The sequence below is a fragment of the Photinus pyralis genome, unplaced genomic scaffold, assembly GCF_008802855.1.
Source record: "Photinus pyralis isolate 1611_PpyrPB1 unplaced genomic scaffold, Ppyr1.3 Ppyr1.4_LG4, whole genome shotgun sequence".
NCBI classification, from domain to species: domain Eukaryota; kingdom Metazoa; phylum Arthropoda; class Insecta; order Coleoptera; family Lampyridae; genus Photinus; species Photinus pyralis.
This window is the reverse complement of record NW_022170511.1, coordinates 20,711,246-20,837,033: the sequence shown is the minus strand read 5'-3', so window position 1 is coordinate 20,837,033 and position 125,788 is coordinate 20,711,246. Positions and strand designations below refer to the sequence as shown.

Sequence of the window (125,788 nt, the reverse complement as noted above, 5' to 3'; positions counted from 1 at the left end):
TTCTTGGAGGCGGGGCCGGAGAATTTTTTCGGACGGCTTGTAGCTTTCTTAGTGTCGACTGCGGCAGTCTCCATTTCTTCACTTTCTGCGTTCGTTTGACCCTAAAACCGCAAATAAGTGAACTATTAGAAATTAATGAAAAAAAAAACTTGCCTCGTTATCACCAGTGAGTCCTTTAATTTGTAAAGCTTCGGCCGTCTTAATAAACAAGGACAGATTCTCTTGAGCAACTTGCACTTCGCCTTGATACATAAATTGCAATAAATCCATCAGTACGACGTAACTAACATCTTTCATGAACACAATGGGATGTTTACACGGGTTGCTTTGGAATAATTCACGAAAGTAAGGGCTACAAACGGAGAGAACCATCTTGTGTGCCTTCAAGTATCGGCCCTCGATGGCCAAGGTGACGTCAACCAAAACTTCATTTTCGAGCAAGGACTGCATTCCCATGCTCATATTGCGATGGAAATTATCCCAACACAGTGAAAACTGCTCTGAAGCCATTTTCATGGAAAAATTCCACAACTAAAGGAAAAATCCAATTTAGACAAATATGGCGGCGTAAACTGAAGATGTAAATGGCTCTAAGGACCCAACTTACCGTTTATCACAAAATCATTCAACGAAAATGATAAAGTTCTTGGACTATACAAAAATGGGCGCTAAAATGCTTTACATACAGCGTAAAATAACTAAAAGATTCTCGGAAAGAGAACTACGAATTCGAATGAGTAAACGAACTACAAGAATGGACGCTAGAAAACAGCAATGTTGCCAAATCCATACCGTGATTCATTCTTTAATCGTGATATACAGGGTCACGTAAAATAAATTAATTAATTGAGAATCATGCTCCTAGGCTATTTTCAGTCGTTTGGACGTTGAAATTTATACAGTGTGTTGTATTACGTATCTATTGTTGTTTGAATATGTGGCAAGGACTACGTTTGTATTATGAACAACAAATGAGTACTTAAAATTTTTCCGCCTGATTAAACGCAACACAGCGTACACTTTTTTTCATTTTTATAATTCTCATTACCGTAAGATAATATGCGGTATTAGAATAAATGTAATATTAAGTAAAAGAATATTTTGTCATGAGCTGTTCCGCAATAAACGAAAGTCTTTTTCCTGATATCAAATTCCCCTCGTATTCCCCTTCCGCGAGTCTCTCCTCATGGTTCCTTCAACTTCTGTTACGTTGTCCTCAAATCCTCAAAATGTTTTGAAATTCTTAACTTCGTATATTCTGTGGTAATATACCCCTACGGTTAATCAATACCTGTCACAAATGACAAGATCGCAGCATCTTCAATTTGTTATTCCTTATAGATTTTGCATAAAATATTAATATTTAAGCGTGGCGTACTTCAAGCTGTTGTTTATGTACTGTTAGTAAATGACGTTTGTTTGTTATTTACATTGTTTTATTACCTATTTATTTATGTATTCACGAGGTGGTTTATTGTCAGTGATGCTGCTCTGTATGATTCGATTTAATTATTAAGAAAGTAACTATAATACAGTTCGATTATTCTCTGCATCTGTTGCTCTCCCACCTCGTGCAGACCACAGCTCTTCCTCTTAGCATGTACCTACTTTTCGTGTTAATTATATGGTAGCCGAGGCTGGAGTAGATCCACGCCATTTTTATGGTTTTTCATGTACAAGCAATTTACCATTTTACCAGTAAATGTGTTTACTCTGTGCCTGTACTTAATTGACGATCGTGTAATTATGATGTCTGTTGTGCTTGTTGATTTACTGCATTTGACTCGATACCTAACTTTCATGTTAGGTACCTACGTTTTGAGATGTTTGATTTGTATATTTTGCTCTTTTGCATTTTGTTGTATTGTATTTCGTGTACCTATTTGTATGGGTTATGCCAGGTTTTTGCCCATAAAATGTTTTCCTGGTATAGTTAAAATATTTTATTTGTTCTTGTCTTTTATTACGCACAAAATTCTGCGTTTTCTTCAATTGTCTTCTCAGTCTCACGTCCATCGTACCCTCCATATCAATTCTTTCTGTTTAATGCATGTTTTTCTGACGAATGCATCCCGAAAAATTGAATGTTTGGACTGGCATTTTTGGTAACCATATCGTAGGCCCCTTCTTTTTACCTGGCAATTTAACAGGAGAAATGTACCTGGAGTTATTAGAAAATACGATTCATCCAGCATTAGTGAAGATACTAGACAATAACAACGAGTACTTTGAAAATCGTCTAGTATTTTAGCAGGATGGTGCGCCACCCCACTATATGCTACAAGGGTTTGGACCAAACGTTTTCATGAAAATAGATTGGAAGAAGAGGAGCTATTGAATTGCCTCCTCGTTTCCCCGGACTTAAGTCCGTTAGATTTTTTTTATGGGGCCATGGGGACAACTTGCGACAAAGAATAATTGATGAATGTCGTCAAATCACCCCAGAAGTTTTTCAAAATGTACTGGAGAGGTTTGAACAAAACCTGTATTATTATATGGAATTCGAAGGCCAACATTTTCAACATTTACTTTATTGATTTTAGTTTTAAGCACTTAAAATAAAATTGATTTAAAACTTATGGGTTATAATCCACATAAAAATACCTTCAAAATAAGGTATCACGCGACCCCACATTCGATTAAAAATTCTGGGGGGCTTGTCATGTTTTGAGGTCCCCAAAATAGGCTCTGTTTCGTTTTCAAATCGCCACCCTGTACATATAATAATGAAATCAAGATTTTAAACAAACGCATTTGCATAATAAAGATTCTTTTTTTTTAAACTCCATGCTTTAAGATAACCCTGCTTACAGTTATATTTGATTAGCTCCTCTCAGGCTTTACTTGCTTTTGGAATTGATATCCACTTTGGACAAAGTTTGCCCTCGGGAAATTTCACCCAACCAAAATCAGAAGGATCTGGAGCATGAATCAGAGGATTTCTAGCAGAAGCCCATATGCTCGCTTGATACACAGCCCTTTTGCAGTGTAGCAGTAGAGCATCTTGCGTGGGAGACATGGTCTCTAGGTTATGGTGGCCTTTCTAAGCTGGTTCAAACTATTTGTTTCCCCGCTTAAATGTTAACAAAAAAGTTTATAGTTCACTGAACAAGAGAGTTTACTTATAAATGGTTTAGTCAAAATCTCACACATTGCGGATATTAATGATTCTCCTCTTCTTTGCATTGCAAGGAATGTGGTCTTTTTTTGTTCTTCCTCTGATCGACGATGTGGAATCTGTTAGGATGGTAAATAAGTGCAGAGCGCGGCTAAGTTTTGACCCCAAAGCGTGGTAAATGTTTCCTATATTTAATTTTCTTCTGTTTTTCCCGTTCCATAATATACAGGGTGGTATTTTTAAGTGGACCATTAGCAGTATTTCAGAAACGGTTTGGAATTTCGAATCGGAACCCCATTACCTTTTTTGAATAATCGATCAAAAGGAATCATTTAAAAATATTTTCAAGATGGCCGCTTTTCCGGTTGTATCAGAACGGCACCGGAACTTTCTTATTTCAAATCTGATGGCATTTTCGAATTCCTCATAAGGAATCATCATTTTAGAGCCTGCACATCTACACTGTAGCAGAAAGCTTCTAGTGAAAACTTGAAGTCTGTAGCTATTGTAATTGCTGAGATCTCAGCCGCACAGCCAGCCAGCAATTACGAATATAATAACGTATTTTTTAAAAAAATTCGCTAAAAATGAACTACATTCCCTAAATTTAAATTGCAAGTGGCATACAATGTCGTAAAGGGTACTTCATGACTTTTGGACGCTTTAAACGTGAACATTTAATTTTCAAAATATCCACATTAAATGTAGGTACAATCGATAGCAAATTTAGCACCGAACTCCCTGCGAAAGATCGTGGATGCAATAGCAACGAAAACGATGAGTATGAAGGTATTTTTCTTCTTCTTATATACACATTCATTCACTTCATTAGACCACGAAAACTGGTGGGTAAGGGTTAATAGTGAACAGTAGTAAGTACACACAAAAAGAGCGCGTGACCAATCAGTAGATACGAAAAAAAATATAATTTTGTTGTGTACTCATAGCAAGTCACGTTGTATCTACTGATCAATTAAGCATTCGATAGCCAATATTGCCGCTGCATAAACATACGTGACCATTAAAAGAAGCTATAGATTAGATTAGAATAAAAACCAGGTTAAAATTCAGTCTGGCAATGACGACGTTACCAACGACGCCACGCAGACTGACGTCACCTGACGCCCCTAGAAAATTCGACGCCGAAGCGCAAGCCGCCGCGCACGGGATGCAATAAAGGCTTCGAATGTATTCTCTCCAGTCAGTGAGTGACATGATAGCATCAGCACGTCTTCATAGGCAACACCATCCGCGCGGAAAGACATGTATCAAGATGAACATGGAATCGGCAAAAATCATTTTTACGGTAAGTTACCTTTGCGATTCAGCATTCCAAAATTTGCTACCATTTTTATTCATCATAAATTGAAATTTTTACGGAAAACTATACGGAAGGAAGCCACCGGCATTTTTTGGGGCGGTGACTCTACGCCACCAAAAACTGTTTTACTAGTTTTCCATTTCTCGGCGTGCAAAATTTAGCCAAGCGCTTGATAGAAAAAGTCATTTTTAATCTTAAAGTTAAATAGTTTGAGGTTTTAATATCATTGATTTAGATTAATTTTTGGCAAAAAAATCCAAATTGAACAATTTTTGAGGTCTCACGATGAAACTAGTTACTTTTCCAAAGAACGAAATGTATGACCTTAAAATAACCTTTGACTTTGGAAGACGAATCCACCTCAGCAGCGATGAATGAATAGCGAAAAGAGTAGAAAAATGATTTTTTTAGTATACCTGTTCACAGTAATTCCAGCATGCGGTTAATTAAGTGCCAGATAAACATTAAATCTGTAGGTAATAAGCGTGGGTGTTACTTTTCATTGATCAACGAATCCCGCCAAGCGTCTGGACGCTGACTTGCGCGTCCTACCTGAATTTACTACAAATTTAAATAACAATTTTAATTGCAAATTCCCATTCACGCCTCCTGGAACGAGAAATAAGGAAAATGCACAAACAAAATCCATTGTCACGCAAAATGTAAGCAACAAATCAAAGTCAAGCCGTCCAAAACCATTTTTCAACTGTGGATAAATGGAAAATGTACACTCGGTCCGTAGAATGAATGAAATTCTATTAACCCTACTCTAGCTGCACGCTTTTTAATTACAAACTGAAAAATTCCATTTTACTTTAGTAGAGCTGTTAGGCACAGGTGGCGAGACAAAGAAAAACGCTTCATTTTTGAACGATTGTCACAGTCTATCTTTGACAAATTCCAGCAACATCGTTTCGTAGAACCAAGAAAGCTCAATGTAATGTGGTTCGTTTCTAAATTTATAAATAATCGTGAAAGGATAACCAAAATATAAGGGGTTATTCTAGAGCCTCATGAAAATCATTCAATATTGAAAAGTGTTCAGAGATTGCAACAAATTAGAATTCAGAAGAATTTTTTCAAGAAAGTTTTTTTTAAATTGTGGCGAAGATAAAATGTCACGCCTATAATTATGGCCTTTACCAAAGGAACAACAAAAATGAGACAGATGTCCCAAAATGGTTCTTAGTAGGTAGATAATTTTAAAGGAATGCCTATTCCCCAAAATGGTATGCATAATTCGATCTGGTATTTGGAAGTTTTTAAATACATCACATTGCAAAAAATTGGTTTTAATAAACATACAGTCGTATACAAACATGTCTTAGATTGTTTTAACGGAACAACTTTGGGCCTATACTCGACCCTGTAAAATTAAAAGATTTGCTAAGGAACATGAGAACAAAATACGAAGAATCGCGTACGATTTTCGGTAGGGAAATTTTGTGCCACTCGCTCATATTCGGAAACAAGACTTTTAATCCGGCTCATATTCAATAGCACCGATCCTGGAACTCGATTCAATTGGCGAATGTTTGACATCGCTTTTTGTTCTCGAACCAACGCATTAGAGAAATTTGAGCCGAGGTTAGGCCGAGGCTGATCTAGCAACGCGACTCACTATTCTTTTCGAAACCGAATTCGTTTATAATATGGCCGAACCCACCCCCACCCCCATCTGACCTACTATACTTGACCTATAGTGCAATTAATATGTAAAGTGCAGATAGGACAATGTTATTTTTATGGACTAACCTTAGACAGCGCTATCACAGTTTCTTTTCCTGCTTCCATTCGCGATTCAGATTAACACTAGACGCGCTGGTGTAATTTATAAATGGCGTGTATAGGTTAACATTGAGTTATTCTAGCAGTTTTTTAAGTAAAATTGTACTAATTTGAATTTTGCCATTTTTGAGACTTGAAAATACAACCCCTTAATCCCATCCTACCTGAAAGGAATTCTTGAGAACTCGAGTCTCTCTAATTTTCTAGTTACAAATAAAGATCACACTTTATCATTCAATTTCTAGCGCACTCGTACAACTCTACAACTCGCCGACATTCCCTTACGTCGATTATGCTTTAAAAGAGCCTTACACTATTACACTGACCACAATTTTAAACAATTTAAATTTATCTAAATCTAAAGTATAATTACATTAATTGCAAATGCACTTTGTGTATTTAGTTTTACAGCCGTAAAAACTGCAGTATTGATTAGTTTTGGTCATTGCAAATAAACAAAATGGCGTATATTACCAATAGCAATTACAATGTGCTTCCACTAGAGGTCCCACTGTTATAATTTATTAACCAATTGCATATATAAATTTAAATTGTGGATAAGCTATGGCAAATATAATAATTCATAAGATTAAAATCAGGTCAAAGTTTAGGAGTAAGGAAAAGTAAGTAAGTAAATAAATTTATCATTTATTTTCAACCCTGGGTTATTAATCCAAATTAGTTTATATACATTATATATACTTGCTACAACAATTCTACAAAAAAGCGTTATTTAAGTATTATTGTTTTTTTCCTTTTTTCCTTGAAATAGATGTATTGATTTATGGCAGCTGCCACTGCTATATGCTAATAGTTTTATAGAGGTTTCAAAACGACACATTTAGCAACGCTACCTTCCTCAAGACAAATACTGCACTCGAACTGTACATAAAATTATTGCCCGATTGTTTAAAAATGCCAGAAGTCGGCGAATTGTCTAACAGGATACTGCGAAGGATTTTCAGTAGAAGAATGTTTTGACGCTCGGCTCGCATTAGGAAACATGACTTTTAATCCGGCTCATATTCAGTAGCACTGATTATTGAAGTCGTAGAAGGTTTGACATTGCTCGCTCTTTTCGTTCTCGAGTTAGACGAAGAACAGACGGACGGACGGACAAACCCATCATCTAAGGGGAATTTCTTTGGAAGCATTCGCCTAAAAGTGTGTAAATTTTAATGATAAGTGGCAGTTCTGGTGCTTTTGTTTTAATATTATTTAAAGCTAAGTATCTTTATAAAAAAAAGTGCAGTGCTGGCGTTTTTCTTCTTTAATACTTATCGCTTACGAAAGCTGTATATAAATTGCCAAATGACAAGAAGGAAAATATTGTCAAAAATTGCTAAAGTGATCAAACAAAATTATTTTTCAATTAAACCTGTTTGAGGTCAATTTGGCGATACGTATTTTTGTGTTACTTACACTTTTTTGAAGTACAATATATTATATCAGGAATAGGAAAATTGAAGAGTAAATTTGGATAATAAAATTTTAATAGCTTTTAAGGATAATCTTAGTGATTATAAGAGTTTAAAAAATCTTTATGGGCCGTAAGAATTACTGGGACTAGGTACTATGACTTACTGTTAGGTTTTCAAATATCTTTAAAAGCTTCCAAGAGTCTTCATGAGCCTTTTAAGAACTTTAGTAGTCTTTAAGAAACCTTACGGCCTTTATAGGCTTATGAAATCATTGGAATTTGTTGATTTTTTTGGGCCTCTGTTGTTTTTGAGGTCTTCGTGCACTTTTTTTAGGGAGGCTCCCCCTCAAAACAGAAAAATTGGAAGGTCTTTCAAGGTATAGGTTATCTATTGCGCTAATTTTAATTTAAAAAATGCGCTACAAAGTTGGGAGTAGAATATACCGAAATAGACATTATTTCATAGAACACCAACGACCCGAAAACCTAAATAAACCCCTAATCTAAAAGCGGCAGAGCACGTCGATGTGACCCTACGCGGTAATGAGATTTGACCCATTTTCAATTGGCTTGTTACATGTGGCATATAGGTCAACGGTGCAGTTTGAACCGAATCTGTCCAAGCGTTCGACAGTTACGTGTTCACGGACGGACAGACGGACACCATCGACTCTCCAATAAAGCTTGCATCGCTTTGCTCTGCCGTTTAATCAATCTTTACAAGTTATTTTATAGATTCCCGATTTAAAGTTAAGATCTACAGAGTGTTTTTGATTACCTAACAGTATTTACATATTATAGCCAGTTGATTTATGATAAAGGCTTATCACCGTTACATATGGGTAGTTCGTCTTTGTGTTTAATTAGAATTTGGGATATTTGTGCTTTTATTTAAATTGATAAGACACTGTACGATGATAAAGTTTGAAGACGTTTGCTTTGTGTAGATTTTCTTTATTGGTAGAAGTTATTTTTTAATGATTTTCTGAATAAAAATTGGGTTAGATAAGACTATAATTGGTAACGTTTTGAAGAGCAACGTGTTTTAATACTTCGGCGAAACAAATTAGTCGTTATAAGTATATATTTGTTTAACTGAAGAACTTCTTCAGAACCAAATTAACAAGCCTCTGAATTCAACAAAAAGAAGTCCGCGTTACGTGATAGTGCCATTGTTTCTGATAGTCGCCTGTTCTGTTAATCATTAACATTAAATGTGTTTCGGTTGGATTTAATTTAGGTAACATTGGTGAAAGTCTTAGATTTAACGTGTTTGTAATTGATTTTAAATTTTGTCACGTGTGTTTACGAACCCAGTAAATTTAGAATCTTGTGTAATTTGAGCAAGCCGAGTGTGTGATTTAAATGTTTGTCAAAATACATGCAATTAAATTTCGTCTGTAAAGAAAGTTTTTGTGGCCTTTCAGTATTTAATATTTTTGTGTGCATACTGGGCGACCAGGTGGCCCACAGAGTAATTATTCCTTATATAATTTACAGGAAAAGTTCTCTAACGTGGTTACATTTATAATTTGGCTTCATGTGTTCATAATCCTCTTGTCTCTTCGCATGGGAGTCAGTAGTCTCTTCCAAAGCTCTGTTCGAAACCAAAAAAAACCAAAACATTTAGTTTCTGTCCATAGACGCAGTACGTTTTGTCACTTCCCCAACTAAATCAAAATTAAATTTCGGCTTTGATAAAATTTGACATTATCCTGACATTGGCTTTTCTTTAAATCACCTTCATAAAAGAAGAAGTGTTAAATTATACAAGAAGTGAAAAACTTGTAAAAAAGGATTTAAAAATTAATGCAAAACGAGCCTTGAACTTCCCAACTTATTTAAACTTATTGATTGTAATAAAGTAACCGCCAGGGCTTGACCGAGCGCAAATGAAATGCAATAAAGCTGTATTATTTCAGTAGTTGTGATTAAACGCAGCTAATGGCACTTAGGTAAGGGTCCAAATTACGCAATTACTAAATCTTTGTACTTAATATTTTATTATCCAGGCATCCCTGTCAAGGTGACGAGTAGGTATACAGCTAGGGAACGTACCTATTATAAGGTACTAAATTTAGACAGTATCAACTCGTACGGAGCCCTTTAAATTATAAGTTACGGATTGTGTACAAGTGGTTTATCATATTTATTATTTTGTTCGGTGACGCATATAGTCCTATTTTCGATTATCCGTATTGTTAAATTAGATAGTAGACGATATACCAAATATTTGCGTTTTTTATAAGAATTCAACTCATCTTGAGAAGATATTTTTCCGTTTTGCTTGAATCAAATACAGTAGTGGCCTTTATTAGTGTAGTCAACACATTCCCGATGTGTTTGCTTACTCTAGCAAGCTGCATTAGTAGTACATAAATAAATTAGAACTCGAGATCGTTACACCTGAAATGCCAAAGTAAAAAGAGCTTGTTCTTACGATAAAAACCTTTTGTTATTAACAGCACACAGAGCTCCTCTACTAGGATAATATGGCATTAGTTTCCACTGGAATTTACTTGATTATGCAGTGAGCAATCGATGAAAGAAGCTAATAAAAATGGTAGAGGCAAATTTTCTTGGAGGACGCTATTATAGGTGCGTGAACTTAGCTAGTCATTAAAAGCACTAACCACGGTACATAATTAAATCGTTAGTGCTTTATAACTTGCATGAGCACTACCGACCGTTTAAGAGAAAACGACCCCCTCTTGTGCAGTGCTGATTTCCTACCCTCGTTGAAAGCACTAACGCCGGGACCAGTGCTAATCGTTAGTGCCTCTTAGTGCTGTATGCAAATGAATCTGATCTGACGTCTTTATTATTTATTATATTTCTTCTAGGCAGTGGAAAGCTTCATTCCTCTGGTTCTTGATGGCCTCAGTAGACTTATCTAGGTCTGGGAGGAAATAATCATCGTCATCTACGAACTTTTTACCACTAGAAAAAACGTTTAAAGGTCGAATGATCACTCATCCTCTTTTAAATATTTTAAGCGCGGTAATTCAGAAATTCCAGTAGCGTAGTAGGTACTATAACTTATTATATTAATAAAAAATAAGTTTTTTCTATAATTTACGCCGTCGCTTGTAAATAATCGGAAGCCATTATGGCACACTATCGATTCGTTGCCGACCGCGTAACGTCACCTGCTCGACCCGAAACGGTCTTTCTCCGTGGCAGTTGTAGTTTGTTTTATTTTCATTAGACAGCGACGTCGGAAGTATGGGTCAGAGGGGGCGAGTGGCCCCCTCAGTTTTTACACAAGGGGGGCCGCGCCCCCTCTAAGAAAGAGTAGATATATCACTAAAAAGCGACTAACACATCTTCTACTGCATGTGCATGCAGAAATTACAAAAAGTGTAGAAGTAGAGGATATATTGAAAGAATTTGCCAGAAAAACTGCGGAAAGGCGGAAAATTTTTGGATATATTTAATTTTTTATACTTGCTTTTCTTTAAGATGCTACATAGTGTAATAAATAGGAACAAAATTTTTGTAACTTTTGTATGTTCTAGTTCTTCATTATTTTTTAAATAAAATATTAATGATATATGGCTGTGGTTTTCTCAATCGAGTCAAGTATCTCTGAGTTGCTCAGTTGCATATAACTAGACATCCTCCGACACCTTTTTAAATTTTTTTCAAAACTTTTCTTTCAAAAATACATTATTTGATTGATTAAATAAACAGGTTTCAGGGTCACTTAAAAAAACCCACTGCTTTGCATTAATTCGTACACAATTTTGCATGAGAGGGACCTTTCAGACTCAATGGTCGCTGATTTTTGCCCCCCCCCCCCCCAACCGTTATTCACTTCCGACGTCGCTGTCATTAGAATTTTCAGTTCTGTTCCGTTGCTTTCCATTTTGTTTTCTTGTTGTTATTTCTGAATCTGATCAATGGTGCAATGCAGATCCTCTTCTGTGTCTGCATTTGCTAGTATTAGGTACAGTCGAACATTGCCTTATTTATTTATTTATTACCCCTCTGTTGTTCTGGGCCCACAACAGGCTTGCGCCCAATTACAGAGTGACCCGCATAATGCTTTTTTAGAGGTGCCTCTGCAGAAGGTCATACGGAGGAGTTTATTCCACTATTCCGGTGTTTTTAATAAGTTAAATAAACTTTAATCCTTCACTACATTTTGATTTTTTGTGGTCTTGCCATGCGCCATTTTGAAGTTATTATAATACCTTATGTTTTCTTTGTCTCTGATAGGGTCTCTCTCTCTCTCGTATCGTTTTAAAAACCGAGATTATTACTTTTTTGTTGGGCGTCTGACATAATTATTGCACATTGAAACTATTTACTGAAATATTTAAATAAAACACTGAATCTTTGGTCTCTGTTGCACTACAACACAAATAAACTGTAATGGCAGCTGCCTTACGGGAATGATCAATACAAAGACATGCGTGCGCAGTTACATGTGCACAACAACATTTATATAAACCACAGCTAGGATACGTTAACGGTTTATTTTGAATCAACTTTGATTGACTTAACTTTACCTAGACACTTTAACACTTCTTCCTAGATAGATTTAGTACAGCAACCAGCTCAGTTTAATTTTTATCATTCCAAATTCCAATTACCTTTTTGACATTCAAATTAGTATGGAATACATAGATTAGTTGGTACTTTCAAGGAGAGTAAGAAGTCAGACCTGCACAAGGAGGAAGGGGAGGGGGCGTTTTCTCAGAAGCAGCTAGTTGTGGTGGTGCAATTCGTAAAGCATTACCACGCACTAACAAAGCACTAACGCTTAGCATTTGTCCCGTTGTTAGTGCTTTTTTTAACGAGGAAGGAAGTTAGCGCTGCACAAGGGGGTATTGTTTTCTCGGAAACGGCCAGTCATGCTGGTGCAAGTTATAAAGCACTAACTACTACCGCCGTTAGTGCTTTTAATGACCGTGCTAAATTCACTACACATCTACAAGATGCTCCATCTTATACCAACACACGGTACATTAATCTTAAATAAAATGTAAGCTACACTTCTGGAAAAGTTCCACTCTACTTACGTATCAAAATTTAAGCAAGACCCTAAATTATTTTAGCATCCTGTATATTAATCGTCAATCTTCCCCAAATAATAAACTATCCCCGATGTCAAAAGAGGATAAAAAATTAATTAAGCTAAAGGAATTTTCCACAACTCGAAATTGCTATATCAACGTAACCGAAACGGCATTCTCAATGAAACCTCTACGTGCATGAGAAAGCATTACGTATGGGCCATTTATGGCAGTAGCAAAGCTACCCCTAACTACGACCCTGATATAACAGTTAACCCATCCACAAACATTAAACATTTGCGTAATTTTAAATTAAATTAAATAGCTTATAAAAGCAAACACCATGATAAATCGACAAGCGAGTAATATAAAACAAATGCCCTACAGCGGCTACAGCCTACTTAATTCATGATAACTTTACAAACAAAAATAAAGGTAAACTTTAACAAAGTTTCTTGAATAAACGCAACTACCTGAATAATAATTTTGCCGCGTCGACTATAAAATCCCCGCTGCGATCTTTGTCACTCACGAAGAAAAAACCATAGCGCATCTACTTGCTGACTTTGTGCAATTGAATTGTGCACTTCCCGCCAAGACAATTTCCAGTGGCGTAACGCGTTTTTTCGCCTAATAACGCGAGCAAAAAATTATAGCGGGAACTCCTTCAATTTTAAAACTGACAGATATTATGTAACATCACAGGTTCGCAACGGCTTTTCTGTGCTCTTGCCCTTTAAATGTAAGACTTTAAAAACTTCTGTTTTAGTATTTAAAAGCCTTCTAGGGTCTTTAACAAACCTCAAGAGACCTAAATAGAAGTTTTTGGGTGAAGAAGACTTTTAAAATGAATACCTTTAAAGATTTTAAATGCTATTCGGGAAGATTGTATAATACTTTATAAAATCTTAGAGAAGGCTTGATCAGTGTTAAACAATTATAAATACGCATATCTTATAAAAAAAACCTATAAAATTCGTAGAAGCTCTTGAAACCCTTTAAAGAGTCTTAGGAGGTTCTAAATATTTTCAAATAATCTAGAACGCTTTAGAAAGTAATATCACAAAACATTTGACCCAGAATCGTCATGAAACCTTCATTTACCCAAAATCGTCATGAAACCTTCATTTTCATGCCTACTTTATGTCAGGAAAGCGTCAGTTTCCATGACGGAAGCAGACCAGTCTACTTTTCCTGCCGCCTGTCACTTTACCGGCCGCACCTGTCACTCGGAAATTAAAGTACTCGGCCCCGAAGGGGCCTTGTACTTCAATATTTCCTCGCCAGTAATGTGTCATTTTCCTGACTTTTATGTAAATAACTATTTTATGCCTACTTTATGTCAGGAAATTGTAGTTTCCATGACAGACTACCTTTCCTGCCGCCTGTCACTTTACCGGTCGCACCTGTCACTTTTCCGGCCGCACCTGTCACATTGCTAAATGTCTATAATGACTCCTGTCACCACTGACAGATTGACATTAACCAAAAGTTCTACATGAAAATTGAAATTGTATATTAAAATACGAGTTCGGGTAAAATTTAATACAAAACTCAGTAAAATGACATAACTTAATTCGGAAATTAAAGTATTCAGGGATAAACACTAACTTCGAGTGTGCTTAATCCACCAGCAAACGTTTTACAGATTTTTTCTGTGATACCGGAACTGTCATTAGTGTTAATGTGACTTCAGCAAAAGGGCGAAACATATCCGAGATCAAGTGCAATAAATACAGTAGTCGTTTGTTGTTGTTAATCCTGATTTGAGATATTTTTTACATACACATTTTTTTGGAAATACTTGCCTCATGAGGATGTTTCAATTTGTTAAATCCATCTGGAGGTTATTTACGAAATAAGCACAGTTGGAGTTCGTTTCATTTGAATTTGTATTTCCTCATTTGTGTTTCCTTTTAGTAATTCTTTTAGTTATCGATTTAATTTTGCCGCTTTGTAAATTTAGATAAGATACTTTAAGTAAGACATATCTGATCGTTTGCGATTAAAAGTTTTATTGTTAGGCGAAAACTAATTAACGCACGAGCTGATAGCGAAGACGCGGGTGTTTTGAAGAATTTCGCGTTCCTTATGGAGAAGTATGGGGCGTATTTGAAAATTCTTAAAGAAGGAGATTATTTAAGATGGAATTAGTGTTTCCTTAAATACTGGAGACGAGGGGAAGCGCTGCTGCTAGTTTCGCGACGGTTAAAAATCGTGTATTTTTGTTTACTCTAAATTGTCAGGCAGTCAGCTCTATTTATTTAATTGAAAAAGACGCAGTTCGTCATTCTTTATAATAAATTTGTGCAAAAGCAAGTTAACCGCCAAAGTGGTGTAAGAAGATTAACGCTTATTGTCCGATTACGAAAAAAGTTTTGTCGAGTTGAAAAAGCAAGCAGTTGTAGTGCACAGCGAGGTTTTCTCCCTATCAACAGTTAAGAGTTTCTACCGTCCGAACAGCCATTGATACTTTGTCGTCTTATTCATCAAGCCCGTTTTGTTTGACCTCTAATTCTGTATTAACAGCAAAGTGAAGTTCAGAAGTTGTCAGATTTTGAGTGTGAGTGTAAGTGCGCCTGAATATCGCAAACCTTGTATGACCAGATTATTTGGATTATTAAAAATAAACTGTAAGTCATTTCAGATTTATTATTTTGTTTATCGACCGCCTGCGTACGGGGTGATATGTCCAAGTAAGATTTTCTTTCTTTCAGAGATTTTGTTTTCATTTTTTTAATGTGTTTCGGAATGAATTTTTGTAATTGGCAATCAATTAATTGCGTGTTTATTCGAATACATTGTGCGATCCGGATAGTTTTCATGTCAGATTTTTCTTTTCGTGGCCATGAATTATGTTAGGTGTTAATGAAAATTTGTGTTGTTAAATTCTTTGGAATTTTCGGATCGGGGCCACTGTCTCCCAAATTATTATTTAGTCAACATAGACTATTCATTGAGACAGGAGCCGGATGTCTAAATTAAAAGGTTGTTTTGACATAGCTCGATAGGTGTTTTGAGGGTGGCGTAGTGATCGCATGCCATTGCACACAACAGCCCAATTTATATAATAAAATCTACCCCTTTTTAAATTAATTCCTTTGATTTCTTTATGTTTTTTATGTTACTACTTCGTAAGTATTTTCACTAAGAACAAATTTTCCATCGAAAGCGCGTTATTCAGCCCATCTATACTGTCTAACATTGCAAGTCAAAATTGTGACTGCCACTGCGTGCTTTGGTGTTCAATTATCTGTAATGAAATATTACACATTGGTTCCCTTTAAATCCCATAAAATAAAAAGGATTCATAAATTTCGAAAGCATTTCAACTGCGATGTAACGAAATCACTTATCTGGTGCGCCAAAAATCAATAATTACAATAGCTTGATTACTCGTGTACAACGTCATGCGCGCACATCATAAAAATTGCCGGCAAAAACGTTTGCAAATATTTCCACTTAGGAAAGCAATTTCCTCTTTAAATAATTCAGGTTTGCCGCATCAACGAGTACATTTCATCCGTTGTCTTTTGCGCTCTAATCATAAACGCAAAACGGCAGATTAAGCATTCACGTTACAATGCTAAGTCAATCGTTACGAGTACAATGGCATGAGAACGTGGCGTGGAATAATGAAGATAGCATTATGGAAATTATGGCAATAATTTCTGCAAAGCAATGCTCCATCAAAATCCCGAGGCATTTGTGCAATAAACAGTCAAGATTGGCTTAAAGTGCTCATAATGTCTAAGGCCGCGAATAGCTGAATTTTACTTGTTAGGATTCGTAGGGATTAACGCATTTTGTTATCCTTGAAATGCTTTAGTTTAAAACCTGTCACACTACGAAATTATTCGTGAAAGTTAAAAAGAACCATTTTATTCCTCAACAATTCAATTTAAAATGCATGGGATAGAATTGGCGATTATCATGTGCGTCCACTTCATTTTCTTCATTTCAAGTAGCTGTAGTCATTTAGGTTTATCTTGAGAATGACCAAAATGCTTTGTTTGGATTTCATTCTTCTCAATAAGTACAAACAAAATCTATTCATGCAAATGGTTCTCATGGGTCGATTCCTTTAGGAATATTAAAATTACATCAAACAGAATTAATATGCATATTCCTAAAAATAATCCACCACTACTTTATACAAATCACAAAATTTAAAATAACATTAAATCACAAAATTTAAAATAACATACAGTACCCCCCTGTGGGTTCGGGGGAAGAATCGGCCCACTCCCGCCCTGGAGGTCGTAGAAGGCGACCAATGGGCAGAGGAGGCGGCTAGTCCAACCGCCTCCCTTAGACACCCCATCATTTTCCAAATCCAAGACAGCCGTCCCACTACCTCTCCTAATTTATCCCGTCTATTTACCCCGAAATCCTAAGGTGTGAGTGTGCCGAGAGGATGTATGGTTCTGCGTTAGTGAACCGTTAACGCTCACGCAAGGGGGGTTTTTTAACCTACGTGTTCGGCAAGCATGCGCACCCTAGCTGGTTACTTCACCTAAAGAGGCGTGTGGCCCCTGCGACAAAGGGACATTAACGGAGATGTCAGTACAATTCCTAAAAAACAAACTATCCCAGGTGGGTAGAGATGAGATCTCGCAATCCCACACTAGTGATCAGGAATCACTAGTCTGCCTCAAGGATTCTGGGAGGGGCATCCAGACATCTCCGCCTTTAACCACGATGATGTGCAGTCGTGATAAAACTCTTGCAGTAGGTGGCGGCGCTGCGCCTGCTGTGGACTGGCGACAGCGACCTGTGGATGATGATGGAGAAAGCAGCGTCAATTCACATATGGCTACTGCAACAAGTACGTTAGCTACACGTATCGCTAAATCAAGGAAAGTAGGCGAAAGTTCAAGAAGGAGAAAAGAAGGTTCACCTTATGTAAATATTGATAATTTTCCTCCTCTAATGAATGCACGTACAGCCAGCAATGAGACGGATTTTCCCCGGTTCTTGTTGGTCAAAAGGTTACCAGATGGTAATTTTGAAAAAGTGAGTCCGTTTGTTATAAGTAAAGGAATATATGGTATAGCTGGTGAAACTAAGAAAATAAATAAAGTAAGGGAAGGGCTATTAATTGAATCCAAATCGAAGAAGCAATCAGAAACTCTGCTAAATATGAACAGAATTGCAGATATCGATGTAGAGGTAACGCCTCATACAACATTGAATACATGTAAAGGAATAGTATATTGTACTGATCTTTTGAATGCCTCACTTGAAGAAATAGAAGAAGGTTTGCGATCCGAAAAAGTCGTTCATGTTAAAAGAATTAAGGTTAACAAGAATGGAGAACTCATTGACAGCCCTATGCTGATACTTACCTTTGAAAGACATCAGCTTCCAAAAAGTGTTAAAGCTGCAATGTATGAATTACCAGTTAGACCGTATATACCAGAGCCTATGCGATGTTTCAAATGTCAGAAATTTGGACACTCATCACAGAAATCTAAAAATGTAGAAATTTGTAAATGCGGAAAGGCTACCCATGGTGATTTACCATGCTTAGATGAAGTTACATGTGTAAACTGTGGTGAAACACATTTATCAAAATCAAAGAATTGTTCTGTATATAAATTCGAGAAAAAAATACAGGAAATCAAGGTAATACATAACGTTAGTTTCTTTGAAGCTAGATCTATGGCACAATCTTCTGTGGTTACGTCTTCACAAACATATGCAGAAAGTGCCCAAAATCAAACATCCCATTCAGATATGTTAAAACAAGTACCGAAACTGCTCCTACCGGAAATACATAATGTAATAAAAAAGGAGATGGGAGAACTAAAACAATCGATTAAGGAGTACGTAAGAAAAATTACAAAAGAAACAGTAGAAGAAATGGTGAAGGTGAACGACACCGAAAGTGAAATGGAAGTTGATGTAATAGCGAGTAAAAAAAGGCCAGCCCCAATTTCTCCCTTGTCTTTGGATGAAGGGACAATGGATTCAGAATTTATTAACCCTAATAAAAGAAAGGAACCCAAGAAGAAACCAGGGTGGCCAAAGGGAAAACCCCGAAAACCAAAAGAAGACATGGTCACGTTAGACCAAGTAACACATAGTGGTGAAAAAGAACGAAACGATAGACAAGTTACTTAATTACTGTGATTTATTTGACTGTGATATCGATCCGAATCTGTGATATATGTGTATTGATAAATCTGTGATATAATATTTGTACTGTTTGTCTCAATTTTTACACTGTAATTTACATTTGTACATTTTATTTAATAGTATAAAAATGGAGAGTTTAATTCAACTGAACATTAACGGTTGTAAGAAACATTTACCAGAATTACAATTATTATTGAACAGATCAAACCCCATCTGTATTTGTTTACAAGAAACACGATTTAAACCAAATGAACTTTTTAACTTAAAAGGATATAGTATTTACAGAAAAGACATTAATCCTCAAGCCCGCGCTCACGGAGGAACTGCAATTTTCATTAAAGAGTCGTACCCACACAAAACAGTTAATCTTGTAACAGAACTTCAAGCGATTGCTGTAACTGTATTCCAGCCATTAAAATTCACAGTATGCAACATTTACCTACCAGACCGCTCGTGGATGTTAAATGATCTCACCGCGTTAATACGACAGCTACCACTACCTTTTCTGTTAGTTGGTGATTTTAATGCTCATAACTGTCTCTGGGGTTCCTCCTCAACCGACTTGGGGGGAAAGCTGATAGAGGATTTAATCCAGCAGTTTAATTTAGTTGTCCTGAATACCGGCGAAGGAACATATCTTAATTCTCGATCCCATTCCTTTTCTGTTTTGGATATTTCAATAAGTTCCCCAACTCTTGCCCCGAATCTTCAATGGAGGTGCCTCCAAGACGAAATAGTATCTGACCACGCTCCAATAGAAATTTTACTACCCAGTGATATACAACCTCTCGATCGCCCCCCAAAGTGGGTTCTAAAACATGCAAAATGGGACAAGTTCCTCCTAAATCTCTTACCTTTTGATGACACCATGAATAGCGTGGATGAAATTCAAAACGATATAACAACAAAGATCATCAGTGCTGCTAACTCAAGTATACACATAATAAATACAATACCCCGAAAAAGAATAGTTCCGTGGTGGAATGAAAAAATTAAAAGTGCTATACGAGAGAAAAAACAAGCTTTTAACAAATTTAAAAAATGTCCAACTATGTGTAATATGATACAATTTAAACGAATGAGAGCTATAGCTAAACAGTTGATACTTACAAGCAAAAGAGAATCTTGGAAGAACTATGTTAGTGGTATTCAGAGGACAACCCCTAGCCAGGAGATCTGGAAAAAAGTGAGGTGTATAAATGGATCATCCCAAAGAACCCAAATATCGGGGTTAATGGTACAGAATCGATTGCTGAATGACCCCCTCGGAATGGCAGAAGTCCTGGCGGATCTATTTGAAAGCAGTAGTACCATCCAATTACAAAACAGAACTGATGATGAGGAAATCGCGCTATCCTTTGAGTGTATAGAGAGGTATGAGTACAATGTACCATTTACAATCACCGAATTTGAAGAAGCCCTTGGAAGAACCCGTAATACTGCACCGGGACGTGATGGTATACTGTATGAATTTATAAAGCATGTACCAAACTGTGGAAAAGACCACATCCTTAGATTGTTTAACAAAATTTGGGAAACGGGTCATTACCCTATTCAATGGCAAACTTCGATTGTTGTACCATGCCTTAAACCAGGAAAGAATCATACAGATCCAAACAGTTATAGGCCTATATCACTTATATCATGCTTAAGTAAATTGTTAGAAAAGATGGTAAATTTGCGACTAACATGGTTGTTAGAGAGATACGAATTTATATCAAATTTCCAAGTAGGATCTAGAAGAACACGATCTACAACTGACGCACTTGTACAATTGGAAACAGCAATATTAAATAGTTTTGCTAAAAGAGAACACCTATATGCAATATTTTTCGATATTCAAAAAGCTTTTGACGATACATGGAGATACGGAATACTAAAAAAGTTGCATTCGTTACAAATTCGAGGAAACTTACCAATATTTATACAAAGTTTTTTAAATGATAGGAAATTCGCAGTACGTATCGGTAATACTTATTCCTCCGAACGGGTGCAACTCACCGGAGTGCCTCAAGGTTCTGCACTGAGTGTAACGTTGTTTTCAATCGCAATTGATGATTTATTGACTTCTATTAGTCCAACTGTTGGGAAAAGTTTATATGTAGACGATCTCCTGATCTACTCATCAGGCGCCATAAATTCAAACATTAATGATATCCTGCAGAATGAAATAGATAAAATATCGAATAATGCGAAAAAGATTGGTTTTCGCTTCTCTCCCACGAAAACCCATGTAGTTCATTTTTGCCGATTGAGAAGTTTCCATGAACATCTAAAATTCACATTAGATGGACATACGATAGAAGTTAAGGATAACATCAAATTTCTTGGAGTTATATTTGACTCTAAGTTATATTGGAAAGGGCAAATTGAGAATTTATCTGTTAAATGTAAAAAAGCACTTAATATTCTTCGCTGTGTTAGCCATTTGTCGTGGGGTGCGGATAGAGAAGTTTTACTAAGATTACATAAAGCCCTGATACTTTCAAAGATTGATTATTCCAGTGTTATTATATCGGGAACCAGAGCAACTAGAATTCAAAAGGTTAATCGTATTCATTGCGAAGGTCTACGGCTATGTACTGGTGCTTTTCGCACTAGCCGCCTAGAAGATGTATGTTGCGAATCGGGAATTCCACCTATGAAAATATTATTTGACATTAACTTGCTTAAATATGGTATAAGAATAAATGCTTTGCGAAGTCATCCTAACTATAACGTACTTTTTAATAATGATACATATCCAATCTATGACAGTCGAAGTACTATAATGCGCCCAACTGGCATACGACTTCTAGAAAGGTCCAGGAATCTAAATTTGCTTGAATTACCAATAGAAACATATCAAAATAAAGTGTCCGAAATTCCACCTTGGGTAATTAGTAAACCGCAAGTAAATTATAAGTGGTTTGACACAAAAAAGGACACTAATAAACAATATCTTAAACAGGAATTTCTATCAGTATTAGATCAATACCGTGATTATATTATAATATACACAGATGGTTCGAAGACGGAAGAGGGAGTGGGAAGTGCATTTAGTGTTACAGACAAGACATATAATTGGTCACTTCCAAAATATACAAGTGTGTATACAGCAGAACTGTATGCGATTATGCAAGCGTTATACTATTCTACCATGTCGACAGAAAAAAGATTTTTGATTTGTTCAGACTCCCTTAGTTCCTTGAAAAGCATAACGAATACATTTAGCAAAGATGCTCTTGTGAGAACGATGTTATCCTGCCTAGATTCTTTACAAAGACGCCGTAAAATTGTCAAATTTTTGTGGTGTCCTAGCCATTGTGGAATAAGAGGTAATGAATTGGCAGATAGCGCAGCTAGAGAAGCAACTCTCTCCAAAGAAATAGACTGGCCAAGGGTGCGTGCAGATGATGTTAAAATGGAGGTATTATCAAGAATTAGACAATTCTGGATGACACAATGGTTCGCAGATGAATCATTTTTCAGTCAAATCAAAGTGGGTGTAAATACGTGGAAAATACCTCGTGAACTATCACGCCGTGAACAAGTTGCTCTCACGAGATTACGACTAGGACATAGTAATATAACATCAAGTCATTTACTTTTAGGAGCCCCTTCTCCGTTGTGCGTGGAATGTAATGAGCCACTAAATGTAACTCATATGTTACTTACATGTGGAATAAATGAAAACTTAAGAATAAAGCATAAGATCTCAAAGAATTTAAAGGAATGTTTAGGAAATGATGAAGATAATATTCGAAAATTGATTGCATTCATTAAGGAAACTAAAATTGTCGTAAAAGTATAAACACTAACGGCTAATAACCATGCAGTTGATGCCGTAGAACTGTAGTAAAAAAAAAAAAAAAAAAAAAAAAAAAAAAAAAAAAAAACATACAGTAATTGACGTGGGTGAGGTCACGCTTCTTTCGATTGTACATTTGACTCCGTGATAAACGCAGAACAAAAATGTCCATACGCATTGCGAGTCTAAGCAAACCGGCTTCAAATTCGCGAAAAATGACGCTCAAAGTTATTATTATATTATGCACAGGAATAAAATGCCAATGTTTCGCTGTGTTAATACTAATTTTGCCCAATTTATTAATTAGTTTTTCTTGGGGGTAAATTCACCGATCAATTATTGTCTTTAAATTCCCTGCCGAATGCCGTTGTATATAAAATTTTATTTGTCGCACATGGCGCTGTCAAATGACGTTGCTTAAAGCTTTTTACCCGCTGTTACTGTTAGCAATTCTTTTTTTATTACAATGAGTATTAATATCAGTTCATTTACTCGCGGTTTGATTTTAAAAGCGCTCCCAGTCGAAAATGTTCCTTCGCGTAAATTTCATCACACGTAAATGAACATCCTTGTTACAAATTAGGTTAAAATTACTGTCCCACTGCAAATTTTTTCCACTATTTGAATCTCACTCACGAGAAAAATCGAAGAGAGAAAACCCGTATTTGCGCCACGTGCTCGGCTTTAAACAGAACGGAACAAAAACATTTAGGTCTCAAGAGATCGTGGCAAACGTGCTCGCCTTCCGCAATACGTTTCTGATTATCTCTTGTTATCGCCAGACATACTTTCATTCACGTTCGCTATAACGCTCGCTTTAAAATTGGAATATCCATGTGCACCTAGTGATGCTCTGTAATGTACCGATAAGGTTTTCCACTTTGCTTTGTGTGTCCCCCAACCAAAATGTGCATCCTCCTCCCCAAATAAATCACTTTCCTAAAAATGTATAAAACAATTCCCAACATTTTTTTAGAACCTATGATAAAAATGAAAAAAAAACTAAATTTTAACGTCTTTCAATATAAAATCGACGTAGCTCAGGAAAAAGTACAGATTTTAGTTGGGGTAGCTTGTATATTACAGTGTATTGTCAACTATTCGAAAGTAAGGAACGACAACATAGATCTACCACTTGGAACTTAAACTGAAGTAGCCAAAATCATGCCCTTTTTTTATTAATTTTGATGCTGTTGACTTTGTGTATGTCGGATCGGCACATTGAAGGGTTTTTATGGACCATTAAAGGCCTTCAAAAACATGTTATGTCATACTTGATTATTATTCAGTTATAATAATCCTAAATCAAGATACATTAAATGACAAATAATGCACTCCACCATGACAACCCCAATTATGCGTAGCAACGGGCGTTATTTTCAACAACTGAATAAAACGAACTGTGTTGATGTCGCATTATCCTACTGTTATTTTGAAGTAAAAAAGAACAATTCTGGGACTGTCCAGAGAACACCGCACCAGCTTGGCCCAGACCCATACATTTTCTTTCCTCTTTGTAGATCAGATACTGCGGATCAGGTGCTTCTGTAAGGAAGGCGACTATCTGTTCGCAAGTAAGGATTTTTGATTTTTTTGGACGATAGCTTTCCTGAACTTGTTTTAAATACCCTTTGTAGATGCACAAATTTTTCGAAACTCTTAATCTTCTTCTTTACCATTAACTCTTTACGTATAGCATTGAAAATTTCGTCCAAAGCGAATTGGGAGAAAATGACTCTGAGTGTAAATCACCTTTCCGTTTAATGACTAATAAAATTACTTAAACATACCGACTCTTGGAAGTAACCCAATATAACGGTTTCGTTTATTGTCTCCACAGAATTACTCACCATCCATTTTGCAAAAATAGCGTACTCTTTTTCATAAGAGGATTTCGATTTTTGTGGCACTATGGCTTCATTCGCTTTTGCGGCTCGCGCAAGAACGTGTGCCGGTAAATGAGACGCTTCGTCTGTCATTTTTCAGACAGTTTTTAGAATGTTTGACTTTGACAAATATAATATCTATCTCCATAGTTACGACCTCGGTTACGACCATGGATAACTTAATTTTGATGATTCTCATTATCTTCTCTTTTAATCATCTGGCACCGCTAATTCTTGGAAAATCATCAAGTATGACATAAAACGTTGAAGGCACCACGGGCGTTATGAACACAACGCCCACGGTCAACGTATAACCCTCGGGCCGAAGGCCCTCGGGTTCTACACTGTTGACCTGGGGCGTTATTTAGTTCATAACGCCCTTGATACCTTAATAACTATAACAGTCTTTACAGATTTATCTTTGACTCTTTAAGAGCCTCTGTGGAGGTTTTCTAAATTATCCAAAAACCCTTGGCAATATATAGGTTCTTAAAAGTTGTCCACAGTCTCGAAGAGCCTTCAAATGCCATCAAGTGAAAGTATATACGAGACTTGTAGTGTTTAAGATCATCTGAGAGCCTTTAAGAGTTTAGCATTTAAAGATTTTATACGGCATTAAAGAGTTTATAATTGTCTCCAATTCTTTGAAACTTTCCTGTACCCTTATACGAGTATAATATTGTTGTGTGAACTACGTCTCGCAGACATTATTTTGACCAAATGTGTCTTATTTAGAGAAACTTATTTAAATTGAACAAGTTAAAAGCGATGGCATTAAAACGAAAATTACGCAATTATAAACAATTCTAAAAGAAAAAATTAACACTGAAATAAAAATTCAAATGAAACCAAAAATATCTTCAAAACCATAAGTTGTAGAGATAGATATGTGGCATCAAACGAACTGAAATTTCATGTAGAATCTAAAAATTGCAATTTAAAGGAACGTAGTTACTAGCTACTTCCAGTATTTCCCGAAGTGCCACCATTTTGAAAATAATTTACATTTTCAAAAACCTACCTATTCACTTTCACGGATACGTTTAACTAAAGGGAAAACACTCGGGTCATAACGTAACAAAATGTCAATTGGCTAAAGCCCTAATTCACAGATTAATTGATTTACTGGGAAAAAGGATTTTTTATGGCGTCGTATGGATCAGTCATGTGAATAATGAAAATTGTTTAAAAAAAGGGTAACCTTCATGTGTTCCAAGTAATGGGATGAATGTTTGGATACAGGTACGAACAAATTTGCGTGCACGATTTCTATTTAGTGTTCGCTATATAAACGTCTCATAAATATTTAAGATTCAAGTGTGAATGTCACTGCCAAAAAATCAATTAAGTAACAATAAAATTAACCGCCGGCGCATTAACCATCAATTGTGTAATTTTTCAACCTTATAGTCTCGTAAACAAGTTAACATTTTTGGCAACGTTTTATTTAGATATAAATTACCGGCGTAAATCAATGAGGAAGCTGCAAAGTGCAAGTTTCGTATCGATCAGTTACCTAAACCTGTGAATAGATTACTATGTAGTTGCAAGCACTAATTCGAATGTAATGCAATTGCTATATCTCAATGGAATAAAGTCAAATACGTAAAACACGCAAGGGGTAGCATTAGGTTTTAGTGTGTATCACATATTACCTAAAATGCGGAATTGGAAAATTCGAGAGAAATTAATTTTCAATTAAAAACGAAAGCATGGTATGCTAACGCTAAACGTCTGCCTCCTTAAGTAGGTATCTAATTAATTGGGCGACAATTATTATTTAACTTTAAACGAATTCAATTACAATACGACATAAATATTAATCTATAAGCGCTTTAATTTCTCTTGTTAACGCAATTGCATAGTTCGGGTCATCAATGACGTTTGACGGCGCTGGCCCAAACTATTTCGCATTCTTTTGCGTGATTGAGAACTATGTGACAGTTGGAACGGAATATTTTGTATTTAGATTTGGAAAGAAGATTCTAAAACACTGTATTTTATCCTATCGGGTTTGTTTTGACTTAGAAAAAGTAAATTCAACATAACTTTATATTCGGTTTCGTGATTTGAAGCTTGTCCAAAGTGATTGATTATGACGACTCACTCACCAATCTTTCAGAAATGTAAACCATTTTATTCATGTTATACCAACGATAAGCGTGTACGAAATTAAGAGCCCTTTTCAATGATGTGTCACTCGACCCAACATTCAATTTGAAAGTATTGAAGGGGTGGCTTCCATGCTTAAGGGATTGACACTAGGGGTAGGAGTAAATTTTTAAATAAGAGATGTCCCTCTTCCAACCAAAATCGACCTCTTTTCGCGTTTTTTCAAAAATTATTTCCTTTCGAATAGTTCTGTCTGTTTCGTTTCCGTTATCCCACCCTGTATTTCATTAAATATTCAGCAAGATATTCAGTTTTTAGTTTTTGCAAGTCATTTCTTAAATTAGGAGTTGTGATATTCTTTTGGAATTGACTGTTCAGTTTTCAAAATATTCCAATTCAATTAACAATTTCGCTATTGGAACATCGAAAGATCGATTATCTCTTTATAATTTAAAAATCTGTAATTTTGATGGAAAATATAGAAAAGGATTCAATAACGTCTTGAAACACACATAATAACTCTGACCGTTTGTCTATTCTCTAGAGTTATTCGATATTTAGATCTTAACGAAAAACAGCAGAAATTTCCAAGCGGACAAATTGGTATATCTTCTTCTGAAAAAAGTATCATCCAACATTCATACCCAATTTTCTATTTATCCTTCCAAGGTTTTTAACAGTATAACTTTGAAATTCCCTTCTAGATAAAAGGATACTTGAACACAATGTGAGAAACATATAAAAGCAGCTTTCCTTTATTTTTTTATGCCATAACTGCACTTTTTTTTCAAAAAGGCTCAATCTTTTCACTCAACCAAATGCATTGAAGTTAAAGTTGAAGATTAAGTTTTTCGAAACGTAAAAACAGTTTATCGCAAAATTCTTTTTTGAATTGAGATACCATTTGCAAAAAGTGAGCACCACGATCATTTCAAAAATTTTAGTTCGTAGACTCTTAGCAAATTCGGTTACATGAGGCCTACGCTAACATGTGGGTGCGTGACATAAACAAACCATTTCAATTGCGTGTTTAATCAGCAATATGTGAAAGTGGCGTAAATTACTTCAACAATTGATTGCGGAGCGGCTAAATTGAAAGTGCGTCGCGTGCTAAAGTTTTTAATAAAAGAATAAAGAAGCCGACGTGTTTACATGGCAATTTAAATTAAATAACACGCACCAAGTTAACCATTGCGATGGGTGGTCAGATTTGGTTCGCCAATGCAATTTATATTCTATTGGTACTTGATTAAACCAGATCGTAAATGTGAGAATTGTTCAAATTTCATTTTAAGACCAAAGCCAAACATGTTTGTAATGCTGGTCAAAAACAAATTTGAATTGACCAAGCATTTTTTAGATAGGAACCATGGATCATGGGAGAATCTTATTTGGCATGTGATGGATTTTACGACAATTTTGACTATTTGATAATTGGTTATTTGGTTACAGCAACAATGTAGAAAAAATCCCTTTTATTCATCAACCCCTGTCGAAACTGAAACATATACTCCACTGGTGTTTTCACTGCGATTGGTAAATGAGGAGAGTTAAATTTTATCTGTGGGGGAGGGCGAGCCCCACCCCCGCCTGAATGCATCACTGGATCGTTCATGATTTACTTAGTATGCTTAAAATTCGCCCACTAGTCCCGGATGAATAGCTCTAAAATAATTTATTTTCAAAAAAAAATTAGTTACCGGGCGAAACAGAGTTTTTCAGGTAGGTGAAATGAATGGAAATTGGGAAAAAATAATTAAAACAGCTGAATTTTTCAGCGGGTGAAATCCCTGGGGTTAAAAGGGGTGGATAGTGGTGTTTTGCAAATTGTGGAAAAACTATTAATTTTAGACAAAAATGTTAAATGTAAAAGTTATAGAGATTAAAAAAATTTTGTATCTGCACTATTTTCACATAACCTCCAATTTTCCGGAAAAACTGTTTTTTTCGTTTTTTACTCTTATTTTTGCAAAAAAATGTCGTAGGGGTTTGAAATTTGGAGGGAACATAGCTTGTTTTATGATAAAAAGAAGATAATTTTTTGGGCCCGTAAAGTTGAACCGTTTCTAAGATCTCACGATTTCTGAAAAAAATTACCTCTTTTTCAAGGGGATGAAAAACCCATTTTTTTTATCGTGCAGAGGTGCGCGGGGTAGCAAAATTTTCGTAACGACTTACATTTTAATAATCAAAAATAACAAAATATTATTCCAATATTGCAAATAAATTAACGTATTGGATCCGCGCTAATAAAAAGTTTTTGAAATCTGTCTTCTCTCACCTCTTTAATGTTGCTAAAATATTTTCTTTTGTTTCCCAGTACCGAACTGCCTTAATTAAAACATCTTTATTTATTATTTCTTTTTTCTGCGCATTTTTACCGCAATAAAAGCTATTCGAAGTCGAATTTTTTTGCTTCCTGAACAATTTGTGTTTGTTCGCTAACTCTTCTTCCTGCCTGTTTTACAGCTGATAGGATTAAGCTGGGCCTGCTGATCCTTAATTTATAGGAATTATGAATAAAATCCTCATAAAGTTTATTCCAGGTTTTACATTTCAAATCATTTGCTTTGGTCGGTAAAACTAACGTTCTTATTGCAGATTTTGCAAGTTTATCAACCGGCCCAACGCAATTGCATCAGCTATAAAACAGGCAGGTTCTTCAGTGAACAAAAAGAAATTGTTTAGGAATCAGGAAGCAAGATAATCCGATTTTATTTCGAATTGCTTTTATTGCGGTAAAAATGCACAAAAAAGAAATAATAAAGATGTTTTAACTAAAACAGTTGAGCATAAGATAACAAAAGAGAATATTTAAGCGAACATTAAAGAGAAGCAAGAAGACAGATTTAGAAAAAATCTTTATTAACATCCAACACGTTGATTTATCATGTCAAAAACCGTGTATATGTTAAAACTGTTTTTCCAGTTTTTGGCGATTTTCTCGAATTTTTGCTACAGGAATAATATTTCTGTATTTTTGTTTATTAAAATATAAGTCTTCCCGAAAATTTTGCTACCCCGCGCACCTCTGTACGATGAAAAAAATAGATTTTTCATCCCCTTGAAAAAGAGGTGGTTTTATTTCAGAAATCGTGAGATCTTGGAAACGGTTCGACTTTACGGGCCCAAAAAATTATCTTCTTTTTTATCAGAAAACAAGTCATGTTTTCTCCAAATTTCAAACCCCTACGACTTTTTTTCGCAAAAATAAGAATAAAAACGGAAACAACAGTTTTTCTGGTTCTTCTAGGAAAATTGGAGGTTATGTGAAAATAGTGTAGATACAAAAGTTGCTCATTTTTTTAATCTCTATACTTTTACATTGAACATTTTCGTCTAAAATTAATAGTTATACCACAAGTTGCAAAACACCACTTTCCACCCCTTTCAACCCCCGTGATTTCACCCGCGGAAAAATTCAGCTGTTTTAATTATTTTTCCCCAATTTCTGTTCATTTCATCTTCCTGAAAAACCCGGTTTCGCCCGGTAACTAATTTTTTTTGTAAAAAAATATTATATAGCCTGGACTACACAGAATTTTCTCCTCCGGGAAAAATTTGCTCCCACCGCAATAGTCTTGGCTTCCTTCGATTTCTAAGACATATTTCATCCCGGTAAAATCGCTTCCAGGAATATTCCGTACCGAAATGTTTGCCGCAAGAGGCATCTCCCTTCTAAATATTCCTACAGTCAATTAGGAACTAAGTTCCAAGTGTGACTTTCATTGAACGCATTTGCCTCCTCAATCCTTGCCACTTTCAATTTTTGGCTTGAGATTCCCTCGGTGGACATAAACGGTTCAGCTTCATAAGCAATCATGATGTAGTAGCACTCCGAGGTTCCACTGACTACATAGTCCTGCAAGTCCCTCGACATCTTGAATTTTGAAGTTGATCCTGGTATCAACAAGCTTGACCTTGATTTCCACATGCATGGTGCTGGCAAAGGTTCCGCAGTTTGTTCTAGTCGGTGCTAGTGCTGGTGTAGGATTTTGATCTCCCCCTCATACTCGCTTTTACTGCTACAGTATTCAAAGATGGGGGTCGACAGCTTTCCCGTGTTGAAGAACGCATCCCTCGACACAACGACTTCAGATTCCTCCAGTATCCATACGCGATAAGCGTCCTTGTCCCCATAGTACCCAACCAGATAACCTCGCAGGCCAGTCGCAGGCTTCTTCTTGTATATAAGTTCGTATGGAGAAATCCCTGGTTCTACAGACTCATGCAGCAGTTATCACAGCCTCCAGTGAGTCCAGAACCTTGGAACATAGTCCTAACGGCTGATACTAACATCCGACTCTCGCTCGGCACCGCCATTTTGTTGTAGAGATGTTCGGTGACGCAAACCTTGCTCTTCTGTGATCTTTTGAACGTTCTCGTTCCCAAATTAAGTACCATGATCAGTCAAAAGCACCTTCGCTACGTGTCCAAGAGCCTTCACTGTTTTTAGTGCGAAAACTGAACGACACTTAGTGAACTCATCCTTGAAAACGACAAAGAAGCAACTTCCTTTTGAGGATTTTTCTGGCCCGGGCGAGTAATGACCTCCTTGCGTTTCCCGAAGCTCACACGTTGCATTTTTTCCATTAATGCAGCATCACGACAATACCATTTTTCTTCGGATCAGAATTTATTATTATTCTGATTAGATAATCTCTCTGCCAAACTTGAAACAGCTCATTTGATCTCTTGGATTGAGTAAACAAAACCTTGTCCTTGCAAATGTAGCATTTCTCACTATTCAGAACCGAATAGTACCCTTTATCCAGATCAGAAGTCATCGAGAACAAATTTTTACCCACTTCCGGAACAAACCATCCTCACAATAACCCTTTTAGCCTTACATTGATAGTCATTTCAATGTTGACAATGCCTTTGTCAAGCGCCTTAATTGATTGGCCAGTTCCAATTTGAAAGTACTTTTCTGAGAAAAGAACACCTCAAAAGTAGAAAGCTAATTAGGGTTCATGATCCTACGCTGCTTTGCGCCGGAATCTGCAATCCAAGCATTGGGGGAATCCACAGATTTGACGATTGACAATCGCACTTCTTGGAATTCTGACAGTTCCGCTTATAATGGCCTAACTCGCCACATTTATAACATTTTGCAACAAAATTCTTTAAGTTGTCGCCACTCCCACCCCCCTGCTTGGGTTTGTTAGGCTTATTGCAAAATAGGTAGCACCCTCAATAGAACTATTTGAGGAGCTTCCATCATTCAGCCGCTGCTAAACAACACATAATCTCACCCTAAGATTATCCAACGTTTGATTCTGTACCCAAGTATTAAAAAATTCATGGTATTCGACAGGCGTTGTGTTCAAAACCCGATTGAGGAACAGTGAATTTTGCAGTTTTACCTCCTCGCCCTGAATTTCTGTCCATATAGCCTCTCGAGTTTAGCAATGTTCAATAAAATCCGAAGGTTCATTTTCTCTTATACTATAAAATTGATTGAAAAGGCGATTGAATGTTAAACAGTTGTAATTAATGATAAAAGAAATGTAATTTAACATGGCAAAAGGCGACAGGACATTTTTCAATATCTGTTATTTATTTACTACCACCACAGATACCTAAATTACTTCGCTATCACTCTAATAGCTAATTAACATTCGAAATCATTAAGGGCTCGTTATTTGATTTTTCGATCAACAGAAGCCCTGTAGGTGTAATATTAGTAGATCCCTAACAAGCCAAGGGGGTGTTCAATTTTTACGCGTCTTTTCTCTCTTTTCGTTCTTGAGGGCGGACGTGCGAATTTTCAAAAAATAGATAGGGTACTCCACTTGATACTGCAATTAGGCCTTTGGCACCTAATTAAATTCGCTCTACGCGCGAGAGCTTTGAAAGTTTTAAATCCCTTATTGAGACGCTCTTTTGCATAAGCTTTCATAAAGCAACATCAAACAAAAACTATGCTAAGTCCACTTATTAACCATAATCATAAAAACTAACGTTTAAATATTAATATCCCGCACTAAAAATTCTTAAACTCATTGCAGCGATTTGAGGACTAATGAACTAGAAAAATTGGATTGAGTTCCGTGCATGCAAAATATGAGATTATATGGTAGTAAACACGCACGAGATATGAATACAAATACCATAATTATTGCTACCGAAAACAACACAATTCTGATTGCGGAAGATGCTTTTGGCTCGTGTGCTGTTTTCCTAATCTTCTTAACAAAGCTTATTGTACGATTGAGCATTTATTGCGATGGCTCGTCGATATATAGCTATTAAGGTACACTCGTTGACAAAATTAATGACCCTCTGATTCACCTACATTAACGTAAATAATTTGTCAGTTGCCTATAGGTACAGTAAAGCTATTTTTGCTCTCACTGGATTATTTCAATCACGGACAAGACGATTGTATCGTTTAACGTTCTACACTACATACAAACGAGATGATACAATTTCCCTCTTCTTGGAGATCCATCTAATCATGAACTTTACTTTGCCTCGCTGAGCTGAACGGACTGAATAAAAATGTAATTGAAATTGGATTGATTTCACAAGGGGATGAAAAGCACAACATGGACAAAAACAGTTGGAAAATGGAGATTAAACCTATAAGCGAAGAAACGTTCAGAATTTGACTTTTCATCTCTTTAGCATTATTAATTTCATGTAATTAGCATAATGGTCAGAGTAACTCCCATTGCATTTGCAGTGCCAAAATACTACCCAAAAAAACAATTATGGTTTACGTTACGCGTCAGAAATTACTTTGTTACATCTATGCAGATTCACGTGCAAATAGTTTTCATGTAGGTATTGCACTTGATCTAAATTTAAGTTAGACTAAAAGAGGAGGGGGCAATGCATTACTGAAAAAGCTTTCGCAGCTGCCCAAGATTAGATTAGTTAACGTTACAGAGTCAGTAATTACTAGTGGTAACGTATAATGTTAGATACGATAAAAGACTTCATCGATAATAGATTTATTCGTACAGTTAAACAAGAAAATAGTCAAGGTAAGGTATAAAAAGCTCTATTCTTACACTTTAATATGGAAATCAGTTTTCAATAAAATCACGCCACTTTCACATCAAATTTTTATATGACCTTTTACATGAAGAATTATTATCCGTGCCAGATTTCAAATTATTCAAAATCTGATTTTTTGGATGACAGTCAGGCCTGCCTCTCCTTCACAGTGAGCATTTTCCCACAATTTATAACACTGCTTTGTTATGCACTAACAGCAAAAGAACAATTGCAAAATAACATATTTCGTTATTTATTATTGCACCTGTTGCTATTGACAACGGTAGTTAAAGGAAAGTCTTCGATAAAATGTGTTTAATGTTTTTGGCTATAGCATAAATGCCTGCACTTTATTACAGCCAAAGTTACTTTATCCCCTGCTAAAATATCGTTATAGCATAGTGTGTTTCACTGTGATATAGAAAAGGGCGATACTTTCCTTTTGACTTATGACCCACGATTTTATCGTCAGCCTATTCACATAATTATGTTCACAGGTATAATGCTATAAATAATTCTAATATAAATTTTACGTTTTCCACGGCTAGCTCAATCAATGACGCTTTGCAATGAATGTCAGTCCAGTCTTTGGTAGCTTGCAAGTCCACATTTTCGTTGAAACGCAGCTTCTCATAGAAAACTGAACTTATCTTTTATTGAACGACATGTATTTATATACAAAAATTATTGGTAGGTCTTATTACGAAATTAATATAAATCATTCACCCCGTACGAGACCAATTTACGCTCCCATAGCGTTAGTTAATTCCAAAGTGCTTTATTCCCTATACAATCGGGTTCCAAATCATGAGTATGCGCAGTTCCGTAAAGATAGCTACTCTTCTTCAATCCTTTAGCACAGAATATTATAGAGTAGGCTACGCTAGCGTACTTTATATGATGTCCCTTTAGTATAAACTATGCCATTGTTTATTCCGGAATTGGTAGTCGCAACTCACAAAAGAAATGACCGCTACACGCTCGGCTACAGTGCAGTTAAAGCCCAATAAACCACCGCCTAGGAAAAAATGCTTGATTCAAAACTATCGTATACAGTGATATGAAGTAGACATAGGGATTTCCTGTGTCTCCATAGTTTTAAATGATAAAAACTGCTGAAGGACGCCAAATTTTATGTAACTAAAATAATTTCTTAAATCAAATCATGATTTTGCTGTCATTATTAATTAACTGGAATATTATTGCTTTGGCTTCCGTATTTTTATTTTCGTTCGTGTGCGATATATTCAACTGAAAAAAAGCTGATATTGTCAATTGGTACAGTGCCGTAATAGTTTAAGAAGCGTAAGAGACTTATTTTCTGTGTTGATCACTTTAAAATTAGTGGTTATTGAAATGCGATCCACATAAGACACCATAAACAACCCTCATTTTTAACGAAGGATGTGAAACTGAATATTTTAATTTTGGAAGAGAATATCCCATAAGAAACTTAAGGGAAATAGCAGCCGAATTTAATATCTCTTCATCATAACCTAAAAGCATACTATTTAAGGTCGTTTTTATTAACATCTAGAATGACAATGCAAAATGCGCACAATTAGACGTCTTTCAGAAGCATTTTGGTCATTTAAAGTAGACAGGAAATCCCTATGTCTACTTCTAAATGAATAGCACGGTATAATCCGCTATTTATTTTCGTTCTGTACCGAATTCCATTGTTTTCGAAGCCTGATGCATAGTAGGATCGCAAAATTAATCTTTGAAAAATATATCCGGAAAGCATTTCAGCGATTGAGGAATACAGTGCGTTCAAGATAAGAGTTGAGTTTTTTTCTAAAATCATATTTCCTAATTATCTGGTAAAAGTATTGAAGAGGAGGACTAATGGCTATATCAACGATCACGCTCTCTTTGTCCTTTTAAGGGTGGTCGTTTAAAAGTGTTAAAAGTGGATCAAAAAATTCCAAATAGGAGCTTCTAAAATTCCAACGAACATGAGTAAAATAAAAAGGGGGGGGGGGGCTGCAGTCTCAAAAACCTGCCTGCGGTCATATCTGTTTGTTTATTTAAGAACAGAGCTCAAAAATTATAATTCTTTGCGTGTGTGCTTTTCACTAAAAGGTTCAATTTCTGACTGGGAAGAAGCCCTCATGACATGGGCCTCCGCTTAGTTGGAATTACCTCCTGTCTATGGTATACAGGCGAAGTGGGACGAAGTTAAAATAGGACCAATCATTACTAGTCTATCCTTACGCGATCCCAAGGATAAAGCCCGTTTCACTTTAACTTGCCCTGAGTCAAATTACCTTCCGAACAGAAGCTTTGGCACCATCTTAGATAATAATACCTTTCGAATATACACTGTGTCCAAATGACGATGTCTATCATGGGGTCAAATTAGGAAAAAGATTATCATGCTTTAAAAAAAATCCGATTACTTCCGAAAATATCACAGAAAAACGGAAATTTGCCGATTTGGTTTTTAATTTTTTTGTTATATGAACAAATAGAAAAAAAATAGCAAAGTGTTTCTCTCATTGCCACTTTTTGAATTTATGCCTATGAATGAATTTTAACCAACTTATCTACTTTTCTGTGATGTTTTTTATGTGAAATGTTAACTTTTCAATTTAATAAAAATTAAAAATTATTATAAAACGGACTCGAGCACCACCAAGGGACACGGCCTTGCCTCTGGTCAAGCAAAAGCTGTAATACGGTGCCGTCGACTTAATGTAAAAACAAAAACAAACGGAATGAGTGCAAAATAAATTTACGGAAAGTATCAAATATTAATACGGTATTTACAAATTTATTTATTAAATTATTAAATTTATTTACAAAGCAACATTGTTTCATCGACGTCAGCTGCTGGATCCGCCGCGGAATCCGCAGAAAAAAAAGGTGCTAAAGTATAGTAATCTACTAGATCGTTTTATTTTCTACCCTTTCGGTATAGAAACACATGGCGCTTGGGGTCCATCTGCAAAAAAAATTACTACAGAAATTAGTAAAAAAATTTTTGAAAAAACAAGAATTTTTAAAACAAAGATTAAGTTTAGCTGTTCAGCAGGGAAATGCGGCTTGTATTTTAGGCACTTTACCCCAACAGACAGCATTTACTGAAATTTTTTATATTTTAAGTATACGCTAAATTTTTTTTTTTTCTAACAATTTTATTTGTAATATTTTAATATTGTAACCTTGTCTTAAATATTTACCAATAGTAATAGTATATTTTCATGCATTGTATTAGAAAATTACTTACAAATGGAACTAGTAAAACATCAAAAGCAAAAGATCTTACGTTTCTGTTAAAACACCACGGACAAAAGGTTCCCTCTAAACAACGGCTTTACCTTTAATAAAATTTGGTCATACACCCTGGAGGGAACGCCGGTTTTCCCAACCAGCCCAGTGTATTCGGATAAGAACGTACAAAAATTAAAACCTCTTTAAGTAATTGTGCGGCCTGCTGAAGGCCTAAAAACCTGAAATTGATCTTAAAATTAAAATTAATTAAGAGCTTCTTTTGAGACCACTTACGACTGAATCGAATGTTATTCTGCAAAGTTAAATCAGCTACTGTTAATTGTACTCACTTAAATGTGTGCAATTTTTAAATTCGTACTTCTAATTAACCCCTATTGTCTTTTGAAATTTCTCAGGTCGGCAAAAGGTCTTTTATCAAGCTACAGTTTTAATGCTCGTTTTAAATTAACTTACAAAAACAAAATCATCTAATAATTACTTAACTGGGCTGAAATTCTAAAATATTAATTTGCCTCGCCTTCTAAATGACCAGAGCTTTCGGACGCACCAAATATAATTGAAATGTCTTTACGGGAACGGTGGGAAAATGCGAATTAATTACAGTTTTTGTGATTTAGGAACCTCCTATTTCCACCAAATTTTTGCATTCACTTTATCTCATTTATCCGAATTTCAGTAAAAAAACAGGGTTAAAAAATGACAATTTAGGCATTAAGGAGGACTATCTTCAAAGGCTACCCCAATGATCGTATTTGCTTGCTTCTTTAAGAGTAGTATTTTCCAAATTTTCAAAAATTTGATTTGGAAGAATTAAATTAGATTGGCGGAGAGGGTGGAATCTAAGTAACTTCCGATGCCAATTGAAATAGCGTATTAATGTGATACAGTCCGAGTATTAAGGAGAAAAGGAGAACCACCGCTTTACCATTTTTAGAAGGCTCATCTATAAAACACCAAAAATTATATGTTTCACTTCTTGGATACCAAGCTGAGTTTTTATTTTTTCCTAAAAAATTAATGAATAAATAACGATGTTTTAAGGGGAACAACCTAGTAGACGGAAGATCAATTTTCTATATAGTTGCACAGAGCATAATAAATTGTGCGGATGATTGAACTGTAGTATGAATTCAAAGTACGAGTAACAATACACAGCAACTCTGAACTTCTCTCAAAATTATAAATTAATGTCCGGCTCCAATTAGACGTAATTGTACGGAAATCAAATCGTTGCCAATTCAAATACCCGAAACTTGTCATGCGGCATTTCAGAAAATTGATCGCTGTTACGTTTAATTGTGCATAAAGACCGGTGAACTTGTCGGTTGAATGGAGCAAAGGTTTCCAATTAGACATTAATTACTGGAGTCACGCATCGAGGTACCCATTCTTTCCCAAAGAAAGAATACAATGCGCTGCAATATTTTTGAGGAGGAATGAGGTTAATTAGTTAGCGTCTAACAATTAATGCGGATATCAATTGTCTCTAATGAATTTGATTGTGCTCGTACGAAAGTTCAATTGCACCAAACGTGAACACGTGTATCCATTCTAAAACGATCGTCTCTTCCCGCAGGAAACAATAATGGGTTTCCGAAGGAAGGTTTACAGTTTCGTGGCAGGAGTACCAATTGCAACGGAGATGGTTTTATCGACGGCGAAGGGGGTGGCGTTGAAGAGTCAGCCACAGCAGGGCCAGACAAGCTGGAGGGATCCGGCTCAACTGAGAATGACACTCTTCACCTCAAGAGACGGGTGGGACTCATCAGTGGGGTGGCTTTAATTGTCGGAACCATGATAGGTAAACTAAACGCTTGTAAGAGAATCTACTTGAAATTGTGCGATAGGGTCCGGAATCTTCGTGTCCCCGTCGGGGCTACTCGAAAGAACCGGATCAGTTGGTATGAGTTTCGTCATATGGATGGCTTGTGGATTTTTATCCTTACTAGGTAAGTTTTCCTTAGGGTCAATAATGGTTAACGTATGTTCTTCAGGTGCCCTGGCATATGCTGAATTGGGTACCATGAACACATCATCTGGTGCCGAGTACGCCTATTTCATGGACGCATTTGGAGCACCTCCCGCCTTTTTGTTCTCATGGGCAAGCACTTTAGTGTTAAAACCGTCACAAATGGCAATTATTTGTCTTAGCTTTGGAAAGTATGCTGTTGAAGCATTCGTCAACGAATGTGAGCCCCCAGATATAGTTGTGAAAATGGTGGCTCTTTTGGCATTAGGTAAGCCTATTGCGTTTATATTTGATGCTGTTTATCTCTATGTACCTTTTTTTAGTGGTGATACTATACATAAACTGCTACAGTGTTAACTTGGCAACGAGCGTTCAAAATATATTCACGGCAGCCAAATTGGTGGCAGTACTTCTGGTTATAGTTGGTGGAATATATAAAATGTGCGAAGGTAGGTAAACTTATCGTCGTTATTTAGATCTTGCCAAATTTAGTTTGGGGATTTTCTATCGCATCAAAATATCTCTTGATTTCACAAATTTCATTGCATTTTACCTATATTATCAGAGTGTTAGAATTGAGTTGAGTAGGCTTCCGGCACATCCTCGCTCTATCCCCCTATCTAAAAGGGACTTCACATGATATTTATTCAAGCAAAAACATATTGTTTGTTATACGCTAGGTTTTACGCGTTTTATTTGTCATGTATTTAGAGTAACATCCAAGGTATCGTCTTCAATTAATTGTAGGTATCCTGTATCCTTCCTACACCCACGTGGTTCGCTGTATCTAATTACTAAATGCTCAAGCCCAGTACGGCTCATCTATGGAGTCGTTTGAATAGGTACATCATGAAATCTCTGTACTTGTTCATGTTGAGTTCCTTACAAATGTACGGAACACTGTTGACTGTATTCAAAACCAATTTCGTAACAGATCTAACAGTAAACTAACTGAATTATAAATAAATCTACCTATCTAACCTTGGCGGTAGTTCAATCAAAATTCTTTCATAATAAATAAGTTTATAATTATTAATTAAACCTCGCTCGTCACAGGTACGCAAAATGAACGGATCGATTACTAGGTTAAATGGGAAATCTGTGACAAAGGACTTAGAAAGCTAATATGAAATTATTCAACGAGATGCGGTTCAGCCCAATCGGTATGATTGGTAATTACTCATTAGAGGAAAACATCCCGAGAAATTAAATTCATACCTTAATTTAATATTTAGGACGCTATGGAAGTCCAGTTTGTGATTTTTAATAGCAAATTTTATTTTATTGTACGGGAGCTGGTGAAAACTTGAGTTCCCCATCATCGTGACCAGGCTGAAAATTTTTACAGTAATTCACAACTTCAGGCAAAACTAATTTTGGATGAATAACCCCGAGGGGTTGGTCAAGACTTACTTTAGGGAACAAAGATTTCCTTCATTGCCTAAAAATTGCCCAAATTCCACAACATGTCTAGCGTTACCTTACATTTCCCTACTTTCCTATAGAAACCTTTTGTTTCCTTAAAATTTCCTCTAGATTTCCCCAGAATTTCCTATTATTTCCTCAAAATATTTTTTTTTCTTTCTTTTTTTATTGCCTTTATTTTATAGTGGGCGGAGTGTTAGCTAATTAGCTATTCTCCCCACTCAACCCACTATACAATCACAAACAGCCATACCATTTCCTACATATTTCCCAGCTATTTCCTCGAAATTTCCTACATGAAGGATAAGAATTTCCCACGTGATCAATTTGCCTCAATTTTTACGAATTTTTAATTATCTTCGTTTTTGCGCATTTTTCCAAATTTTGGGAATTGCTCTAGATTTTCTGATTGTATTTTTGGTGTTTGTGTTCATTGAGTCTAATAGTTTTCTTTATTTTATATTTTTTAAATTGTTCTTAATTTTATTTTTTTCTACAGATACCAAATTTCTTCGGCAGGTAAATAAGATTTGAAAATAGAAAGAAACTTTTAACCATTACCTCTACTCTAACCTCATTTTCTCAATTTTTATGAACTTTTAATTATGTATCTTCCTTTCTGCGTAGTTTTCCAAATTTTGCGAATTGACCTAGATTTTCTAATTTTGTGTTCGAATTTTTCTGAAGTTCAAGGAATTTTTCTGTTCACTAAGATTTATAATTAATTTTGTTCATTTTTCAAAATTTTTTTACATTTTATTTTTTTGTCAGATATCGAATTTCTTCCTCGGGAAAAGAAAATTTGTAAATAGAAAAGATTTTTTCGTGAGATCAAAATTTTTAAAAATTGCCAACACCCCAATCTAATTTTTTCAGTTTGTATGAATTTTCATCGTCTTTGTTTTTGCGCATATTTCCGAATTTTTGCGAATTACACTAGAATTTCTAATTGTATGTTGTAATGGCGCTTGTGACTGAGTTGTATAGTTTTTTTTTATTTTTTTGTACGGTACCTAATTTCTTCAGCAGGGAAATAAAATTTGAAAATAGAAAGCAATTTTTCATGAAATACGAAATTTTCAAAAATTAGCTTTTCTCAATTTTTATGATTTTTAATTATCTTCGCTTTTGGGTATTTTCCGAATTTTTCGAATTGTTCTAGATTTATTATTCTTGAAGGTTTGTTTTTACTGAGTTTTACAGTTTATTTTGATTTTTATATCCTTCCAATTTTCATTAATTTTTTTTATAGATACCGATTTTCTCCCGCAGGGAAATAAAATTTGAAAATAGAAAGAATTTTTTGTAAAATATCAAAATTTGTAAAAATGACTAGCACCTCTACTCTAACTTGATTTGTCTCTATTTTTATGCATTTTGAATTACCTTCGTTTTTCCGTATCTTTCCGAATGTTGCAAATTGTTCCAGATTTTCTGATTTTATGTTATCTTCTTTGAATGTTTGTGTTAACTGAGTTTTATAGTTAATTTTAATTTTGTTGTATTTTCAATTGTTCTTAAGTTTATTTTTTTCAATTTTTATGAGTACATATTTAATTATCTTTGTTTTTGTGTACTTTGTGTGAGTTTTATATTTCATTCCGATTTTTTTTTCCAATTTTTTAAAATTTTATTTTGGGTACAGGTACCGAATTTCTTCTGTAGAGAAATAAAATTTGAATTTTTTGTGAAATATCGAATTGTTTAAAAATTACTAACAAAGACTTCCTTCATTGCCTAAAAATTGCTACCATTTCTCGTAATTTCCCCAACATTTAAATTTCCCCGAATTAACGTGAACGGCATAACGTTATTTCCCCTATTTCTTTAAAATTTCCTCTAGATTTCCTCAGAATTTCCTCTTATTTCCTTAAAATATCTTAATATTTCCATAAAACCTTCTCATTCCTTTGAAATTTTCTCCATTTCCCCAAAATTTCCCTCCCTTATCCATCCTAGATACATTTTTATGTACCTACTGCCAGTTCATTATTTATTTATGTTCAAAGAACTCTTTTTGACATTTTAGTTTTGTTCCGATTATAATAAATTTGATACCTATTGTAACGTAAATTTAATTATGTGGTTTTATTTATTTACAATTAACTACCCTCAAATTTATAACAGCGTTAAAATGGATTAATTTATATCAGTTATTATTATTTATCACTTACAATTTATAACATAACACAAGCGCATCGAAGTTGGAACTGAACTGAAATACTGAATGAAACTGAAATGTGCAAGTGTGTCAAAATAAAAAAAAAAGCCAGTTTTTGACGTTTTTCCCGTTAGCCTATTACATCAAATTGAACCAAATTTGGTACATATGCTCTATAGCCACTTTAACGAGCAAGTCACCAGGTCATTTTGATAGAAATGCAGTTTAGCTTATAAGCTTTGAGACAATGTTGCCAGAGTTCAATTTATATCGCTTTGTTCCATTTTTATACTCGAAATTGTCCACAGAATGATTTTTAAAAAACGCAAACGCGAGTTTTTTACTAAATGAATCATTTTTTTTTATAGAAATCCGACCAAATTAGCAAGATCAGCCGTTTATAAAATGTAACGGTTCATATAAGCTATAAGGCGTTGTCAGATTTGAATTGTAAGTCAAAAGGTGGCCTTTTTATGCTGATTTCCACAAAGGCAAAACCATGGAAGTATGACATTTTGGGTTGCTCCCAAAGACACTGTAAGACACGACGTAATTCGCGTTATATACGAATTGGTGGCTCTATCTCTGTTTCTGGAAGTTGTACAAGTCTCAATTTATTAGAAATTGTCTTCTAGTGATCGCTCTGCGATAATATTCACTCTTGTTGAATTTTAAAGGAAAAGTGGTGTTAGCGTAACATACTTTTCGAATCTATGTTTCTGGTAGTCAGATTGTAACGGGGTTGTTACAGTTAGAAGCGTTGGTTTGGATTCGATTCTTATCAATTAGTACAAAACAAAATCTGTTCATGCAAATAAATTTCTTATAGGTCGATTTCTTCAGGAATATCAGAATTACTTCGTACAAAATGAATATGCAAATTCCCGAAAATAACCGGCCACTACTTTATATAAATAAAAAAATTTAAAAAACTTACAGTAATTGACGTCAATGAGCTTCCTTTCAGGTTACAATTGGTCGTATCTCTCATTGAAAATAATGCTGCTTCCTTTAGAAATATGGACAGAGATTCTGTATGGCACAGTTGACTCCATGACTGCAAAACAAAAATGTCCCTGCGTATTGCGAATCCGAGCGAACCGGCTTCAAATTCGAGAAAGTAATACTCTAGATCGTGAATAAGCACTGGAATAAAATGCCACTGCTCCGCTGTGTTAAAGTTGCCCGTTTTTTTAATGGGGCTTAGTTAGTAGTTTTACCTACACAAAGATGTTCCTTAGTGAAATTTTTTCACTTGTACACGGTCTTGCCCGAATTAAGCTGCTAGAAAAGTTTTCCCCTGTCCCATAATTCTAATTTTACTGGACGTATATTTGTACATTTGAAAAATTGGAGGTAACTCGCAATTCGTCGCGGACCCGAAGAGGCCACGGCACTTAATATGTTTTTGCCAGAAGTAAAACTGCTATACTTTACTACTATTCGGTAAGATTTCACTCGATAAAATGCCCGTTCTAGTTCTTGAAATCGCACACGAATCTGTTCACAAAATCGAGGATATTTTATACGTGATCGTTCCAAAATTGTTACTCGTAACTTCACTACGAATTCAATTTCCGCGTACTTAGCGTAGTAAGTGACCGCTTACGAAAATTAGCTTAAAAATATCTCAATTATGCAAAAATAACATTCTCACGCCCAAATAGTACGTGTTAACTATTCGGCCATCTCACCTCGCCTGCCGAAAAGCGCCCTTACAATCCGATCCCTCTTTACTTATCTGGCACCACACACTTTAACAGAAAATGCACACGTTATCGCCAGACATACTTTCGTTTTCGTTCGCTATGAAGCGGTACTAGTGTAAATTTCCCTACGTTGAACAAAATACAAATTAGAAAAAAACACCTTTTTTAATTCCAAAGCGACCACTTTTTGAGGCAACTTTTATTTTCATTGCTCGCCCTGTTATGCTCGCTGTCAATATGATTTATAACATTCAGGGATAAAATGCGCGATTATAGTATCAAAAAACGCCAACAGACTGCCAAACCATTGTTTCTTGCGCACTGCTAAAAATAAAAAGGATCGTCAATAATAGTTGAGGATCGTAATTTGCTTCTCATAAGAAAAATGTCTAGTTTATCCCTTTCGAAAGTGACACGTAAAGTTGGGATTCGCTAGACTACGATTTGGCTACATACTTTATTTAAAAGTGCAAAGCTTGGATTTCATTTCCATTCAAAAGGACTTCGGGCGTTAGGGTTGGAAGAACAAAGATTCTTGAAATCGCAATTCCTATGACATGAATTTGAGCTTGTTATTTACAAATCATTTTGCAAAAGCTTCGGGGCTTTGTAATGAATCTCTACAATGGGCTTTGCACAACTCCGATATCAAACAATGTGGTAGGTCGACAACAAGTAAATAGTAAGAGTTAATTCTGAGGTTTGCGTAAATAAACGCATTCTGTAAAGAGGAAATTCACTACTAGCAAAAATCTAACCTAAGATGCTTTCTTAATATCTAAACTAACGTGCTCTTTCAGGAAACATCCAACACCTCCAATACCCATTCCAAAACACAAAGTTTTCGATTGGAAACATCGCTACCGCCTTTTACACCGGATTGTGGGCTTACGACGGTTGGAATAACCTGAACTACGTGACCGAAGAAATTAAAAATCCATCCAAGTATGTTGCACAACACTCTGTACGTTTCAAACTGTGTTAATACCTGATAATTGCAGAAATTTACCACGAAGCATAATTATAGGCATACCGCTAGTAACAGTATGCTATGCCTTAATAAATATTTCCTACTTAACGGTAATGTCGCCGTTGGAAATGACTAACTCTGAAGCAGTGGCTGTGACTTTTGGCAATCGTCTTTTGGGTGTAATGGCTTGGCTCATGCCCCTTTCGGTTACAATCTCCACGTTTGGCTCGGCAAATGGAACATTATTCGCCGCTGGACGGTTATGTTTCGCTGCCAGTCGCGAGGGACACATGCTGGATATCCTGTCGTACGTGCACGTTCGCCGATACACTCCGGCACCAGGACTCATTTTCCACGTATGTATTACAAAAGCTGAGAAATGTGTATTAAATGGGTTTTCACAGTCATTGATCGCGGGGGCGATGGTTTTGTACGGTACAATAGACTCCCTCATCGATTTCTTCAGCTTCACCGCGTGGATATTCTACGGAGGATCCATGGTCGCCCTTATGGTAATGCGGTACACCAAACCCAACTATCCACGACCTTATAAGGTATTAATACACGCAATTTTAAAGTACTTTTAACACCATTTCCACGGATATAGGTGCCGATCATCATTCCACTGCTAGTCTTCGTGGTCTCCATCTACCTGATTATCGGGCCTATCATCGACCAGCCTACCATCGAGTACCTATACGCCGCGATGTTCATACTGGGCGGAATGGTTTTCTACGTACCGTTTGTGCACTACAAAGTGCGCATTCCATTAATGGGTAAGATTTTATTGCCCCTCGCTCGCCTTAAAAAGCTGCTTCCAGGCATCAGTAATCACTTCATTCATGAGGTGAATGGGCAAACATTCTTCCGAAAATACTCATTTTGGATAGAAGATGGATTTAGGTAAGACGATGGGAATTCTTAGAATTCCCATTGTGCCACTTTCATCTCTAATATTAACTTCCCAATAGGTCCACATTTCTAATCTTTCTTTGATAAGTGCCTCTCACGTTACATTTGCTCACGGTTATTGCGTAAGAAAAATGGGTTGTTTCCATATTTCCGACACGTACTTCTATGTTTCTTTTTTGTTGCAGATGGGCTGACCGTCTTCTTGCAAATGTTACTGGAAGTGGCTCCCACCCAACACATGATCGAGTAATTAGTGTCTTTAGTATAATGATACGTAGATTAAATATACTTTTATGACATTTAAACACACAGTACTGTATCTACTACACGAAAAGCATTGTAGTTTCTGCTGTATGTTAGACAAACTGTTGCCAAATCTTTTTAGAAAAAAAACATGGTAGATTTCATTGTTTATCCAAATGATTTTAATTACACCAAGGGTCATTGCATGTACCTATGATCGGTGATTACGAAATACTGTGTCGTCAGTTGGACAGGGAACTTGATCATTCCTTGCTTAATGCGCTGATAGAAAACAAATAATTTTATATGAATTTTGTAACTTTATATTAATAAGCCAAAAAAACATACACTCAACCCGTTTTTTTTATTAAAATATTATTTTTGTATCGTATCCCTAGTTCTGTTCACATTTTAGTGTTTTATAACGTTACTTCAATCAGTATTATTTACACAAGGTTGTGAATGGAATTTAATACTTACCTACAACTTGGTACCTGTTTATTGTTAAAAACGTAAATTATATAGGTACATATCGTTGTTTAATAATATAAGCAGGTTTAGATTCAAAAAATGTATAATGTCTATATTATAGATATATACGCAATGGCAACATTTGTTGTTAAATAATACCATTAAGTATATTTTTAATTTGTTATAAATTTATGATGGCTTATTTTTTATAAAATACTTAAAAAAATGTCTATATTAGGTATCACTGTGGACTTAAAGATGCAATTTAAATAATATGCTGAGTTTAATTTTTTTCACCATTCCCCTAAGACACTCCATCTTTAATTGGTAGGTATGTATAACATAAAAATGCTAATACAAAATTGTGTAACGCGACACCTACAAGGGAGTCGAAACAAGGCTCGCTCAAGAACATGTTCAAACAAGATACGAAGAATCGCACACGATTTTCAGTAGCGGAAATTTTCCGTAAACCAAACGTTACTCCGGCTCATATTCAATAAAAATCGATTGGCGATGGTTTGATATCGCTGTCTCTTTTCGTTATCGAGTTAGATGAGGGACAGATGGACCGACGGATAAAACCATCAGATTGAATTTTTTTTGAAAAATTCCCCTAAAAAATAACGAGGAAATTCGGAAAATATTCCTATGAATTTTTCTCCATTTTGTGAAATAAGGGGTTTGGTCTCCGTATGCGCAGTTTATTTTTTTGTGTACGTTTAATTTATTTTTCAAATTTCAGAAAAAAAACTGCTCATAAACAAGAAAGTTGGGTCTGCGCATGCGCAATCTATTTTTTCAAAAAATGCACTAATAAATAATGACCCAAACCTTTAACCGTGGTTTCTAACGGAGATAATTTTATCTTTTGCTATCAATAAATCAATAAAATGTTGGGGTTGTTTGATCCAAAATGATCGCTAAAGTAGAGTTTGAGTTACAAGTTTTGACTAATTAAAAATCAAAATGCAACAACGTTTAAAATTATGAAAAGCAAAAAAAAGATTTTTTTGCTATAACTGCCTTTAAGAGACATAGAAGAAATGGTGCAAGCCTTGACACCATAACGAACCAAATGGCACAAAAGCAGCTCTTAAGATAAATATCTGAATGCGACACAACCGTACCAACAGACAGACGGACGGAGGGATCCAGGGACGGACGCACAAAGTGGCTACAATAGCACATTGTTTATTGTTGTAGAAACGCGCTAAGAACATGACTCTGCGTACGCGCAATCCATTTTCTGACATACGTTTTCAATTTTCTGTAGCCGTTTTTGTATGGAATTAAATGAAAAATAATAATCCTGATCTCGGACTCTCTGTTGAAATAATAATAAATAATAAATAATAAATAATAAATAATAAATAATAAATAATAAATAATAAATAATAAATAATAAATAATAAATAATAAATAATAAATAATAAATAATAAATAATAAATAATAAATAATAAATATGTACTAGTAATAAATTCATCTAAAATTTATTTAATTTCCCACCTTGCACGCATATAATGCTCTTGTCCTATAAAAATTCCATTTTTTTCGATTTTAATAAAAATGAGATACAGATCAACATATTTTCAATCTAGATAAATATAACGTGGTTTGAAATTTTTTTATCTAGATAAAGATAACAATTTTTTCATCTTTATTTTTGAGTGGGCACTATACATTTACAAATATCCATGCCGGAACTCCGATTCGAACCAGAGACCCTTAGCACCACAGTCCAGCTTTAACTGAACTGCGCCACACGGGCCGGCTGTTAAAATTTCGTAAAAATCCAGCCACAAATAAGAAATGTTCTACTTCAATTTCATTTTTAAGAAGAATCCCAACCTAAAATTTCAGAAGAATTGATTCTCAAATAATAAATGTGGGTCTGGGCATGTGCAATAATTGTTTACGCATCTTTAATCTGCGTAGGTATGTACAATTTTCGCATTTTTACTATCACTTTTTTAGTAATAAACAAAGAAAAAATTCCTTTCTTAATGGAAGCCTCGACACCTAACAAACCAAAGTGACCACAATAAGCGCATTTTTTTCTCAGTTTTCAATGACTTTTGAGATGGGTACCTAACTCATGCTAGGAAGCTAAAAATTAGAGTTTTAAAGCTAAGGGTTCAAAATGAAACAGAAAAAAGGGTAGTTTTAAAGATAGGGTTACAACATGTACGAGTTCCTTCCAAATAGAGTTTTTAGCGCGTTTTTGAAAAAAAAATAGCGCTTATTATAAGGCATTATTATTCTTTCATTGGGTGGAGCCATTAGTTACTTGGTTCAATGAAACACTGTCCATTTTAACTCCTACTACTGTCATTTACGTATCCGCCCGTTGGACCGAAATTAAAACGGGCACAGTCAACGAAAAGGATATGAGCATATGCTCTCCTCTCCCCTCCAATATCAATATATGATGTTATTATTAAAATCGGGCCCAAAAGATGGAGAGTTGGTTGAATGTTATGGACAAACTCCTCCATTTTGAATACGAAAATAATATTGAGTTAAAGATTAGCATAAATGATAACTATTGGCAGTTTGTAACAAAGCCTGTATCAAGTTTTTTGAGAGCTCCCGTTACACTGTACACAATGAGGCATAAATAAAAAGTTAATACCAACCTTCCATCTCCATCTCGTCGATTATACTCTAATTACGTCCTCCCACAGTTATAAATCCGTAATGAAGATTCATGTCCGATCTGCACTGCAATTAGAAGAAAAGAAAATTACAATTTTAAAGCTAAAGAGGACAAAATGAGGCGAAGAAGAAAATTGACGTTACGATCTAATAAGCTGGCGTTACCACCAAAAAGGGGTTCAACCTTTTATACCTCGTCGATTTTACTCTCGTTATCACGTAATTATAAATTCGTAATGGGTGGCCTCCGTGGAACAAAACAAAACAAAACAGATAAACAAAAATTCCAAAGGTGACTGACAGCAACTCATTTTTGATCGCTTTGTACTAATGGGCGCCATAGAATATTGTGTCGCCATCTTCGGGATTTTAGTCTAAGGTAAAATTGAAAACAACACGTGAATGGCAACCTAACCTCAATTTAGTTTTCTACAGGTACATAATTTTAATTAAAAAAATGCAAAATTCCTTAGATTTTATCCCAACAAAATCCTCGATTATAAACTCAAACTGTAATAAAGATTTTGAATCAGTCACTTTCACATCCTACAAGAAGAAGCAAAAGCAAACATCGTCTTCTTCATCTCCAACCACCAAAAATGAAAAATCTAACGTTTTCGACATAAAAAAGGCTCGTTACGAAGTGTTAAAGTTTGGAATATCAGGATTGGATCATAATAAGAAACAAGAAGCTCAAATACGACTGGCGATTAAATTAGGTACGATTCACATTTTATGAGCACTTGTTTATCGTTGTTTCAGGTGCAAAACCGCCCAAAAATAAGTACAAAAATTACAAGGAGCTTTTAGAAGAGCGTAAAAAGGAGAAGGAAGTAAATGACAGCAATTTAAGGTTTCAACAGTTAGGAAAAGATGAACAGGGAAAATCTCTCGTGAAAATTAAAAAATCTAAACGGAGAAAGAATGTGTTAAAAGGCAGCTTACTGGAAGCATATGGTACTACAAAGGTATGAAGGTAGTGTCCCTTTTTAGTTTTGATAGATACATGTTGTAGGTAAAATCGAAGAAGTGACAAGGATTAGTTATTGATACAATAAAATTCTCAAATAAAAAATCGATATTCTATATTTATGAAACAACACTGAAAATGTCAATTACACTGATTGGAATACAAATGTATTAAAGACTTATGGTGCAATTTTCTAAATTGAAACATTAATCACTAATTAACGTTAGATTTTTCAATTTTGTTGTACTTAATTGCGAGAGGTACTTATACAGCGAAGTTGAAAAAATGGGGCTAAGTGTCGCTTTTCCACAACTTAATCGTTTTATCATTTTCTAACGCTGCCGAAGCGATGATATTTTCTGTCGGGTGGCAGGTGGTGCAAAGAACCACATCTAAACAATTTCATTATTTATCTCTGGACGAATGTGCGTAAGTTACCTGTATGCCCTTGTAACTTTTGGACAATTTCTTTCGTTTGCAAATTCCAAATGTATACCATACTGTCTTCAGAACCACTCACGATCCATTTACCACCTGTGACGGAGAAATTTGCAAAAATGCAGTACTTTTCGTTTTTGTGCCCCGAATACGTTTTCAAGCACTTCACTTTGGAATAATCCCACAACTTTAACATATTGTCTAAAGTAGCCGCTAATATATATTTTCCGTTCGGGGAGAATTTCACGAAGGAAACTGGAGGATTGTCATCGTCGATTAATGTTTTTAAACATTGCCCCGAAGCGGTATCCCATATTCGGCTACAAAACACTGGTCAGGTACCACCTAATCTGCAAGAAACTCACCATAAACCGTCATAACTGCTACTGACAATAAGCGAACCATCTCGATTAAAATGTACCGCACTAACCGGATCTGAATGGGCCGGCAGGGTTTTCAAGCATTTACCCGTCCGTACATCCCAAATGCGTACGGTCTCGTCAAACGACCCGGACACAATCAGATTGGATTGTGGGTTAAAATTACAGCAGAAAACGTAATTACTGTGTCCCTTTAGTGTTTTTAAGCACTTCCCTGAAGACAACTCCCATATTTTCAGTGTTTTATCGTCGCTAGCGGAGACTACAACAGAAAATTTAGCACCACCAGACGTATCAAAGGCGACAGTTGATTACCCAACAGTCTGCTATCGGTAGACCACGCCACATCGCTTATACCGAGCTTGTGCCCGGAGATGGTTTTTTCGAATTTACCATCGTACGCGCCCCAGATTTTGATAAGTTTATCCGCAGCTACAATAACACTTGAAATTGAAGTTGATCCGGTTAGAAGTACTTACATGAACTTGCCAGCCATTCGCCGTTCGGGCTGAATTTAACAGAGGACACCGCTTTTGTATGGCCGGCTAAAGTGAACTTGAGAGTATAGTTCGGTTTCTATAAGGAGTAGGTTAGAGCAAACTCATCGTCGATTCTTTCTTACCAAACTACTGCTAGGTTTGTTGGATCCTCCCGTAGGAGTCATGCTTCCCTGTTGCTGCATATTGCTCGATTGCTGTACTGGTGGAGTGCTACCCAAAGGTAGCATAATACTTTTACAACCTGCAAAAGGTAAATACTTGTATTGTGATGCACGCCGTTTTATTTGATTATGAAAGGAATGCCGCTACTTACCTTTATAGTACGACTACTCACTCGTATAACTGACAAAACGTATTTTTATCAACGAATAATTAATTGCGCGTATGGAAATTTTAAATAAATATTGTTAAAACCTTTACAGTTGACATGATACAACCGCGACGACGTTCGATGAATGATACATCGAATCTTCGGAACGAGGTATTTTCGTCGAATTTGTTGGATATCTCGAATGTACATGGTGTTTCAACAGAGGTTTGTAAAGTTACCAATGATTATTTCCAACAACGTGGCGTCAACACCACTACGTATAACCAAAGCGTGCAGATCAAAAACGTTAGCAACCAATGATGGTAAGAAAAATTTGTCTGTTAGGTAGATTAAATCAAATTATTAATATTAGTACTGCTTAATTGCGTGTAATTTATCATTTCGCAGATTACAATTTAATTTATGACGTCATATACAAGCATATCTTCTTAAATTTATCCCAATTAATACCACAAGACATTAAAACGTAAACATATTTTTTAGGTATTTATGCCAGACTGAAACTATATATGTTCTCACCATATGACCTAGCATCGACATAGTGCTAATCAAGTACCCTAATTCAAAATTTGTTTCTTTATTTTTAGTGGAGAGCAGACTAACACTCTTTAGCTTGGTAGAACAAAAAAATAGTTGTGATTAATTAAGAGGTACTTATCGTAATTAGACATTTGTTACTTCTAAATTATTATAGTTATAGCACACTCTGCTAGATATATATGTAGTCTTTTAGCGCCTGCACTGATTTGTAACAAAAAAAGAATATTTTTTTTGCCTATTTTCAAAAGGCGTGTAACAATATGTATGTCATTTTTCAATAAACAATTTTTTTGCCAATTTTTAATGTTCATTCTTCAATGGTTTGCAATTGCAACAGGCACTATAGGAGCTATGTATATACAAAGTGTAACTATGTTAAGAATGCTATACTCCCAAAAGCCCCAAAGATTAATGTATTTCTCAGTAACGCACGATAGGAGCCAATTAATGTCTTAAAATTTGGTTAGCGCACTTTGTTGTATTGCCGAAGAGTTTTGTTATATGCACTTTATCAAAAAAGGTGTTCATTTTTACATCAATGGAACAAAGTGTATCTAAACATGCACTCGTATCACTGACGCGCGTGCGCAAATACAAGTATAAATACTGCTGATTGGATATTATTAAAGTCGAGTATTTTTCTTAAGTATGTAACGGACTAATTATTTTCAATTATGTTTATATTATATTTTATTTATTTATTTATTTTTTGTTCCTCTCTTGTTCTGGGCCCTAAACAGGCTTGTGCCCAATTACAGAGTGATCCGCGTAATGGTTTTTAGAGGTGCCCCTGCAGAAGGTCTTCTATACTACCCCGCTATTTACCTTACGAATTAGGAAAACTGCAAGAAAACCTAATTCGGAGTAGCCTGCAGAATGCTCGACACTGATCTAAGGAAGTTCCCATCTCTGTCACAGATGAAAAATTCTTACCTCGGTTCGAACACCTTTTAGAATTATATGACAATGTTTGCTAATATAAAATTAAATTATCTGGCTAGTAGGGACGTTCAGAATTAGGCGTTTGTCCGTTTAGATTGATTATAATAATTTGTTGGAATTCATTGTTTAATCATAATAAATATGTAATCAATTTGAAATAATGTCTAGGAATTTCTATCACATTGTTGACTCTTTTCTCAGGGGAGTAGAAAAGATTTTATTTTAGAAGCACACACTAGTTCTTTTCACCAATTTTAACTCCCGTTACAGCGTGTTCTACTCGTCGGAATATTTTGAAAACCTTAACACTTCTTTCGTTGCCGTGCTACTACCCTTTAAAGTTTTTCTTCAATTTTTCAACATCTAAGTTTGAGTTGAATTTTTTTTCTGTTCAAAGGTACTCAGATTTTTATAGTAAACGTAGGAGAAAACTGACTATATAGATCTAACGGAACCTGATGTTACTCTAAACAGTACTACAGTTCGTAATTATAACTTCGGCAGTGTCTTAAATGTTCATTAATTACCTTTTGTGTTTTTACTCTTATTTTCTTACACTTCATTCTGTTAACTACAATATCTCCTGCAGAATAGGTATGTGATGGTACCTCTGGAAATGGAGGGGCAACTTCGAATTAAAGTAGTAAATTAGCACATATTAGCTTTTTAGCGCATCTCACTTTGGCCGGCCGGCTAGCTGGCAGGCGGCAACTGCGAGCCCGTATATGAGTACGCTTGTAGAAAGACGAGGAGTGTATATGTACCTACCGGGGCCGTGTAATGAACAACTTTAGTGACGAGACTATATGATTGGGGCTGGCGACATCTGGGCGCCATCACTGAGCGTGTTATTTTAAATTTTTTCCTATCTTCTTCTAGAGTTTGTGTCCGATTGCATTCAAATTGATGTCGTCGGAAAGATCTTGTAAACCCGCACATCTCCTTCGTGACGGAATTTTGTTTTTCATTCCTACGGGCGAAATTAACCACCTTTTGCAAGGCACGCGAGGGGTAGTCGACTTTGGGCTCCCAAAAGTTTCTTAGAGCTGGAATCGCGATCTCTCTTTCAGGTGTCGCCAATAGAAGCTCGAGCTATGAGAAGTTCCACAAAAATTGAGTATTTTATGGAGGGGTTTTAGCCAAATCAACCCAAAGCAAAAATTAATAACTTTGTTGTTTATTGATCGATATTCATGCAAATTTAGTAGCACCGTATAAGTGTGACAACGTGGACTATCTGAAACGGTGTTGCAATCGGTAGGGTCCACATTAATTTTTCCGTGACGTGTGGAGAATCGCTTTTCCATTTGACCATCGTGTTTTAACAAGCAAACTTATAATTCAATATAGCAGATATGCTATCCAATGCGATTCAATCGCTTGTGTTCGCATTATTTTTTCCCTGATTACAGTTTATACTTATTTCATTTATTGATCGATATTGATTGCGAATTAAATGGAAAATAACAAACGAAATGTACTAATTTTGGAAATAGTTATTTACATAAAAGTCCGAAAGGGGCCTCGCACTTCAATGTTTCCTCGCCAGTAATGTCATTTAACTGACGAGTTTTGTATTTTACCCGAAATCGTATTTTAATACAAAATTTCAATTTTTCTATGGAACAATCTGTCAGTGATAACAGGAGTCATATAGACATTTGGAAATGTCACAAATGCGGCCGGTAAAGTGACGGTGCGACCTGTAAAGTGACGAGCGGCAGGAAACGTAGTCTGCTCTGCCTCTGCCATGGAAACTAAAATTTCCTGACAGAAAATAGGCATGAAAATGAAGGTTTCGTGACGATTTTGGGTAAAAATATCAATTTGAAAACGAAAAGTACCTACCTTCTTTGGAGACTGTCTTCCATTCAACAATTATTCAATAGCTGCCAATTAAGATTCTATTTCCAAATTTGAAGTCAGAACTTGGTGCTATTTTGTTAGGACAATGCAATGGGTTTTCTGCGGTGGCGGCGGTGGTGGTGGAAAAAGTAGAAGGGGAGAATTATAAAACACCATAGAAAGCTCGAAAGATGCCATGTGGTTGATACGATCGTACTTTATTGTGGGGGATGTTGAAGAAAGTGGGATATAAATTGTTGTATGGAGAGCTCGAAAAAGGTTCATTGGATAGGTACTACTAGGTGGATGTTCAAGCGAACTTTTTTTGGAAGTTGGCGGCGGCGATGTTGAAGAAGGTGAAATGAGTTATAAAAACTTCATTTTACAACGCAAAATTATGGTTACGCATTCACCATGTTTATCCGTCTGCATTAAATTTTGAGTGTAAGGGTAGGTGCGTCTGGGTTTGAATTGGAAGTTGTAGGCGGTCGACCAAAGGGGCCTCGCACTTCAATATTTCCTCGCCAGTAATGTATCATTTTCCGGACGTTTATGTAAATAACTATTACCAGACTGAAAATTTTTACCGGACTGGAAATTTTGCCTAGCAACCGCAACTGACTGACTACTGTCAGATCAAACAAATCAAGTGATCGACTTTTGCTTTTATTTTAATGTGTACCTACAACATTCTAATCAAAATGGTATTTTAATAGAAATAGAGTGCAGTAGGGGTAATTCCGGGATAGATGCCACTGCGGTAGAGATGCCGAACTCGTTTTTCTGCAAATATTAACGGTCAGGTGACTTCACTGTGCAATTAAGTTGTAGCGCTATTTACGGTGATCAAACGTATGTCATAACCGCTGAAAAATTCAACTGTAGAGGTAAGTTATGAACTATTATACGTTTTTAGCATGTCGAAAATTTCCAAGTGCATGAGTTCAACTTGTTTATTGACTACATAAACATACGTTGTATATTATTTGCATATAACAAGGTGATAGAGTAATAAGTAGGGTTATGTTTCGTTGCGCTAGCCATGCATTTGGAAGCATTCAGTTCTTCTTACATCGTTAGGCATCTCTCCCTGACAAACGGGAGAGATGCCAATTTCATTCAGGGTGTGATGCCGTTAACCTACTGTTGTATATTTTTTAGAAATGCCTACTGTGTATACAAAAAAATGCCCTTCGCGAGGTAAATGGACCGAGGAAATGCTGCGTACTGCTGTACAAAGTGTTTCTGATGGAACAGATATTAATGAAGCCGCGAGAATATATAATATTCCACTTCGAACCTTAAAACGACGCATTGAAAAGAAAAATTTTACCAAAGGAAGAATGGGACCAGCTAGTTTGTTGGGCGAGGAGGGAGAAAAGAAAATGGTTCAGCATATAAAACGGTTACAAGAACGAGGATTTACTCCTACAAGGCTAGATGTTAGAGAGATGGCATTTAGATTAGCGGAAAAATTGAAAATACCTCATAAATTCGATTCTGAAAAACAGCTTGCAGGTTACGATTGGCTAGCATCTTTCTTACGGAGGAATCCTGAATTGTCGGTAAGGAAAGCAGAAGGATTGTCTAGACAGCGAAGTCTTGGTATGAACAAAAATATTGTACAAAATTATTTCCAATTGCTTAAGAACATTTTGGAGGAACATAATTTGTTTAATAAGCCATCCAATATATACAATATGGACGAGAGCGGTCTTCAGCTAAACAACAGACCTGGTGAGGTAATTGCTGGAAAAGGATCAAAAGTGGTGACTGCTTTAACTGCTGCAGAAAAGGGCGAGACCATTACTGTGGTAGCTTGCTGCAATGGAGAGGGCACTTTCCTACCACCAGCGTGTATTTTCAAAGGAAAGAACAAGAAAGCGGAATTTGAAGATGGAATGCCTGCCGGATCTGTTGTTTATATGTGCCAAAAGTCTGCTTATATTAATTCAGACATATTCTTAGAATGGCTCAAAACTCACTTCCTACCGCGGAAACCTGCAGGGAAGGTACTTTTACTATTGGATGGCCACGCTTCCCATTGCAATTCCATAGAAACTCTATCATTTGCAGAAGAACATGATATAATTCTGCTATGCTTACCGCCGCACACCACTCACTACCTTCAGCCACTTGACCGAGCATTCTTCAAGTCATTAAAATCTGCTTTCTACCAAGCGTGCAATGTTTGGGTGAAAACGAATGCTGACAGGAGAATAACTCGACTGGTGTTTGGAAAGCTGTTAAATATCGCCTGGGGGAAGGCAGCGTCTGTTCAGAACGGAACTTCTGGTTTTAAGGCGACAGGTAAGAAAAAAGTAGACCTAATATCCACATTGGTACCACTAAAAATGTAATGGCATTTTAGGTATCTCTCCGTATAATCCGGACAGTATTCCTGACTACGCTTACACAACTGGCCCTGAAGATGCAGAAGGTGATAAATTAGATTTAGAACAACCTCAAAGGTCCAGTCCACAACCATCTACATCTCAAGAAATTCCGCAAAACGAAGAACCTCGTTCAGCACCCCAAATTCACCCAGATCCTATTGATGAAGCTGAAAAGCTGACGCCTGGGAAAGCGTTAACTATTGTTGCACCCGTTCCAAGTGTGGCAGTTCTAAATGTAACAAAAAGAGCACGAAAGGTAGCTGAGGAACTCACCAGCCCAGAAAATATAGAAAAACGCCGTAAGATACAACAGGCAAAAAACGACGCCCTTTTAAAAAAGAAAAGTTCGACAAAAGGCAAGAGGAAACCGTTATCAGTTTCTGTAAAAGGCAAAATGAGTGCATCTACAGTTCCAAAGGGGAGGAAGGCACTCTCTGACTCAAGCGATGGTGAATCCGATATATCATTGCATGACAGCAGTACAAACGAAGAAAACGATGATGACACAGCATGCACAGGATGTGGCGAACAGTATCACACAACTAAAAAAAAAGAAGATTGGATCAAGTGCCTTCACTGCGAGAATTGGCTGCACGAAGGTTGTTCCAAATTTGAAAATTTGTGCGAATACTGCGCAAAACTCCTCTTAAAAAAGAAAAACTAATGATGGCATCTCACCCAAATGGTAATGGCATCTCTCCCACAGTGCGTGGGTGAGATGCCCCAAATGATACCAGCACAAAAAAATTATTATAAATTTTATAGCGTGTCCTAATGCGCAAGTGATTAGTAATTACTAAAGATGATTATATGCCGAATCATTGTCCTAACTTACATGTAAAAAATAAGAAAACCTTTAAAATAATAAATGATATTAGAAAATTTGAGCATCTCTCCCGGAATTACCCTATCACTAATACAAATCGAGAAGTCGCCAGCTCTTCACCTGCACCAGGACGCAGTGGGAATTTTTCAAAATGCGCGTCTCGGTTTTCGGGTGACAAAGGCGACGATTGCGATGCATTCATTGACGCGATATCGGTTTACAAATAATGCGTAATGATTACTGAGGACAACGCTCTTAAGGGCTTGTCAATGCTTCTTGATGGCCAAGCCGCTACTTGGTGGCATGGAGTTCGAGATACAGTCTCTACGTGGGAAGACGCATTGAAATCACTTCGCCACGCTTTCGGGTTCAATAAACCGCCACATAAAATCTATCGCGAACTAATTTCTAAAGAGCAGGGGGAGCAGGAACAAACCGATATATTCATAGCAAATGCTCGCTCACTGCTAGCACGTCTTCCACGGCAACCCGAGCTACACGAAAAGCATAAACTCGATATGATATACGGTCTTCTTAACCGCCGCATTCGGGAACATTTACCCCGCGAACAAGTTGACAATTTCGACACGCTAATTAATAAAGCTCGGTCGATAGAACAGAACTTTCTGAGTAACTCTGGCTCTTTCATCAAGACATCGAACCCGTCTGTTATTCCTGAGGAAAAACCAAATAAACCTCGGCCTAAATGTGAATTTTGTCATAACTTTGGGCACACAAAATCCCAATGCAGGAAGTTTGCCTCTCGTACACGTCCGTCGGCCCCACCTGCGGAAAACGACGCTAATAACTCGACCACTAATTCAGGTCCTAAATTGGTATGTTTTGGATGCGGCAGTCCCGGTTACATTCGTAGCAGCTGCCCCAAGTGTACGTCCAAAACCCAAGAGTCATCACATGCTTCAACGTCCTCAATGATGACATTCAATATGCTGAACGTTTCTTCAACTACTGATCAGGAACGTCCAATGCTACTCATCAGAATTCACCAATTTCATGGGTCAGCATGTTTGGATACTGGTTCTAAAACCAGTATCGCTGGAGCACAATTGTATAAACTGTTAATCTCATGCGGAGAGCCATTCATAGACAAAGATGTTACGATTAAGCTTGCGGACGGAAATGAACGAGTCGTGATCGCCAAACAGTTTAACATTACCATTCACCTCCAGTCAAACGAAATTCAGACATCCATGCTGGCTATCCCTGAATTTGTCAATAGTCGGACATTGTTAGGCGCAGATTTTATCAAAGCCGCGGGTATGATTCTGGACTTCGCCCAAAATAACTGGTTCTTTTCAAATTACCCGGAAACCCGGTATGGTTTTCTAACCGAGGAAATCGCGAATTCCGTGCCCATAAACGCAATACAACGTTCCGATTTATCACTTAGAGCGCACGAGGGAGAGACGCTACTCGACAACGAACGCGATCGTATAAATTCATTGTTGAATGAATTCGCAGATGTATTTTCCGAACGTCTCGAGCCAACCCCTTATGCGGAACACACGATTAAATTGTCCGATAACACGCCTATTGCAGTCCCTCCATACAAGCTGTCTCCAATAAAAAAGAAATTTTTAGAAGAGGAGTTAGATCGAATGCTAGCGCAAGATATAATCGAACCCTGCGAATCCCCTTTTGCAGCACCTGTGGTATTAGTACCAAAAAAGTGAGGTAGTTACCGCGTGTGCGTCGATTATCGAAAGATAAATTCGGTTACGGTGCCTGATCGATACCCGTTGCCGCGCATTGAAGAGCTATTGCAGGCCGCGAAGAAAACCAAATTTATGACGACCCTTGATTTACGCTCCGGTTACTGGCAAGTACCCGTACGCGAAGAGGATCGCGATAAAACGGGTTTTACTTCGCCCATGGGTAACTTCCGTTTTAAACGAATGCCATTCGGCCTACGAAATTCACCTTCTACATTTCAACGTTTAATAGATCGCCTACGTTCGGGGTTAAGGGATATCCTCGCACTAGCTTACTTGGACGACATAATAATGTTATCGTCCACCTTTGAAGAACATGTGTCAAATCTGAAAACGGTGTTCGAGCGTCTTCGCCTTTTCAAACTCAAAGCAAATCGAGGAAAATGCATGTTTTTACGGCCTAAAATTAACTATTTGGGCCACCTCATTACTCCTCAGGGCATTGAGCCTGACCCTGCCAAAGTCGCTGCGATCACGGAAATGCCAGCACCGCAAAATGTCAAACAGCTTTTGACATTTATCCAAACGGCATCGTGGTTCAGAAAGTTTATTCCTGGGTACGCAAGCTTAGTGAAACCATTAACCGAGCTCACCCGAAAAGACGTACCCTGGAAATGGGAAGACCCAGAAGATCAGGCTTTTCAACATGTGAAGCACCTTCTAACGACTGCCCCAGTGTTACGACAGGCCGACCATGAACTACCATTCATCCTAAGAACCGATGCGAGTGCATACGCTATCGGAGGCGCTTTACTCCAGGGGGAGCCCCCCAATGAAAAGCCCATTGAATATGCAAGCAGATTACTCACCAGTGCGGAAAGAAATTATAGCACCACGGAACGTGAAGCCTTAGCAGTGGTATGGGCGGTCGAGAAATTTCGTGGTTATTTGGAGAATTCGAAAATTAAAATTGTTAGTGACCACCAGCCATTGCGATGGCTAATGTCGCTGAAATCGCCAACTGGTCGTCTAGCTCGCTGGTCCTTATCGTTGCAGGGGTACGATATCGAGATCGAGTACACTCCAGGGAAATGCAACGCAATCGCGGATACATTATCTCGTCCTCCGCGCCAATCGGATTCCACAGACATTTGCACGGCCGCAGTCGATCTCCCAGTAACAGATGGCAGTAAGATTAGATTTCTACAATTGGAAGATGCAGACCTGCGTAAGATCATCGAAGCTTTGGAGTCTACAGATGATCCCGTTAATGCTACAAACTGGTCTGAACGTGGTTACGTTATGGTGAATGGCATTCTTTTTCGTTACTCTCCGGATAGCGACGATGAAGAAGCTCAACAACTCGTTCCAAAATCTCAAATCGCTAAGGTTCTGTACGAGTACCACGACTCGCCGCTTGCAGGACATTATGGAGTAGAGAAAACTCTTCAGAAGATAATGAGTCGATACTATTGGCCTGGAATACGCCGGACAATTACTCAGCACGTTAAAGGATGCACCGAGTGCCAGCGCTTCAAGCCTAGCAATCATAAACCGTCGGGATTGCTTCAGACGCCAATACAAAATCAACGTTTCGAAACCTTGTCCATTGATCTTTTTGGGCCTCTACCAGAAACGCCCGAGGGTTTCAAGTGGATTTTAGTGGTTGAAGATACCAGTACCCGTTGGTTGGAATTATTTCCGTTACGTAACGCGACCGCGGAAACATGTGCTCGGATGCTCGTCGATGAGGTAATTTTGCGCTACGGCACCCCTCGCCGCGTAATAAGTGATAATGGTCCTCAATTTGTGGGAGAAGTTATGCAAGCCGTATCGTACTGTCTTGGGTTTAAGCAAGTTCTGACTCCCGCTTATCATCCTGAGGCCAACCCTGTTGAGCGCAAGAATCGCGATATTAAGACGCAACTTGCCATACTCACGACCAACTCCCACACTGGGTGGAAAGACCATTTGCCCAGTATACGGTTTGCGATGAACTCAACCAATTCAGCCGCTACTGGATATACACCAGCCTTTTTAACCTTTGGAAGGGAATTACGTACTCCGGATGATGTGCAACGAGATCTTCGAGGAATCATTCTGAATGCTCCTTTTGTACCACAAATTACCCCATATTTAAAAACCTTTTCGGAAGTACTAGCTCGTGTTCGAGACCACGTCTACAAGGAACAAGACCACGCAAAATCTTATGCGGATACGAAACGAATCCCTGGTCCAAATTACAAAGTTGGAGATAAGGTACTGGTGGCCACTCATGCACTGAGCAATGCGAAGCAAGGATACACCGCAAAGTTTGCTCCTCGTCGAGATGGGCCGTATGTGATCATGAAGAAGGTTTCTCCTTCGGCGTTCCAAATATCCTCCCTTCAGAGTCCAGATGTTCCTTTGGGAACTTACCACACTTCTTCACTTACACCATTTACTAATAACTCCGTCAATTCGAATCCCGCACCAGTTCGACCTATTCGCAAAAAAGGTCGCCCAAAAAGAATGTAATGATTTCTATATTTAGGATGTCGTCCGGGACGGTTCACGCCATCCTAAGGGGGAGGGTGTAACGCCACTTCTATTATTCGAGGGCAGTTGTTCCCCTAGGAGCCAAAGTCATGGCAGAAGGCATGGCCGCGTTCCCGCCAACTACGATAGGCGTCCCATATTGTTTTGTTTTTGTTTTAAGAGTTGTTGTCAAATAATTAACAATGCGTCGCCATAAATAATTATGTAAGTGTTTTCTTCAAAATAAATTATTATAACGTCGTTATTTTTAATATCAGCGTTATAATTTCCATTCTGACTGAAAGTCATGACCGATGAGCCCATCCAGAAATCCTGGTCAGGTGTTTGGAGGAATTTTTCGCGAATTATCATAGTCAGCCTTTCATGAGGTGGGATAGCTTCTCTCATTACAGTATTTTTTCTTTCTATCAAAGACGTACACTACCAATGCGTAGATAATTATGCCAATCCTTTGCAGCCAACTTCAATTCATTCAGCAAATTACATGGCAACCTACGCGCCTTTTTTACACCATACTGTACGATTGTTTTTGGGTATCTTGTTCTCTAAAAGAACTACTACTGAACTGGTCCGTGTGGCGCAGTTTAGTTGAAACTGCACTGTGGTGCTAAGGGTCCCTGGTTCGAATCCCGGTTCGAGCATAGATATTTGTAAATGTATAGTGTGTTAGGTTGGTAGAACAGCCTTGGCTGAAACCCCGCCCACCCAAAAATAAAGGCAAATAAATTAAAAAAATAAATAAATAAAACCAAAGAGTTCTAACGCGTCGTCGTTAGTAGAGGCCATGGATCATGATTATGAGAAATATTTCAGATTCGCCTGAACGTTTGGAGGGCTACAAGCAGTTCTTGGTAGGTATCACTTTCAATAACAGTTTTACATTCCAACTTCGAAGCGCGAATATTAAATCAATTTTATTATTCCAATATCTGTATTATATGAACTTAATGGTAAACTTTTCTTAATTTTTTTTATTATTTGCTAGATAAGTACTCACAATCTCCAAGTGAAATTTAATTGCTATCGCATGCAAAGGTGATCGAAAATAATATAATCTAAACTGAAAGGGTAGACAATAGACGTTTTCCTTTTTTTAAATCTCATATTAATTTACCTAATGTTGACTGTATGGTAGGATTCTCAAATAACTCGCAGCTAATATATCAAAATTTAATTAAGTTGATGCGGGACTTCACGGCGATATGGTTATTAGCAGTTTCGCCCTATACGTAAATAGGTGCACGAAGGGAAATATGAAAGTAAGTCACGGCATCTAAGATTCTTGCTGTCAGCACAGTTCTTGTAACTCAATTTTTGCTGTCTCACAATTTTTGTGTAAATGACACCAAAAGCACTTTCCGGAGATTCGAATATTTGGCGACAACGTGTACGGAATATAGTGATGTGGTCGAAATGTTATAAATTGCACAAAAACAAATATCGCGTATGACATTTCTGATTGGTGGAATGGTATGAAATGTATAGATTTCTGATCTTTCCATCCTCTCCGCCGTGTTTTAAAAATGGAATATCATGTTTTACGGGTTCGTTTTTAATGTGAAAAATTACAGTAAATTGATGGTAATAAATAAATTATGTGCCGATGCTCATTAAAAACTTAACCCTGTTGGGAGGCGTAGGTAAGCAGCATGAAGTACAGCTAAATGCGCGAACTTTGCCTGAGCGACTTCCGGTGTGTCAACCACCGGAATTGGAATATCATCACTAATTGGTTGGTATCCGTCAACCCCCGAAGTAAATTGGGTTTCCCTCAGTACGCCATTGGCATCGATATACGAAAAGGCTCCTACGACATTTCCATAAGAATCTCGGCTTTCGGCTCTGGCTACACTTCCGGCAACGTATTTAAAATTGTAGTTTCCCAGCGTATCTTGACTTACGGATACGAAATTTCCCTGCGGTTTGGCTGAAATTACAGCGATGACCAAGGCTATTACTAACTGCAAGAGATTGAGTTAGATTTTTGCGTAAAGCTCACGATCTTACCAGATGATTCATGTTGATTGCTATAGTAGATCTGACATTATTCAATTTACTTTTATACTGACTTAAAATACACTATATGGAAAGGTGGAAGATATAATGAGCAGTTAATTGATATTAGTCTAATTGCGGTAATTACTTGTTAAATTACGTCAATATTATTAGGTACCTATACTACTTTTGCTTGGTACATTCCGCTTGTAGTTCCTGGAAATATTCTACAATTAGCTTCAAAGTTGATTGAGATGTTGTACTCCACTTTCTGTAATTTGAAATACTTATCATGTTCCAAGTTTATAGAATTTGTAGTTCAAAGTAGAAGGTTTAAAGTTTGTTGAGGCGGGACGTAGCCTACCGATAGATCTAACCGTGACATTGATTTAGTGACGTCACAACTGGAGATGGGCCACTGCAACGCGATACTATGTGTTTAAATGCAATTTGATTCGCGTGCGTACTCATTGAACGCGAAAACATTAAGTAATTACTTATTTTGAGCCGCAGGATTGTATATGTTGTTTCCTAATTATAGACACGTGTTATTATGCAAAAATTTTATTAAATACGTACATCAACAACAAATACTCACTGAAAACCGAGCTGAAAACAAATAAAATTTAAACATTCTAATACACACATCTGCCTTTTTTAGCGTAACACAACGAAGTTGAGGTAACGCTTATGTGCTCGTTATTCCGTCGTCTGCCTATCTGTCTGTTCCATCGAGATCTCGGCCCCTGGACCACCTAGAGACTACAGATTTTCGGTCATTTGTAGTTGCAAAGGTCTATATTTTCCCGTAACTCATCATTTACATCCTTTTCATATATGATGACTGATTTTCAAAAATAGTGGGATACGTGTCTTCGGCAAGTTTAATCTGGTCTCGTGGAACTGTTAATACTGTATCGTCTTATCTAGTCATCTTGTCTACCCGAATAATGAAAATGTCGGAGAAATGCTTTATATAAACCCTGGGGTAACTAGTAATTTCAAAATTGTCCCGGTGAATACATCTTAATAGTCCAGTCAAATAAGAAAAAATAAAAACATTAATCGGTAAAGATCTGAATTTTGGTACACATGTTCATTAGTGTTCCCCATTGGACATACTAAAAGTCCCCGTCAAAATCTGTTGCGCTCGAGGCACCATCTTGGAAAAAAGGAGCACTTGTTCAGATTCTTGACTATATATCGGCAACAATTATTGATACGGAAAAATAGCTCAGATAAAAAATATAGTTTATTAAATTGCCCATAAAAAATCATATTAACATTTTTTTGTATGTCCAATACTTTAGTTATAATCCGACATCGAATAGGGAATCAAGTATCCTGAGCTCTCGAAACAGTCGCGCATACATTTTTTTACAACTTTTTACAAATCATTAAATTTATTGAAAATTCTGCCAGTATTTCTTATATATGCGAAGTCGTCGCACTCAAGCTTGGTATGAGACACGTTTAAAGGTTTCTCATAAAACTCTCTCTCTCTCTCCCTCTCTCTCTCTCAATAGAACTTTCATCTTCAATGTGAGCAGTTAAGCACTGAGTGTGGACTGGAAGCCTTCAGTGACCAAACAGGGTCAAGGAAATCGTGGACTCTCCTTCAACTCCACAGTTCGGGAGATTTTTCATATCCACGGAATTTCTGAACTTGCTGATTAATACGAAACGTGTGTTGCTGCGCCGCTGCAGCTGTAGTGGGTAACCGAAGGGGTAAAAGTGGTTAGATTCGGCTGACCCTTGTACGCGTATTTTCTGAAGGTCTGATAACGATGTCGGTTTAAATATCTCTCATTAGCAGGCACGTTATATGCAGAGAACGGCGTTCTCCAGCTTCAGAAATCATTTCGTGGCTCCAACAATTTAAATCATTTTCGCTTACCTTTTTGAAAATAACATGATGTCGTATCATGAAACATTTTGTCATTGCTAGAATGCTTTTACATTTTTTTCATTTTTTGGTGCTTTTACAGCTTTCGGTGTAGTCATAAAAAAGACGGCCTCCTTCCTATAACCAAAGAGTAACCATACTCTTTACTATAACTACGATACGGGGCCTAAACGCGTTCTGACGCATTCAACGTGAGATTACAGCTAAAGTATTGGAGATACAAAAAAAACGTAAATACTCTTTTTTATAGGGAATTTAGTAAACTATATTTTTCATGTAAACTATTTCTTCGTATCAGTAATAGTTGCCGAGACATGGGCAAAAAACTGGAAAAGTGTACCGTTTTTCCAAGATGGCGTCTCGAGCGCAACAGATTTTGACAGGGACTTTTAGTATGTTCAATAGAAAGTCGCAATAAATGTGTATACCAAAATTCAGATCTTTACCAATTAATGTTTTTATTTGTCCAAAATTGCGCTAATTTGACTGGACTATAACCACTTTTTTTGATGTCTTCATTTTTCGGAAAACGAAAAACCGTAAGGAACCTTGTCTCTTGAACTATAATTGCTTTTGCAACCAGGGACGCAGCACGTATTTGGCATTTTCTTACTTATTCTGTTCGAATACAGTTAATTTAAGCGTACAACATTAAACTACTTGGAATTAATTACATTAAAAGTCGATATGACGGCCGCCGTCAGTTGTGACGTCAACGCAATAGTGGGGATGAGTGTCACGGCTAGTTCTATCGGTAGGCTACGGGCGGGAGGAGTTCGGAGGACGGTAGGCATGCAGAGTTTAAGATCCAAATCAGATTTTGAAAAACAAGTTCTAAATGACTTCTGAAGGCTTTTACGAAGGCTTTTATAAGAAACCTAAAGGTAATCACAGCAGAATACTACTAAAAGGGTTTTAAAACTCTACTTAATATTTATTATTATAAACAAGAATAAATTGTGCATAACTCATACAACATATTGCAAAGAATTCCAGGACTCTATAATCATTCCTCTAAAAGTAGTTCAAAACCGCAGAACTGGGTCCGGACAGATGGGCAAACGGACAAAACGGAAGCAATAGCACATTTTTTTCACATTTCTTCTGCCTGACACAAATTCGAAAAAGTTAAAATTTACTTCGAGGTGACGACCATCTCTTTTCTTAGCTCTAAATAGATCAGTGGTTTGAAATTGAATGGCTAATCATTTACAGAAGTCCTTTATGCTTCAAATATACCTATTAATTTTTTTATTTCACAATTGACAAATTAGGTTATAGTTAACCCCTGAACATGATTTCCTTGAGAAAATTGGATTAGAGAAATTCAGGAGATCCTTTTGATAACAATACACATTAAAGGACAATATTTTACATTGTTTTCGACTACTTTAGTTTGGGATCTCCTTTCAAATCGTAATGATGCACTTAGGTCAAAATTTAATTTTTTACAACGGATCGTAAAGCTGTCGATCGACATTGACAAAAGAATACAGAAATATGACTAACCTCTTGATTTACAATTTTGTTTTCGCCGTGAAAGATCTGGAATTCTTACGGCTAACTTTTGTTGAATCATTAAAATGGGGTAGTTATCAGGTGTTTTCAACAGGAATACAAGCTTAAAATCCGCCGACTTCAGTAACTCTTGCGCAATGAATTCTTTGACGATTTCTCCGGATGCTGATTCTTCTTGGCCAGTAAAATACTAAACTAAATAATTTAATTGAATTATTAAAACTTGGTTTGATATTTACGAAATATCTTTTCTAGTATTTTTGTTGAGAGGTTCCACCCTGTATATACAACTTACGACGATGCACACATTTTTGAAAGCTGGAATCCACGCAATTTTTAGGGGAGAAAGCTGTGTGCGCAATCTCGAGAACACGAACGTTTGTTACGTTTGGCATCTTGTTTTTAATGGCGATCACGAAAGTATCGCTCGTCAAAGTTTGTTGGTATTTTTGTGCTATTTAATGCAGGTAGTATTATTTGTATTTCTTTTAATGTATTTGTGTTTTGTATGCAGAATTTTATATTTTTTGTGAGTTTCAATCATTGGTTTTGAAATTGACTTGATTTAACCCCAATGCAGATTCATGAGTTTGGTACCGTTAATCTTTGTTTGAAATTTGGTTTAGGTAATGTTTGATAAAGTTTCGATGACATGGTCTTGGCCTCAACTTAGATTTATATTTTTGAGCAGTCTTTTAAACATGTGAAAATTATCGAATTGTTTGATGTCCGTATGTGTACTGACTTGTTGGTTGTAAACTAACATTTTTGCAGGCATATTTGCCTTGAAAAGAAGGTCATGGGGGTGGCAAAAACTGTAACGAAATGAGTTACGACAGTCAACGCTGAGGCTGATTTCGACAATCAACTGTACCTCCGAACGAGGGGAAAGTTATCTATTTCGAGGACAAGATTCCGCTAATAAAAACTCTTAGGTTTAGAATCTAAGTGTGTGAGTTGTGATTCACTGATTTCCACATATTTTGTCGTAACATTGACTTTTACAGGGCCATGTAATTTTCCGTCTTGTTACTAACAAAAGGATTTTATTGAGTTACATTCTATGTATTTCACCCTTTCTCGGAATTTTGTTACTTGCTTACCTGACTCATTGTTCCCAAAACTTCTTTTTAAACTATATGTCAACTCTCGAAGTTTGCATGCTACATATTTTGTTGTTTGAATAATTTTATGTTATACATTCATATCATTAGCAACAATTAATTGTGCTACACGATTTAATATTAATTTGTCGGCTGGCTTTTTTTCGGTAAGTTCTTTTTTCCCAGCCTATTTTTTTTCTTGTAATGTAATTTATTTCGACTTAAATTTCCGAGTTTTCACCATCTTCATAATATGAGCAATAACTATTAAACAAATTTTTCACAATTTCAGTGTTTGACTTTACATTCCTTCCCAACCGTACCTCAGATCATACCGTTGTTTACGACTAACGAAGGGATCTGTTTAGTTTTTGGAGGGAATAACAATCGGAGTGGCTATTTTTAAACGTTGCAATATTCAAGCACCAAATAGCACAAACGTAGTACCTACTAACAATCGTGTGTGCTTTTTTAAAAAATCGAGTCATGGGTGGGGTCAACTTCACACAATATTACAGTTTTTTTCGTTTTTCCGGGAAAGATGAAATGCTGGAATCACCATTTTGGAGCTCAAAGCAGCACTAAAGTCACATGTGATTTCATCTAATTAAAAATGTATGGCGCCTTCTATTAAAATTGAAAAAAAAAATATTGACAGAAAAGTCATTGGTAATTGATAGATTTGGTAATTTTTACATGGGGGAGAAATGGTATGTTAATTGGTCATAGACCCCCTGGCCCTAACACATTTTCGTCGAACATAATGAACTGCCTCAAAAAAGACTAAAAACTATTATGGCACTTGCATCACATCAGTAACAATTTCAATTAATTGCATACGTAGGCGCTAATTACTGTATTTATAGGTATATATAAAGGTCATAACATTCACTCGAGTGTTGACTTTGACAATGCATTACTTGCGTAATTTTCTCTACAGTGTTGGAATTTGTGGTAGGTAACTGATACTCTTGTTAATCTGATCACTCTGGATAACCCAGGGACTAATATATGGTTTTGAAAGGCTTTTCTTGTATAATAGTCATGCAAAAATGCTATTCATGAAGCAAACGCGAATGTTTTAGTATCTACTAACGACTTGATTTACCAAGAACTTGTTCGTCGATCCCTAATTAATTTCTTGTAGCAACAAAACGAAAACACTTATTTTCAGTTAATCCTTTTCTCGTTTATATACAGCGAGCATCGCTCTAATAGCAATTAGGAGAGAACGTCTTAATTCAATCAAATACCTACCTACCGACTGCGTGGAAAAACAACTTTAACATTCATTATCTTTATTGACCCAGTTAAAACAATACTAATTAAACTTGCACCTTAATTTAATATTTCCTTACCAATTACGTTTTGTCACACAGTTCTACGTCATTTCTTCGATATTCGAGGCGTGCTTATTTGAGCGCAATTTCTCGACGTTTTTCCCTTATTATTTTAAACTGCTGAATTTGTGCTTATCTTATTTTATTTAATTGACTAAGAAGTAACTTTCATGCTGGTAATAGATTTGTATGCTATTCTTTTCCTTTCAATAATTATAATCAGCAAGCGGTGGGGTAATCGCTAGAGGATGATGGAACTACCTTGACGCACGAAGGGCGAACCCTGTGATAATTGATTCGAATGATGAATACTGTCCTTTGGAATGATTGGAATCCCCTGACTCCATCATAGATTAACGTTTTCTCCCACCGATCGCAAGAATGCCGTAGGTAACTACTATACTATATCGTACACCCAATTCAGTAGCGCCATAACTGCAATTTTGTCGAAATTTGAGATAAGGCGGTATTTCACGTTTAAAGTTGCTAAATAATGTAAATACTGCAGCCGTATCTTATTAAAAAATGTTACACATGATAAGATAAGAGGAAAGAAGTAAGGAAAGGGTTGTAGTACGATGCTTGTTTTGGAGATTTTGAAGCGATTTTGAAGAGATTGTGAAAAGATTTTGAAGAGAATTTGAAGAGATTTTGAAGAGATTTTGAACAGATTTTGAAGAGATTATAAAGAGAATTTGAAGAGATTTTGAGGAGATTTTGAGGGAGTGTTTTACGTTTGGGACACCTACCTTATGGTTTATCCCCATACCGTGCGGGTGGAAATAGGATAATGATCTTTATTTGGGCAAGAGTTAATGTAGTAGTTTAGAGAGACTTTGAAGAGATTTTGAAGATATTTCGAAGAGATTTTGGAAGAGATAGCAAAACTGGCTTAAATAAAATTGTTGTTAACATTAAAAATGAGGATTAAGGCGTTACACGCCCACTGCCATTCACCCAGGACCAAAGTCCTCATTTGACGTTTAGCGGCCGAAAAGGAAGAGAAGTCTTTGATAGAAATGCAGTTGTAGGTTGGGTTGGGATGAAAAAAAAACGTTCAGGTGAGATTTCGTCGTACAGTCTTTGGCCATCGCTCTGTATGGATTGGGATCCGTAAGATCCTTCTTACCGAGTTTTAGAATAGTTATAAATTTTCCGGGTTTCCAAATGACGGGAAATTGCCGAGTTTTATACAGAAACTAAACATTTCGATCAGAATGCCTGACAGGGATTCCACCAACGTTTTGTATGTTTCCGTGAATTCGTCTAGTCGATGAGCTTCGTTTCTGGGGATTGCCTAGTGACCAACAAGTCTTTTCTGGATGTCCTAAACGCATTTCGGCGTGGAAAAGAGAATATTCAAAATCGCGTCGATCGTTTGCTGTTCGGAAACAGTGAATCTGTCACAGTCGCGAACATTTTAACGATGGGACCTTGCTTTTGAGCGGATATTTGGTATACTACTCCCTAAGGGTTAACCAACTCGGTAGATTCGCCGAAAGGCTGCGATGATCCAAACTTTTCCTTTATCACCACCAGTTTATATCGTTGACACTTTACAGGACTCGTGCTGCTGCCCCTTCAACTCCGGTAGAGCCCTTTGAAAGTAACACCTGAACGTGCGCACAACATTTTTCAGGTTCTCCAGTTTTCACATCACCAAGATGTTTCACCGGCTCGAATCTGTAATTAATTAATTTAATCATCTGGAATAAATTGTGCGAAGTGTTTTGTAAAAGTTTATCTCATGTTATCTCCGATCGTTGCGATAATTAGTTTCAAGATAAGCAGGTTTCACCGATAAGAAAACAGAGATCTTTCATTTCAAAGACACAAATTGCAGTAGAGGAGAGTTAGTCGGAGTGTTGTGTCTTGTATTTATCGAACGATTAACGCTTAGGTAAAAACTTTAGTCTTCAAGGATCAGTTAAAGGGAGTTATTCACCATCAAAAAGCCAATATTACATCTCAAATTACAACGATCCGGGCGTTATCCAAATAGAAATTTAAATGCAATGAACGAAGCGAAGTTGCCGAAATAACGTCAGCTAGTTTTTGTGTTTGTATGTATGTCTGTCATTAGTGAAAATCGCAGTTATGACCGGATATTTTGAATTATTATTGATAATTAGGATTTCTTTAATCTTTGGTTTCAATCTATCGCTTGTTGCCTAATATTTGTACTTTATCCCTGAGTGCCTATTTTGTTTTTCGCTTGATTAATTGATTTCGTCCAATACATTTTGTTTCAGCTCTAAATTATGTATTGTGTCTTTAATCGACCTAGATCAGAGTTCTCATTCTAATTCTTTCTGTTGGTGCCCAGGGTTATGGGTGTTTAAATAAAAATTTGTAATAATAATATATCTTTAAGGTATATTTGACTCGTATGACGGGCCAACTCGATCAGCTGACCTGCAGTTTGGCGAAAGGTAGGGTGTTCGAACCTGGGCTGAGGTAAGAATTTTTCATCTGTGGCAGAGATAATAATAATGTTTTTTCACTACTAGCGTCTGATAACATGATTATTAACCTTTTTTCCACTTGTAAAGTAGGCTTTCTCGGCAATTGTAACAAAGTGGTTAATAATGTGGACATTATTAACTAGTAGTCAATAATGAGAACTGTCACGCTGTCACTTTTTGAAAACACAACCCGAAATTTCGCTCAATAAATGTTTAGACAAGTTCTCTATTTAAACAAAAAATTCTGTCCAACCGTTCACTTTCTTATCAATATAATATGTTAATTCAGAGGACTTCAAGTGCTAGTAGTAAAAAAAATAGTATATATACCACGGTAGAGAAGTCTATTATTGCCTTCGCACCTTACACCCCTCGGCGCAAGCGCCTCGAGATGTAATCTTGGTGCTCAGGCAATAATACTGTACTTCTCTACCTTGATATATAATGTACTATTATTGACCGACAGATATAAATACATCCAATAACAGGTCAATTACTAATAAAGCTAAACGTAAGGCGCATTATAGGTATATAAAGAAAAGAAAAAAAAGATTATATTAGAATTTATAGAAAAATTATTAAAAAGTTCGTGCCTAAGAGTTAATAAGATACTATATCTAGAGGTGAGAAGTGGATGTCGCACATATTTGATATTTTATTGAAATTTGCACACATAAAATGAATAGGAGAAGCAGCCAATATGTTTGTGTTCGGTTTAGAGCAATAAAATTTGGTAGACGACCGTGAAGCATGGTACATATAAATTTATTAATTTTAGTATCTCGCCACAGTCTATCTTGTTATGAAAGAGATTATACAGGAATGTGACGTTAGACTTAATTCTTCTTTCTTCTAGTGAATTTAAGTTGAATCTAGACAGCAGTAAATGTTGGGGATGACCTCTCTCTGGATAAATACCATCAGCTTTGTAAGAAAGAATTTCAAAAATCTTCTTTGCACAGATTCCAGTTTAGCTTTTAGGTAGGCTTGGTACGGTTGCCATATTAATGCACAGTACTCCATTTTTGATCGTACAAGTGAAATATATAAGATCGTTAATGCAGATATATTAGTGAATGATTTGCAATTTCTTATAATGTAGCCTAAGGATTTCATAGCTGACGGAGTGTATTTGGTTTATATGTTCACAGAATGAAAAGTCAGAACCGAAGTGAACACCTAAATCCTTTACCGCTGTGGATCGACGCAACTCTTCATTTCCAATGGTATATGTATACATAGTTGGGTTGGATTTACGAGTATATGATACGACATGACATTTAGATATATTTAACGCCAGCTGGTTTGTCTCACACCAGTTCGCTAGCAGATCCAATTGTAACTGTAAAACCCAGCAGTCACTAATGTCAGTAACAGCAGCATAGATCTTAAGATCATCAGCAAACAATAAGTTCTTGCATGTGAACACACTAGTCAAGTCGTTAATAAAAAGAAGGAACAGCAGAGGTCCCAAATTAGACCCCTGTGTTACTCCAGATGAAGCGATGAAATGTTTCGACTTATAATTATTATATATAAAATATTGATGGCGATTCACGAGGTAAGATGCCACAAAGGATATTAAATTATTGTGGACACCAAAGCTATCCAATTTAGTTAGGATGAGGTGATGGGAGATTCTATCGAATGCTTTGGAGAAATCTGTGTATATGACATCTACTTGTCCTCTCTTGTCCAGAAGTTCGGATACAAATTGTGTTAAACACATTAGATTAGTGACAGTTGACCTGCCTTGCATAAATCCATGTTGGTACGGAGAGATATACATCTTGACGAGTGGATAGGTGCGAGCATACAACACCATTTCAAAAATTTTTCCAAAGTTACACAAAATACTAACAGGTCTGTAGTTTGCGACGTCTGTAGGGTCATCATGTTTGAGAACTGAGCATATTCTTGCAATTTTCCATAACTCCGGAAATGATATGGTCGCAATTGCCAAGTTAAATAGAACGTGTAATGGTTTTAGAAATACTTGAGCACATCTTTAACTATGAAACTTGGAACTTGGTCATGACCAGCAGTATATTTATTAGGCAGCTTTTTTATAGCATCAGAGATGGGACTTTCGAGCAATCTGCCGGCTACTCCGAATTAGGTTTTCCTGCAGTTTTCCTAATCCGTAAGGTAAATACCGGTGTAGTATAGAACAAATTAAGACTTTCTGCAGGGACAGCTCTAAAAAGCATTATGCGGGTCACTCTGTAATTGGACACAAGCCTGTTGAGGGCCCAGAACAAGAGAGGGCCAATAAATAAATAAATAAATACATAAATAAATAAATAAATAAATAAGTAAATAAATAAATAAATAAATTTCTTTATTTATTAAGTTATCGAAAATGCGTTTATTACAAATTATTGTTGCATATAATCTACCTTTTTTATATAAGTATACGGAGTCAAGTAATAAATCGTAGGTTGTGATGCACATAAATCGTATCTAACCTCATTTTTTTAAATGTATCACCCTGTATCTTTTAATATAGACGGAATATTAAATTTTATTTTGAAAACTGTAGCACAACATTTAAAAAAGATTTTAAAAGATTCATAAAAGACTATAGTTTCAAATGATTCAAAAAAATACAAAAAATGTCACATTCTTTAATTTTTTTTAATTCTTTAAAAACTCCTTTTTAATCCTTTTGAATTCAATCTATTAAAAAAATTAGTAAAAAAAGGTGTTATAAGCTTTTAGCCGAAAATCGAGATTTTGCCCATCACTAAAAAAAGGCTGTAGCACAGTATTGTGTATCTCTGAAGTTTATTCGCAAAGAAACACGCTCCTGATTATAGAAATGACATAGAGACATAGAACGCTCAAACTTTCACGACTTTCGCTTTACTGACTGAACGCAGTGATCCTTATTTCATGCATTTTTTTTGTTTCAAAAAAAGAAAATGCTAGGTACAAAAAAAAGTAAAATGTTTAATTAAATAAGTATAACACAACATGATTTAAACGATTGTTTTGCTAGCCGCTTCATGTGCAGCGAGGTGCTCGGCTCTAGCGGCCAGAACTTCTGGAGTTTCCGGGATAGCGCCTACTTGGAGTAGCGGAACGGGGACCGTTTTTACCGTTGGAATTTCGGCGACCTTAACTTCTACAACCTTAGGTGCCAATTCGGCTTCCCGAAGGAGAGAGAGATGATGAGCTTTTGCAGCCGCTACTTCTGGAGTGTCGACGACCGGAAGAGGAATGTCGGATCCGACGGCGTTAAATCCATGTACACCGGCAGTAAATTCTGTCTTTCTAACAATACCGTGGGGATCGATGTATGAAAATGCGCCGATTATGTTGCCTTTGGGATCGCCTTGTTCGACCCTCGAAATTCCAGCGATCGCGTACTTGAGCTTGTAATTTCCATCGGTGTCTTGGGATACCGATACGATTTGTTCGTCGGCTGGTCTTGCAACCGTAGCGGCGAGTACTGCAGCAAAGATCACCTGTAAATGAACCAATTTGATAAGTTTTAACAGATTAAAGGTACATACCAAAAACTTCATTTTGGATTGAGATTGGATCTGTGCTAAGAATTCGTGACTCAACTGTATTTATAATATCCCATCATTCCATAATGGGAAATAAATAAGCCGAAAGTAATTAAAATAAGATTAGAAAAAATTTGGATCGTTAATGTGAAGTGTGAAAAACTTCTCAAGGTAAGCAAATGATTCAAACCGACGCAATCAACTTTCATTAATATTAGGGTAGGTATATAAAAATGTAAAAATTAACAAATCATGTCTCTTTACCATTACTCGCTCCAACAATGCATGCTAAAGTAAGTACGTCTTGGGTACGATCGTTTAATAATTTAATTATTTGTAGGCTTTATTATTACTGAGTTTGGCAACATGCATCCTTTGTGCTGATATTCCCATACTAAACCAGTTCCAAGACAGCACACTCGATGGACAATACAAGTACGGATACCAGTCAGGCGTAGAGAGTAAATCTGAGCAACGCACTGCAGATGGTCGTACTATTGGGAGTTATTCGTACTTGGACAAAGAAGGCAAGTTACAACACGTCAGGTATTCAGCTGGAATCGATGGTTTCAAGGTGCTCACATCGGATACGCCAGCCCCATCTCAATTCGTAAGCGGTCCTCAGCAGTTGGGAAGTTTTGCAGCTGAAACCCCGGAAGTGGAAGCAGCCAGACGACGACACCAAGCCGCGTATGAAGCCGCGCTTCGACAATCTCCAAAGATTCAGGAGCATGCCCCACACTTCGAGCACTTTCAACGTCATTTCCAAGGTCCTCTAGCTAGACCAGTCTTAGATTCCCAAGGGCTTCTAGTGGACACACCCGAAGTGTCTGCCGCCAAAGCACAACACGCTGCCGCTCACGCCGAGGTTCGTAAAATTCTACCAGTGGTGCCACAAACGAACCAAGGACCACAAATCAGCTTTCCATCATTGCATCACACGCCACAGTTTGACTTCCCTCAAACGCGGACGGTAACCAAGTTCGCCGAGGAGATTCCACGTAACGCATTGGGAGAGACCCCCGAAGTTGCAGCTGCCAAAGAAGCACATTTCGCTTTCTACGCCAAAGTAAAAGCCCAATTGCCCGATAACAACAAGTCGCAATTTCCATTTTAATGTAATATAAAACATAAATAAAAGTCTTTCATAAGAAGTATAAATTATATAGTGTCGCGTACTGAAATTAACAGTTAAAATACGAAATAAATGTATATAAATAAAGTAGGGTTGGAGGTCTCAATAAAAGGAGAATGTTAGGATATTTTATTATCTAGGGGCTAGAGGTCATTCCTTCGACAAGGGAGCGATGTATATTTTTATATTTTTGCTGATGCGACATAACTCCAACAGTATTCTGTGTTCTAAATTACTTACAAGTTCGGAAATTGCACGATTGACGAAAAGGCGTCCTTTGCTTTTACGTTACAGTCATCATTGCGGATTTAAAATTTAGGTATTTAAATGGTTGTGAGTGTTTATTAATGCCTTTCATACATTTTAATAAGGACATCAGTTTTAAAAGTGACAATTACAGCCCTAATGAAGACACAAATTTGAGTAAATTGTGTAAAAGGTGATCTGGGTTCCTGCTAAGTTATAAATGTATCATTGGAGTATTAGAGGGAATTCTTACACTAGGACCCTTTGTTACCTACAATTTTCCGCATTCAGCACTCCAGATTGTCAATCAAAGTACTCCATGAACGAGTGGAGGATGCTTACGAAATGAAATACTTTCAAAGGAACAGAAGTGGACACCTGCATCTTCTATAACTAGGTTTTCGAGTCAAAATGTAACGGTTCAAACTTTTGTTCAGAAATTCCACAACAAAACAAATGATACGAAAGAATGTTCGGTGCCATGCAACTGGCGCAACCAATGCTGGTTTAATGAACTCTCCCAGCGGCCATCTGGATTCTTATTTACAATGCAGATTGCAAACCTAGAGGGATAAACCACTGAATAAAATACACAAAAGTGTAAAAGAAATCCAGAATTTAAAAAAGAATTCCAAAATTGCAATATAAATAATTCCACTAATTTTCAAAATTTCCATTGACTGCCAAAGGATTCCATTGAATTCCAATAACTTCCAAAAAGAATTCCAATTATCTCCAGTGAGAATTTTGAGTTTATATTAATGTTGTCAATGTAAAGCTGTTAAAAAATTGATATTTATCTATGTGCCTAAAGTATTATGATGATTTAGTTTCGAGAAAAAAAATTCTGTCATAATCGTGAAGGTCAGCCACGCAATAATTTAGTTAACTTTTAGCGAAGCTCTTAGAGCGTGTGGTTTCAGCATCTGATTGCTGTTATCATGGCGTCGAACGGTGAGTGCTGAATAGTTCTATATGCAGCTGAGAATAAATCCGCAGCTAATCTTCAGGTCCAAAGACGAAAACCTACACTCTAGAAAAAAATTAAAAATGGGACTTGATGAGTGCAGCTGCGCCGTATCCCCTCGCTACCTTTTTTTAAATATCAGAACAGCTCGTCTCGCCTCACTGAATTACAAACTCTTGATGATTTCTTTGGTTTTGATCGCAATGGTCAAAAATGCACGAAATCAATTTCGTGAAGTATTCAGATATTGACAACCAAATCTGACTTAACATGAGCTTCGGCGTCGGCTGTTGCGCCGCCTCACCTCGCGACTTTACAAACTTTTAAAAGTTTCTTTGGGTTTTTACAATAATAAACATGCACGAAATTATGTTTGTGATGTATTTAAATATTTATGGCATCATTTGACTCCACATTAGGGTATAGCTTTGGCTTCAGCGGCTACGTCGCATCACCTCTATGCCTTTAAAACTTTTGAAGGTTTCTTTGGCTTTCTTGACAATGATAAACGTGCAGGGAATTATTTTTGTGATGTATTTAAATATTGATGTCATCATGTAACCCAACACGAAAACATAGTTTTGGTTTTGGCTGCTGCGCCGCCTCACCGCGCTACCTTACAAACTAATGAAAGAAAATTTAGGGAATTATTTTCGTAGAGTATTTAAATATTTATGGCATTATTTTTTAACGAAGCACCCGTTTTCTGCCTGGAAACTACCAGTTTTAGTGATTACACTGTACAGGGTGTTTTTTGGGAGCTTTAGTTAAACGTTTCTGGGAAAGTAAAATGGGTAGGTTTTTGAAAATGTGTACTTAACAGATATTTTGAAGGCCGAATCGATGTAAAATATTTTCAAAATGGCCGCACTTCCGGAAACACCTGAAGTAGATAGTAACTTCGTTATTTTAAATGGAAACCCGTATTTTTTTATTGCATTTTTGGATTCTACGTGAAATTTCAGTTCTTTTAATACCCATATGTCGATATCTGCCATTTATGGTTTTTAAGTTATTTTGACTTTATGAAAAAAAATGGCGCATGCAGATGGCACCTTGATAATTACTTGAAAACGGTTATAGTCATGGAATGAATCGGGCTTTCTCTTAGTGTACTTAAAAAAAGGTGAAGTTGCGTACAACCGCACCCATGGAGATCCAAATTTAAGGAACTTCAAAGTCTATAAACTCAGTTTTTTTTAATGGAATGACCATGTTCTGACTATTGCATGATATAGAGAATCGAAATTGGCATATTTTGATATTACATGTTCCTATAGCTATCTTTAACAGTTTCTGATTTATTCCCATTTCATTGAATTGATCTCGGAATTGATGCCATTTTTTTCGCATTTTCTTTTTAGTAGTTGGCCATGATTTTATAAGAATCGAATTTTAAACAAATCAAGGAATGGATTCGTTAATATCATTGATTCTAGTCTAAATAAATCATTAATAAATAAGTCATTTATTAAGGATATAGGAAGGAAAATTTTTGAGAAATCTAGACAGAGTCGTTCAACTGAATTTCTTAAACAACGTATAAGTCTGGAAATTCAGAGAGGTATCTGTTCTAGCAACAATTCCATACCAAAAATGTTTCAACGAAGTTTTTTATATTTTGCAATGAATTTATTTTACTAATCTTGCATTTGCAATTCAATTCATTTTCTTAAATATTCTCTTGTACAGCTTTGTATCACTTGTGCTTCAACGGTTTGTAGTGCATTTGGGGGTTCAACATTTCCAAAATTCATACAATTTCGTTTCAGTGTTCGAATGAATGTACGGCAAGCCGCGATTCTGTCCATTTTACCATAAATAACAATTAAATTCCAAAATAGGTGAAACCACTGCCAGAGATTTTTCGATTTTTGAAAAACTTATGTTAACCTATAACAGTAGGTGATGGATTAGTCTCACTAGATTTGTTTAAAATTCGATTGTTATAAAATCATGGCCGACTACTAAAAAGAAAATCCGAAAAAAATAGTGTCAATTCAACAAAATGGGAATAAGTCAGAAACTGTTAAAGATAGCTATAGGAACATGTATTATCAATATATGCCCATTTTGATTCTTTATCTCATGCAATAGTAAGAAAATGGTCATTCCATTAAGAAAAACTGAGTTTTTAGTCTTTGAAGTTTCATATATTTGGATCTCCATAGGGGCGGTCGTAAGCAACTTAACTTTTTTTAAGGGCACTGAAAGAAAGCCCTATTCATTCTCAATGCACTGATAAAAATAGGTTGCCATGACTACAACCGTTTTCAAGTATATTCAATTATCAAGGTACTATCTGAATCCGCCATTTTTTTTCTTAAAGTCAAAATAATTTAGAACCATAAATGGCAGATATCGACATATGGGCATCAAAAGAAATGAAATTTCACGTAGAACCCAAAAATCCGTTAAATAATAGGGGTTGCTATTTAAAATAACGAAGTTACTATTTACTTCCGGTGTTTCCGGAAGTGTGACCATTTTGAAAATATTTTACATCGATTCGGCCTTCAGAGTAACTCCTAAGTATAAATTTTCAAAAAACTACCTACCTATTTTACTTTCCCAGAAACGTTTAACAAAAGCTCCCAAAAAAACACCCTGTATATGAAAACCCGGTATCAAGAATCGTTGTAAGTTCGGAAAGTATTTAGGAGTAGAAGATAGAAGCAAGCGTACTCGTAGAAAATTTATTTAATATTGATAACAGATACGTCGCTTTATCTCACATTCCAAGGAACAACAGGGCATTGCTGAACTGCCGAATTTGGAGATTTCATTCCGACTATTGGGATAACGATAATTAAGCGTAATTAGTTGACTGGTTACAGATAAGAGCCTCCGATTAAGACAAGATTACATCCGTTAAGTGCGCCCTTAAAAAACCTAAATTTTGACACTGATCCCGTATTTTAAGACATTTGGGAAGGACGTAATTAAATAAAGAAGTTCTAATTTTTGGATGTAGATAACCGAATACGCTGTGTCGGTTGAAAAAACCGTCGTTCCCCCCATATTCTACTCGATCATCATAGGGTGACACTTTTAAAACTTTCAATAGGCGATATCGTTTTTTATATTAAAGGTATCACAAAATGGCTAGAATCGAGGGGGAACCAAAAGGTCATATAAAGAAGGAACCAACGTCAACCTCGTACCCCCCGCCACCCCCATGCCTAAATTTTGAATTGTGACGTATCACTTGTGATACATCATTGGAAAGCTCTTAAAAAATGCTTTTCAGAAATACCAACACTGGTACATTTAAACATCTTTTTGCATTCGACCAAAACGTAACTTCAACCGAAACGTAAAATCATTGTAAACCTTCTGCCAATTCTGATTTTAATTTAGAGACGTCAAACACACCAAGCTTAGGTTCTGCCGTCGCGACTGTTGCTATAGAAACAGAATTGTCATATATTCTGGACGTCATTTTATATCGTGCATTTGAATAGGAGTGACAGATGTCATTAGAATGCACACTCATCTGTTTCAGTTTATCTACCCTTACGGTTAAAGCGATCACTTTAACCACTCTTACTGCTAAAGAGAGACTTAGCCTACTCATTCAAACCTATTAAATGAGGCAAAGAGTGTGGCGATACGTCTGAATATTAAAAATAAATAATAAATAATAAATAATAAATAATAAATAATAAATAATAAATAATAAATAATAAATAATAAATAATAAATAATAAATAATAAATAATAAATAATAAATAATTTTTATTAATTTAAACTACCCATTGCAGGGTCTTTTAATATTATTACAATCTGATCAATTGAGTAGATCAATGAGTAATTTTATTCTAACCTACTTGATTACCTTTGGGATTCTTAAATCTAAGGTTTTACTCACTAGTTTGCCTCGTGTTCTGATAACTTAACTACACTAAACTTAACATGTAGCCCAAATACCGCACAATACTCTGCTTTGCACTATCACTATTTCACTAGCTCAAAAGGCTTCGTCCTCTTGAGTCTTCTTACCAGGTTTGTGTTGTCCAGGAGCTGGATAGCCTCGACGTTCACATGGTGGAGCAGCCTTTTATTCATGACTTCTGGCAAATTTGGCGATATGTAGTTTGATCAACAGTATCTTCCTTGTTGTGTAAAAACTGTGTTTGCTTTAGGCGGAGCAGGTCTTTGAGGTTGTTTAGGTAACTAGGTTTCTTGAGTTGCCTATTCTTGATTTCCTGCATTTCTTTCGCAACTAAACACCCACGGTAGCTGGCAGGGTGCCGTTTTCCACAATGAACACATTTTGGGGTTGCACCCTTTGGTTTTTCACAGTCCGCTGTGAGATGTTTCCCAGTGCATTTCACACATCTGGGTTCTTTAGCGCAGTAGGTACTTCTGCGTATGTGCATAAGCTTGGCACCGCTTACACTGCGGTACTAAGCTGGATTTTCTAATTGCCTGAATTTGTACTCTTATGCCCATGATGTCTGTTATTCTGAAGATTTTGCTAATATCTTCATCATTTCCGAATCACAACATGAACATGTTAGTGGCTGTTTTGTTTTATACTTCAACTTCCTAGTAACTTCAAGAAGTTAGCTGTTATGTAATTGTGAGTACACAACATTTGAACTCAAATGTTACCTAAAGTGTAAGAAGTGAATGCAATTCAATATGCTAGGGCTCATAATTGGGGTGAACAGGTAAATAAGTATTTAAGAATTATTGCGAAATGATGACCCTTATTCACAGATGTCATCAAACCATAAAAACACACGAACGTCCCTATGCCCATACTATAGAAAGAGAAAATCATAATAACTCCTACTACATCAATTATTAATTTTATTTTAATTTTTTAAATTTTAGTATTAATTAAATGATAGAGTGTATCTCACAAGAGGCATCGTTTCTGTATTACTGTACTTGTTACATGGACATGGACACATGGTGTACTGGCTCATTCAAGTTGTTAATGAGGTCCGTTGTCTGATCATCAACTCCTAAAGTTAAGGTGACAGTTGTAAGTGAGCAAATGCAACCCACGATTGTACCTAATGGATGAAGACATGAACAGCAACATTATCGGCAGCTACTATCAGATTTAACTCTATATCATTATCTACACAACACTAACAGTACCTCGTTTTGTGGTGTAAGGAATGGTTTTTTAACTTTTGATCCTCTTCTTTTGTTTTTTTTTGCACACACGTAAATATAAATGCGCACTATACTTAATACAATGTTTCCACTTTTTCTCCAGGGATGCATTTTAATACCGTTGAAGTAAAGAACGTATATTCCCTATAAATATCGCATTGAATTTCGACAGATTTCTCGCATGCGCCTCTCCCTATTCTATCCCGCCTGAAATATTACGGATACGTGCATTATACGTCAACCATTGTAGTTCAAAAATAATATATTTTGTATTTATCGCACCGTCTGGTTGTCAACGGCAGTGATCATTCATTGTCGAGAGACAGTTTTGAGCAGCCGTTCACGACAGAGATATTGTTCAGGAAAAATATGACCGCTTTTAGAGAAACAGCTCGAGCATTCGGATTTGTCCTGTATCAATATATGTCATTCCTTGCACATTTATATGCAATCTCCGCACATTGCTGCTTCAAATTTATAACTTCCGAAAGATTTATACAAGCAAAGATGCGAAGATGTATTAATCCTCAAAAATTATATGGTAAATTACACCAATACGGCACAACTCTGCACATGTCACAGATTAATCTTGCGCGACATTCCCTTCTTAAGCGCAACATATCTCCGATTTCTTTATACATAATGCATTACAACTGCTGTCAAAACCATTAGCCGCAAATACTTCAACTTTTTCTATTTGGGCCTTTCCTTAGTTGTCTTATGTTACCGCTCCTGTGTAGTATTTGTCTCGTTTTTCACGTAATAGAAGTAGAACTTGAAAAATCTTTCCAGTTAGTTAAATTAAACTTGGTAGTTTAGAATGCATTAGGAGTCATAAACGTTAATGTAATTTCACAAGGTTGAAAAGGAAATAATGAAACAATTGCTGAATTTTTCAACAAATGCAGACTTACCTATAGTTGTGGAATTTAGAAAGTGAACATTCTCCTTAATCGCCAAATGCCAAAATTACAGATGACCAATCTTTGTTTCACGGGCTAATTATATACCTAAGAATAAACTTTCTGGGTAACTTACCCGATACCCATCCTTATAAATAGGTTTCTTAGGAAGGGGCATCTGCAAGAATCCCATTTGCTCTAAATCTGTTGCAAATATGAAGACCATAAACAAACATTTGAATGATTTTCATGCTGCATTAATTGAAAGATCGTCAATTTTACATAAAATCATTCAGGAATCAAAATCTTACGAAGAAGACTCATTTTTAGTATCCGGGATGTTTTTCTTGGTAGCAAAAATGTGCATTGAAGGCAACACATCAACTGAGGCAAGGGATAACATCGTTCAATTCCCTTTCAAAACCCCCAATTCGAACGATGAAATAATCCTGATCGTCAAACTTGTAGATGGGACACACTTTGGTAAAGTCTCTCCATTTTTAATAGCGAAAACTTTGTATGGTATCGTTGGTGAACTGAAACAAATAAAAAAGATTAGAGATGGATTGCTTATTGAGACAAATTCTAGCAAACAATCGCAGCTGTTACAAAGGACAACTAAGTAGGTCAATTTAATGTAAATGTAATTGCTCACACTACACTAAACCAATCTCGAGGAGTTGTTGTGTGTCGTGATCTATTGAATTGTACCCTCGAGGAAATAAAGGAAGAGATGGCGAGTGAAGGAGTCATCGATGTTAGGCGTATTAAGACCAGAATCAATGGAGATTTGGTAGACACTGCTACTCATATACTGACTTTTAATAGACCCAAAATACCTGAAAAGGTTAAAGCAGGATTTTATCGTTTAGCAGTACGTCTATATATACCGGCTCCAATGAGATGTTTTAGATGTCAGCAGTTTGGACATACTGCTGTCAGATGTTCAAATAAGCAGATATGTGTATGCGGGAAAGATATGCATGAAGGCATGCCATGCGACCCACCCATAAAATGTGTGAACTGTAATCTCGACTGTAATGGAAACCACAATGCTAGGTGTAAAGACTGCCCTGTATATAAACAAGAAGTGGCCATACAGGAAATTAAAGCGAGGGAAAACATATCACCTTCCAGTTCTTATTGTTGTAGAGTACGGACGTGTATTAGTTCACTCTCATAAAATTCTTAGTTCGGTTTATTTTCTTTTTTTAAAAAATGCCAACCATAAATGTGTGCAGTGTTTGTGAAGGTGATATGTCCAATGATAAAGACTCAAAGTTGAAATGTGACCTTTGCACCCAACCTGTGCATAATACTTGCTCTGGCCTATCTCGGTCAGAAATCCATTGTATGACCTCGAAGGATCGTCGTGTTAAATACTTATGCGACAAATGTTCAAGCGAACGTCTTCTTTTGACGGATTTAGTCAAAAAGATTATGGATCTCAAAGATGAGATTAGCATTCTGAAAAAGCAGTCAGCTATTGATCCCATCAATGATTCAGCTTTTCGCGAAAACCTTATAGCGGAAATGAATGAACGTAATGATAGAGCCCGAAATGTTATTATCTATGGTATTCCCGAAGCATCTAGTAGCAACGTTAGTGATATACAAGCGCACGAGATTACACAAGTCAAGAATATTATTGCGAATACTTCCTCCATGTCTGTTGAACCTGTACGCGTCTATCGTTTAGGGCGTAACATTACTGATAAACCGCGACCGATTAAAGTTGTGCTCACTAGCAAGGATGACGCTCTATTGATTTTGAAGAACAAATCCAAGTTACCCAAAAACAACATTTCTATCTCTTCAGATTTAACTCTAATGCAACGGGACTATTTGAAGTCGCTCCGTAACTCACTTCAGACTCGAATGGCTAGTGGTGAGAAGGATCTTACTATCAGGTACATTAGAGGAGTTCCTAACATCGTTTCCTCAAAAAACTAATTTTAAGCCAAACAAATAACAATAGTGAATTTTTGAACAATCTTAAATGTTATTATCAGAACGTTCGTGGCCTGAGATCTAAAATCGAAAGTATATATATTTGTTTGGTAGCTCCTCTGATTACGATATTATTTGTGTCGTTGAGTCGGCTCTCACAACTGACATTTCTAACAATGAAATATTGCCTGAGAACTTTCAAATTTTCCGTTGCGATCATCAAACTGATATCATTAATAAAAAGTGGGGTGGTGGGGCTTTTGTAGCGGTCAAAAACACCATAACTAGTGAACAACTTGACTTATCTAGTATTATTACAATAATACCGTCGATTGACATTGTTGGTTGTAGATGTACCTTTGGGTATTGTATATTGCATGTTTTTTCTATATATTTACCGCCCTCAACTAATATAAGTGACTTTGAATTATTCTTTGAATTGTTTGGTCAAATGGTTTCTCATTTTGGTTTAGTGTTAATAGTAGGCGATTTTAATACACCCAACTTTAACTATCATAATGCCACTGATAGAAGAACTACTACCGTGAACTTATTTTCTGATATAACTAATTTATGGCAATATAATAATATAGTGAACTCTAAACTGAGACTTCTGGACTTAGTGTTCTCCAACATAAACTGTTCCGTTTTTCATGATGATGTACCTGCTGTTTTAGAAGATGTGTACCATCCTGCTTTAGGCATCGTACTCAGCTATAAAATGTCGAAAATCAATAAATTTAGCGTCAATAACGTCAACAAACAATATAACTTTAAGACAGCCGATTACCCTAATCTCTACAATTCTATTCTACACACGGACTGGTCGCCTCTTAATTTAATTACAAATATGAATACCGCATGTAATGAATTTTATTCTATATTGTATCGCAGTTTTGATAGGTTTGTACCTGTATGTAAACGTAAATCTAATAAGTACCCTTCTTGGTACACACGTGATATCATATGCTCAATTAGGAAAAAATCTACTGCACATCGCAATTATCATAAATATAATGATAGTATTTACTTGCATGAGTTCAAAGCTTTGCGTAAACTACTTAAATCGCAGCTGACTTTAGCATATAAAAGTCATTTATATAAACTACAAATGTCTGTGAGAACTAATCCTAAAGAATTTTGGAAATTCATAAATTCAAAGAAAGGTTCTTCACGTATTCCTGGCATAGTTAACTATAATAATAAGTGCTATTCTAGTCCGGACTCAGTTGTTAATGCTTTTAAGAGCTATTTCAGTAGCGTATATCGTGTTCCGTCAAGTTATTCTTCTTCGAATTTTAATTTAAGCAGTTATCAACAAAACATATGTATTGGTACAATTACTGTTGATGATGTTTTACTGGCCATTCGTAAACTCAAAAATAAAACTTCCATAGGGCCCGATTTAGTACCATCCTTTATAGTTAAGGACTGCGCTCAGGTGCTAGCTCCTCCGCTAGCGTTTTTATTTAATCTTGCTTTACGTTCCCAAAACTTTCCTAACCTTTGGAAGATTGCAAATATATGTCCTATATTAAAAAGTGGTGATCCTGCGGACATTCGTAACTATCGTCCCATCAGCATTATAAATAACTTTGCTAAAATTTTTGAAATCATCCTCTACAGTCGTATATATCCTCACGTTAACAGACTAATATCCACTGATCAACATGGATTTATGGCGCAACGTTCTACAATAACCAATCTTGCCTGCTTTTCAGATTTTGTAACCAAAAAACTTGACCACAGAGGAGGTCAAGTTGACGTTATCTATACCGATTTCAGCAAAGCATTTGACGTTATTTCGCATGACATATTATTGTTATGAAGCTCAGTAGCTATGGATTTCATCATTCGCTGGTTAATTTTTTAAAAACATACCTTAGAGACAGAGTCCAACGTGTAGTGTATAATAATCATGTGTCAGGCGTGATTACTGTCACATCGGGTGTCCCGCAAGGTTCCACCCTGGGGCCCCTATTATTTTTACTATTTATTAATGACCTTACAGATACAATTACTTGCAACAAGCTCCTCTTTGCAGACGATTTAAAAATTTTTTGTTCAATTAATTCAGTGCAAGATTGCTTATTCCTCCAACAGCAACTTAATTTAGTTCTTCACTGGTGTTGTACTAATGAGTTGCCTCTGAATGTATCTAAATGTAAAGTGGTCTCGTATACAAAAAGAAATCAACCTATCGAGTTTAGTTATCTCCTTGACTCAATTAAGCTAGATCGCACAGATCTTGTCAAAGATCTAGGTATTTATTTTGACCATAAACTTACTTTTACGCATCATTATACCACTTTGTGTCGTTCTGCGATGCGTACCCTTGGATTCATTGTGCGCAATACAAGGTCTTTCACAGAATTGGATTCGCTGAAAACATTATACTTTGCACTTGTGCGTAGCAAACTCGAATACTGCTGTGTGATTTGGTTTCCTCGCCACAAAGTGCACATCAACATGATCGAATCTATCCAAAGACGGTTCTTAAAAATGCTGTATTTTAGGGAGGAACGAGTTTATCCTGTTCGCGGGTTCAACCATGACCTTTTGCTATCTAAGTACAATTTTAGCTCCCTCGAAAGCAGGAGGAAAGTTGCCTGCCTTACTTTTCTGCATAACATTATTCACAATAAATTGGATGCACCTTATTTGTTGTCATCCATTAATTTTCATATTCCTTCATACAATACTCGTTTCAATGTCTCATTCTCTAGAACTACTCACCTCGCACAAATATTTTATACAAATCTCCTATTGTAAACGCATGTAAATTATTTGATTCAATTTGCCCGAATATTGACTTATTTCATTCCACATTACTCGAAATGGTTAGTTATATTACGTATTAGTTAATAATTTTTGTTTACCCCTTAGATTGCATTACATGTTTTGGTATATCTGTTTATTTAATTATTTTCTTTTATTGTTATTCATGGATTTTTGCGTAGGTACTACTAAGTTACACACTGTATAAGGTTAGAATTTCGTTTCATTTTCTTTATATTATTTTGTACTCTAAACATATTAATCTGTTGTTGTCCTGTAATTGGAAAATGTATTTTTTTCTGTTGGACATTAAATATTATTATTATATCGTATATTGAAGCCAAGAAGATGGTCAGGCCAACTACAATTGGAAATGTGTCTTATAGCCAGACTGTATCATCTGTAAAGAATGTAATAGAAGTCAAAGAATTGGCAAAAGAACTTCTACCATGTTTGGTAGACACATTAAAATCTGTGTTTGTTACTAAAAAAGACAGCACAGAATATACAGCTACACGACCAGGACTCACAGTCGATACTAATAAGACCAATAAGAGGGAAGAAGATCAGAGAACGCCCTCCGATGAGGACAATTTCTCTGAAAGTAGCCAGTTCTCGTCCTCTCAGCAAAATGAAAAAAACAAATCTTGCAAAGAGGCCTAGGGGATGGCCCAAAGGTAAACCCAAGATTATTAGACATGCAAAACAAGTTCAAGATCCATCGAGATCTCGATCTACATCAAGGGAATCCACCAAGAAAGGTGGATAAACTGATCTGTGATATCTTCTGTGATAATACCTGTGATTTCTATATATTTATATTTTGTTATTTTGTCTGTATATGTATTTAAGATTATATATTTACAAATCTATGTTATTATGTCTTCTTGTCCCATCTTTGACCGTTTTATATCCATATAATATACAAATGGAGCCCAGAAATGAAAAAATCTTACAATGGAATTGTAATGGTTTGATTCATCATTATGCCGATCTTAAGCGCCTACTTGTTGATAATGATCCACTTTGTGTAGCGATACAGGAAACTCACCTTAAGCCACTGAAACCCTATTCATTGAGAGGCTATAAACTCCTAAGGAGGGATCTTGCCGGTGGCCAAAGGGCACATGGAGGAGTCGCTATACTTCTAAAAGAAACCTTAATATCGAGGGAAATTAATCTAACAACACACTTACAAGCGATTGCGATTCAAATTAAAACCCCATTGAATTTAACCGTATGTTCCCTGTATCTCCCTGACCAACAATGGGAGAAAAGAGATCTTGAGGTAGTGATCGCCCAACTTCCTAGACCGTTTTTGTTACTGGGAGATTTCAATAGTCATCACACTTTGTGGGGATCTACTCATCGAGACATAAAAGGAGAAGAGATAGTCACCATTGTCAATGACGAGGACCTACTGATATTAAATGATGGTTCGCCAACACATCTTGTGGCACGGACGGGTAATTTCTCCGCTATAGACTTGGCCATTGCCACCCCACAACTTGGATTGGTGGTGGAGTGGAAGGTATCGGAGGAGCTGTACGGTAGTGATCACTTCCCCATTATAATTGAGACTAATATTGTAAAAACTCCGGTTATATTACCACCGAGATACCTCTATAACTTAGCTGATTGGAAAACTTACCAACGAGTATTAGATGAATCTGTTATGCGACATACGGGGCAAATCACATTGGAACGCTTAACTCAATGGATCCTTGACGCTGCCGATGTTGCGATACCTAAAACAAAAGAACGGTAACTAAAAAAGTCTGTGCCATGGTGGAATAGCCGTGTACAGGAAGCAATTAAACATAAAAAGAAACTACTTAACAAATTTAAAAAAACGCCTACTATGGACAACATGGTAGCGTTTAAGCGAGCTCGAGCCTTAGCAAGGAGAGTAGTACTACAAAGCAAGAAAGAGTCGTGGGAAAATTATGTATCATCAATAGGGTTCAATACTAATATTAGTGAGACATGGAGGAAGGTCCAAGCGGTCATAAATAAGAGAAAGGTTAATACCATAAGTTACCTAAAATTACCCGACAACACCATAACGGATGATAAAAATACTATTATTAACATGATTGCTGAACAATTTGCGTCGGTGAGTAGAACATCCAACTACAAACCCGAGTTCCGCGAAAAAATCAAAGAAATACATTCTCCAAATTTTGCAACGCAAGAAATCCTCGAGTATAACTTACCGTTTACCTTGAGTGAACTAAATACTTGTTTAAAGAAAACGTCCCTTACAGCTGCACCAGGTAACGACCAAATAACAAATAAAATGATCACCCAGACGACTAACCTCTTTAAGAGACGCCTTCTTAACTTTTACAATTACTGTTGGCAACAAGGGATATATCCGCAAGAGTGGAAAGAGGCAATTATAGTGCCTATATTAAAGGAAGGCAAAAATCGACTGGATTGTAAAGGCGCGTACAGACATGCAACAAAACATCGTAACGTAACACCGGTGCGTAACAAATTTGGACGCAACTTTGCAACAGCGTAACTGTGTAACATCGTAACATTTCGGCGTCCCATCCGGTGTCGGTATTTCATCGTCGCATCAAAGAGCTGTTACGCGTTCATGTTGCACGTGGTATATGCATGTTTGTACCACTTTGCGAACGTTTCCTATTTAAATTGTCAATTCACTTTAGGGCGTACTGCAGTTGAACATGGAGTGGACGGAGAATGCTGTGCTAAACTTTATTGAAGTGTACAGAAAAAAAGAGATTTTGTACTAAACACCCCTTTTATTATAATAAAATTTAAAAAAAACGACACATGGGTAGAAATTGCGCAAGAGGTCAAAATCACGCACTTAATAGTGATTACAATACAAGCTGCAGCAGCAACGTCCATTCTAACAAGAAAATTAAGAAACTGATGGGACGGTAATATGTTTCGCGCCAATGTTACAGAGCGGTGTTCTGTTGCACCTCGCAATCCAATCACACCGTAACTTCGTCCTGCAACCAAAAATGTTGCAGAGCGGAGTTACGTTACGATGTTCTGTTGCATGTCTGTACGCGCCTTAAGAGTTATCGGCCTATAAGTTTAACCTGTTGTTTGGGAAAGCTCTTAGAGAAAATGATAAATCAAAGGCTCATTCACCTGATAGATCCACAATTTATAACAGAGGCGCAAGCAGGATTCCGTAGAGGATATTCCACAATAGATCAGTTAGTCTATTTGGAAAATTATTTACAGGAAGGATACAAAAATCGACATCACACTGTGGGGGTATTCTTTGATATCGAAAAAGCTTTCGACATGACATGGCGTGGTGGTATTTTACTACAACTAGAAAAATGGGGTTTTAAAAGCAGTTTACCCAAAGTCATCTCGTCGTTTCTGTCTAATCGCACTTTTCGTGTCAAAATCAATGGGAGCTTGTCTCAAGCTTACGTCCTTGAGAATGGAATTCCACAAGGATCAACATTAAGCTGTACCTTGTTCAACATAGCAATTAATAGCTTAGTTAATAACATAGGCACAGACGTGAAATGTTGTCTATATGTGGATGACTTGTGTATATTTGGTAGTGGCAAAACTATTGGTCAAATATCAAGAAAAATGCAACCTATTGTTAATCAAGTTTTGGAAAATGCTGAGGAAACAGGATTTACTTTTTCTGTCACCAAAACAAGATGTGTCCACTTCTGTAGGCTACGTACACCACATTACGACCCCCTACTATTCATTAATCAAACCCCAATTCCATGCGTGGATTACGTTAGGTTTCTGGGTGTGACATTGGATAGTAAGCTAACTTGGGAGAAGCACATTAGCGACTTGGTATTGAAATGTGATAGAGCCTTAAACCTTGTCAAATGTTTGTGCTCTACAAAAAGGGGCGCCGATGTGGCTACTTTAATCAAAATATACAAGTCCCTCGTATTATCGAAAATTGATTATGGATGTTTTGTCTACGGTTCAGCTAGATCCTCTCGATTGTTACAGCTTAACAAAATTCAAAATCGTGCTTTGAGACTATGCTTAGGTGCATTCCCTACATCGCCGAGCACCAGCCTCCACATAGAGGCCAACGTCATGCCTCTGCAATATAGAAGAGAGAAATTATTAAACAACTATGTTTGTAACAGAGCATCACATGATAGTCACCGTAATTATAAGATCCTCTTTAAAAATGTTACTGCATACACCGACAGACCCACTATTACTCGTCCACTATCTGTAAGAGCGCAGGAAATTCATCCAGATTTGTTAACAGAAATATGTAATATAATACCCCACAATAAAGCAACAAGAGCTAATGACCATAGCTGTCGAAGCTCAATACAAAAAAAAAAATAAAAATAAGACATGATTAATAACCGAGTTAATAACCTAAATAAAGCGTAATCCAAAATAATTCGTCTTGCCGGAACCTGAGCACTTCAAAGAAAAGCCAGAATTCCTAACCATACGAACAGAAGTTAAAGTTGTGATTGATACTTCTTTCCCGTGGACCTGATCTGCCAGAAATAGTTGATATTTAACGCTTGACAGTGATACAAGGTATAGTAGCGAAGGAACTCATTTCATCATTTTTCAACTCGTTTGGGATGAGTAAAACCACAGTTTCTAAAAAATTTCACCATCTGCAGATTCCAAAGCCTTTTTGGCTCCGCCTACGTCATTAAAGCTTCGTTATGCTCTTGTTACATACATTATAATGTAATAGTCAGTGAAAGCTTTTTTCACCATTATTGTTTATATAAGAAAATACGCGAACGTCCGGGTTTCGAACCCGCGACGTCGCGTTCAAAGTCGGGGATCTATGTAGTTACAAATGTGCGGCTGATGGTGCTTGTTTATGCTATTATGAATGCGAGAATTGCGTATTACGGTATTACGTGTATTTAATGGCTTGGTTCCTATATACTGTAAAAATCGTCTTGCATAATTATTTATCATTTCAGTACATTCCTACTCGTATAAATAAAATAAAGCAAGATTCATTAATAATAAAATTGTTTTTCAGAATGTTCAACCACTCACCACCGCCGCGCTATTCACAAAATTGCTGCCTGACGCGCGGATATATTGAATATTACTTATTCAATGATAGTATCCACAGTAATAAAACTGTTTTTATTATACCTGAATCACAATCTCCGTTTTAAACACTCAAATGCGTGCGAAAAAAGGCCTTTAAAACACACGTGCTTTAAAGTTGCTAAGTAACGATACTTCAAGCATCTGGGCGAAATAAAAAATCTTCCTAAGTCGCTTTCTGTAAATGCAGAATATTTCTTTGGCTTGTACCTATCCTTTGGTTGAAGCTTTTACAAACGCGCGTAATTTAGGGTATGTTTCCAAATCTGTTCCACTTTTTAGTCCCAGCAATAAGTGAAGTTTTGAATGAATGCACCAAAAGATATAGAAGATTTAAATACCTTTGACATTTCCTTCATAGATGCCAGCATTATCGATGCATTTAAGACTTTATTCGTAAGTAACTTCCTATTCATCCATGGAAACAACTTTTCATATGCTTGATAATGGGCTTTACTGGATTGAGATTTTACACCTACCAACGTTTGTTTAGATTTTACACCAAGCGATTTAATGGACGGTGTATTAATCTTTTTCAACGGAAATCGTTTTATTCACAAAGACGACAATTTTTATAAGCAAACGTCAAGTGACATTTCCATGGCAATTGTGAAATTACGAACACCCAGCCCACTTAATTAGGCATGTATTCGAGTATAACGTCAATATGATTTCATTGAATTTCCTATTTTTAAATTATACTGCAGGTATAATAAAAAATACTATAAGATACACGTGTATAAATTGATCTTTAAAGCACTTGCAACGTTAAAGGCACTCCGCTTTGCGTCGTGCCCTTAAACTCGTTGCGCGTGCTTTAAAGACTTGATTATACACTTGTATCTTAATATACTATTAAAAAATGCGCAGCTAGCTCTCCCAGTAAAAGTACTAATTGAATTTGTGATAAATGTCAGATATGGAATATGGATCATTGATGCCACCTTTCTTATAATTTTTGTTATTTATTAGTTTTAATTAATCCATTCTAGGCGTTACGCGAAGTAAATGGCACAGGCAATCATTAATTCAACTTTTTTGTAACGCTTTTTCACTCTTACATATTCTTTCACTGAAAGTTGTTTTATCTCTTTACCTAAATCCTGGCGCTTGTTCCATCTGTAATCGCCTGCCGTTTTTAAAGAATAGTTTCTTTTTGCCTTCGACAGTAGGGTAGAATTTGAATTTGACAGTGTAACTTAAAGGTTAAATTTAGTTAACGGTGTATGTATTAAAAAGTACGTAAGATTACTTATTCCAGTCATTTGGTAAGTTTTCCCGGAGTTTTGAAATTTTTTGGGTGCGAATTATCCGGGAGCAAAAGTTCAGGGTGCGAAATATCCTGGGTGAAAAATGTTGCATTATACGAGTGCGATTGTTCGGGCACGAATTGTCCACACACGACTCAAACACGTTCCCGAAATCCACATTTCTAATAGTAGCAGGATAGATGAGCTAATAAATTTTTCTAAAATTGGAACACATTTTCCTTTCGTAAGATTTTTGCCTCCATTCTAGAACTACTTTTTTTCCGTAACCAGTTGAAAAGTGTTACATTTCCCTGTTTAAGACTCCGTATCTAGTTTTGGTGCATAAGTACAATGTTTAGGTTGGTGTAGAGTGGACCAGGCCACCGAGCACTCATTAATAACTTTGATACTTTACAACGAACAGTAATAACATAAAAGTCAGGAAAATGACATATTACTGGCGAGTCAAGTAGTCTCACTTTACTGACTAGTTTTTTATTAAATTTTACCCGAAATCGTCTTTTAATTATATAATTTCAATTTCATATGAATGTCAATCTGTCAATGGTGACAGGAGTCATTATAGGTATTTAGCAGTGTGACAGATGCGGCTAGTAAAGTGACAGAAGGCAGAGAAAGTAGTCTGGTCTGCCTCTGTCAAGGAAACTAAATTTTCCTCACATAAAGTAGGCATGAAAATGAAGGTTTCATGACGATTCTGGGTAAAATGTCAAATATTGTTCGTAAATAACGAAAAACACCTGTAGATGTGGTGAATAAGAGTTTGCGGCGATTAATCTACCTTAATTTGGTATAGACATGGGTTTTTTAGGTAAAATGTATGTTGAAGTACACTTTGCAGCACTCTGATGTCAAAATCACAATACGCTGTTAGTAGATAGATTTAATGTGACTTCCTGATATAATAATAGGTGTGAATTGAGTAGTAAGTTCTTGCATTACATTACACATAACAGATAAGATGCTCCTCAGTTGTTATCATTCCTAAATTTTGCTATACCAATTCACTATAACACAAGAAGCAAGCACACCTTTTGCAATAAGAAATGCCATACTAATGTTTTTATGATGTCGCGTATTATAAACTCATGTCGTCTTTATGATCATTATTGTTCCAATGTAGACATATTTAACAGTTCCATATACACTGAGCTACATGTGATTAACTTTACTCAGGACTTTACTTAATTTTAGTGTGTTAATTTTTCTATATCAATTCTTGTTTATATTTTCTTCACTTTGGTATAGTATGCTGCTTTGGATAATTGGATTTATTATCTGTTGGGCAAATATATATTATTATTATTTTGTATTAATTTGTATTATTAATTACATAAATTGTAAGAACTTCTGTATATAAACGTTTTCATCATAGCATGAGTCAGAAAGGAGATATTGCTGAAAAACTGCTAGTAGGCGCCATTTTTCCAACATCGCGGCGTGAGCGGCAAAGATATGGGGAGGTAAAATTTAAATTCGAAAAGAACACATCGAAATCTATAAAATTACCCATTTCCAAAAGTTTCCAGGTAACTCATTTTTTTTCGAACCAAATGACTGGACCATTTAGCATGATAAGCACAGGATCGGAATGATGGCCCAATTATTGCCATTTATATGAAACAATTAACGCTAAGATTTATTATATATAGAAACCTGTTTGGTCCTATAGTTAAGGGCTGAGTGAATTATACAAGTGAGTGAAATAGAAAAAGTTTAGTGCCAAAACTGTTGCCAGCAAATATTTTTACTCACATTTGAATTAAATTTTTATGAATACCGACAAACCATTTTAAAAAACCTTCCACAAACTTTTACTACTTCACGGGACGATAACTTAAATCTTTTATTAAGATTCTTTAACTTTTTTTGAACACTCTAATTCAAAACCGACAAACTGCGTCTTAAACAAAACAACTAGGGGCAGAAAGTCCGAAATTTAGTGTAGGCAAATTTACACGCTCTTTTTACCGTCGCGAAAAACTAATAATGCGCTAGTAGCAGCCCAGTTTGTTGATTCCTGTATTTAACGAAACACCACCTCCACGTACCTATATAATCTTCTTTCACACAATTTTCAACAACACCGCCAATCACAATCAGACTTGATAACGCCAGCTTCGGAGGAACGCGTTCCCATCTACGCTGAAAATTACGCGCAATTCTTCGAAATACCTTAAACGGGGTTCCAGTTATAGCTGTGACTAAAATTTAGTTAATGGGACTGTGTAGACTACATACTTTACTACTTGGGCAAGTAAGCCTTTTAGTCAGTGGTTAAGTCAATTGAATAGAAGCAGGTTCTAATACTTGAGCTGGACGAGTGTTTAGCCGATTTTAATACAGTATATTGGTGGGGTTACAAATTTTGAATGTGCATCAAGTTGCAATGTGGTCTCGTTGGACTGAAAAAACAATCCTGAAATTTGTACAAGAACATCGACACAAACCGTGTCTACACAAAAATGTCATTTTACAAACAAAAGCGCGGATGCGGCACTTAAAATGACACAAGATAATGTGGGGATTGGACGTTTTGGGGTGAACGAAATAAAAACAAAATAAAAGCATTGAGATGTTCCTATTCAGAAGAAAAGAATAAAAATTAAAGATTCTAACAGCTGTACTGACTGCCATTTTAGAAGTGTTCAACTGACCTGAACTATTCCAATACACTAAAATGTGTGTAGAAAACCACTTGAACAAATACAAATTAATTTTAGTTACTGGCTTTCGTACTTGTTCCAGCTACTGGAATGGTGTAAATACCCCTTAACTCTTCTAACAGGCATAATAACACGTACAATAATTAAATTTCGTCCGATAAACGACAAGATGTGTCTTCTAACCTTTTATCTAAATTGAGTAAATTAGAAGAGCGATAAAATTTAAACAAGCAAATTCTAAAAGGAAAAATACCACTGAGACACAAATTCAAATGAAATAAACCAACTTTGTATTTATTCCTAAATAAATTTAAAATATTGTCATATACAGAGTTTGCCGTTATTGCTTTCGGTCTAAACAGAGTGTGAGCTAGATGCACAAAAATTGCATATGAAGTTAGGAATTTTGGAAACGGTATTAATACATGTACTGGACATGGAAAGTACTAAGCAAAAAAAAACAATAGAGCATCAGTATGCCGTTTAGTGTAATGAAGTCAGAATTTTGAGAATTCTGCTTTATTCATTAATTAACCGAGACAGAGTACATGCACGCTAAGCAAATGCTGTAAAACTGGTTCAAAAAGCAATCTTTTCTATGTAAGCTTTTGAGTTGCTTATAGTAACAAAGAAATACAATGCGAAATTTTTCCTTTGGGGAAAATCCTATTTTAAGGAAGCAAACTCCATCTCACAGTAATTTATGAAACTGTTCAGAAATGGGTTGAAGTTTGCTTGAAATCTACACATTCTCTATGCGCCAGTAGAACCTCGGGTAACACAGGGAGCTTGACTTTCCAGAATATTGCCAGATGAAAGCTTGCGACACACAGTCTAGATGTCCCAAGGTTTGCTGCAACTTTCGTTGAAACCTATTTCATGCTAGGAAAAATGGAGAGTGTGGTCTTCCAACGTTCCAACTACCTACCAGAATAGAAACCATTGTCTATCAAAAAACGTGGGTGACCCCCTAATGGTTGTTTACATGAGCTTTTTAATTAAAATTAGTAACATTGCGTATGACGTCAATACACCTACGTAATTGTAACCCGTAGGTTCTATTTGTCAAAGTTACTTTCCCACATAAGCTCAATTAAGTGGGCTCAACACCACGCAGAGATATATCCCAATTGATGTCTAAAAAAAGTTTCTCAATGCCTTCCATCTTCCAGTTGTATTAAAATCCATTTCGCAGAAGTTTTCGATTTTATATAGGGCAATTTTGGTACGCATGCGATCTGACGTGGAATTTTCAATGACCGTGCGTAGTTGTAAAGCTCAAGCTATCGATTTCCACGGGAAGCTGCCACGAAACGCCATTTTCATACAGCTATAACGTGAAAGCCGCACCGAATATACGGTTTGGGTAGGGTGTCTACCTATTCCGTTTCGGACACCTCAAAATGTGCTACTACTCTTGAGTACTTCTAAAGACTGTATTGAAGTTGGTGGTATTCTAATCCATGTAAGTTTTCCAAACATATATTTTCTTTAGTGTTACGTGCCAGTTTGGCGATATGATTGTCATAGTGGCTTTTGAAATGATCAGTAAATGGTATGCATCTACAAATTTACCGAAATACATTAAAAATTCAATAGCCGCAGACATAGGTACGAATTCGGGGTAACGTCTGGGTCGTGTTCCATTTAGGCTCATTGAGAAAACCGCTCGAAGTGGGACTTATTGCATGCAGCAATAAGTACCTACCTACGTATAAAAAGTATGAATTGTAGTAGTAATAATTTGCACTTATTGAATGGCTGAGGGCGCTCTAGGTATTTTATGAAAATACCGAATGTTATTTGAAAAACGTGCCCGAGATATGAGAAAATTTAATTAAGTAAATTTTATTGATGCGCATATTTTGCGTTATAATCGATTTTGTATTTTTGGCCTGCGGTGACATTATCCCAAACTAATGCCTCTACAATTGATTTATTGCAAATTTCTAAGTCTGTGGCACGAGAAGACGTACTTTGGCGTCCAATTATGAGTATAGTGTATCCTGCTCTTGGTGGTTATATACTCTTCCATTTCATCATTATATCACCTGAGAGTTAATTTTCTTTTAGAGCAATTCTAACCCTCTTAGTTTTGCACTAGGTGTTTAAGTGCATAATGTATAAGGCAAATACAAGTTTGCGGTATTCCTCATGGATTAATCCTGGCTTCTTTCTATTGACGTATTTATACATGATAGTGCACTAGTTGGTTGTATAACGTAATTGACAAGCATAATTATGAAATCAATTTATTTGGATTAAAATTTTACTCTCTTTTCTCATCAATAATTTACTACTAACCTATTCCTATACTAACTGCTGGGTATTACAAATATAAAACTGCAATTCCCACATCCTTCCTTCGTTTTTCAAAAATCGCCTAACTTGAACATTAGTTTAACAAGGTGTTCGCTTCCAGCTGTTTAGTTAGTATATCGGCAACTTGTTCCTTTGTTTCAATGTACTTCACAGAACACACTTTATTTATAACTTGCTTATTATGCGTCACAGCATCAGTGTGAACCTTTTAAGTTCCAACCTTTTAATTAGTTAATGCATGACACTAAAAAACTTGATTTGATGCACCCAACATCGTCAAGTAGATAAAAGTAATCCAAACTTCTGTTGATAAGGCTTCAGTGGAAGATATTGCTACAGTACTAGTGTTTTCATGTAATCAGGCAATCCTGTTGTAGACTTTCTGTCTCTTCTACCACTAGTCCACTCTGAATCTGCACAATCGCGTTTCATTTTTAGCAAAAAGTAGTAAGTTTATACTTACTGTTACTGTTTCTTTTAAATAAGTATCATAAAATATCCTTCAGTAATGACGGATGTGCTTAGGTCTTGTCTCGGCCAGACCATCATATACATACATCAATTCACATATCGGTTTATGTTCAACTTTAACGACTCTTGTCAATGACTTGTCCTAAATTATGGGTTTTGGGTTATCGACAATAAATTCGTACTATCATGTTATTCCTGTATCGCATAGTATAGCTACGGATCTGTCAAGTCACAGACAACGGCCGTTTGTCAGTTCCTTTTAATGCCTCCTTTTATAAATGGGGCATCATGTCGACAAATCTTTGTGTTTTCAACATTAAGTTCGTAGTACCGAGTTATTCCTGCATCGATTACTAAGCAAGGCATTGCGGAAGTCTATAATTTACGAATTTTATTCAAAGGGATGCTTTTATAAATCGATAGGGATATGGAATATCGTATACCCTTCGGCGTTTCAGTTTTAGATATGTACAATCAAATTATTTTGGTGTCACTTAAACTGAAAGCTTCCACATCAAAAATGCGCTTACGTCTAGTGACGGCACGCTCTATCCGGTTAGGCTTCATTACAATACACCTAAAATAGAAACACTGCCATTGAAAAATTCACAAATGGTCGTAATATCTTTGAAAATTAAACTGTTTTAATTGATAAAAGGGATTGTCTATGCTGAAATTACAATAATAATGTCTTTTATTAAGTTACATACACACAATTACAGTAAAAAATAAACTAAATGACATATTTCAAAATTAAAGTAGTGCAACTGCTCTTCCACTACTAAACTATGATACAATTAAGATCCCTAACTCACAGTGAACTATGGAGCAACCAAATTTTTTACAATACCTCTAATGACGCTTCTCGTAAAGTTGTATCGATTCCCATAGGCTTATCTGCATTCAAGATTCCCCTAGGTCCAAGTTCGTATTCGTGGTATACGAAGTTGACAGTACTGGACATTTGTTCAAAATAAGCAGATAAATTTTCCTTCCTGGATTTATGGATTTTTCTGTGATGTTTAATAATATAGTAAATTCTGCAGTGTTCCAGAGTTTATGCGCGGTTTCAGACACGTAAAATATTTTGTTTCGTGCGAAATTGGCTTTTCTAGTTTTTACCAGCACCATTTTAGCAACAAAATTAATTTGTTGTTGCTCAAGTCTGCGAAAAAAACCTCTCGTATACCGCTCTACTGAAAATGTAATGACCCGAGAACAATGTCACGTATTTTCCAATGAAAATTAGACGCTTAAGGCAATTAACCGAGTTTATTTTGCTTCTTCCTTGTGCAAAAGAATGTTTATTTTGAACTCCGTGCTTTGTCGTCAGCGGGGGCCATTACGCATCGAATTTGCTAAACCTGGAGAGACTATCAATAGTTCGCGATATTGTAAAACACTGGATCTTGCAATGAAGAACAAATGATCTGGAAAATTAGCCAATGATGTGATTTAGCGGTACGACAGTGCCTGTCAGACTGTCACTACGTCGCCGAATATAAAAATGGAAAAGTTCGGGATGCGCGCCATGAATAATGTACTCATCGAGCTCTTTATTTCTACTACCTACTCCCTTGACCCTTGTGCACTGAAAGGCCGAAATACCTGTTCTTATGAAGAACGTAATAATGGAATCTTATGGTTAATTCGTTTAAGTGTAGGTGGGGCTTGTGATGTAACCTTAGAAACGCGGGAACATCTCACATACAGCCCAAATTTACTTTCACATCTGTTATAGACTATTTGAATCAGCAGGCCAATAAGTGTTATGAGAGGGGAATCACGCGGCTCGTTAGTCAAAGGGACAAATGTCTAAATAATGTTCAGGGACACTATTTTTAAATAAAGTACTTTGTCATATATTCGCATTGGGTAACTTTCATTTGACTCGCCCTAGTACTTTGATTCTTACACAACTCAAATTTCTCGCAAAAAGGTTCGTATTCCAAGTTAATAATGCTCGACACCCTTAAACTTTTCCAGCAACTACGCCATCGAACTATCCTAACCGCACCCTTAGCAGACGACCTACATGCTATTGCGACTGCCTAGTGTCTTTCCCATTCTACTTATTACTTCGCTTATTGGCCTGCTGATTCGCTGCGGAGAAAACCAGTTACGGCCCCAACGAAACATGAAGGCTCGTCTTATCTAATCTATAGCCCCGTAGAATAACCGAAAAGGAACCGACGTAATTCTCGCGATTCGCTGCGCTATCTCAAAGCCCACAGATTTTTAGCCGGGCTGCTGCGACGTCATTCTTATGAACAGTACAATTTTGCATACAGGAAATTATAAAAGTATACATAACCCCTATGGATGTAACAAAAATTCCTTGTATATTATACCTTAAATTAAAAAAAAATTAAACAGCCTAACGGGCTCCCGTTACGGTACCTATTTATTGCATTTAAAAATGTTTAGTTAGATTTTGTTTTATTGCTTCAATTACAACAGCACTAAAATATGTAATCAATAATCTAATTATTAAATAATTAGATTGTAATACTAGTCTAATAAATTTTATTAGACTAATATTCTAAACCTTTTTTCTCACTGTAAATACATGGATCATGTAATGACCTCATTAAACCATTCACTTATGCAAAATTTATTAGCACTATCATTCCAGCTTAAAGTTGATTGTTTAAGACCAAAAAGTTCTTTATTCCTTACACACGAGATTTTGTTACCTTTGAAACCTTCACGGATTTTCATCTTTGTTTAGTATCCCCTAGAAAATGCTCATTATACATCAATTTGTGATTCATCTAGCAACTGGTGCATATATGTCATCATAGCAAAATCCTTCTCTTTTTGCATAATATCCCTTTGGCACTAGTCGTTTCTTGTACTTTATGATTTTTCCTTTCTCGTTTCCTTTTCAGTCTAAAAACCCATTTACAATTACCCACCCTGTATGTGAATTTCATTTATTTTTGAAGTTATTGTTGATTTTTATTTAGAATTAAATAATTATTTATTTGATGTTTAATTTTTGTTTAAATAATCAATGCAATGACCGTTCGGAAAGTTGAAGAAAAAGTGAATTTGTATTAAATAGAAGAGACGGACGTTAATGGTGACTTTGGTGGTGGATGTTAATCGTCGTTTTTTTGTGGTTTGGTGAACGTTAGTCGCTTATTGTTTTAATGATTGTCAGTTTTGCTATATTTAAGCGTATTATACAAATTATAATCGTAAAGCTGTGTTTTAGAAGAAAGTTAGATAAAGCTCTGGGCGCCGTTTGAAGTAAAGAGGTGATGCCAAGTGTGTATAATATAATTCTTTGAAATTTTGGAGGCGATTAAAGCTGCTGAGCTTCTAAAATTTAGTAAAAATTATAGTCTTATCGAGACTATTCCTAGTAGCGAATACTGCACAATGCCCTGGAAAGTTATAATAATTTGGTATGAAAGATTTTGTGAGTACCTGTATTTTGTTGAGCTAACTGGACAGGTGGTTATGGGGAGTTTAATGACCCTTTTTTCATTGCATATAGCATTTTCACTTTTACGGTGGGGGCATTATGAAAACGCAAATTTTTCTAATTTAAAGTGAAGAATAAGAACGTTTAGAAAAGAAGTTACAACAAGAATTAAGAAGCAATGGATCCGACGGCCGAAAGTGGAATTGAAATATCAACGGAGCTTGGTACATACATAATACCCGGTTCGATAGGGGTAACTTATTGAGCGTCTAGATGGATTACAGTATATCTGTGCGGGTAAATTCGAGATGTTCTTCCTTTGATTCGTCGATGCCAACTTATTTGAAGAATGATCAATGGTCATGGTTACGAAAAAAAAGTATTTTGACGTCAGCAAGGTAAATGAAGATGTTTTAATGAGCAATGCGGAAGATGGAGTTCTACCAGTTCTAGTTCCAAATAAGCAGTTATAACTCTGTAATCAAATACTCAGTTTAAATTCCAGATGAACACTTACAACAAATATTTAGCAAACTATTTAGGATAATGGGATAGCGGGAGGATATTATACATGCACCTCTTACTGTATGTTATCCACATTCTACGTACGTAATTAAATTTTACATATTCTACATACTTCTCAACATTAATGCGCAACCTCATTTCATTTAATTTAAAGTACTGAAAGCGCCTAGGTAAAAGTAACAAGAAGTTGATGACAGTTTGGTAAATTATTCTCAGAGACGCACTTTCCAATGGTCACTAGAGTCATAAAATAAAATGTTTAGGGGAACTGGTCAAGTTGACTACTGTATATCCCTTTTTGAAAATGATGTATGACATTTGCATTGTGCTGAGATACAAAACACCACTCATACCGTATTTCTAATTGTTTCCCTCTTAAAAAAATTTTTGTTGGCTACTTTTAAGTAAGTAAGTAATAGGTAGGCCGAGTACATCGCTTGACTTCAGCCGAAGGCGCTCGAACTACTTTAATTCGAACTACGTACCTCATTAATAAATGGGTTTCAGATTACAAGATAGAAATTAACACATATGACCTAACCTAAAAAGAAACGTGTTAACGAAGAGGAATTATATATTTAAAAATACCTTTACCACAAGAGGAATATAGCCTTGGCCAATTCGCGTAAAGACGCTTAGGTAATTAGTCAAACAATTTAAGCGTCATGACTCTGGAATTTTCCAATTCAAATCGATATTCTTCGCAAAGATAGACCTGCTTTTTAGATTTAGATAAAGCTTTTGACAATGCTCCATCAAAAAGGATCTGATATATGTTTATGAAGAAGAAGAAGAAAGAAAATATACAACATGCGTAAAGGAAGAAGAGGACATAGAACGCATGTTATGCAAATGTATGGAAATGACAGGGAGCAGTAAGAGTGCGGTGCTGGATGAGGAGTGAGGAGGTGAGAAGTGGATGACGTGGATTTTAAAGAAAATAATGGACTTTTTGTAAAAAGTTTCGCCAAGCTAGCGTCCAATAACGATTGATTGATTAAGTAAAGTCGTTCGCAGATATCCGGATATATTTTTAGGTTCCGGGAATGTATAATTGTCGTATGATGGGCACTCAAGTAGAATCCGATGCCGATGGTTATACCGCTGACTGAGCCTAGGCCATTTGGTCGACCCAATAAGACAAATGTAAGACTGTTGTTGGTGTAATTATACAAATTTCGAAATTTAGGAGTAAAATTAGCCCCCCGATTTTTGAATTTTAGAATATATCTATTGCAATGGTTTGTTGGTCACTTGTTGGTGTTTGTTAGTTACATTTTTACGTTTGTTGGTTGATCGTTACGTAATTATTTAAAATCTAAAAATTTGGGCGTAAAATTGGCCCCCCACTTTTTTAATTTTCAGAATATTTTTATTGCAATGGTTTGTTCTCGGGTTTTTTGGTGGTTTGTTGGTGTTTGTTAGTTACATTTTCACGTTTGTTGGTTGATCGTGATTTAACACGTTGACTGCGTTACATATCCTCGGGGATATATGGGTTTCTTTCCGTGGTGACGCAGCGCAAAGCCAAACATTCGTTGTGTGCGAAAGCCATATCTTCCTTGATTTTTAACGTATATAAGTTTTACGTATAGCTTTTTTATCGTCGTGCTTTGCATAGTCAAGTCCACTGAATTTTTTGGTACATATCTCCGGGGACATGTAACGCACAGGCACAGGACTAATACAAATTTAATTGTGTGCGGCACATGCCCCCGGAGATATGTACAGTTTTGCAGCTACTTCTACGGTTATTGCATCATACTGCATGACAAAATTGCGCAAGTTGCATCATCTTTGTATTCCGTAAACTTTTCTGTAGTTTGACGAGTCTAGTTTCGGTCTAGTTATTGTAATGATGGTCCAGACCAACCTGGGTCCTATCTTCCATGCTTCAATACTAATCACAAATAATAATATTAATATTAATATGGAATAAACGAATATCCCTCAATTTTCAGAAAATAGTGTTCGTTGTAATGTTTTTTATTCGAGTTGATTGCATAATTTTAGGGTTATACAGTCTTCTTCACTTTCTTGCGGTACCAGTCGCCGGAGATATGTACGGTTCCAGAATTAAATAAATAATAGTGTTAGCTTACAGGTCCCCTCGCTGCGGAACCCAAAAAATTACGCACAAGTAAACTAGATGGGGCTTACTTGACCAGTTGTCTACATATCCCCGGCGATATGTAACGCATCAACGGCAAGTTCTTGTTTTAAGCTACCGCAGTCAACGTGAATTATTCAAATTTAAAAATTTAGGCGTATAGTTAGCCCCCCCCCCCACTTTTTGAATTTTCAAAATATTTTTATTGCAATCGTTTGTTGCTGTTTGTTGGTGTTTGTTTTAGTTAGTTGTTTTGAATTTTTGAATAATTAAATAACGATCAATCAACAAACCTGAAAATGTAACTAACAAACACAAACAAACGACCAACAAACTGGAAAAAAAATAATTTAAAAGTTCAAAAAGTGGGGGGCTAATTACACGCCCAAATTTTGAATTTTGAATAATTAAATAACAATCAACCAACAAACGTAAAAATATAACTAACAAACTCCAACAAACGATTGCAATAAAAATATTTTGAAAATTCAAAAAGTAGGGGGGGGTGACTATCTCCCCAACTTTTGAATTTTAAATAATTAAATAACGATCAACCAACAAATGTAAAAATGTATCTAACAAACACCAACAAACAATTGCAATGAAAATGTTTTGCAAATACAAAAAGTGGGGGGGGGGGGCTAACTTGGCGCCGGTATGTTCGCGATGTTTGTTTACATGACCTTGAATCGCAAAATAATACCATTCAGACTGAATGTTTCCCGTAGATTACGCCTAGATTACAAAGGAACGTTTCTAATGGTACAATAGATTCCTCGAATCTTATTCTCTGTCCACATTTAATTACCTACTTCCCTCAATAAAAAATATCCCCGTCCTTACACACGGTTTTAATTATAATCGACGTCCTAACGTTGAGCTTGCTCAGAAAAATTTAGATGTGTGAAACACTAGTATGCTTTTGGAAAACTCGCATAACACGACGAAAATCAAGACGAAACTTAGTTATGAACTGGACGGCGAATTCAATTTAAACCTAAGGGATGTGTCCCAATTTCACAGGACAAAGGGACAAGAGTTTAATAAACCAACTTTTAAAAATACTACTGCATTTTATTTAGGAATTTACTTCACTTGCAATCTACAAGAGATATTAAAATTAGATAGGTAACTAAAATGGTAATACTGTCAGTTACACTTTACGAGTTTTATTAGATAGGTAACTAAAATGGTAATACTGTCAGTTACACTTTACGAGTTTTATATATAGCACTTTATTTCGAGGGGAGCGTAGGAGAAGACGTCACATCCCTAATAGGTATCCGAGAACTTAACTTGTTAATAAAACTAATTGCCCTGCATTTGATATTTTATACGTAGATCTTCCAAAAAGTGTCGGATATCCAACTTTGAAAATTGGGCAACCGTGCGAGATTTCAAATCTGGTTACATTAGAATACAATTGCTGTGTATAAGGACATGACAAATGTGTCTGTTTGATCATAAACTATCAGGGTAATTGTTGATCGATAAACCTTCGCAGGTAAACGTATATACTGTTGATTTATAGTCTACGACAGAATTTGTGATATAAAAATTGGTAACGGATATGACAGTCTATTGTAATAAATCAGACTGACGCGGAATTAATGGCGTAGCCGCCTAGTACTCACACCATGCTTTTTCAGCATGGAGGTCTAAACTAATTTCTAAGGTGGCAGTTCCTTTAAGTTTTGCAGATGTCCTACACAAAAATAATTTCATTTTCTCTTTACCGATTTTCCAACAGTTCCTGATTTTTTCCAAACATTGTTTTGAGTCTATCAGAATTTTACTAAATGAACTCTTTCCCGATGGAAAATTCGTGCAAAGGGTCATCTTCGTTCTTTTATTTGTGTTCCCTTCCCTTTAATGTATAAACAAATGAAACAATGTTATTTATTACGTTATTTATATTGTTGTGTAAAACTGTAAACTACATGGAGGTGTCGTTTTTCTCAGTTGAAAAAATGCCGAAAATGAGAGCGAGTCACCTGGTGTAAAAATACGTGTTGTTTCGGTTGGAATATCATAAATGGTGCTGTATATAGCGTAATTCAAGTTATTTCATAAGGCCTGGGAATTTTTTATTTCAAATGGACACAGAATGGGAAAATTTTTTGGATTGCTATCTTTAATTGTTCGTTTTTTATTGTAAATTTAGTCGGTAATTGTTTAATTCTGTTTCTTGTATTTAGTTTCTATGATCAATTTAAAAGGCATAAATGAAGGAGCATTTAAATGTTAAAAGTTCTATTTGGTGAGGTGTTAGTAAAAGTTATTATCGGACAAAATTTCATTGGTTCTGCAATAAACAATGCCACGTGCGAGGTAATCAACAAAGGTGTCGATCAGGTCGGGCGACGGTGCGGAATTTTGATTGTCGCCGGGACCAACGAAGTTGAATTTATTAGTTGAAGAGGTCTCTCTTAAATAGCAAGAATAAAGAACCAACGAGACTATCTCGGGTTATTATTTTGAAACTAAAGTCTGTGACGTTAATTTAAATCGGTAGTTTGGTTTTCTGAAGAAATTTCTCTCATGTTATGTCGAGTTTTGTTATTAAGAATGCAGAAATAATTGTTGTAATACAAGAAAAGTCTTATCATCCGAGCAGTCATAAATTTAAGTGTTTTTTGTCTTCGAGGATTAACAGGGAATTTTTTTAGAAGAATCTGTCAGATTCGTATTGACGTGAGTGTTCTACGGATCATCGCATATTTTTGTCCTGACCAGTTTATTTGAATTATTATTAACAGAAGTATGCGAGTACGTTGTCACCCAGCAGCAACCGCCTGATTTTTAGTGATTAATAACATTCTGAATCTTCGTGAGTAGCTTGGCCTCGACAGGACGCTGACCGAAAACATCCCATCGTTGCTCGTCGTGTAATCTTGTTCTCCCTTCAGTGATTGACTGGCGCTAATGAAAAACCATTGGCCTTGACGTAACGTTTTCCCCATTAATACTACACAACTCGCGATGAATTTTAATCACATTTTCCAACGAAGTTGGGTGCGCTATTTCAGCCAGTTCCTCTGTCGGTCCGTCTGCCAATTTTCTTATTTATGGAAATATTCTAAAGATGTCCAGTAAAGGCAAACATATCGCATATTGTAAACATCAAGGGTGCGCATGCGCAAACTTTATATAGGTTTCCTTGAAATTTTAACGATTTAAGATCAATGCATGAAAAATGCGATAGTTACTCGCCTTAGGGCGAAAGCCTTTTCGCTCGTTTTTTTGCCGCCAAAAAACGATTAACATCATAAACTTCGCAATCAGCGGTAGGAGTAAGTTGAGTCTTCATACTAGCTGGAGTCTGACTGCCCCATCGATTGACACCCGCATGATTAACCTTTTGAGCATCCTGTAAAAATAGCATTGGTTCGCTTATTTTGTTTTCAAAAGGTTAGGAGAATTGCTGCGTATGAGGTTCGAAAATCGTTGGCGCCAGTCTGTCGGATTTCGGTGTAGATAATTGTACCTTAATTAGTTTTACGTGCTTCAAACTGTAGATTAGGATATCATTCCGACTTTGTAGCTCAGTGGTAGAGCGTTGGGCTACAAAACCGGAGATCAGGTGGTCGAACCTGGGCGGAGGTAGGAATTTTTCATCTGTGGCAGAGATGGAAATTACCTTAGACCAGTTTGGAGCATTCTACCGGCTACTCCGAATTAGGTTTTCCGGCACTCGTAAGATTAGTAGATATTCTCAATAGCTCAGTGGTACTCTGGGTAATTGGTCGAACCCGGAGGTAGAATTTTTCATCTGTGGCAGAGATGGAAATTACCTTAGACCAGTTTGGAGCATTCTACCGGCTACTCCGAATTAGGTTTTCCGGCAGTTTTCCTAATTCGTAAGGTAAATACCGGAGTAGTAGATAACAACTTAAAATATTCTGCAGAGGCACCTCTAAAAAGCATTATTCAGGTCACTCTGTAATTGGTCGTAAGCCCGTTGAGGGCCTAGAACAAGAGGAACAATAAATAGATAAAGAAATGAATAAATAAGTAAATAAATAAATGAATAAATAAATAAATAAATAAATAAATAAATAAATAAATAAATAAATAAATAAATAAATAAATAAATAAATCAATTCCCTGTGTTCTGGTAATGTAGGCTTACAGAAAAACCAAAGGCGTGAAGCGGTGATGGACAGCGGTACCTCAGGAGGTACAGCGAATACGATTTGCTCTTAAAAAATTATTATATTACTTAATTACTAAGCGCCATTTTGAAGAGAGGCTAATTAGTTCAAAAATACATAGGTAGGGATTAACCTGGGGAGATCCGCGTTAGAGCTCGTTAGTAGCTTGCGAGTAATCAAGCGGTAAACGAATTGGGGTTTCGGCCACCAACGTGATAGGTGCGTGATCTAAAGTAAGGTTTTTCAAGAGATTCAGTCTCCGACTAAGAAAGTGTTAACACGCCGGTCGCCGCGAAAAATTCCTTCGGGAGTATCCAGCGCAAATTTTTTTAAAGGCACATATTGCAAACATATTAATAAAGGTGTAGGGTGTCCGATTTAGCTTGGTGAAAGATTTTCCTTCAATCTCAAGGCGTTCAGAAACATTAAAATAGTGATAGTCGAAAAAAGGGTTAGCAACAAACTGCCCAAATTTCGTTTGCTTGCAATTTAATATACATAGACGAACACGCCGGTGAAAGCATATTTTTCAGGAGTATCCATGGAAGTGCAGGTCGCCGCGCTAAGGTCCAATTTTCAGTTCCCATTGGTCCATTTCCGAGATATCGTCTCACCTCACCCTTTCCAAATTTCTCGCCCCCGAATGGGTGATGAACTTGGTTTCGGTAATCATTCTAAACAAAAATTTGTATCTCTTTTATCTCACTAATATATTCAAAGCTTTATGATAATTTTGTGTCTATTGTTGCTGGCTGGCAAGCAAGCCGTAAAACCCAATATAAAAAACAACATTCTCAGAGAGAGAAAAATAGTTATTTATTATACAAGACGATAAAGAGATATTTTAACCATTGAGTGAATTAACCTTCACGAGATGGTTAGTTGCCCTTTATCGTCGTGTATAATACAAAACTTTATTTTATAGCAGAAGCTATAAGCTTCTGACAATTATGAATTTAATTAGACACCTCAAAAATAGCAAGCTTAGGTTCTGCCGTAGCGAACGTTTCCATAGAAACAGAATTGGCATATGGACTGAACGTCATTTTATATCGTACATCTGACATTGAACTATATACTCGTAACTGGAAGGGAAACAAGCATATTATTAGTGAAGGCAGACGAGTGGTTGTGTCTTTATCTCTCTCACACTAGTAACATTAAATTTCTTTTTCTATTTCACATAAATTCATACAGTCGTATTTTCTTCAGACGTGCTAATAAACAAACTGGGCGCGATGAGAGTGAGTGAAATAGTTATACCACCACCTCATTCTGTCGCATGGCTTCTACGATAGGCACTTGTCGTCTATACCGTTTTCCCTCCCAGTTACGTTGTTTATAATGCAAGGACATTTGAAATAACAATGACAAATGCCATTAGAATGCACAATCATTTGTTTCACTTTATCTGCCCTTACGGTTAAAGAACGGCTTAGCTTACTCATTCAAACCTATTAAAGTGTCACTTTAACGTATACTATAAAATAAAGGAAAAATCCCCCGAAAAATCTTCATTGAACCCATTGAAAGATAGTCGTGCAGCTTTACAATCTACTCCCGTATAGCCGCTAAAAAGTGACTGAACAGTGCGAGATGGTTCAACTATGACAAAAACAATAACCTTCGACTTTGAGGGTTGTTATCTTATTGAATGGCGATATATATTTAGCATCATTCATTAGAATGTATTTATATAACCCTAAGATGCCTCACTAATTATTACCCTAATTAATGAGGTGTTGACAACAGTGACTGCTGCTTGTAAAGCTTAGACTTTACGACTACGTATTAGATTTCCATTTTCAAGTAGGCGTTGTAATGTAAGTACCCAACCATCCCTAGACACGTTTCAAGATCCGACAGGGGGAAAGCAGTTGATCCGCTTATCTTAAAAGGTCAACGCAATTTGTCCTGAGAATAGAAAAGACGTCGGTGCTTTTTCTTCCAAGATCCTAGTAATATAATATACTTATAACTGTTAATGCGCTGATATTAATTATGGTGGTTCGTGGTTCCTCATTTTTCTTTTCATTAGCTGACACGGCAAATCGAATTAAGCAACTGGGATTGTTCATAAATTTCAAACTGCTCTGTTTAGTCATATTTTATTTAAGCGAACCTTCGCGTAAACGGCACGACGCGTTGCTACAATTTAACAGAACTTGAATAATGGCGAAATATGAGCTTAAAACTTTTAATTGGGAACCTAGGGAAAGAGGATTAAAAACTGGTCAGGCTGCAGGTCAAATCAATACGTCTAGAGTTGGCAGTTTAATTCCCTCAGACACAAAAAGGAAATTGAATGGATTCCTAAATCGTCTCCAGCTGTAATTGCACAAAGTGTACACCGACATTTTCCTGCAGAACGCCTAGCTTATAAGTACAATCGATTGAGAAGTAGCTACTTATTACTGTCGTCTACATTTTTTCCTAACCTTTGTAGCAAATAGCACTAACACTTTTTAACCATTGAACGACTTTCGCTCGAATATCACTAAATGAAATTGGATCCACCAATTCTGCTTTTCAGTATCAGCAGCAAGAATTGTTTGCCTCCTAGCAATTGGAAGCAAAAAATAGTTAGCATTGAATACTGCTTTGGTCCCGTGAAAACAGTGACGCCACATAAAACTCGTATGTTCAGTTCTAAAATATACATGTCAATGCATTGATATGACTGACAGTTGTGCAACCCAACTTACACACTCGATGCGTATTCGCTCCACAACCCAATGAACTCGGACAAAAGAGATTTCAAAAGATTTTACTCTTTGCTGGTGATATCCGCTTTGTTCTAAACAATCATTTAAGCGATTTTTAAAAGCTTGTACAGAATCTCTTAAACAATTGCAATCTGTAAGTACTCAATGGGCCGTATGAATAAAAGTAAGCAAATGCTTATACTTGCAAAATTCAAAGTAAATACTCGTAAGTGCTCCTTCGCACTGGGCGACTTAGCAGCGCTTCTAAGCACAAGGACAGGACGCAGTGCAGCGTTGCTAAACCATGCTAAACAGACCAGTATGAAGGGGCAGTTACGAGTATTTACTTTGAATTTTGCAAGTATAAGCATTTGCTTACTTTTATTCATACGGGCCATTGTCTTAATTCATCTGTATCACGTATAACGACGTTTGTATTTTAATTTTAAAATTAATGTAGGACTGATTTTCATGTTGAAAAATAGCTACAAAATTTCAAAATCAGATTTTTTTGCACCATAGCTTAAAGGTGAATCAACACTTGTACTAACTTTTTCTGATTAGGCACTAACTACTTCACTTGACGATGGCAATGAGCTTGAATTTTTTGTTAAGATTGCTTCACTTCTCCTGTGCACTTTATTTCAATACTGACGAATTACGTTTTCACATACACAGGCTGACTGCCCGAAAAATTTAGAGCAAAGGAATGTGCACGCTCTCAAATCGTCACGAAAAAAGCCACATCTCGTTGTCTTTAATATTTAAGGAAACACCACTTTTATCATAAAATAATTTCTTTCTTCAATAAATTTTCCAATGCACCGCTAATCGTTGACACCAATATATCGTCCACGTGACGTAGTTTACACAACAATACATCATTTTATTTTGTTAGACATAGTTATTGTTTTTGTAAACGTTTTCTGAGCTTCGTACGAAATATTGAAACTGACAGACCTTTTAATTCAAGCGGTATGTTGTTTTAAATATTGTGGACTGTGTAACTGAATAACCTTTCAAACAATGTTGTTCTGTGATTTGGAGGCGTAAGTAAATCGCTTAATTGTAAATTTAAACAATGCCCGTACATCAGTCCGGGACTGTATTTTTCTATATAAATATTTTTGACATTATTATGAGACGAAAGTTTGACATCGCTGTCCCTTTTCGTGCTCGAAATGTATGAGGAACAAACAGACGGACGAATTTTTAAATCCAAAAAGAACGTGACTAAATTAGAAGCTTGAGGTAAAAATGAGGACAGCGGAAAGAGGACGTTATGAAGAAGAATTTGCCTGAATCACTTTAGAGACGCTTTAAGCTTAGTCCGTAAGCTCCCCCACCATTTTGGAGCCCACTGACGATTAAAAATTTGATTATCGTATTTAATTTGTTAATGCAAGATGCCCGATGGTTTGTCTTTGTCTCGATCATATTACTCGCAGTTTTTGGGGGTTTATAAAGCGCAAAAGCAATTCAAAAATAGAAATCTACAACAGACAAGTAAGAACCATATAGGCAATTTTCGCAATCGGAAAAATGTGGTAACCGTAGACTCGGATATGAAGACAATCGACGTCGAGTGCTCCATTCCATTTTCGTAGGTTGTTACCGTTATTCAAAATGTATTCCCGTAATTAAATTCGTCATATAATTAGTAAACGTTTTGGATTTTGAAACGGTTAGATTGGTTAAATACGCCCCACAGCCAAAGGTCTGGGGGAGGTAGCGCCCCTGACTTTACCTACCGTGTAAATTTCTGCGTGAACAACGCACCTTTTACTTGGGTCTTGATATTTCATTGCTATTATTTAACTACCCCTTTCCACAAACGATTTCACGTCTCGATTGCCATCAAAACGTAAACCTACTACACTTTATAATAGATTATTATAGAGGCATTATAGGTTGGTGTACGCATATTGTTTGTTCGTAATTAGAAATTTATTTATGATTTTTTCTTTGACACAATAGTATTTTTGGTTTCGTGATTATGCTGTTACGCAAGGCGATTTAAAAATTAACAACGTTCTGCTTTTTCTACAAAAATCGTCCATCTTAGCTAACGATATAATTCCAAGCTGCGCTAATTTTTCAGTATGGAATCTGCTGCGGTACAGAAAAAGAGGGGTTTCTATTCGTAACAGAAAGCTTTTGTATTTTCAAGACTGACAACTTTACATGAATCTTTGATCAGCACGCACAAAACATTATTTGAGCAGTAGTTACGTACTGCGTAAAAAAGAGGAAGAACAATCGCGGTTTCCTGAAGTTGTTTTGTATTCCTGAGGACTATTTGCAACGGGGGTTGCTCTTTGTTTCACTTAAATGATCTGAACTCATTACAGCAAAATTAAATCTTTCAAAGAACTTAATCAATCCACGGCTACCTCTAATATAATGGCTGTGTGCACTGATCCGTAGGCCAGAGGAGAGATTCGACTCTGCTCTCAGTTAACCTGCTAACTTTTAACACTAACAGATACTGGGTCGACCGAAATACCTTAAACTCCAAACTGAACTGCAAAATTTTGAATAATTAAAATGGACCTGGGGCAAGCATCCAACAAAAGCACAGGTAAATTAGAAATGAAGTCGTTAGAATGAAACACACGGAAAATTAATGTGAAAATTACAAAAGTGCGATTTAATCTTAACACACAAAAGGAAAATGGTACAAAAACACAAACAATTGTTACAAAAAGAGTAAAATTATGACTTAACTACTTACACTATTTGTCCGGCAATAGGGTCTTCCTGAAAAAAAAATTGTAATTTTTTTGTGTCTTACTCATAAAGTTTATAACCTGTAATTAAACATCTCATATACAAAACTTTTTTTTCTAATTGCAACATGTCAGGAAACAACATACAATCAGTCCAATTCTGTAATATTGCTAACTACAGCAAGATTGCTCACACAAAATTCTAGCAATATTATGAACAATGATAACAAATTTGTCATTCTTTAACTACCAACTTAAGCAATATTGCTAATATTCCTACACTTCGTCAAATTGCTACGAACTAGTCAGAACTTAGTAACAGAGTGTTGTCACTGGGCGTAAAATTAGACGCATTACTGAACCTACTGAACTCTTACCACCTAAATTCACAACTGTTTAAACTTTTTAATTGTAAGGTTAGTTGTATTTTTGATTTAAGTTTAACCGATAGACGCGTTGGTGACTTTAAAAGTGACGTGCGACTTGTAATTTGTATTTGCTCGCCATGGAAAATACAGATACCAAACAGCGTGGCGCTAGAACAACATGGAAGCAACATTCCCTAATTGTGGGCAATTTAGAAAACAAGTAAAAAAGTTTTCGCCCTAAGACGATTAACTTTAGCGCATTTTCCATGCATTGATCACATGATACTACAACTTTGTAGTATCATGCATTGATCAGTAGTTCCGAAAAGGTCACTGAACGGACATAATGCGGACGCGCAGTGTAATTGTTACTATTTTTCTTGGTTCAGGTGCCCAATACGATTATCTTTCCTGGAAGCATCTGTTGTTAAAATTTCTCTATAAATAAGAAATAAGAAATTTGGCAGTTGCGCAGTTTGCACATGCCCACATCTGATGTTTACAATATGCGATATGCTTATCTTTACTAGAGACATCTATGTTTACAATTTCAAAAAAATATCTATAAATAGGAAAGTTGACATTGCGCCGTTTGATCGTCAAGATTTTGCTTGGCTCAGATGCCAGAGTTATACGCTACCGAATGCAAAAGGAATGAATTAAATATCTTGAACTGTAGGAGTAGTTAAGGTCTCGGACAGACGGACAGAGAAAGTGGCTTCAGTAGCGCACCCAACTTCTTTGGAAAATGCGCTAAAAATGCCATGTTAGTTCTGGAAAGAACTGCTCCAAACGATATTAAAAACTAGATGAATTATGATAAGAATTGAATCTTCAACAGCGTTTAAAAATTCGTATTTAAACCAACCACCTGCCATATTGGAGCGGGTGAAATACACTTGCTAAGACTTAACAACAACACTTTACCTATTGCTAGGGTCAAGCAATTGAATTGTTAAAATTTTAGGCAACATTGCTAAGTTTGTCAGTACAGAATACCACTTTTAACAAATATTGATTACAATATTAGATATCGATGGATTTTCGTCGATAACTGACTGAAAGTAAATCGACATTATGTACTTTAATTAATTAGAATCGTCTTAACAACAATACAAATGGGATGTCAAACTCGCGGTATCACGTCGAACTTTTTTCGTATATTTTCTGTTGGGACGTTTATATACAATTTATTAGGTTCGCGATGACTTCTGCTATCACACTCAGGCACAAATGCAATAATTATTCGACGCCTTTTTCCGTCAAAACGACGTTTTCTTTCTCTGAAGCGATTGTAAGCAATGCTACGGCTGAGCGCCAACGTGCGTTGTGACGTCACAGCAACGTGGCGGTCATTCGAAACTTTTCAAACGCCGTTCATTTTAGAATCGTGTTTGCTAATCACAACGATTTCTCTTGACAAAAAAATCAGTACCACTAATTTTTTTAATGTGCTTGGAGTTCATTTTCAAGGTTTTTGAAAAAACGCGGAAAACCCAATTGAAATATCCAATCAAACGGTATCCGTACACAGCACACAACAATTACAATTTTCAATCAACACAAATGACACTTTACACTAACGACATCGGGTAATCGCAGCATCTTCTCTTCGGGTAGACAAGGACGTTCCCAAAAAAACGTCACGTTGAAAACACACTTATGGGGGCGCCAACAAACACCTCCCCTAGCAGCACCTTTGATGGCCAAAACTTCAAAAAAACGAAAACAATAATAATTAGCCGCGATTTGGGCTTCCGGCTTCACATACGAAACTTCTTCAATCTTCAATCTCACATTGTACGAAACTATCAATACTGGCCATAGCTTCAAAACAAATAATCAACGATGGAACTCGCAAGAAGCGAATAAATTCTTAAACGAAACGTATCTGGGTGCTGAACGTAGCAAAAAGCTTATTTAAATGTTTAACGAAACGTAGTTCTGCGTTGACTGGCAAAAAGCGACGCTTTTCTTGTTAACGTCCTATTTAAGGCGAAACCCTTCTGCCTATAATAAAAATTACAACAGCCAATCACAGTTGACAACAATGAGGGAAACAAAACTATCCTATTACCGAAAGTTATTAGGCCAAAAATAGAGGTAGATTAAATTTTCCAAATCAATTTTTTATCAGACATTAAGAGAATAATCCAAACTTAAATTCTAGGAAAAATAAAATTTCATATGTCTTAACTACACAGAAAAGGTGATAAATCACATTTACCTGTCTATTAAATTAATCACTTTGTTAACAGATAAAGACCCAACAAAATTCCCGGAACTTTCTACGTTTAAATAAAATGTAAACAAAAACAACCTTGACCGCTTTTTCGTGTACCACAATAATCTCCATGCCGTTACATAGACCAACGACAATTAATAACATTTAATTAGGAAAGTTAATTGCACCAAAAAAGAGACCGCCATTGTCCATCTTAATTAGGATTTCCGAAGCACAGCAAAAAATTTCTTCTTTGTTGGCTTAAATGAAAATTTTTACCTTTCCCGTCTACCTGAAAATCAAAAGTGAAACTTGCTTCTATAGGTGCTTTGACAGCAGACAATAAATACGCAATCGTGGTAAAAAAATGAAAAAAAAAACAAATTTATATCCATCTCCCACTTCACTTTACATTTGAATAAAATGGCGGAAATAAATCGGGGTGAAAATAACCAATCGGATCAATTGGAGTTTTAGCACAGCTAAAGGCCGAACTATTGTCGCGTGATACCTAACTCTCACTGAGCGCTACGCCGTCGCTGGCTCAAAACCGAATGCCTTTAAAAATCTCCTCCGGATTATTACCTGATACCCCAAATTAAATGACAGCAAAGCGTGCAATTCCTAAAAACTTCGAATAAAGCCAAGTTCGTTTTATTGACATTATGAGACATGTCATTTAGAATAGGGAGCCATTGAAGACATTGTATCTCAAGCGGGGTAATTGAATACCCTGTTGCATCAATTTTCGGAACCGTATTCACATTGTTTTCATAATCTAATCTCATCTCGCCCTGGAACATCCTGTAGAAACATAAGAACATTTAAAAGTACATTTTCAAAGGCCGTAAATAGTCTCTCCTGTGCAGCGTTTTCATGAAGAGAGAGTTGTGTGCCTTATTGATTTACTGTTTATCTATACCGAATTGAGAAATTAGTGTTTGGTTATTCAACTAGGTAAATCGTTATCGACAAAAGACTTTTCTGAGGATATTAGGTGTAATAAGTGTAGGTGTCTACCTCAAACCTTTGAATATAACATTCAAAGCTCTAATTACGAGTACATTTCATTACGCATATAATGGACCTGACCACGCCTTACCTCCTTTAACTTCTTTCCGGAAAGGGATGACACTAAAACCTACACCAACGCCAGAAATGTGGCGCGCTATACATAGTGGAGATATACCGAAGATAAAGTGGATTATGTTTTTGGTGTGATATGTGCGAACGTTATTCTGCTTGCTAACCTCTTTATGGGAAGCTAAACACGTACAGGGCGCAAATTTATATCGCAGAGAGGATATCATCCAGATTCTAATGTACTTTCAAGTAATATGTGACATTCTGCACGCAAGGAATTCGAACCTACTTTTGAGGTCTGAGCAGTATTAATAATAAGTTACGCAAACGCAATTAATAAATAATTTATTATTTGTGCACATATAGACATACTATAAAACAGAAGTTATTTTTATTACAACCATTAACACTTTGCAAGTTTCAACTTAATTGGTACATATGTAGGTACGTGGCGTAAACTACAGTTATTTGGGCCCCAACGTGGGGCATAGGTCTACTGCTACCTTCTTAATCCAAACTAGGATTTATTGTATGGGCTACACTTTAATTTGGGTACCCATACTCCGTTATACAGGGTGGCGCAATGGGTATTGACGATTTCTGAGACGACACTGTCAGTTTAGTAGCCATGGTTAACTGGCCAGTGAAGCAACGCAGTTTTTGCATTAGAGCGTATCACCGATCGGAGTCTGTTATTGAGGTCCAGCGACAGTTTCGGTGCGAACCAGATTTAACCAGCCCTGACTTTTTCTTATGGGGATCTTTGAAAGCTAGGGTTTTCGAAAATAGACCTCAAACGCTAGAAGCTGTAAAAGGCAGCATTACTCGCGAAATCAGAGCCATAAACCAGCTGCTACGAGTTACAGAGAGTTTTGTTTCATTCACGACTGCAGGAATTTTTAGACAAACGTGGTGGCCACTTAAAAGACATTGTTTTTAAAAAATAAAATTTGTTGTAAAACTGCATTATATGTGTAATAAGAATATATGTTTCTGACCTTAGTCGTTTAATTAGTATAGCCATAATAACACTCCTAAAACCATCAATACCCACTGCGCTACCCTGTAGAACAATAGATTGTGTGTTGTTTCCACGTTCGTCGCACAGTCAAAATACATTTTACTTTCTTATTTCCTGTCTTTTTTTATGATCATTGGTGTTTATATTAATATTCAGAATCTTTTCATAAGCTTACGTAGAACTATTGTGCGTGCAATATTGGAACTAATAAATAGATACACTTTTGAATACTAAACAGATTTTTTAATCCAACAAAAGAACTACTATTACTAAAATTAAATACAAAATTCCAATCAATGCACCAAAATACCCCAAATCCATTGTTTGGGTTCTATTTTTATCAACAAATACAATACAACTGTTGCATGCAATTTATTTTCACGCGTCGATTCCTATAGGAATATTAAAATTACTTTGAACAACATTCCTTATGCAAAGTCCTAAAAACAGCCGACCACTATTTTATACAAATCACAAAATGTAAAGTAAATTACAGTTATTGCCGTGGGTAATGTTCTCTTCTAGTCACAATTAATCTCTTTTCCTTGGAAAATGGTGTTTTCACGATCGTGATTATGCATAGGAATAAAATAAATGCCAGCGTTCAACGTGCTACTTAAATGTACTGACAATTCTGAAAATTTGCGGAATAACCAAATTATTGACTAAAAATCCCTAAAAATAAATAAAATAATGATACGCAGCGCCATCTACGTTTTCTCTTTGTTAATTTTATCGATATTTGCAAGTTTCGTTTGAAATTTATAACCTTCACCCACTTAAAGACCAATGTATAAATTCTTGAACCATTTATAATATTAATGGAAATAAAGATTAATGTCATATTCGATAATAAAACGGAAGAAACACTGAAGTGACATATCTCGAGATAGATCTCATGATTTAAATCTGTGAATCGGGTGGCCAGACTACGTAAGTGTGGCGAGTTAAGTTTCGTCCCCTTTCAATACAAATTTGATGTGTACACTGAAAGTATACTGTATTTTAAGGTATTGATTGGATTAAATCGCGCCCCTGTAATCTTGTCGAAAACTAATTTCCAAGTGGCTAGGATACGTTGGTTTCTAACTATTGTAGATTGGGGTACGTACAATTCAATCGTTTAGCGACTTATTTGAAATGGAAACGAATTTTAGTACATTGAGAGACACAGAATTCTGAAGCGAGTATTTATTCAAAATCTTTCTGGTACCTACTCTCGTAAAGTTAACCGTGATTTTTCGGTTTTTTAAAAGGAAACAAAGAAAACAAATTTGGGGACAATTCAATTTCGAGCAGCCCATTTTTAACTGCCAACTTCACGGTGCTGTTCCGCAGTCTTTATTTAGCACCTAATTAACAATATTATTTATTATGAATGGCACTGATACCATCCACAAAGTTACACTTCCTTATGGGCTGTAGAACTAATAAAACGGTAGTTTCAAACTTATATGAGTCCATCTCGTATTAATTTTTATTATAGCCTCAGCGTCGTCGAGATTTCCTGTATATCAGCCACTCCACTTTTTGTGATTAGATCGTAAACTTGCATTTCGGTTTATTGGGAAGTTTTGCAACAATAGCAATTGATGTGTGTACTTGCACACTTTACTACAGAGCAGTATTTTATTGGTTTTTTACATTTTTCCGAATAGTAGGTACGTTTTAAAATGATATAAAGGTTTTAAAGGTGTCAAGTGAGAAGTTTTCGAGGTATTTGAGTGTAAATCGAACAAGTTTAAGATTCGAATTTATTATGCTTTGAAAACGATGTGTTTGTTATCAATAAAACGTATGTTAAAAGTTGTTGGGGTAATAGTGTTTTGTCAATGTAAAATGAAAGCTAAATTACGGATTCGTGTTTTTATAATGTCGTGTAAACTACATCACGTGGGCGGTATTTAGGTTTATGTACCTTCAATAAGGTTGGGACACCCTGTATGATATAATTTCAATTTTTAAATATAGATATGGTGAGGTAATTAGGTACTAATAAGCACGGATTTGGTTCATTTTACTTGAATTCATATTTTAGTGTTTGTTTTTCCTTTCAGTAATTTAATAATCTCTTCTGGTAACGAATATTGATCTTATCTTTCTTTGGAAAGGTAGTTTAACTTAGAAATAGGGAAATAGATCGCTTCTATAGGGTACAACTGAACTTTCTGTACCGCACCGGTAACTTTATCTTCGGGATGAATACAAAAAAAAAATGTCCATACGTACTGCGAATCCAAACAAACCAGCTTCAATTTCGCGAAAGTAATACTTGTGATACAGATCGTGATTGCTTCTGCACAGAAATAAAATGCCAATATTCCGCTGTGTTGGTATTAAAGCTTGCCCAATGAATTAAGCTTTTGTTGTGAGTAAATACATCAATTAATTGTCTTAAATTGAATTACAAAATGTTATTTATGGCACAAGGCGCTGCCCAAATTTGTCATTCAAGTTTGATACACTTACTTTCAAACGGTCGTTACTGTTTGCGATTTTTATTTGAAGAGTCTCCAATTCGAAAAAGTTCTCTCGTGTAAATTTTACCATTTACAAATGAACGGCCCTGCTTAAAAATAAGGCTATCCTCCAATTTTAACGAAAAATTCAGTCTGCAGGTTGCAGGTAACTCGGATTTTGTCGCCAATTTATCACAAGAAGTTTTTTAACGATGCGATTGATAAAAAAACATCAGACACGTTCTTCTTTGGATTTTTCCACTCAAAATAAAACCTGGTAACACTTTATTACTGCTTGATAATTTTTTTAAAATGACAATTGAGCATACCTGAGATATTACGTAACCGCTCGCGAGATTTGCTACAAAAATATCGCAGTTAAATGCGAAATAAGAAATTTGTACGATGTGATTTTGGGGCCACTATTTTGCCACCATTTATTTTGTAAATTAGGAAACTGTTTTTAGCAGAGTTGGCTAGTTCAGAAAGAAAAAATGTTTAAATTCATGATAGTTTTGTATTCAGATGTTTATAATTGAATTGGCTTGACAAGTCACTGCTGAGGTTTAATTTACGAGTGATTCGTCAACCTTAATCGTCTCCAAAATTGTAATAATTAGTTAACAAGTTTTCAATTAACGCCTAGATGTAATTATGGGTACGAAATAAAAAAAACTCTAATCTGGGTCGTAATTTGGGCTCGATTAATCACAAAACCCAAGCATATACAGATGAACACATTTATTCGACATGAAACAATCAAATAATCTGAAAGCAAAATAGACATTCAGGGCCAGAATAACAGATACCACGCAACAAGCGATAGATAGAACAACCAATATAGAATAGATAGAACAATAAATCTTAATTACGTTAAAGTGTCGATAATCTAAAATCTCCAGTCGTAACTGCGATTCACAATAAATGACGTACAAACACAAAACACCACGTGATATTGTTTCAAAACTTCACTTCTCACCGCACTCGAATCTCGATTTAGACGACACTGACATCGTTGTAATTAAATTATAGTATTGGCTCTTTAACGGTGGCAAAAATTATCCGAACACTTGAAGAAAGGTTTCACTTCACTTCACTTCCGCAACAAACGCTGGATAACCACAGTATTACGGCAAAAACTTTTTAGTAAACGGAAAAACAGCTAGGGGAAAATTACTTTGAATTTTTGGTGTACACCCCTCTAAATTAATTTGATTTAATGTGAATAAATGTCAATTGATTTGAATTAACGTAAAACAATTTGAATTAACGGGAAATAATTTGAATTAATGTGAAATAATTTGTATTAACTTGAATTTATTTGAATTAGCTTAAATTATTCTGAATTGACGTGAATTAATTTGAATTTGTTTGCATTTATATACCTCTTCCAAGAAACACCAACTTTCATAAGTATGAGCAGATTTTACCAAACTTTATGGGTTGTTGGTGTCATAAATATCTCGGTCACCAGT

At 36.2% G+C, this 125,788-nt stretch overlaps 8 protein-coding genes across 10 annotated transcripts; 4 read left to right on the top strand and 4 right to left on the bottom strand.

Moving 5' to 3' along the window:
* Positions 1–2: 2 nt before the first annotated feature.
* On the bottom strand, positions 3–771 carry LOC116168996 (longitudinals lacking protein-like; the record flags this gene model as incomplete). The annotated part of the gene is made up of 3 exons (XM_031485028.1): positions 608–771; positions 154–531; positions 3–101 (listed from the first exon to the last, which is right to left on the bottom strand). Coding segments are annotated over exons 2-3 (462 nt in total), but the record flags the coding sequence as incomplete, so codon positions are not given.
* Positions 772–4,301: 3,530 nt separating this feature from the next.
* On the top strand, positions 4,302–46,955 carry LOC116168114 (b(0,+)-type amino acid transporter 1). Of its 3 annotated transcripts, none has more exons than XM_031483785.1 (11): positions 4,302–4,424; positions 38,416–38,640; positions 38,687–38,788; positions 38,834–39,076; positions 39,132–39,257; positions 44,904–45,048; positions 45,105–45,429; positions 45,478–45,627; positions 45,681–45,849; positions 45,895–45,976; positions 46,171–46,953. In XM_031483785.1, exons 1-11 carry the CDS (start codon positions 4,382–4,384, stop codon positions 46,280–46,282), a joined length of 1,722 nt encoding a protein of 573 aa, XP_031339645.1. In that variant the 5' UTR covers positions 4,302–4,381; the 3' UTR covers positions 46,283–46,953. The 3 variants fall into 3 exon arrangements, with proteins under 3 accessions (XP_031339645.1, XP_031339644.1, XP_031339646.1); XM_031483784.1 differs by lacking the exon at positions 4,302–4,424 and adding an exon at positions 33,458–33,589 and having other exon boundaries at positions 46,171–46,954; XM_031483786.1 differs by lacking the exons at positions 4,302–4,424; positions 45,895–45,976 and adding an exon at positions 33,458–33,589 and having other exon boundaries at positions 46,171–46,955.
* A 2,787-nt stretch (positions 46,956–49,742) lies between these two features.
* Positions 49,743–50,520, top strand: LOC116168116 (uncharacterized protein C1orf131 homolog). Its single transcript, XM_031483788.1, has 3 exons — positions 49,743–50,077; positions 50,121–50,326; positions 50,374–50,520. The coding sequence occupies exons 1-3, from the start codon at positions 49,816–49,818 to the stop codon at positions 50,389–50,391; spliced, it is 486 nt and encodes a 161-aa protein (XP_031339648.1). The 5' UTR covers positions 49,743–49,815; the 3' UTR covers positions 50,392–50,520.
* Positions 50,427–52,119, bottom strand: LOC116168115 (protein will die slowly). Its single transcript, XM_031483787.1, has 7 exons — positions 51,960–52,119; positions 51,769–51,887; positions 51,626–51,722; positions 51,462–51,578; positions 51,132–51,408; positions 50,767–51,086; positions 50,427–50,720 (listed from the first exon to the last, which is right to left on the bottom strand). The coding sequence occupies exons 2-7, from the start codon at positions 51,871–51,873 to the stop codon at positions 50,620–50,622; spliced, it is 1,017 nt and encodes a 338-aa protein (XP_031339647.1). The 5' UTR covers positions 51,874–51,887; positions 51,960–52,119; the 3' UTR covers positions 50,427–50,619.
* Positions 52,120–56,139: 4,020 nt separating this feature from the next.
* LOC116169408 lies at positions 56,140–58,432 on the top strand. Its single transcript, XM_031485493.1, has 3 exons — positions 56,140–56,191; positions 56,466–57,614; positions 57,676–58,432. Exons 2-3 carry the CDS (start codon positions 56,468–56,470, stop codon positions 58,362–58,364), a joined length of 1,836 nt encoding a protein of 611 aa, XP_031341353.1. The 5' UTR covers positions 56,140–56,191; positions 56,466–56,467; the 3' UTR covers positions 58,365–58,432.
* Positions 58,433–64,268: 5,836 nt separating this feature from the next.
* On the bottom strand, positions 64,269–65,152 carry LOC116169457 (cuticle protein 7-like). The gene is made up of 2 exons (XM_031485552.1): positions 64,745–65,152; positions 64,269–64,698 (listed from the first exon to the last, which is right to left on the bottom strand). The coding sequence occupies exons 1-2, from the start codon at positions 64,754–64,756 to the stop codon at positions 64,348–64,350; spliced, it is 363 nt and encodes a 120-aa protein (XP_031341412.1). The 5' UTR covers positions 64,757–65,152; the 3' UTR covers positions 64,269–64,347.
* Positions 65,153–75,996: 10,844 nt separating this feature from the next.
* On the bottom strand, positions 75,997–76,624 carry LOC116168978 (flexible cuticle protein 12-like). Its single transcript, XM_031485010.1, has 2 exons — positions 76,583–76,624; positions 75,997–76,534 (listed from the first exon to the last, which is right to left on the bottom strand). Exons 1-2 carry the CDS (start codon positions 76,592–76,594, stop codon positions 76,046–76,048), a joined length of 501 nt encoding a protein of 166 aa, XP_031340870.1. The 5' UTR covers positions 76,595–76,624; the 3' UTR covers positions 75,997–76,045.
* A 145-nt stretch (positions 76,625–76,769) lies between these two features.
* Positions 76,770–77,728, top strand: LOC116168977. Its single transcript, XM_031485008.1, has 2 exons — positions 76,770–76,872; positions 76,920–77,728. The coding sequence occupies exons 1-2, from the start codon at positions 76,861–76,863 to the stop codon at positions 77,694–77,696; spliced, it is 789 nt and encodes a 262-aa protein (XP_031340868.1). The 5' UTR covers positions 76,770–76,860; the 3' UTR covers positions 77,697–77,728.
* The last annotated feature ends 48,060 nt before the right edge of the window (positions 77,729–125,788 follow it).

Excerpts from the sequence above, each read along its gene's own strand:
- LOC116168114 (XM_031483784.1), top strand. The coding sequence starts at position 33,520 with ATGTTAGATACGATAAAAGACTTCATCGATAATAGATTTATTCGTACA. Across the intron at positions 45,049-45,104 it reads GAAATTAAAAATCCATCCAA|AAATTTACCACGAAGCATAA; the intron begins GTATGTTGCACA and ends TGATAATTGCAG. Across the intron at positions 45,977-46,170 it reads TGGATAGAAGATGGATTTAG|ATGGGCTGACCGTCTTCTTG; the intron begins GTAAGACGATGG and ends TTTTTGTTGCAG.
- LOC116168116 (XM_031483788.1), top strand. The coding sequence starts at position 49,816 with ATGCAAAATTCCTTAGATTTTATCCCAACAAAATCCTCGATTATAAAC. Across the intron at positions 50,078-50,120 it reads ACGACTGGCGATTAAATTAG|GTGCAAAACCGCCCAAAAAT; the intron begins GTACGATTCACA and ends TCGTTGTTTCAG.
- LOC116168115 (XM_031483787.1), bottom strand. The coding sequence starts at position 51,873 with ATGCTACCTTTGGGTAGCACTCCACCAGTACAGCAATCGAGCAATATG. Across the intron at positions 51,409-51,461 it reads TACCGATAGCAGACTGTTGG|TCTCCGCTAGCGACGATAAA; the intron begins GTAATCAACTGT and ends TTTCTGTTGTAG. Across the intron at positions 50,721-50,766 it reads AAAGTTACAAGGGCATACAG|ATGTGGTTCTTTGCACCACC; the intron begins GTAACTTACGCA and ends GAAATTGTTTAG.
- LOC116169408 (XM_031485493.1), top strand. The coding sequence starts at position 56,468 with ATGCCTACTGTGTATACAAAAAAATGCCCTTCGCGAGGTAAATGGACC. Across the intron at positions 57,615-57,675 it reads TTCTGGTTTTAAGGCGACAG|GTATCTCTCCGTATAATCCG; the intron begins GTAAGAAAAAAG and ends ATGGCATTTTAG.